The sequence below is a fragment of the Mercenaria mercenaria genome, chromosome 12, assembly GCF_021730395.1.
Source record: "Mercenaria mercenaria strain notata chromosome 12, MADL_Memer_1, whole genome shotgun sequence".
Classification (NCBI taxonomy): Eukaryota; Metazoa; Mollusca; class Bivalvia; order Venerida; family Veneridae; genus Mercenaria; species Mercenaria mercenaria.
Genome location: NC_069372.1, coordinates 20,254,739 through 20,388,517, shown reverse-complemented (window position 1 = coordinate 20,388,517; position 133,779 = coordinate 20,254,739). Strand labels below are relative to the sequence as shown.

Sequence of the window (133,779 nt, the reverse complement as noted above, 5' to 3'; positions counted from 1 at the left end):
AAAGGTAAGATGGCTTTTCATACTTAAGTTTTTATTTTTTGAGAGTATTTTACATAAGAAAAAAATCCAGCAAAACAACAAATTATGGAGAAGGGTGCTATAAAAATAAAAACACAACATTCTGAGCAAAAAGGAATAAGCCACATTAATTTGGGATCCCAGAGTGTTTTCCCCATAAACCCAAATTTTAAACGAACCAAATCTGCAAATACTTTGCGGGTTCCTTTCTGAAAAGATTATCATATAAAAGAACTTATAAAAATTAATAAGTTATTGTTTATTTTTTGAACAATATTAGCTTTAAATGTATTTCTTAATGACAAAAAAATATGAAATTTGGGTTTATAAATTTTTTTAAATGCTAATAAAATGCATACACATATTTTTAGAGCAGTTCTAGCCTGTACGCTTTGATGGGGATAACCCCATTAGTCAGAAACTGTAACACCGCTTAAGGGTCAATCTTGGTATAAGGGCGCAGAAAAAAATTCGTAAACCGGGTATTTCCTAATGTCTTTAAAAAAATTTTAAGTATAGGAGGGGCGTGGCATGGTCGGATGGCAGCTTTTGGGGGCACCTTTTTTTTAAAAGGGTAATGCTGTCCGGTTAATTTTATTAGATCCGTTTTTTCTGGGTCCTTGCATGCTTATTTAATGCCTGCTTGTAAAGAATAATTTAAAAAAAAGTTTGATAGGAAAACAAAATAACAAGAAATATGAAATAGGTGAAAAACGAATTAAATCATTATGGAAAAATGTTAAAAATAATAATAAAAAATTTATAATAAAATAATGATTGAAAAATAATTTCAATAATATAAAACAAGGGACGTAAAGGAAACTGTTCAACTATTCGTTTTGACGTAATAAGTCAGGGGCGTAAGACTCTTTAAGGGAAAATTTTTTGGCTTTTGGGTTTTCCTTTCGTCCCCCGCCCGTCCGTTCGTTTGATGTTTTTAAAAAATTGATAAACTTTTTGACTAAAACCTAGCAAAAGGTTTATGATGTAAGGCTTCTAAAAAGGGCAAAAAAAGTAACAAAATTTTGGATAATATTAAAAGTCCCTGATGAATTGTAACTTTTTAAAGATTTTCAAATGTAAATAGCAGCGATTTCATGATTTGATACATTTAAAAATTAAGGTAATGCAAAAGGAAATTTTCTAGTCTAGCATAATTTTTGTCAATGACGCTGTCCCTACGAGTAAGTGTATTCACTGCATACCTCTTTTTGGCGACTTTTATTTTCATAAAATTTGAGGGGCCCCCTCATACCGTAATGTGCATTTGGGTTTTGGGCAATTGAAAATCTTATTAGTCAAAATAAATGCTTAATTCGTTGAAATCTTTATTTATCACTTTTCATAGAGACGGTGAGAGCTCTTTCCCCTCTTTTTCTTATGCAAAGTGCTAGAACCTACAATTTCCTATTAGGTCTGGTTGTTCTGCGTTTATTTTTGTTTTCTGCACTTCGCGCTGTTGTTGCTTCCGGGCTTTTAGCTGGAGCTTTGTCTTTCAATTTTCTCATCATTTTCAATATACTGCTATTATTTACAAATCCCAAATTTTCTTTTGAAAATTTACATAAAGTCAGGTTACCCTTAAAATTTTGTTTTTTTTTGCTAATTATTGGGTACTTTCCCCTTTGCTAACCCCTAACCCCTTATGCGTGACCCGTCTGTAGACGCTTCCAAAAAAAATATAACCTGTACTATGGTACACGTCCCCTTCTTAAAAATTATATTTTTTCCAAAAATCCCGGCTTTTTTCAGCCCCCGGGGGGTTTTCGCCGGGTTTGACTGAAATCCCTAGCCCCCAAAATAAAAGTAAATTTATGTTCTCTTATGAAATAAATTGTTTTATTTTGGGGGGGGTACGTTTGTCTAAATAAGCCTCATGTAATCCCCCTGTATTTGTATTTATGTCGTATCAGTTCAATATAGTCTACAAGTTTTAATCCCACGGATTTTAGGGGCAAATTTTAGTGCAGTGACAAGTACATTCTTTAGGGAAATCGTGAGGACAGATCGTTTAAAAAATTTTTCCCCCCCCCCCTTCCCCATTCAGAACTTGTTGTTTTTTTAAATATTTCTGCGTCAATTTTTAAATCTGTTTCAGGGTCACAATGGTGAATCTTTGCTGAACCCGCCACAAAATTTTACTGTGCACCAAAAATGTCCGCCGTTCTGTAATTTTGGTTTTTGGGAACAAACTCTTTAAGTGTGGTGTAAAAAACCAAAATTTTGCTATAGCTTTTTTTGGTACTTTTAAATACATGGAAAAATAGGGTTGAATGAAACCGGTTTGTTTTTTAACTGAGTATTCATTTAAAACTTTTCCGAATTTTACATCTTTTTTTTTTTTGGTTTTTTGTTTTTTGTTTTTTTTTGTTAAAATTTGGTTTTGAATTAACACGAAGATATCAAAAATTAGTGGGGTTTATACACAAAGCGATAGCATGCAGGTTCCCCAAATTTTCTGGATTGTATTTGCAAAAAATGAGGAGTGGTCTTAATTCATTTTTTTTAAAAAAAAACAAACAACTAAAAAATTTTTTTGAACATCTTTTTGTAACATCATTTAAATTCGATACAATCAGAACTTCCCCATTTCTGTGTTGTTTTTGTTTCTGTTTGGCAATTTATTTTTCTACTAAACCATTGATAATTAAAACCGGAAAGCGGGGGGTGGAGAGACCCTTTTCGTGGTCAAGCTCGGGATTCTTACCCCCCCCCTCTAATAAAAATAAAAAAAAAATGAAAGAGTTAGGGTTGGGGCACCGGTGCAGCAACGAAAAAACCGTCTTTCTGGGTATTTTTTAGATGAAATAAAACAAAAATAAAAATTTTAAAATAAAAATAATCTAAAGTTAAGAAAACTGAAAAGATTTGTATATTAATAAAATTTCCCATTCGTATTCTGTTTTTACTGCATATTTCATAAAAGCCCGGTTTATTTTATGTTTCTTTCGGCATTGATTGCTTTAAGTACATGCTTTTTGGAAAGAATTAGGAAATTTCTGTCTATATATATTTCGAAGGGCGTTTTTGAGCATTGTGTTTTTGGATATGATTGTTATTAAAAGTATTTAAAACCACCATTTTTTGAAACCAGTTTAAGTTGTTTTTTTGGTATTATTATATATTTAAGGGAAAAGAAAAAAAGCGTGTAGCGTATATAAACTTGATTTTTTTTTAAAAAACTACTTTTATTTGCATTGACTGTTTCAACAATTTGAATTTTTTTATTGCGTATTTAAAATGGCCTTACAAATTGAAAACTTTTATTCGGGGTCAGTAAAGAAAGTCTTCTTTATAAAATTTTTGGGGCTCAACCCAAATTTCTAATTTCATTTTTTTTTTTGTCCGTTTTGTGAAAATATTTAGTGACCCCAAAACATTTTATTTTTGTATATAGGGCAGATCAAAATAAAAGCTCATTGTCTGGGTTGACTTTCCGTATCTGAAACCCTCGGGGGTTGGTACCTTTTTTTTTGGGTTTTTGGGCGGGCGCTCTTTAACCGTTAGAGGGGGCCTTGTCCCACGTGGTGGGCCATTCACCTGGTCAGGGATTGACTGGTCTTATAAAAACGGGGTTGTTCAATTACGGGGCCATACGTTTATTAGTGATTAAAAGTTGCATTTTTAAAAATGTACGTGTAGGGCCCTACATATTTTAAAATTTTGTGGACCCTTTTGCTCAAACCTCTAAACACATGGGTTATGTTGAAACGACATGTAAATCCCCCTGTTTTCTTATTTCCCATTGCGGGTTAGTCAGTCTTTTGGGTGGATTATATTATTTTGTAGATAGTTTGCTATAACCTTTCCCCTCGCCCCCGGTCGTTTGTTCAAAAATTTACATTGAAACAATTTTTTTTTAATATTTTAAAAATTTTTGTGCGTTTTTTTTGCTGGCTTTCTTTACTTACATGTTTTTTTTGATTTGGTGTTGTTTTATTTTGCATTTACTTACTAGGAAGAATATTTTTTTTTGATATATATCTCTGTCATAGAGATTCTGAAGATCTTTTCCTGTTTCTCATTAGTGCGAAGTGCTAGAACCACAATTTCCCATTAGGTTTGGTAATATTGTCTGGCTTATTTTTAAGTTTTCTGCACTTTTCGTGCTATGTTTTTCCAGGCATTTATGGGTTTGCTTTTATTTTTTCATCATTTTATATATACCATTATATATTTACATGCCTATTTTTTTTTAAAATTTTCAATAAAACACGGCCCTTTTCCCCTTTTAATTTGTTTTTTTTTGCTTATTATGACATTCACCCTTTTTCTTAGAACCGTGAACTCCCTTATGCATCGACCGTATGTAGACAGCCTCCCCAAAAAAATAATGCTTACTATGGTCACACGTCACCTGCTTGGAAAATTATGTTTTAAAATCCGGGATTTTTCTTCCCCCCGGGGGGCTGAGCCGGGTTTTTTGTATATATATAAATACCCGCACCCCCCAAAAAATTAAATATTTTTTTTTGTTCTTGTCGGGGCGATTTTGGGGGCCAGTGCCTTTTTTTTTGTATTCGTTTAAAAAAATTGCGTTTTTTTCTTTAAAATTTTTTTTAAAACCCCAAAATTTTACGTTACATTAAAAATTTAAAAAATTTTAATTTTGACAATGGTCAAAAAGTTTATCCCCTTTAAATTTCATTGTGTTTACAATATTGCCTGGGATAAGAAAAATCCTCAGTGTTGTTTTAAGTGGGTCATAAAAAAATTTAACCCCTTTACTAAAGTGATAGGGACTTTTTTATGGTTTTATGCTTTTTGCTTGAATTACCCATACTTTCCCTTTTTTGTTTTATATGTCTTTTTTTTTTCTTCGGGGTTTAGCTTTTATGATATTTGCACTGTGTCTTAAACTTATGACAGACGGAGGAATCAGTAAAACTATTTCCCAGCCTTAGAATTAACGTAAAAGGTATCGTAATGGGTGTTAATTGAGTTGCATTTACTGAGGAAACGAACGTAAAGATCCGGCCCCAAATTTACAAAACAAATTTAAAGGGATCATCATTTTTATGGGGTAGGGGAAAACGCAATGGTAAATAGATCGAGTTCTTAAAAGGGACCACCCCCCTCACTTTTTCCCCTTTTTTTTTTTTAGAATCGATAGGAATGAAATCATGTTCGCTTTTTCAAAATTGTTAAAAAAAACAATCGGGGGGTTTCAAAAAATACGGGCGCTTTCGCAAAAATTTTTGGGGGAAACCGACGTCGTGTTTTGGTTTAAACATTTGCCTCCAATATGACTTAAATTAAAACTTGCAAATTATATTATGGAGGTAATTTTAACAAACCCAAATTTTGCCCTATTTTTTGTTGATATAGAAACGCACTTTAAAAACCTTTAAGTACACATTTTTCGCCCCGCTGAAAAAAAAAAGTTTGTGTTTACGCTGTAAAATGGGGAAAACAGGAAATGAAAAAAAACCAGTCAAACGGAAATATCGTCAACTTTTTAAATTTTTGGGGAAAAGTCATAATGGTCCGTTGAAAAACGATTTTAAATAACAGACTAAGTGAAAAAATTTCTTATTTTTTTACTGTATGGGCCTGAAAGAAATGTTTGTTTAGATGTATAAATGTAAAGGATTTTATATTGTTAGATACCCTATTCAAAAACAAAAAATTTTCTTTTATTTGATTAAAAAAAGAGTTTTTAAAATATTTTAAATATTGACTTGTTCCCCCTTTCACTTTAATTTAAATTTTAAATTCTTCAAGTAATTTTAGTAAACCGTTCGCCTTAAAAGCTAAGATAAAACATTATAATGACCAAAGTATTTGTTATCGATTACCCCCCCCCCCCACCCCCCTTTACACAACAACAACACTTAGTACAGAAATCCGAAATTGGGGTTATTGTTTTTGGTAAAGCTCTCCCCCCTTTTTCGGGTTTTTAAAAATGTTACTAAAAGTTTGGGAAGCAAAAAATCATAATTTTTTGTTTTTTAGGTCAATAAAATTCTTAAAACTTTTAGATTAAAAACTATTTTACATAAAAAATTTTTTATTATTAAAACCCTTTTTTTTATATAAAACTTTGAAAAAAATAATAGATCCCAAACCCTTTCAAAGACGTACAAAAATTGAGAGATAAAATATCTGTAAAAAGTTTTAATTTTTTCATACGACATGATATTTGCAGAAAAAAAAATTTTTTTTTAGACAGAGGCAAGAGATGTTGTATTTTTTTTTCAAAAGTGCCTCTAGAAAAAAGGTTTTCTTGTCAGATTACCGGTACCCCCTTTTCTAAAAATAAAAGATGTAAATTTTTAATTATTAATGTTTTTCCCAGATTTGTTTTTATCGAATGAATGAATGTGCGTGCCCCCTTTTTCATTCTTAAAACTAGCCCGGTACCCAGCTTTAAAATAAAAATTTTATCAGGGGTTGTTTTTGTCCTTGCAAATTTAAACTCGTTTAACCCCCAAAGGTATTCATCAAATGATTTTTGCCGATTATTTTTTTTTTATTTTAAACATTTCCATCAAAATTTTGGTGAGAATCCTTGTAATATTTGGTGAAGAAGAATGAAATAATAGTTTTAAAAGATGATTTTTGAAAAATGATCAATCTTTTAATAAAAAAATGAATGAATGAATGAATTTTAAGGGCATTCTGAATTTCTTTTTTTTTATTAAAATTTCAAATAAATGCCTTTTTTGACGTTTTGAATTTGTTAAAGCAATAAAAAAGGCCCGTGTTTCCGTTAAAAAAATATAATTTCTGGTTGGTTTTGCCAAAACATCAGTTTTTAAAAATTAAAACATATAAAAACAAAAAAAATATTATTGTGACTTCCTTTCCCCCTGAAATAGTATATACAGTTTTTGGTGCGGGTCACTTTCCAAATTTATCGCCTCGGGGTAGAAAGCGCGAAAAGGGGTTCCCCACTGATTGGGTACCTAATATTATGCATTAAGATTCCATTAAAAATTTTCGGAATTTTTGTTAAATTGGCATTTTGTCGAGTTTGATATTGTCAATTTTCGGTAGAAAAATGTTAGAAAAAGTCAGATGGATTAAGGCTTAGGGGACATGGGCTCTATTGTTTAATTAATATGATACAATTTTCAGTATTTCAATTAAAGTTGCAGAAAAAGTTTGGGAAAATTATTGTACAGTTTTTTTTCGGGAGATGGGGAAATCATGTAAATGCTTATATCATTTGATTTAAAGAAAGGGGATATTAATCTTTTTCCAATATTTTTCGAGCGTTTTCGTTAATTTTAAGCAATATTTGTATTTTATACAAAATCAGTGTCACGCTACCCGTAACGGTTTTTATTTCTTTAAAATAAGTAATGTGATGTTATCGCTTCCCTTTTTTTCTTTTTAAAAAATTTTCTCTTAAAGCATTTATTTTTTTGTACGCTTTTTGACAGGTAATGTGTTTTTTGTCTAAATATTTTAAATAATTACTTTTTTACAACGGGGTTTAAAATATAAACTTTTAAAAATGGAAAAAAATTTCACCCGGGGCGTTTGACAAATAAGGGGAAAGTTTGCCAAATAAAATTGAGGGGAAAAGGTTGGCCAAAACTCGAACCCCCTACCCTGATTTGACAGCTAAAGCTTTGCCCCTCAGTACCCGCCATGCGCGTATAATATCAACTAGAATTATAAATTATGTAATATTTTTTTTCGCATTTTGTTTGGCATTTAAAATGAATTTACGGAAAAACGAACTTTCACTGTGCTAGGTCTATAAAGGACCTCATCCACGAGAAATAAAAAGTCTGCCACATGTTACTAAGTGGAATAGAGGGGACAAAGGGAAAAAATTTTTTTTATCCCTGCACACGTGTTGACCCATTCGCACATGTTAGTACCCCCTCGAAAAGTGTTGATTAACATTTGGGAGTAAAACTACTTGAACCTTTTTCATGTTAGCATCACGTTCGCAGTTGTTGTGACGGTGAAGTGAAAAATTACCAAAGAAAAAATTCGAAATCACCCTTTTTTAAAAAAAAGAAAACTTCTTCGTAAATTACAGCTAAAATGTAAACGGGAAAGGTTTTAGTAAGTTTTGAGTAATAGCAAAAAAACCTACGGCTACCTTCGATTGGACGACAGATAAGATAGATAAATGCCCGGGTTTCCAGTCCCCGTTAGTTGTTCCCGCTTTAAAAAACATTTTATGAAAAAAATCCCTTTGAAAAAAGAGACTTTAGCATTTTTTTGATCGTCACGTGCGCACTTGTTAGTTATCACATAGGCAATGGTAGTATAACAGCTTTCACTTGCGACGTGATTGTTTTCACCCCCCGAGTGTGAATTACCACATGGCAGTGGTAGCAACACGTGCGCAGAAAAAATAAAAATTTTTCTATTTTTCCCATGCCACCCGGCATACATAGAACATCGCAGAATTACTTCGAAAAAAAGTAACGGTATGAAAATATTTTTCGCTTAAAGATTTAAAATTTAAATAACAGGAAAGTGAAAAATTAAAAAAAAAAATATAAAAAAAAATTTTAAGCTCTTTGAATTTTAAATTTAAAATGTGACCCTTGGGAGATTATGTGCTTTCTTTATTTCCAAAATGATGTTATCATGTTTGGTTTAAAGGTCGATACCCGGGGGGTCCCGGGTCGAGTGGTTAGATCGATGACTTAAAAAAATTTTCCCATCACCCTGCGGGTTCAAGCCTCACTCAGAGTGTAAAATTCTCCATGTGAGGAAGGGAATTTTAAGAGGTGCTCGCTCGGATAAATAATGCACGTTAGGGCCCCGGGGATTCTACCAAAAAAACAGGAAAAGTCGCTAAAGACCCCATAATGTTAGCGCAACGTTAATCCCCAAAAAAAACACAAAAAAACCCACCCATCGGGCGGTAGCAGACGTTTCTTTATTAGATCGAACGAAAAGGGGTTTGTTCGAATCAGGACGAGACACATTATTCGATTATTTTGCGTTGTAAAAATTTAGAATGATTTTTTAAGTAAAGTATCAAAACATCTTTATAATTTTTTTTAGTAGAAAATATAAATGGATTATTCCCACTTTTTTTCTAAAATTTTGCATTGTTGCCAAGGTTGAAAAGGAGAAAAAAGATCAAATTTTTGCTTCCTTAGATTTTTTTCATGGCGTGATCCCCGGAATTTTATATCCAAAAATAATAGAGTTTTAATTTTTCTTTTTTCTTTTCTCAATCGGCTATTTAGTTTAAAAATTAAAAAAATGGGAAGCGCTAGATGAAATGATGGATTCAATATGTTTGATTTTAAATTTAACCTGTTTTTTGGTCCGTGAATGCTTTTTTCGTTCATATATATAGATTAAAAAATTTTTTTTTTCAATATGGATTTTCTACAAACTAAAGTTCAAAAAGCAAAAAATTTTACCTTTTAAAAGGCCCGGGGAATTAATTTTTTATACACATATTGATTGCATCCCCTATTTTTGAAATATATAAAAATTTTTTAAAAAAACCCCCATTTCGGCATAAAGGGAAAAATACGGGGTTGTATACCAAGCATTAGGAATATACGTCCCTATTTTCGAAAATACAAATATTTAAAGCCCCCATTTCCCGGATTACGAAAAAAAACGGGTTGATACGTGAAAAATTTGGGAAATTTAATCCCCGATTTTGAAAAATCAAATTTTAATACCCCCCTATATCCCAAAAATTTCGGAATTACGGGCTGTATACAAAGAAAACGGGGAAAAATAAGTCCCCTATTTTCAAAATTACAAATTTTAAATCCCCTATTTCCCGGAATAGGGGAAAAAACGGGTTTTATCCCCAAACATATACGGGACTAAGTCCCCCATTTTGAAATTACAAAATTTTTTAAAATCCCTATTTCCCGGTTATACGGGAAATATAGGAGTTTTTATGAAGAAAAATACTGGAAAATTTTAAACCCCGTATTTTCGAAAATACAAATTTAAATAACCCGTATATCCCCGAAAACGGGAAATAACGGGGTTGTATTGAAAATTCGGGGAAAAATACGTCCCGTATTTTGTAATTAGGTTTATGTTTCCCCCTAACCAGCAATAGGGAAATACGGGGTTGTATACATCAGAATAACCCCCTTTTAGAATTTCCCCATTTCAATAATTAAAAGGGGGGATCATTACTAAGAAATTTTTGTATTTTTATAGTAAACGGGGAAAACCGTATTTTTTTAGTAAGGATTTTAAAAAATAAAGCCCGTAAGCCCCTATTTGTTTTCCCCCTATTTTTCCCCTTGGGTAATATACGGGTCCCGTACACTCCCGTATATTAACTCTTTTTTCGCAGTGCTACCTCCTTAAACACTATCTCAATTTTTTACAGACAGGCAGTTTATAATTGTCTTCGTTCTTGGGAATAACCATTTCAAGACTCACATATTCCGTAAGATATCGACTTTTTCAACTAAAGACCTGAAATTTAAGCAGGTCAATGCCTATAATGTATTACAGGGTTCTGTTTGTTCTTTCTTCTTTTTTTTCACATCCACGCGACCTAAATGCAGTGTGCATTAATTTAAGATTTAAATGTTTTACTTTTCGGTTAAACAACCGTAAATCAACCTTTTATCTTGTTAAATTCTCGGTCATGTGGCCTACGTAAACAAGTTCATTCAGTGTATGCGTAAATAACTCTTACCTCGTATCGGAAAAAAAAGTTGACTTAAAGGGCAAATTTACCTGTATAGACGAGGTCCAACAAAAGCTTTATCGCCGCTTTCAGGCAGTTACTTTCATTGATGTACTATTTATATGTAATCATTTTAAGCAATAAATCTAGGTGTGTAGAATGTTTTGCTAAGTACATTTTATTTTGCAATTATTTCATAAAGTAGATATTTGCAAATTGATGTTTTTAAATGTTGAAGTATTAGTATCAGGGGTGGTATCAATGATCGTTTTAGAAGGGGCGCTTCTGATGGGATCCGGAGACATGCCCCGACGGAAAACTAGTTCACAGATAAACCTCAAGTAAATGAAGCTGACGTATATTTTACAAACAAGGGGACTAAATATTTGACACAATATGTCATATTTTAAATTTGTTCATAATAAGGCTTTTAAATTAGACTTCAGACTCATTCCTCCTCGAACTAATGATATTCTGCAAGCGAAATGATCCGATAATTTCACCTGTTGAGTCTCAACTTCAGGCTATAAAAATGGATAGCAGATATCCAAATTTTATGTAGACGGAGCGTGGGTCGGGTGCATCCCCTCTGGATACACAGAATATTTGTTCTAACAGCCCGAACACATTGTACTGATCAACTACTGTTTAGAGTATACCAATGACTGAGCAAACAGAAGAAATAATTATAGAAATACCACACTTGTGTAACAGACATAAAGTATCTACTATGAAAAATAAGATAAAATCGAAAGTCGGAAACTTTTATTCTAATTTGGTTCCTACTTTCGCTTTTAGATACTGGATAAACGTGAAGAGATGGTTAAATATGTTAAACTGTGAGAAGTAAAACCTAGTTTTACATGTATTATAATTCATACTAGGTCATATGGAACTCCTATCCGAATATCCCATCGATATCGAGTAACAAGCTTTTAAAGTTAAGTGACATTTTTGTAAGTACAATCAATGTTGACACATGCGCATTGTAATGGTAACTGAATTATATAATGCGGATTATGTAATATTTTGCGGCTTACAATATACTCGGGATTTGGCATGGACTGAATTGTGGAGGGCGTTCATTTTACATTCAGCAAATCAATATGGCAGTAAATACCAGAAAGCGTTAAAGCCATTTTATACATAGTATCCAAGGTTGAGAATGTTGTAATGTTGATTTGGTATGGGTACTGCTGATGTCACTATTAATTTCTGTTGGCAATGCTATGTATCCAAAAGAAGCATAAAGCTTTGCTTTGTATTTAGATAACATACAATTTACCAACAGAAAATTGGGTGTAGACACTGAAGGAATTTCTATTAAGGTTTAGCAGTATATCACAAAACCACAGAAATGTTTAGAAAATAAACAACATCTTTAATAAAAACCTATCTGTCCCATACATTTTTACCATTCTGTCCCATTGCATACTTAAAATATTCTAAAAGAGTTGCCCTCCCCCCCCCCCCCCCCCCTCCCCACCCCACCCCTTCCACCACCTTTAAAAGGAATGCCATTTGTAAAGAAATAAAAGTAAACAGTTATGTAAATTTTAGGCACTGGTACATTGTTGCAAATGCATCAAAACGGAGACATGAGCATTTTAAAAATGGTGAGTTTTTAAAGGCGTTGAACTTTCCAGAAGTGCGGCCCATCATATATATTAATAGATCCCAGATTAAACGCCGCCTTTGAAGACGTCCCGCTAAGCGTAAATTTAAAAGCTTTAATATATGTATTAAAATGTATTGTATTGATTGGCAATATTATCCTGAAGATCCCGTAAACAGATCAAACCGCTTGAGATACATTATTTTATACTACTTAACTGGATTAGAATTATTAAATATGTAAAAAGGTTAAGGCATCTTGATTCATCTTTTTTACGATTTATACATATATCATTTTTTCTAGTTTATGCCGGTTATATAAAACAAAACAGCTGATAATGTTTATATGAACATTAATGAAAGACTAGTGTGCTTAATTATGAACATCTACCAAAGGATCAATGTCATGAGTAATTCGTATCATAATTATGTGAGAAAATGACATGTTTGTTTATTTCTGGGGCATAAGATAGCTTGAAAGGAGTCGTTTTGTATATTTATCAATGACTGTATTACTTGGCGTTGACATTCTACCTGTGTAATTTTGAAAACTTGATGAATGTTTTGTACCATTTTATGCATTTTTTAACTCTATTATTCCGACGGATATATCGTGTAATTTTGTATTGTTATGTTCAAATTAAAAACAAATATTCTTTTGCGTTTAACAAAATTATTTTAAGAAACAAATACAAGTGATTGATTATATTCTACGTATATTGTGTTTGCATATAATTAACATGTATGTATATATGCACGTATGTACGTATTGTATGGAAATAAATAAGTTTCCTCTAACAGATTTGTTCCGGATATTCTATTTTTGTGCTATAAGCATATATATATTATCATAAAGTATCAAATGATAAGAACTTAAAACAGTAAACTAATGTATTTTGTACTCTAAGTCTATAGCCTGGCTTACAATGTGTGATAATGCAAACATTAAAATGGGGGAATATCTATTGATATTCCGTGTAAAACTTTACTCCTAAGTTTGCTTTTTACTTACACCACCATGTCAACACACAAAATATAGTCTTGAGGAATCAAACCTATTAAGACAGAAAACATTTAAATTGTTATTTTGTTATTTCGTAATGTTTCAGACAATTTAAAGTTTTTTCAGTTTCATCATCCTTTGCCGATATGACTGTCTGCAGTTCTGCACTGTTTGTATTTCCATTTATAGTCGCTGTAGATTAGCTGTCCATGCCAATCATCCCTCTAAGACACAAGATGGAACATTGTTACACGCTGGAAATGAAACAGCACAAAGTCAGAAACAATTTTCAATATCTTTCAGTTGATAAGTGCACAAAAAATCAATAGTTCAGTACAGTCGAGCTAATGCGGATATGTAAATATGCGGAAAATGTGAAAATCAAATCCATGCATTCAGATAACAGCTTCAAAAACGACGACTCTGTCTGAATAAAAGCAATGACTAAAACATCACGCAAATTTGGCAGCACTAAGAGATCGCGTTCTGTATAATATAATATACTATAAGAGAGAAAGGTGGAAGCAACAAACAAATTTCTTGAACGATTTTTTGGTCATATATCATCCATTGCTGCTGCCGCAGAGTACGGCAGTCGAAAAGGTATGGGACCATATACCACTTACTTCTCCAAGCATTTGCTACGCAGTGCTTCGTTTAATGTTTTGTATATACTTTGAAGTGGCAGAATATATCTAAACTTATGGTTCTAATTTATCAAAATTATATATGATCGGTCCAGTAAAGCGCTGTACATAGTGTAAACAGTAACTATATTTCGTATATCTCTGTCGCACTTAAACTCAAACTTAATTCCAAAGAACTATTCTTTGGAAATATTTTAGACAATACTGGAATGCTTAGAGTCAAATGAATCAAATATGACAAGCAATTATTAGGAAGCCTCTAAAACCATCTCGGAAATTCTTAAATTGGAATGATCGTTGAAAGAAAATGTTGCGTTTATGATCGAAACTGACATTGAATGTAATAAGTTGAAAATTCATTCAAGTAATACTGATAGACGTAACTGTCATTCTGCTAAATGGATACATGTATGTGCCGTTCGATGACAAAACCTGTATTAGTGACAAAAAGATCAAAATTGTGATAACAAAATATTTGGCAAAAAATATGTATTACCTTTCAAATCTGAAAATTTATAGAAAAAAATGTCTTCACTATTTCAAGAGTTACAATCCTTTCAAGTAAGTCATCGAATACATTTGCCCTTTAGCCTGCTGGAGGCAAGTGCTTTTGCCTTTGCGACCAGTGCAGTCCATGATCAGCCTGCACGTCCGATCATAAACTGCACTGTTCACTATTCAGTCAGTAAATTTTCAGTCAACACCCCTACAAATAATTAATGGTTTTGCCCAAATTGAATGATGGACCAGTCCATTTTAGAAATTTAGCAGGGTACAGGTTAGAGACATGACGCCAAGCACATTTTAGCCCAAGTCTTTAAAAGTTGCTGGATCAGTGGTGATTTTTATAATGTATATCTAATAACAGGGTGCATGTACCACGTGACTTTTTCGCTAATCTTGGGTGCCAAAACATGGCGGATTCCTCGGTATAAGTGACATTTTCTTAAATAGCTTTTAACCAACCTGTTCAAATAAAAACATAGATGAGTGCTGTCTTATATGAAAATCCGACACTCGGCTACAAGTTTTTTTTGTTTCAAAGTCCGTTCATATTCTCTTAAGGATAACATGGTGTAATAGCCATATTTCATACCTTGTAACTGGATGGTTATATTTAAATGAAATTTGGTCACTTTAAAGACATTCGAAATTAAAAAAAAACATTTCACCGAGAGATTTTTTAAATTTTATCATTTTTTGGGGAAATAATCGGTATTGAAGTTAACATTGATGCCTGTGGGAACTATATAATTTCTTTGATTATAAGAATCTGAACTTAAGTTTCGAGAATTTTTTGCGATAGAAAGCTGCATTATATGATTCTGATACAAATATCAAAAAGAAATCTAAAATTCCCCGTAGGGAAAAGGAGAAAAAAATTTTTTTTCTAGTTTTCAGGGAAGATAACTCATGAAAAAAAAACGAAATTATCAGAGGAGGTAATCTAAAGGAAATTTTTGAGAACTTCTGTCTCTATATAACTTGTCAATATGCACCTTATTTCTATCATTTGACATTTTCAAAGCTTACATTATCAAGTTGTATGTACGTTTTTGGTGAAATTGAGGCCTATTACCGGATGTCATCCTTAAAGTGCAACCGAGCAACTGAAGTGAACAAATTTGATGATGTTAAGACGGGGGACATTTTCGTAAATTCAATAAATTAACCTTTTAAAAGACCGAAAAAGACTACTTTTCGACACATATATTTGTATGAATATTCTCTCGACATATGCACCTTAAGAAATTACAAAATAAGAGCCTTACATAGCTTCCGGGGCCAGATTTATGAAATTGCTAAGTAGGGGTTCAGTTTTGTTAATGCTAAGACGGGGGCATGATATGATTCAACGATTTGGTAATGGAAGTCCTTTGTATTTCATTAACCAGCTTCATTGAAGTTTTTCCATGTTTATACTGCACATTATAAAATAATCCCGTTATATATATATGTTAAAATTCAAATGGTCATGACAAATGAAAGCTTTTTACCGACTTTAAACTGCATATTTTTCCGAAGGTGAAATACTTTATTCGACTGATTTAATGAAAAATGAACCAACTTTCACTCTATGGTGTCGGCCCGGTACAATTTCTCCTTCTTTGCTGTATAGTAAAACAAGCACTTTTGGAGGTAGATTCAGCGGCGAATTTCACAAGAAATTTACAGCATTGAGAGCTCTGTATTTCTGAAGATTAATAATGTCCTAGTCAATAAATCATAAAGAAACACTATCATCAACAATGAACTTCTTTGCTACATATCAAAGTATTCAGTCACTCTTTATGATTTCCCACCCACATCTGTCATAGCCGCCAGTCTGGAATAGTTTTTAATCCTTCCGCACAGAAAATGTAGTCCTGAAAAAACACGGACAAAACAACGGTTAAAGACATCGGAAATGACACAAAATGTTTAACAAGTCAAAGTAGAGATGGCTTCAAATTGGGAACTTCTTACTTTTGCTTTGCTTCATAACTACTGTAAATGGTTGAGAATCTGCACAGCAATGTTAATCTCAAAATTTGTCTTTTTAGATCATAATTGTGTACGTGCTGTTTTCATCGCTTTTGTTGGAATATATATCTAAACTGCAGTTTGAAATAAATTATCATACTTTCATTTCAAAGCCTAAGAATGTTATTTAGATACATGTATTGAATTATCAGAGTATTTGCCGGTAATTTCTTCACATGTGTTGTGAAATAATAGTAAATGTTCGAAGGTTAAAGTTTAAAGAACTTTTTTTAAACCATTGACTTACCACAAAAGAAAACATAATTCAGAGCTAATATTTATCATAAAACACATTGCAGGTTTAATAGACGCAGTGATCATTTTGATACTTAATCATACTATAAAGAGGTCAATCGCCTCAATTGTCGGGTTGTAAGATCTCTCTCACAGACGACCATGATTCGAAGCCCGAAACCGACCATGTCTCTTATGAAAGAAAGTGGACATTTTCTTTAAGAAGATTTGAATATGATGCCGGTTCTTCCCAGGAACAATGGTTCGATAATCTGACCACAATACAACTGGCGTTAAATTTCATAAAATGAAATATAAATAAAGATAAATAAATTGTAAGTAAGGTAAAATTATTTATGAATGCATGCAAAAACGTTGACACTATCAAGTTTCTCAGTAAGTTGTTTCAAAGCAAATGACACAGAAAAAAAATTAAAGCCAATATTAGTCCCTTTCGATCTACAAAAAAAAACAGATGAGAATCGGTTTCAAGCGTATACATTGCAGACCGATTCTTCATTCAAACGACTTAGGACATTTACAGGCTCGGTAAAACGATATTCTGTGGGCTGTATAGGCTATTCGATACAACAAAATATATTTTTACCTACAATATCATCGAAACAAAAACGTGCCTAGCAACAAACTAACTTTTTTGGTAAAATAATTTCAAACATTTGGTTACAATCAAGGCAGTCGAGTACAATCATTCCTGGTTGTAATGCCTCGATTCAAATTCAAGAATAAAAGAACTCTTATCAACAAGAATTTTTCTTAAATGCATTTTGTCACAAATTTCCTTTTTGAAATCGAGAAAGGAAGTAGCCGATTTATTAATGTACTAAATGCACTTCACTTGAAATTAATGAAGAACAATAATTAACAATAAAAATAAAGGGGAAAAGCGCTACCTTTCCGACCAAAAGTAAATCATAATTGACCATATTTTAAAATTCGAAATAATTCAAATTTACCTTGATTGAGAAGTTGGACACCAAAGGATATTGTATGGGAATGATTAAGTGTCATTGAAACACAGGATCAAAGTATCCACCCTTTACGATCTCCTGCAAACCACGGCATATCAGCTGTGAAAGATTGAAAGTAATCCACATTATAGTAAAACAATTTCTAGAAGTAAGAAGAGATGGACAAATTGTGCAGTGCTTATTATATGCCAATGTAAGGTCGTGATATAATAATGTTATAAGTCTCACCGGGAAAGACCGCCCGCCGCAGGTATAAGGTCCAAGATTTCTGTGGCCTCTTTCGTGGCGCAGAAGGCTTTTTCTGGAATTATATGCCCTTCCGCATTCCTGGCACACAAATGTCTAAAATGTAAATGCGCTTTAGTACTACAATAATAATAATATTTCATATTTGTTAAACCAAAAAGGACATTCCGAACAAAATGTCTTAAAATAAGATATCTGGAAATAACATATACATTCGATGACCAACAAAACCAGTACAGTTTCCTATTTCTTTTGACAACTGTTACTGACGCTCATGTCAGATGCGCAAATGTATTTTATTCAGCCTAAAAATAAAATTCAAAGTCAATGCGACTGAAACAGAATTCAATATAAACTATTGCTTTTTCAAAAACTTAACAGTATTTGTTACAAAGGTTACAAAGAATGACTTAGACATGACATTTTAGTCGACCTAGAAATGTAGTACATAAAGTGAAAGTTGGTGCATTTTCTTTTAAATCAGTCAAATTAAGTACAAAGTAGTTCATCTTACTAGGTAAAACTCCACAGTTTACAGCCTGCAAAAAGCTTTCATTTGACATAACCATTTGAATTTAACCAGACATATAACGAGATTTTTCTTATAGTAAGCAGTATAAACATGGGAAAAACTTAAATGAAGCAGGTTAATGAAATACTAGACTTTCAATAACAAATCATTAAATCACGCCCCCGTCTTAGCATCAAGAAAAACGGACCCCTGCTTAGCAATTTGATAAATCTGGCCTCGGAAGCTATTGAAGGCTCTTAATTTGTAATTTATTAATGTGTATATATCAAGACAATACTCGTATAAATATCCGTGTCGCAAAGTAGCCTTTTACGGCCTTTTAAATGATTTATCTATTGAATTTGCGAAAAGGTCTCCCGTCTTAACATCATCAAATTTGTTCACTTCAGATGCGCGGTTGCACTTTTAGTGAAAACGAGCAGACTTTGAAACAGAAAACTTGTAGCCGAGTGTTGGATTTTCATATGAGACGGCACTCATCTATGTTTGCTTTTATTTGAACAGGTTGGTTAAAAGATATTTATGAAAATGTTACCTTTATCGAGGAATCCGCCATGTTTTTGGCACCCCAGATTAGCGAAAAAGTCACGTGGTACATGCACCCTGTTTAAGTAAAATAGATTTAAAACAAGAAATAGATATATTTTTGTCAGCTTTAACTGTCCCGATGTAAAAGAGAAAAGGCATCATAATTCCGGGTATCATTCTTTTAAACATCCAAGCGATAGAAAATGCACCACTGCCTATTCCCAAATCGTAGACTAGAAGTTGTGTATAAACGCCTATAATGTTCCTATATTTTTTCAAAAGTTCTTTATAACTTATTCAAACAATGCAATTCGAAAAGAAAATCTTATTATTTTGCCAACATAACATTAAATATTTTGTAAAATATACTATCTCCCTTTATTAAATACGAATTGTCATTTCATGTTTAAAGTCGACACGACATTGGATATGTTATCAACATTGGTCCAGCATCAGAATTCAATGCCGTGTAGGCACATGTTTTAAAAAGTTGACGTTACGAAGGTTGATCCAGAAGTAATGTCACTGCGACCATGGTGCGCTTTTTAAACTGAGTATAATAATAATAATATATCAAAGTATACAAAAATTCAATTCTGATAATATGGCAAAATATTTATTCCCGGCGTTCTTTCCTTTAAAATGACCAAGAATTCAATAAATACCACTGACGTTATGTCGCCGCACGCTAAAATATTATTGGTTCATTAACAAAACTGTCAAATGCAGCCACCGATCTTTTTTAAAATAACGCGCTGAATCATATGAAACTTTTACAACGTGACATCACGTATCTCGAGATCAGCCGTTTGCTGTTGAAATTTTATTGGCGTCATCGCTCGTTGAAAATATCTATGCTGTGTTAACGCTTGTTTATGCTGAGAGCAAATGTGTCGACTTCTGACAAAACACCGCATCGCGCTGTTCTGCGTTTTTGTTTTATTAGGAGTATCACCGTTAGAGGCCATGCAGACGATAAATTACACATATGGACCAAAAACAGTGAACAGGAGACTAGTATACAGGTGGTATGAGCGTTTCAGGGACGGCGAAGAGTCACTAGAGGATCGTCAGAGAACCGGAAGACCTGTGGCTTTGGCGCCGTGTGATTTTGCGCTTTTTCCTCATCTTAAAGATAAACTCCGAAGGGTCCATTTCCAGAACCTTTCAAGATCATTTGAATTTTTTTGTGAAAATGTATTTTCATCTCTTTCAAAGGACTGGTATGTTGCTGCTCTCCGTAATGGGTGAACAGACATTAGCGCTGTATAGACAATCAAGGACGATACATTTAAAAGGAATTAATATTTATTGCGGTCACTAAGAAACGTCGTCTTGGACGTCAATAACGTCAGTGACGTGCGGCGATCGCTTCAAGTATGCCTTCCGTATATATCGATGTCGTAAAAACTATGCAATATATCGTATCGATATTTTTAGACAATATTGCAAATAGATAAAGGTACTTCGGTATGCATTTTTTGTTTATTTCCTTTCATTATACATGATTTTACAGCTACTGTGACATTACTTTTGGATCAACACTCGTATATCGGTCATATATTTTTTCTGACATCAAGTCGATACTGGACAAATAGGAATTTCGTACATTTTTGCTGACGGTCAAATATCATTAAGTAAATGGAAGTTGGTATAAGTCCAACCATGTAACCAATTAAATTTAAACATATAGAAAGATGTTTCTTTGATTTGAGATTATAGTCTGAAGCCCACGAATGTATTATGTGAAAGCGGTATGTAAGTGTTTGTACTATGATTGCACGTGAACAAGATTTTCGAAAACTTGTCATTCAAAGCATGTTATAAATAAATGAATGGAATCTAATTCGGGTAAATATCAATCAGAAATTATATTTAAGAATGTCGTGTATAAAAAATGGTTTAAACCCTTTCTCGTATTTACCGCCACAATGATATATAAAAATATCATTTAAAATGAACGCTCTCCGCAATTCAGTTCGTACCACAAAAATCGCATGATCACAAGTATAGTGTAAGCCGCAAAATATTACATAATCCGCATTATGTTATTTCAGTTTCCGTTTCAAGGCGCATGTGTCAACATCGATTTTATACTTGCAACAATGTCACGTAAACTTAAAAGCTTGTTCCTTGATATCGATGTGCTATTCGGATAGGAATACCATATAATATCGGTATAATGCATTTATAAAACATGTAAAACTTGTTGTACTTTTCACAGTTTAACATATTTTAACCAACTCTTATCGTTTATCCAGCATTTAAAACCGAAAGTAGGAACCAATGAAAATTTCCGACTTTCGGTTTTAAAGTTGTTTTTATTTTTCACAGTATGTGAACTCTATGGGAGTTCTTTAACTTTCTCTTCTGTTTGGCAGTCATTATGTACCCTAAATAGTAACTGATCAATACAGTATGTTCGAGTTATCAGAACAAATTTTCAGAAAATAAAAATGAAACTCAAGGGCGTGTCCAGAGTGGGGTGCACCCGACGCGCGCTGTCTAAATTTTGGCTGGCAAACACTTTTATAGCCTGAAAGTGAGACATCAATCATTCGCAAAACATGATATAATATATTATATTAGTATTTATAACTGCTGCCGAGGAGGAATAGGTCTGAAGTCGAATTTAAAAGCTGTAACTTTAATGATTTTATGAACAAATTTAAAAGATGACATTGTATCAAATACTTAGGCCCCTTGTTTGTAAAATATACGTCAGCTTGATTTACTTGGTGTTTATCTGTGAACGATTTTTCCGTAGGGGAATGTCCCCGGAACCCATCCTTGATACCGTCCCTGAAACTGATCGATACTTTAACATGTACTAATTCGTTTTAAAACATTCATTTGCAAATATCTGATTTATGAAGCAAACCTTCTGAACACATAGATATATTGCTGAACATTATTACATATAAATAATAGGTCTACATGAATGGAAGTAACTGCCTATAAAATTCAGCCGATGGTCAAGTGTTTTAAAATCCCAAAATGTGCATTCGGCCTTTTTACTTTTCGAGAAAAAAAATTGTTTTCTTTTAACAGCCTAAAGTATGGAAATATTTTGATTCTTTCTACAAAATAGTGGTACTCAAATATATTTTCCATATGAAGTCCTTGTAGATCTACTTTAAAACAGGAACAATGACGAAGGCCAAAGCGCTAAAACATTAGTTGTACATGTATGTCATTTTCACTTTTGCTTTTAAAATAAAGGTAATATGTATTGTTAAATATATCAAAGACAATTAAATAACTCGAGTGAAAATTATGTATAACTATGTTACGCTAAAGATTACACTTATTTTCAATTACAAGAGAATTTTACTGTTACGGTTGCATTGAGAGCTTACACGTACTATATTCGTTCACTTGGTACTCACAAAGTAGTCCAGGCAATTCGCATTTAATACAAAACACGTATGTTAAGTGAGAGCACAAAAATATTGTCTGTACATGATTGAGATCTGCATGATTTGTTCGACACTGCATCTGTGCATTATGTCTTACGTGTCAAGACTTTTGATATCTCATCCCTAGTGTGCCTTATGGCAAAATATTTTCAATTTTTATATTGTTTTCTTCGTAAAATTGTTCTTGATTTTTTTTTCATCGGATATGCATAATGAAGGTGTCATCATTAATTTATACACTTTTAAAGTCTGCAGAACTATTTTGAACTGGTTTGCAAGTATATAATAAATTTCCCGTATTGACCATAAAAATGAGTATTACATATTACATAGATATAAATATCAAATACACAGTGGGGAATTCAACGAAGAGTAATGAAAACTTTGAGTCAAAACAAAATGAGCAAATGTTTTGTCGTTTACAAAGAACAGTTCTAAATTCAACCTTCCTTGGACTTCGTAATAGTATTGGTTAAACATTACTGTTGTATTGTTTTTCTTCAGATTGTGACAAAAGATAAAAATGGCTTTTGGAGGAGTACTTGGCGGAGTACCAGGATTAGTTCCTAGAGGAGCATCTGGTGTAGTACCTGGCGGAGCCCCTGGTGGAGCACTTGGAGGAGTACCTGGTGGAGCACTTGGAGGAGCAGCAAGCGGAGCACCAGTTGATCCCGAGCAGAAAGAGGCATACTATCTCCGGCTTCATTTACTTATTGTAAAAGAAGGGACAGCTATTTTAAAGACAAGATTTGATCATTCTGTGCCACCGCCACAACTCCATGCTAAGCTGCAACAGTGTACGAAAACATTTAACCATGCAAAGAAAAACAGCCTTCTCAGCAAAACACAGTTAAGTAATTTATTTCCACAGTATCGCCCACCTTCTTCAGATACATTCGATATATCACTTTTAGTTTATCTTCTGAGGAACATATGTGGACTCAAGTCGAAATGGTGGAGTGAAGACGACAACAGTAAAATACCGGATAAGGTGGTTGAAGAGGTGGCCGACATTGCTCGTTTAAGGAACTTGAGAAATCAGGTATGATCAGACTTATGAACAAGTAAAATGAACTATACAGCATTCTGTGTACAATTAAGGCATTTCCTGGTCGATTAATTGTTTGAAAACTGAGTAAATGCTTAGATATTGTTTTCAGTCGTTTTGATTGGCTTCATTTTAGTCAAAGTTGCCTTGGTTTACTTCATGTTAAGTCAAAGTCTCATTTCTATGTTAATTTTATTACTTATTGTGTAAGCTTCTTTGCAAAGTAATTAACTCATTCACTCTCAAATTTTACCATTGCTGTCGTTTTCCATGTAGAGTCTACAGCATAGAATGTATCTAGATGTACAGCAAACAGTCTGTCCATACAGTACACATTAATAACCCGCTCAAAAGTAAACTTAACTATGAATGTCACATTATCTAATTATCCAGATGCAGCATAAGCAGGTTGCTTCACTTGAGCAGGTGGAATTTGAGACAATGTGGGATTTGGTGGAAAAGGTATGCTTGTTAACAAGTTAAATAGAGTTTCTGATCTTTTCTGTGTATTTAGCGGGTATGCAATTATGCTAAAGCTTGAAACATAAGTGCCTTATCGGAATAGATAAATACACAAATTGACACTGTATTCAAAAGGTACTGTATATACCTTTCAACAAAAAAAAACTTTAATTCAAAGGCAAATTTGTCACATTTCAAGCAATTTTAGTTAGTTACAAGACCGTTCAGTTTCCTAAAAATGATAAGTGACACCGAATAGATGAGTCGATACATTTCGTTATCACTTTACTAACAAGGTATATGAAACTTAATCCAGAGTGTACAGTAAAAAGAATGTTCCTTCGCCTTAACGCAAAACTGCATTGAAATAAAAAGGCAGCGAGACCTTTTTCGCACTGAGGTGACAATTTATTGGATATAAATTAGAATATGGAATGGTTTTATTAAATGTACATTAAAAATACTGCAGGCTATTAATTACCTGAAGTAATTTCAAGAAATTATATAATTGAGCCGTGCCATAAGAAAACCAACATAGTGCATTTGCGATCAGCATGGATCCAGACCAGCCTGCGCATCCGCGCAGTCTGGTCAGGATCCATGCTGTTCGCTAACGGTCTCTCTAATTGCAATAGGCTTTGAAAGCGAACAGCATGGATCCTGACCAGACTGCACGAATGCGCAGACTGGTCTGGATCCATGCTGGTCGCAAACGCACTATGTTGGTTTTCTCATGGTGCGGCCCATATACTATTTTTAGTTCAATGGTTGTTAAATATTCTAACGCTACACTGATATTTTCTACATAGCTTCAAAATCAAAGATTACTGACAAGTTTCTTGGGTTTCTAGAATTCAAACCAGTATGAATTTACTAATTAATAGTCCTCGTCTCGGTAAATAAATCATAATATAATGCACAAAACATCAAAGGAACAAAATTCATTATTTTATCAGAACCTCCTATCAAAAAATAAAACGACATCTACCTCGATGTTTCAAGCAGTTTGCATTTTCTGATAAATTTGTGTCGAAATATTACAAATGTCAAAACTTCATATCCTTTTGGCAAAAGGACAACAAAATAGTGACACAGAAGGTGTTCATACATATCAACATGAAGATACCTAGTCTGATATTTATTTTTTCATCGACCTAAGTGTCTCAGTGAGTTATGTTTGTTGTATAGTTGTTGTTCATGAAACTTTGCAGGAATGCTACAAAGATCTTATAGTATCAAATAAAATAAATTTCAAATCGGTAGGTAACTCGATGTTTTATTGTCAATCTGTTGGGTTTTCAAAGTGTGTCGGTGTACAATGGCTTAACAAACTGTATAGTAATTATATTAGAATTGTTTTCGTGTGAGGACCCCATACTCCTACTTCTACATGTACTACAAATATATTGTTTAGTATTTGTACATTTCAAACTGATCTCGATAGCTTATCTGAAATGGTTGTAAAAATGCCTTTTGATATACGTGTTTGAGCTGCACAGCAAAGATAAGCAATAAAGGGCCATCATGGTCCTGTTTTATCAGTATCATCTTAAGTATGACAAATTCCTATATTTTGTTGCCACAGAGGTTTAAATACCTGCAAAATATAAAGCCCTGCTAAAAACTAAAGAAAAATATTAAATATATAAAAGATAATTACAACAAGTCAAGTACATATCATTTCATAATGCAACAAGTAATTTGTTTTCTGTAATTTTCCAAGAGATAAGATACAAAACTCCACTCGTACTCTACAGTAAAGACATAATTTTATATAACAATCTAAGTGAAAGTTAGAAAATATTTCGGACAATACCACCTTTACCTAGCAAACTTAATATCCAGAGAACGTTACTGCGTTGATAGATCATCATAGATCCTCTTTATTAAAGAAAACATTTTTTGAAAAGAAGTACCAATTTACATATAATTGTTTTGATAAACGACTAGTAAAACTTTGTGTTTCATTCAAATATTTTAGGTAATGCTTCGACTTGCTACGAAATGCAATATACCTGACCAGAAGCAGAAAATTGATGATATAAAAGACAGACAACTGGATTTAGTTACTGAAGAAATGAGAAGTATAAGAGGTGAGTCAAGGAATTAATTTGATAAAGACTGTTGAAAGCTACTGCCAAAAATCACTGCAATAATCACAGACAGTACTTCATTATTGTCATGCACAGGCAACAGGTGCGATATACATGAATAATTTTTTCTTACTGGCTGCGAAAATCTACATTACTTCTGCTTATAGTTTACAAATGTTTTCAGTTACGACTATATCTATACCTTCTACTGAATTTTCAAAGTCATCATTATTTCTAGTATATAATTAGGAAATGTCTTTTGGTATTCATTCTAATAAAACGCAGAACTGGTAATTAATAATCATTATCAGCTTGTTGGTCGATGTTATTTCAGCAAACACAGAACTGTTTTTCCAAGACTATCAAGACGATGACCGATATGTAGAAACTGCTGCCTATCAGAAAGCGAAGGCAGTTCTTGAGGAGAAACAAATTGCTATACTCACCGGTCACCCAGGCGAAGGCAAAACAACCATGGCCGCTAGACTTGCGCTACACATGAGTCAGCCTCGAAACTGCCTGAAGTTGGTCACACCATCTGACTGGCGTAAGATTGATCTGTCTTTGAAGCTGTTTGATACAGTTATAATAGATGACATATTTGGTGCAGGTGCGCTTGATCAAAAGTTAGTAGGTGATTGGAGACAATACCTTACTGATATAGAAAGAGCAGCAAAGAAAAAGGCCGTGAGAGTAATTATAACATCCAGGCATTACATATTTGAGGAATCTAAGGAGGAACTGGGTTCTTTACCAATGTTCAAAGATGAAAATGAAACCGTTCTTCTGCTTACCTCCTCCGAACTCACACATGATGAGAAAACTAACATTCTTAAAATGCAAGCAGAGAAAAATGAGAAACAGCTTGAAGACTACACTATATTTAAATGTGTCGAAGCTTCAAAAGGGCCGACGGAAGACATTAACGATTTCTTGTTTGGCTTCCCTGAGTGTGCATCTATGTTTGTCAGAAATGAAAACATGTTGCGGAAAGGAGCAGCCTTTTTCAAGAAACCTGCATCACACTACAAGAAATATTTAGAAGATTTATACAAAGGAAAAGAGAAGGATAAATTTTTGGCACTTGTTGCTGTTTGGGCCAAAGAAAATAAACGATTATCACGGGATGAACTAAGGACCAGGAAAACTGCTTCAGACCATATCAAACTAATAGCAGAAATATTCGACCACGATCTTGATAAAGAATTTCTCGAGACAATGCGACTATCACTTGATACTCATGTTGGAGGATATCTAGTTTTCAGTGAAGCGACAGGAGAATATGCGTTCAGTCACAATGTCATTGGGGACATGGTCGGTCTGGTCATCGGGAAGAAGAAGCCAGAGGAAACTGTGGAAATTTGTCCTAGAGATTTTCTGATGGAGTATATTTCCATTGGTGAAGCCGCGCGAGATGACTTTAAAGTAAGCTTAAAGGAGAGACAGTTTCATTACTTAATTGAAAAATGCAGTAATATGCTTTTACGTAAACACTGCAATACCGTTGCAGAAACTCCAACAGCAGATGAATTTCAAACGCTACAAAGAACGGGACAAAGAAACAACGACATCAAAATAATAAACACGATAGATTTTGGTATCATTAAACATAAAGCTTTTAGCTCAGAAAAGTTTGTGAAGGAGTTCATTGACTACGTCGTTGAAGAGGACCTAGTAAATGAGGTTTTTTCTGCCCCGGTGATGAGAATGAAGGGTTATTTCCTTGATTACGGGATATGGAAGAAACAGCTTGATATGTGTCTGATGGGATATGCATGGTACAGTGGAGCAATTGTGTTTGCGAAGGAAGTCATCACTAGAGAGATTGTTGGAGAGGAAAATGTCGACCATTCTATCCCATTACTTCTAGCTGCACACTCGAAACAGAAAGAGTCAGTTGAATTCCTACTGAGCCATGGGGCAAAGGTGACTGGAGATGCTATTTACATTGCAATGCATAAGAGCATAGAGCTTCTGAATATGTTCTTACAACACCCTGGAACTGACGTTAATGACAGAGGAAATGCGATTAATGGGAACTTTCCGTTGATTGTAGCCGCGCGAAAAGGGCTGACTGAAGCTGTTAAATGCATGCTTACCTCGGGTGCTGACACTGGAGTACAAAACACTGCTAAAATGACGGCTCTACATAAGGCAATATTGTACAAACATGAAGATGTCATTGAAATGTTAGTTGAGGCTGGTGCTCCACTCAATATCAAAGGAGGAAAGTTCAAAAGAACACCACTACACTTAGCAGTGGATTTAGAGAATATGGAACTTGTAAAGCTTTTACTTAGGAAGCATGCTTCACTGACTGTAAAAGATCATAGAGGGCATTATCCAATACACATTGCTGCTGTTAGAGGTAACATTGAAATACTTCGTGAGCTATACGTTGCTGACCGTACACAAGACAAACTACGTATTTCATCATATGGTACAAAATCTGTCATCAAAGGCATGTCCTTGTTCCATGTTGCAGTCTGGAAGAAAAATGAAAAGCTCCTAAATGCATTGATTGATCTAACAGCGGATCCAAATGTTCAAGATTTCTATGGTCAGACACCTTTGTTCTTCGCAATAATGAAGAAGCAAGAATACTGCATTAGAAAACTGTTAGAGTATGAAGTAACTAATAAGAGAAAACCGCAAAAACAAGGTTTTACCCCTCTCCATGCAGCAATTCATAAAAATCTAGATGAAATTGCAAAACAGTTAGCAAGGTACTCTGATGTAAATGCAAGGGATAAGTATGGAAAAACCCCGCTCCACGCTGCATGTGAGAAGGCCAAGCTTGAGCTAATACGAACTCTTCTCGTAAAATATGGAGCAGACCCAAGAATCATCACAAAGAGAGGGGATACAGTTTACCATATTCTAAGAAGAAGCAAGAAAAAACTGTCGGAAAATGAAGTTGATAATTCACAACAGGCTGAGCAGTTGATCAGTGAATTTGATCCAGAATTCGCTAAACAGCTGCCAAACTTGACGAATAAAGGCGGTGTAGTTATTAAAGTGAGAACAACACGATAACAACCTGTCAGAACACTGCTGAATATCCTTGCTCGGGCTGCGCCTATAGACTACGATTTCGGAGGAGAGAACTTTGAATCAGTTCAAGATGACTATGATGATGGTGACATGTACGATGACAATGATTTCCTGCAAGATATGTATGAAGATTACGATGATGGGTACGATCTTGATGACTTACTAAAATAGTTTAATTGCAACAGGAAATCGAAAAGAAGTGTTCTTTTTTTTTCTTTTCTTTTTTTGTTACATTGACTTTAAATTGAGTTGTGTATTTAATTAAATGACTTTGAGTTTAATGTCAATATGAACACGAAGAAGAGAGCAAATTGACAGACGATGATATATTTATTAAGCTCACTCTTATACGATTTTCTAGTTCAGCATCTTGTTTTGTAAGTTCTCAGCGAATATTTTTCTTGACTTTGACTTTTTACCTTTTACATTTAATTTTTTATCACTTTATTTTCAAATGTATTATACCGACGGATGTATTGTGTAATTTATGTTTGCTATGTTCCATTGCGTATTTTCAAAACTACTTTAAGTTCCGCATGCTTAGCTCAGTAGGGAGAGCGCAGGTCTACGGATCGCGGGGTCGTGAGTTCGGTCCCCGGGTATGTTTTCTGTGACGATTTGATAAAAGACATGTTGTCTTAAATCATTCGTCCTCCACCTCTATTCTATGTGGGGAAGTTGGCAGCTACTAGAGGAGAACAGGTATGTACTGGTACAGAATCCAGGAACACTGTTAGGTTAACTGCCCGCCGTTTCATAACTAAAATACTGTTTAAGAACGGCGTTAAACCAAAAACAAACAAAGAAACAAAACTACTTTAAATAGCAAATGATTGATCAAAGCTTACGTATATTGTGCCTGTTTATATTTCACTTGTATGTATGTATGTACGTATTGTACGGAAATAAATAAGTTTCACGCAAACTGATTTCTTCCTAAGATTCTGTTTTTGTGCAAATAACTACTACATATTATAAACAAGAGCTGTCACTAATGGTGACAAAAGCCCCCACAGCGCCTTGACCTTTGACCTGGTGACCTTGCCCTTTAACCTGGTGACCCCAAAGTCAATAGGGGTCGTGTACTCAATAAGTACTATCAGCATGTGAAGTTTAAAGGTCTTGCATGCAGTGTTTCGCGAGTAAAGTGCCTTCATGCAAAAAGTTAACATTGGCCCCTGTAACCTTGACCTTTGACCTGGTGACCCCAGTCAGTAGAGGTCATGTACTCAATAAGTACTATCAGCATGTGAAATTTGAAGGTCCTGGGTGCAGTGGTTCGCGAGTAAAGTGCCTTCATGCAAAAAGTTAAAATTGGCCCCTGTAATCTTGACATTTGACCTGGTGACCGCAATGTCAGTAGGGATCGTGAATTCAATAAGTACTATCAGCATGTGAAGTTTGAAGGTCCTGGGTGCAGTGGTTCGCAGGTAAAGTGCCTTCGTGCAAAACGTTAACATTGGCCCTTGTGACCTTGACCTTTGACCTGGTGATCCTAAAGTCAGTAGGAGTGGTGTTCTTAATAGGTACTATCAGCAAGTGAAGTCTGAAGGTCCTGGGTACAGTGGTTCGCGAGTAAAGTGCCTTCATGCAAAAAGTTAACATTGGCCCCTATGACCTTGACATTTGACCTGGTGACCCCAATATCAGTAGGTTCGTGAACTCAAAAAGTACTATCAGCATGCGAAGTTTTAAAGTTCTGGGTGCAGTAGTTCGTGAGTAAAGTGCATTCAGGCAAAAAGTTAACATTGGCCCCTGTGACCTGGTGACCCCAAAGTCAGTAGGGTTTGTGTACTCAATACGTACTATCAGCATGTGAAATTTGAAGGTCCTGGGTGCAGTGGTTCGCGAGTAAAGTGCGTTCATGCTTAAGTTAACGTTGGCCTTCATGCTGAAGTTAACGTTGGCCTTCATGCAAAACGTTAACGTTGTGACGAACGAATGAACGGACGAACAGTTGAAAACTAATATGCCTCCCTTCGGGGACATAAAAAGTAGCAAAAGGATTAAATCAATGCATGTAATGTTCTAAGTCTACATGACTGATTTACAAGGTACGATAATGTAAAACAAATATAGAAACTCATTACGAAGGGAAAACGCTATTCAACAAAAACAATTTATTTAAGAGGCCATGTGAAGTAATAGCGTTTTTCATGTAAAATCGCAATGTGTTCCATCTAAAAAAATCATTAATGTGGTCGATGTGAATTCATGATATCGCCCATGCAAAATCATCATGTGATCTGTGTACTTCGGTGTTAAGTCATAACGCGGTACATGTAACATCATGATGCGGTCCTTAAAGTCGTAATATGATCCATTTTAAGTCATAATGTGACCCATGTGTTATAATAATGTTCCATTTAAAGTCATAATGTGACCCATGTGTTATAATAATGTTCCATTTTAAGTCATAATGTGACCCATGTGTTATAATAATGTTCCATTTTAAGTCATAATGTGACCCATGTGTTATAATAATGTTCCATTTAAAGTCATAATTTGGTTCATGTAAAGTCATGATATAGTCCATGTAAAAGCATTTTGTGGTCCATGTAAAGTCATAAATGGTCCATGAAAATTCCTTATGTAAGTCAATGTATAAGCTTAGTATTGTCTGTGAAAAATTATAATGTTCTTCGTGTAAAGTCATAATGTGGACAATTTTAAGTAATTGACCCCGTTTACTTAGTAAAGATCAAATTGTATCTGCTTAGTATCTACATCTCATCAGAAGTTCTTTTTTCTAATGTAAATAAAACTATTAATAATATGCTTAATTGTTTCAATGTCACACATACAGAAGGATTCTGATTCTAGTATTTTCGTCTGCTGCATCCTATCTTACTTGGTAGAAATAAAAAGTAACAAATACGAGGGTTGTCCCAGAAAATTGCGAACTTTTTTTTATTATTTCGAAAATAAGCAACGCATCAAATAATTATTTCAACTGGTGTTATTTCAACTTATACTCGACAGGACTATAGAGTTTAAAATTAAATATTTGTCATATTATTTGAGTATTTTTTAAATAATGGACGGCAATCAGTGCTAGTCGGCGCACACTTTGTTTTCCACCTACAAAAAGAATTCCTTTTAAATTCTTGTACTTTCCCGATATACATCTCACACGATTAAACATTATATCGTCGTTAATAGCAACATGTGGCGTGTAATTATTTTGCGTTTCAAGTCTTTGCCGTCACTTGTACTAAAATGGTGATGTAATTTTGTAAGTAACGGTCGCACGTATTTTCAGAAATGGCAACATCAGATGAGTTCGCGGCGCAGAAAGTATTAAAAGTATTTTGTCGCCCTCTCTTTGAATCACTCGCCCAACCTTCCTTAAAACGTTTGTGCAACGTTAAGACAAGTGTCCTGCTAACATTTGCCCGACTTCTAGAATTTTCCACGTCCCGTTTTGTTTGTGAAGGAGTCATAGTGCGACCTACACAATATTTTATTAATACTTTCTGCGCCGCGAACTTATCTGACGTCGCAATTTCAGAAAGTGCGTGCGACTGCCACTTTCAGAACTACATCACCATTTTAAAGTAAGTAATGTCAAAGACTTGAAATGCAACATAATTACGTGTCACACGTTGCCATTAAAGATGATATAACTTCTAATCCTATGAGATGTATATCGGGTAAGTTACAGGAGTTTAAATGGAAGCCGCTTCTTTTTGTAGGAGGGAAACTGAACGTGCGCCGACTAGCACTGACTGCCGTCCATTATTTAAATAATACTCAAATAATATGAGAGGTATTCAATTTTAAACTATATTGTCCTGTAGAGTATACATTGAAATAACACCAGTTAAAACAAATATTTCATGCGTCGCTAATTTTCGAAATAATAAAAAAGTTCGCGATTTTCTGGGACAACCCTCGTAGTGCTGCTCATATTGTAAGTCCAAATACTTCTTATATGGGTGCTATTTATTAGTCGACACTTCTTCATACCTTTATATGTTTGGCAGTATCTTTTAAAATTCTGAAAGTACGTTTATCTTATTTCATTTCAAAACATTTGTTGTTCTTAACATTAAAATTCCAGCAAATACTGGATGGTGTTAAGTCATCAGTTCATTTATTTTTAGACATTTACTCATTTCTAAAATATCACAAAACTACACAATTGGTTTCCGAGATGTAAGTATTCCCAGCTACGAACCTCGGCGCATTAATACAGTGAGAAATCGGAGACAAAACATTCACGATTCTTTGTACTTGGAATCTTGGAACTATATTGCGTGTGGTCGTATTGTTGATTGTTTACATCTGGGGATTTGTTATGTATGGGAAAACCGACGAAAATATGCTATACTTTCAATTTCGCCTTCTTAACTCTATGAAAAATAAGCGATTACAAAGTAACAAAATGGACTTCAAATAATTTTATAACAATTGCTTGTTGCATAGTCTGAAACCGTAAACTGAAGATATAAATGATTTGCATTTGCATGGAAGGTTACTTAAATTTGCCATTGATTTTTAATAAAGAGGGTTATGGAATTTTTTTAATTTTTGTTTCCAGTCACGGCAAAATAATTATGATGAGGGTGTAAAATAAAGTGACTGAAGTCCTTATTTGCTGTGAATCTATCATCTTCATGTGCAGTCAAGGTAGATGCAAATTGTACGAGACATGCTATGAATATGAAGTTACTATTTAAATCCGAGGGCATATGCACCAAACCGTACATAAAATGTGTGCTGCTTACAAAAATGTCCGACTTACAGGGGCTGGAAAATAACCACTATATAACAATATAAGGGCATTTAAAAAATGAACATTCATTTAAAAATCTACTATTTGCTTTTATTCCCGATCATATATTTTGTACACTGTTCTGTCTCTCAACAAAACAAATTTTCAGCATGTCGACCTCGGAAGTACAAAGGCCAGCAAAAAGCTTTAAAAACGAGCTGTCGGGAGAACAGCAACGTTCGACTATTCAGCAGCTTTGTCAATTGATTGAATACAAAAGAAAAAAAGGGCATGAATTTGTAAAAATGCAACGTAGAGTTATGAGCTCAGTGCAGTGCATGTCAGAATATCATAGTGAACGAGTGTGTAAAGATTCAATTAATTCCCATCAGTGGGTACTGAGATATTACCGTACATGCAAAAACTTAAGGTAGGTCGCTACTTTCCACCCAAATATCGGCAACATCTTATATCTTGATGATTTTTTGTATACATGAACACAAATGTATTAGCTTTCGTTTAGTAGCGTTATTCTGTAAAATTTACACCGTTATTTTTGACGTCGGAGCGCCACCTAGCGGTAGAAGTAAAACTGCGTCTTTTTAACATTAAATACATCTGATTTTAACATTTGTTATCCGATTTCATTGGTTAAAAGTGAACACTGTTGTGTTGAAGTACGTCTTTCTGGAGAATATGATTTTGAGATGTTTTATTGATGTTCCACGGTCCTGCTGTTCAGTTTTCCTCCCGACCGACGTCCATAGCCGTTAAAAATATCGCACGGCATTTTAAAGAAAATGGAAAAATAAGTTAAATTCTAAACGGTAGATTTCGCTATAATTTTTTTCTCATATAGTGAAAAGACAAAGGAAACTATAAATGTAATAAAAAATAGGAGTCAATCGTTTCAAAATGAATTAATAGATGAAATCTGTGTTACGTTACTGTAGACGTCATTTACCTTTTTACATTCAAGGTCAAGTAGCTATATAGCTACATTGGCTACTTGACCTTGAATGTAAAAGTTAAAAACTTTCGAAAGTTAAAAAATGCAACATTGAAAAGGCTAAAAATGCTTTTTTAATATTATTAATGACAATGGCGATTTATTTCCATTATTGTATATTTGTATATCAAGCAGACATGTGATGCGTTCTTATAATGTCTGCTTTTAAGCATGTTTTATTTTTGAAACTGACAATTCTCTTTTCATTCTTATCATCCACTTTTTTGCGCAAAAAAGTTGTACACTGCTGAGGAAATGACGTCATAACGTATAAACAGCAAACGATAAAAATGATAAGAAAAAAAGGGAAATTTTCTTCGTTAAATAAAGAAAAACACAGAGAGATTTTAAAACAACATTCGTTTAAGAACCCGAGTACTGTACAGACAGATAATGCTGAAGACCGCCCCGCAGAAGACTCGGATCAGATTTCCTGGACTCACGGGCGAAGAATAGTGGAATTGAAATTCCTTGCAAGTGGCTTAAAATTATCTTGCCACAACTGTCGAGAACACCTGCATTTGTAGGACATTGAAAAGGAGAAACGATTTGGCCTCGCGTCTATTTCAGACATAAAATATCGAGACTGTACTATGATATGGTCGGTAGCGACAGGGAAAATGCACAACATAGATGGATCAGGAGCGGCCCGATGCTTTGATATTAATACCAAACTCGCAGCAGGTTTGAGTAAAAGTTCAGTGTTTTAGTTAATTCTAACACTTTTGATTGTTTTATTTTGAATAGATGAATAGATTTTCTAACAAATTAACGTGCACACCGTAGCATCGCGGCCATTGTACCCCATTCATTTGGGTCACATGATACGTGTGCTGATCACGAGTGGTGTTGATTCAAACTAGAGAAGGATTACAAGCATAAGTCCCTTCCACACTGCAGCCGCAACTCAAAAGAACGAAGGAAGCAGTTATATTTGCACAGTACGTATTTCTTTATTATTCAATAATAATAATACAATAATAAAAAAAACAACAACAACAATAATAATGATAATAATAATAATCCTAGGAGAGACTACGTCAGTCACGCACACTATGTGATACAGTACGCGGACATGCACTGTAACAGGTTAATTGCGTGCGCATGTGATAGCCTGAATACATCTACCTCAGAGTCAGTCAAGTCAAATTCTTTTACAGTGATATACATGGAAATATGAGGAACATATGTACAAACATTATATGTTACACGTATAAAGTAAAAGGTATAGATATAATTCAACGATACTTGGTGACACGTGACTTGCCCGTTATCCTCAGCGGTTTTTGCATTTAGGCGTGTATAATTCGATTTAGGGCTTTGAGCAGTGAATGCACTTTCAGCATCTGGACTTTCTAAGGTAAAGGCAACTAGCATGGATATGGATATATCACATCGAGGAGTTATACAATACTAACATTTTTACTCGCGCTACGCACTCGTAAAAATATTTAATTGTATCACCTGTCGATCAAATCTATGTTATATCCACTTAAAACAAATAAATATCATGTATGTACATTTATAATTTTGTTGATGGTGAAATACAGTTCATTGTCATCTACGCTGTCATCTAAACTGTTCGGTAGAAAAAAAATCTATATTAAAGGTGAAAATCTTGATGTTAATAACAATAATCGTAGTCGTTTTTTTTTTTTCAGGGGTAGATGCAGATATCATTCAACTGGCTGCTTTAGAACTTCAATCTGAACGGACATTCGAAACCTATGTTTGCCCACCATGTGGTAAAATTCCAAAAGCCGTTACTAAGTTAACAAATATTGAAATACACGGGATCAATATGTTCTATAACTGTGAATATGTGCCGTCAATAGATACGAGAACAGCTTTAGTACACTTTAAAAACTATTTAGAGCCATTTGGAAAAGCAGTTTTACTGGCACACGATGTGTTGTTTGATTAGCCATTGACTCTAAAAAATAAAGACCACCTATTGACAACAGGCCAACTTCCTAGGTTGTTTGACAGCAATATGCCAATTATAGATTTTTAGAACCTTTAATCTATTGCCCAGATCCGTTTGATATCATCTTATGATGGCACAAGCGTTTTCATTTTACTGATTAAGAGTCTTGTTATCCGTCTCGACGTCTCCGTGGCATTGCCCTTTAACTTACTCCAGAAAAATCAAAACGGTCAGTATTTGACCACATGCAATAATGCTGTGATATTGATAGTCTTTGGTCTAAACGTTCTCCACAGTCAAGTAGAAAAAATCTTTTCCAGTTTTGAGGTCTCTTTGACCTCGACATATGACCCGCAATCAATATTGAGCATTTACTGCCTGCAGACAATCACCCTATAACGTTTGACGACTGTACATTCAAACAGTCTTTCCACTCTGATATGGAACTGTTTTCCTTTGAACTTTTATTTAGTACCAACAACGGATCACAGGCAGCTGGTTTTGAGGTTTGGCCTCTGTATACTAATACGTTTTCCAGTAACTAAAGAAAAAATAAAACAAAAGTTATTTTGGTCAAGTATTAGAAAATGGCACTTGATAAGCATCTAAAGTAAACAGATCTTTTCCAGAGGTAAAACTAAAACAAATATGTACATGTTTTATATATTTTCTAACTGATTTTGCTATTTAACCTTTAAAATAATATCAAGAAAATCTGTAAGAAGATCCTAAGGAAGCATTGAATACATCCAAGTGGATAATAGCAGACTCGGTTTTATTGAGTGTAATGGAAAGTGCAACACCCCTCACATCCCTTAGTACTGGCTTGCGCGGAATTCTATTAGACAGATATTGAATAGACTCTATGATTCCAAAGACTGACGGTGGATGACTTTACATACTTCTAAAACTTAGACACATTTATACAAACAAGAGCTGTCCGTAAGACAGCACGCACGACTTTTCTCAGTGCTTGACTCTGAATAGAACGTTGCCAGTTAAAGGGGCTTAACTCAATCAAATATATAATCAGAGTTCTGGTGATTGTTTCTACTAGTGTTTCTCAGTGCTGGACTTTTCTCAGTGCGAAAGTCTTAAAAAGATAACAAAAAATATCCTTTGATGGTAAACAACTATTTTAAGTTTCAAAATTATCCCCGGTTCCGTCAAAACCTCGAAGGTAACTCAGAAGCTAGAAAGAACGTAGACATAAACACATACATCGCTGAGAAAGCATTAACATACGCATAGACTTCGCTTTATACGAATGAAATAGATGCTGTAGTTTTTACCAACCTTTGAAAATTGGTTAAAAAATAACCAATCCGCCATGTTGACTTCCGTGTATCGTACCATTTTGGGCCACGTGATTCCCCACACTGTTTATTAACGACTGGGAAGTTTCAATAAAATCTACATTGTAGAAAAAATTCTATTCGCAAAAATGTTATGAAAATTGTGATGTGCCCTTAAACTCTCATTATGAAAACTTGCGGGAGGTCCAAATTTTTCAAATCAGTCTAGCTAGCAAAACCTCCATTACAAGACTCTTTTTTATTTGCAGAATTTTCTAAGTATATTCTGAAGCTTAGAAAAACGAGGATGTAATCAAAAACTATACTGAAGAAAAATTCTTAATCCAAAGGGGCAGAACTACCTTAACTGAAGCAAATCTTGTCATACCCAAGGCGAAGCATTTTTGAGTTTATATACATCAGACCATCACGTGAAAAACATGAATTTTTCCATAAGTTGCCTTGTAAGCGACCAAGACACACTCTTAATGCTGTAATGTATTTTATATTCATATGACAAGTACATAACCGTTATCTATTCCTTGAATAAAATCAGTCATGTGAGTTTTTAGAGTTACTGAATACAGTTAATAGCGTTAATACATGACAAAGAATAAACTATATTGCTTATGCGTGCATTTTTCAACTCTTGTTGGGGTACATTATCTCTAGTGAAATTCATAGTGAGTAGAAAACGACATATAGTTCAATACAATCAGGTTTGAAGCTAAAAACTTTGATACGTGTGCAATTACATGAATTTTCAGAAGTTACAAATTGCTTGTTCGAAATGTAGTATATTCCTAAATTTGATGTTAAACTTATGAATAAACAATAGCTTAAACTTTTGTTAACAAAACAAAATGACTTATAACTTACAAAATAATTATTCAAACATGTTTCACCATCAATAACTTATTGTCAAATGTGTACCCACTTTAAGAAAAAAATATTTTCATTAAAATAGTTCCAAATTATACAAGTTTTGTAAGATGATAGTGTATTGCATACCAAAAAGTTTGAAACTTTCTTTTCTATTAAATTGACAAGTGCTAAATATATTTTCTGACTGCCTTCTTTATTAATTCATGAATCATACTGTATGACGCTACTGTTTTTCAATAATTTTCTAACATAATCATTGGAACGATCTTTGTCAACAATATTTATATTATTTAATGTTTAAACAAACCTTTCATTTATAGTAGACTATCTGACAATGCACCCATTACAAACATTCCGGCTGTTTGTTTTTTTTTTGTGTTTTTGTTTTTTTTTGTGTTTTTGTTTTTTTGTGTGTGCTTTTTTGTCATTAATTTAGATGTTGACACATTTTACATGCATTTTGTCATGTCCTGGTTTATACATTGAAACAAGTTAGAAGATAAAATATGTCAGATGATATTAAGTGTGTCTTGCCGTATATATATATGCGTTTCAGAGAATAAGTTTGAGCCGTTCAGAAAGCCGTATTTTGAACGAATGATCTAAGGATTTGTATTTTATCAAAATATTCAAACAGATAGGAAATCTATACACAACGATTCAAAAACTATTTTTATGATATAGATCGTATATGGAAATATTAACTTGATCAATTTAAACAATCTTTCTCACAATTGCAATGTTAAGGTTGATTGATGAATACTGAAACTTCATCCTAAATATTGCCAAGTAAACTGCGAATATAATGCCAAGCGATGGGTTTACTATGATTAGCCTCAGTAAATACAAATGATAAAAATCACTGTGAAGTAGCACGTATGCCTTGTATTGTTAAAAATTTGCAGTATACTAAAAGAAAGTACAGATATATAATTTCATTAAGATCAAGTGGCCAAGAAGCTTAACCCATATTTCCAAAGATACGCTTCCTAACCTTTCTTAACAGACTCAATCAAACCTTACTACGTTTGTCTTCCAACAGATCTTCATATGAACATATTACATTAGGTAGATTCAGAGTCTAACAATTCCTATCGAGTATTTGGAGGACATGAAAACAAATAGTTCATGATAGATATTTTGTTTTTGTTTTTGTTGATTTTTCACTATTTGAACAACATACATTAGTACTGAATGCAAGTCATACAACTTTGTGAAACTTCTGTTTTATAAGTTAAATGTTGAAGGTATCCACTTGATGAACATGATGAACAGTGTAAGCTACCCAGTCGGCAGCAACAAAATAAGGTAAGAAAATGTCAATCACCGAATATTTTTACTTTGCCTAATATATGTTCTCATTAGAAAATTCAGATTATCTATATTCATTAGTTCAGACTATTGGTAATTTAAAATGTAAAACCGGAAATAATTGAAGAAAATATTTCAAATCATATTGCAATATTAATCAATGACAGAACGTCTTAATTGAAACACGGAAATGAAGTATCTATAAAGAAATAATTACATTTTGCAATTGATGGATTTCCTGAGTCATGAGACAAAGATTTTGAATTTTGTTGATCCAGCAATCTGCGAAATTTTTCTTGAAACAATAAATGAATTTTATTCATTTCCACATTAAATAGTCACTTTGGTCAGAACCATGCATTGGTATGGTAAGAAAGTATATATGGGCAACTAATACATGAACTTTTAATTTAAAAAAAATTCTTAGCTTCTTCCTCTATAGCATGCCAATCGTTGCTAAATTACATATCAGTGTTATAAGTTTAGTATGTTCGTGATTCAGTTTTTCAGCATTCTTATCATAAACCGTATTCTATAATATTGTGACTTTATTTATATCTAATAATTTTATTGGATGTTGTTCTATCTTTATTCTATAGAATTTCCCATTTCTAATAAGAAGTTTTATTTAACACAAACCACATAGGCTACTTCATACAAGTTTTACAACAGAATGACGTTTTCTTCGATTACTGTTCATTTCAAACGAAACATTGAATTATTCTGTACAACAAATCCTTATGTAGCAAAAAAACAACTGATACCCAGACTCACAACATACTCCAACACCTAGACATATTATAGTTATTTCTTGCAGCAAACGCAGACACCGGCAGTACATCTTATCCTTGACTGGACAATTTTTTAATATCATTGTAACTGAGGAATCTGATTCGGCAATGAATACACTATCAAAGGTTACAAAACTACCGCGGACGAAGCACTGTGCATGGCATTTTGCACTTAGGTAAAATTTACTTGTTAACCATGACATAAGAAGAACAATGTAATTATAGATTAACACTGTAACCATTAGATGAATATATTTATACCTAGAAAGTTTTATTTGAAACGAAGTGTCGTAGCATTGAACATCAGCCGCCTATGTTACAGGCCACCGAGAAACTACTACAGCAATTTAAATTGTTATATCAGATAGGTGAGTACTGAGTGAGGGGGGTGGGGGGTCTTTTGTTTCGCAGTTTGCATAAGCGTATCCTTGGAAGATATCATCTTGGTGCTGTGGCTTAAAACAAGTTATTGGGTACATTGGTATCTAATATGGTTACCTCAGATCGACCTTAATTTATATGTTTTACTTTATACAGTTTAGTATTTTGACACTAATGATAGATTTGTTTGTTTTGGGTTTAACGCCGTTTTTCAACAGTATTTCAGTCATGTAACGGCGGGACTAATGATAGAACTTATCTCAGTAAGTAATAACTTTATCTACGCTGTTTTTCCCAACAAGTTAAAATAGCTTTTCTTTATTAAGTGTATTAACTATTCCAATTTGCTTCTCGTCCCTTTTGTTTTATACGTTAAAGCATTTCGGGTTAGGCTTCTTTGAAATATTTCTTAATTGTATGGTTATGTCCCAATGTATACGTTTTTAGTCATGTGTTAAGTAGGTCGTAAACGACGTAAACGACGTTTCTATAATGGGGCTGTCATGTTGGTCTTATGCTTGTTAAATATTTTAGGTTTGCTTCGGGACATCAAAATATGACATCTTTTTTTTTTTGTATGTTAATGGTATGTTTGATATCGGAAGATATTAAAAGAAAAGCCAATCATTAGAATTCCAATCTAATGTGCTTTTCCATCTTGGTAGTTATCAGAGACATTTGCGAACAACAAAGAAAAAAACCATCGTCAGCCGAAAGGGTTTCCCAGTGTAAATGTTTTCTCGTTTGTCCATAACAATCTTTCTAAAAGGACTTTCAAACAAAAAACTAAAATAAACGCATTATTTAAAAAAAAAATCAACAAATAAGTGACAATGACTAGGTCCGTCAATCAATCATGTTATTTCCTTTATTTGTCTGAATACGGATTACGGATCATGTCAGAAAACTTTATTGTACATGATTGAACATATGTGTAAAGATAGGACGACAACTGAAGTTAGAATGTCCCAAAATTATCATACCTATTGCTGTGACCTCAAACACAACAAAACTCCCGTGTAAATTACACTAACAGTATTTCACAGAATTTACCAATTTTAATATGACTGACATAAGAAAAAATAGAAATTAAATTTTGTTACCCAATAAACTTCCTAAGAAACAAGTTTTAGTTTTAAAATGAAAGTCTTTATTCTTGTGTTTAGTATAAACGAGAGAAAACAAGTCAGAAACACTGTTGATTTCCGGCGAAGTTTAATAAAGTTGCTCCTGTAACGTTTGTTAATAATACAAACAGCATTTTAAGCCAATTTCTGTTTCAAAGAAACAATTCAAAGTCTTAACAATTCTTGTCGTGAACTTTGTAGACTAAGACAGATAACGTTTGCATTATTTTATATTTGTTCTTGTGCAGTTGTCGGAAGTTTTCCTTTTGAAATGTTTTGTAAGTTACCATGTTTTATGTTGTTTGGATACAATGTAGTAACATACTCAGAGGTTGTATTTTGACGTGTAGTAAATATTTTAACCAAGTTTAGTGTAACCTTCTCGTTTTCAATGCTGTTTTGAACAAAATTGCGATTATTAATAGAAATAAGTTTTTTGTTTGTGCGTGCGTGTGTGTGTTGTCATCTTTTTCTTCTTTTTTTTTTGGAGGAGGAAGGGTAGGGCGGGGGATTAACGTCTCACCGGCACAATTTATGTAATATTGTGACTTTTTATTAAGTGAACGTCTTCTTTATTGCTCAAAATTTTTCATGATGAGCCATACTAACACTATAAGGAATGTTGCACAGACAAATATCGTATTGAATTGGTTTTGATGTATGAGTTATTTATTCATACTGACACCGTATATCTATGTTATATATAGCAGATTGTCCTAAACTGTAAATTCCAGGAGCATTTTATTCTCCCTAATAGATGATGGATTACTTGTTTGTTAGGATGAAATATGTTAAGCTATGCTACAATTTTAAATACGATTCATGTGAAAAGTTTATGTCGTGCATACGATGATTCAATTTTCTCTGTGTTACATGAGCATGTTGAAGAACTTTATTTATATACGAGGATGTAAAAAAAAGACCCATCATTTTGAAATTTGAAATACTTTCCAGCGATGAGAATTGTATAAATGCTTTAATCATTAATCAGATGGGTACTTTGTGTGGATCTTTAGCTAGGTTTTGATACTTTGCATATACATATTCGTTCTTCAATTTGTTTTAAAGGCATTTGCTATTCTGTCGTTTCAAAAATACAAAGTGTATTTTTATATCATTCATATGTCACATATGTGGTAATGTTCAGTCATCCTTAACAACTTGTTTAGCAACGAAAAATATCTTTTTTAAATAATTGGACATTTTCTCTACCCTTTCTCACTTTTTATATGACCTTTACAAAGATTCTATTGGTACATTTTATACAAAAAAATATAGAAAAAATGTATTTTTGTTCACCTTCGGCTGTAACTTAAATGTACCATATGTTAATCGTTGATAATTAATAAATATATGTAACTTGGGTTGATAAAATGGTGTCCTGTTCTCTTCTATTTGGTTATATTATTGTCACATAAAAATTCTACGTCACTGTGGGTAGCAAATTTAAACATTATAAAAAGGTTGAAAGTAAGTATGTAAAATCATAATAATTGAAATTAAAAAGTCAGTTACTTTGTTGACTGTTTTACCCTATATGATTCGGGTCTAAACTTGTACGTCTTTTGTGGAAGACCTAGTCTGGGTCTACGGGCACTAATCAGGCACAGGCTGGCACCAAGAAACAGCAAGATAGCTGACATTCTCCCGTGACGACACAAGCAACTCTCTAGAACACAGACGTACAGGCAAATGATCCAAATTTATTACTCTCAACGATTTGGTCATTGAGGCTTCTAAGTTTGCTTTGTAGCTTAACAGATTATCTAGTTCATCATCAGAATATCTAAATCCCATGTTCATGTTTAGTATAACTATTTAACTGACTTTCTGTGAGAGTTGTTCAAAAGTAAGTTAGACTTGTCTCTAGTGTCTATATACCTTAATGAAGCAAAATAAGAAATACAGATCATAATTCTCAATCTTTCTACTAACATAATTCTCAATCTTTCTACTAACATAATTATAATTCTAAATCTTTCTACTAACATAAATCTCAATCTTTCTACTAAGATAATTCTCAATCTTTGTAATTCTCAATCTTTCTACTAACATAATTATAATTCTCAATCTTTCTACTAACATAATTCTCAATCTTTCTACTAAGATAATTCACAATCTTTCTAATTCTCAATCTTTCTACTAACATAATTCTCAATCTTTCTACTAACACAACCGTAAATCTGACGAGAAAAAGCACCATATATTGTTAAAAATTATGCCTCCCCGAAAACCGTGAGTAGCAAATACCCGGCGCACGTTTATGACGTGACGTCATTAATTCAGCAAGCTAATTCCATTTATTTTGCATTAATTTTATATTTGTAAGTTATATTTATTCATTTTGACAAACAAGTCATGAACAGTACAGAAAACACATATACCCTTTGACTTGGATATTGTTCACACCATAACAAGTCGGTCTTTAATACGGATTACGTTAACGTCGATTCAACATTAATTTTTGTTTAAATATTTGTCTTTTAGAAAATTTGTGTTCATCTGATAATCATTTGTAACATTAGAACACCAAGGCATGGATGACCTAACTTTTTACGTTTATTTGTATCTTTAAGTTGTTTTACCTAATATATCCAAGGAACTTAATTGCTGTTCAATGTTTCATGTGACCCATTGAAGACATTATGTGTGTTGTAAAGAATAGTACTGGCCTAGTTTAAACGTTGCTTTCATCTGTCTCAAACGCCTAAATGACTCCATTCTTTCCGTGCACTGACTGGACTTTGGCGTAATTAATGGTATACTAGTGGTCTATCAGTAAGGACATTGCCAGAGGAATTCAAATTACAACAGATAAAAAGCGGGTAGGCAGATTACTAGTATGCTTAGCAATAGTATTTCAAACGTGATATGTGATTCACCTGTAAGTTAAAACGTTTTGCAAAATATATCAGACTGTTAAATACAATGGTATATTTTACATTGCACTGTATACAACAGATGGTATTTGACAGCAAATGTTTTACGTTATGTTTGAACAATCCCCCAATTTCTTTTTTTCACATTTTCAGCTTTCAGTTGCAGGCCATTTTCATATAATGGAACGTGAAACAATGTTTTGTGTCACAGGGAAGACAGACAAAGTAAAAAGGCCATTTGATGTTTTCATAGTATTACTGATGAGGCAGTTCGTAAGGTACGAAGTTAATTATGGATAATTTTCTGAGCATAATGATTACAAAAGTTGTCAATATTTATATAATAGGGTTATGCACGGATTATTTAATTGTGTCACAGAAAAGTGTTGGTTTTACATGTCTGGAGTAAGATTAAATAAGAGCTATTTGTATTTATCATTAATTATCGAGAAGAAACTGTGTCAAAATCATTGTGAACTTAGCTTTTGACCTACTAACCCCAGAAAGAAAATATTCATCTAATGGCCACAGGCAGATCGTTCAATGAAGTTTGAAGGCAGTAGCACATATGATTTTTAAGTTACTGAGTGGAATCGCGACCTTGATATTTTATCAACTGACACCCAAAAAGGTCATCTACTGACCAGACAATCACCATATGAAGTTTATTGACTAGGGCAAAGAGTTCTAAGCAAAAACCATTTCAAGTCAAAATATTATTGTGACCAGGACCTCTGACCCAGAACAACAAAGGTCGTCTATTGACAAAAGTCAATCATTCAATGAAGTTTTACGACTGTAGACCATAGCGTTCTTTAGGCTTTTGAGAGAAAACCTTTTTCAGTCTCAATGTCACTGTGGCCTTGATCCTTGATATATTGATTCCAAATACAATACGGATAATCTGCTGACCAAGGGCAATCATCCTGACTGTAGACCAAAACTTTATTAAGATATTAACCAAAAACAATTTTCAATATCAAGGCCAATGTGATCTTCACCATTGACCTATTAACTCTTCAACTTCCTGGAAGCCTAGTGGTAGCGAGCCTGTTTTGAGTGCTTGGGGTCGTGAGTTCGATCCCTAGCTGCGTCATACCAAAGATGTGGAAAAATGTACTAGTACTAGTAGCTCATTCGTTTTGTATTGTCCAATCAAGATGGCCACCATAGAAATAATTATAACTAAAATGTTATCTATGGATATAAAGCGGATGAGCCGTAAACTTTCAAATACAACTTCGTATAATTATTATAGTAAAAAAGAAGGCCATAGTGTCCCTAAGTCTCTCCACTGACCTCGAGTAAATACATACTGACCATGAATGGTAATATCTGTAATTAGCATAGATAAGCTTAAAGCATGTTAACTGCCCTTATTTACACAAATCTGAGGAACTTACAAGGATTCTACATACCAAGTTTGATGGGGATCCATCACGCTGTTCTTTAGAAGATGTTTAAAATATTTCTATATTTAGCTCTAATGGCCTTTTTAAAAAGCCAATTACGCCCTTTTGTTATTGGGAAAGTTCATTGCAATGATGCTACGGGCCAAGCTTTATGAAGAACCATCATACAGTTCCTGAGAAGAAAAGAAATATTTTAAAAGATTTTCTCCTTTTTGTTCTAGCAGCTCCTAGAAGTAGCTATTAGTCTCTAAGGGGCGACCATAAGAAAAGCGAGGGAGAAGTTTGGGTAAATCAATAACCCGACTCCAATACACTTGTTAATGTAAGCAAAGCTATACAAGAATATTCCTTTTGTTCGTAATCATTATCCAACAGATTCCCAGTCAAAGGAAAAACAACCTTTACAATGCATATACTGTATTACATTCAAGCAAAGGAATCATATTATCTTGAAGGTATTGTTTTGCTCAATCGCTAGCAGTTATTATTCTATTAATTATTTGATATACTACACCCTCTTAAAGCTGAAATTTTGTAAAGTTAAAATAATGGATCAAAATTCTTAATGTGTGTACAGCAGACTGAGAGAAAAACTAACAAGTGCCAATTCCAATCCCTAGACTTTCTAACAGTCGTCCCCTTGATACATCTTACCACTATTTGAAAATCAAAATGAATAAAATATATCGTATATACTGTGTTGTATACTAATTGCATCATAAGGATTTCATTACATGTTTGTTCACTTTGTCAGCAACAGCAATCATATCTTTACCTGTGAAAAACTACGTAGAAGTTGGACAAGAACAATAATTTGTGTACAAGAAGTCGAGATGATTACTATATGCAAAATATAATATTCAACAAATAGCATTATTACGTAATAGAAATCGATCCTACTGAAGCGACAAAAATCGGGACCGATCCCTCTACGGTAACATGCGAATGAGATATATCCTATCGAATTAAGAAATATGTCCTTCCCAGTTCTTTTCAAATGTTATGGGATAATTTAAATCGGATCGATTCCCGATTGAGGCAGTGCCTTATTTCATATCAGAATCAATAATAATAACATTACCAATGTATTTCAGATTGTTATAAACAATATATTAAACAATACATTATATTATAAATCATTTGCAACACACAACAGAAACATACATTGCATTGCAGATACTAATATTCACTTACAAAAAGCCTATGTGGTCGAAGACAGTCTTATAGCTTATTTTAATTTGGTCTCTATATCATGAATGATATAAAAAGAAAACAAGACTTAGATAATAAAAAGACAACATGACTTAGATAATATAATGACAACACGACTTAGATAATAAAAAGACAACATGACTTAAATAATAAAAAGACAACATGACTTAAATAATAAAATACCAACATGACTTAGATAGTTTCAGAACACAAACAGAAATATTAGTAAACTATATAAACTACCTCCTGATATAAACAACAAAGCTTTTACTTTTAACACACGCCATATATTTTGGGTTTGTCTTGTTTTAGTTAACAGGTAGAAGGCAATTTAATAAATGTTTAATTCTGCTTGTTCTTTCACTGTGATGCCATTTTATATCTTCTATAATAGTGCATTAATCAACAATGGATACGTTTATAATGAAAGGTTTCAAGTCTTTGCTTATATTTGAACTGGACCTTAATCAAGTCCTGTATACGTGTAAGAGTTAAGATTCCTTAACCTCTTAACCCGCTGACATAAATACATATTTAAAAAATGTCAACGTTTTTATTGATATTTCTTTCCTCACAAAATCCAAACTTCTACATCATACAATAATAAAGGACTAGGGTTACGATGCAACTGTAATGAAAACAGTTATAAAAATTGTACCATTTTAAAAGTGTTACAGTCTTCACTACATTTTTCAATTCTTATATCCTAAAACTTGACAGGTTGCAACTTCCTTTAACATTCTTTCTTTTCGTAATTATTTAAATGCATTTAGAAACACAGAGTATGATATACATGTTCCCATGTTTTCTACAATTATATAAACAAGCGTTTTTAGTTAACTGACGTATTTTGCTTACCGAATAGGCTGATCATAACCCAATTAAATTTAAGCCTCCGCAGGTCTAGCCACAAGTAGTCCAAATACAAACAGTGCTGATCTTTTTTTCTTTCCTAGTGCCTTTTCTCAATAGCAACGTGTTTACTTTTATTCAGTATGTATCATTTTCATTCTATCAAAATCGGCATGTTCCTATCGCATGTTAGGTAAAAATGGCGGCATAAGAATTTAATGTCTTGAAAAGAGAAACTGAAAGAAGCGAAAATGAGTTAATCCTGCGAGTTGTATTTAACGATCTGTAGTTTTCTTAAAAAAACAGTTAACACCCCTTTTCTTTTTGTTTTTCTAAAGTAGCGATATAGTTGGGAATATAAGTCTCTGAAAATCTGATATGCTAGAAAACGTCAAAACACCGGTATAAAGTAAATGGATTTTATATGAAATAAAGTACAGCCGGATTTAGTGGTGTTCAGCCTGTATCATATTTCTCAAAATCAGGAAGTGTATCACTATTTGCATATAGAAAAAATGAATAACCAATGAATAACGAAAATGGATTAGCAACCAATGCTGACAAGTGTTGTTTTTTTTTTAAATATTTCTTGTCTTGACATTTATCATATATGTACCAAGTATAACTGAGTTTCCACCTTCAGTTCTATGATGTCGTCTCTTTCACCTAGAAAAACAAATAAAAACTGAAATATAATTACGTCACTAAAAATACTTGTTCTGTATTTTTAATTGTTTAGGGAAAAATGAATTCTTAATTGACTCCGATAGTCATATGCTTGAGGTAGCAGTTTTTAGTACTGTAAATTTTATAAATTTTATCTTTATGTATAGGTAATTTTGAAAAATGTAAAGGGGTGGGGGGTGGGGTCGCAGTTAGGTGTCTGCGCAAAATGTTTTTTGATTTCCTCTATATTTTATGACAATATACCTACATGTATTAAGTTTCATTCACAAGTGTTACTGTTATCAGTTTTGACTTACTTTTATAGAAATTCACATTTAAAGTGGGTGGGGTAATTTGACATGTAACCAGCCAGGAACACAATCTCCGCCGCGTTTTTAAAAATGGTTCAAACTTTTTACCTGGAACTTTCGTGATAAAATTACTATGCAATGGACATTTACACAACATGTTGCGTTTTAAATTGTCTTGAATACTTTTTTCAACACAGAGCCACAAAGTGGCCTAATCAAATTTACTGATTTTCAATGGACGAACTTCACCAAAAATCTAAAACATTTTTTATTAGTTGAGATATTTAGGTGTTATTTTCAGCAGATATTGTAAGCTAAATAAACATTAAAATGACAATATATCAGTACACTCTGATTAATATTGGAATAGTGGTACACTCTCAAACTAGGGAAAAGTGGGTGGGGTAAATAAACATGCAAAGCTAAACATTCGAAGCAACACAACTATAGGAATAATAATTTTGCAGTTCAAGAAATGGCCTCAGATTATCTACTTCTATCTTAATTATGCCCGTATGAGTGGTGGAGGCATATAGATTTGGTCTTGTCCGTGCATCCATGTGTCTGAGCGTCCGTCCGTCGCCCGAAGTTTTTGACGCACCTAGCTCAAAAAGTATTTGACATAAATTGATGAAAAATTGCATGAGTTTTTATCGTGATATGTACTTGCGAACCTTTTTTTTTTGTCTGGCTCCGCCCCTTCTTTCCAGAATTATGGCCCCTGACATAGTCAAAAACATATTTTCACCTTGTGACACGCCTAGCTCAGAAAGTATTTGATATAGATTGATGAAACCTTGCATGAATCTTAACCATGATATGAACTTGCGCACCTTTTATTTTTCTACGGTCTCTACACCCTTTTTCCAGAGTTTTGGCCCCTGAAATAGTCAAAAATGCACATTTTCACGTTGTGATGTGGATAGCGCAAAAAGTATTTCATATAAATTGGTGAAACCTTGCATGAATCATTATTGTGATATGAACTTGAGCATCTCCTATTTTTCGCCTGACTCTGCCCCCTATTTCTAGAGTTATGGCCCCTGAAATAGTCAAAAATGCACATTTTCACCTTGTTGTGCGCCTAGCTCAGAAAGTATTATATATAAATTGATGAAACCATGCATGAGTCTTTATCATGATATGAACTTGTGAACCTCCTATTTGTCGTCTGGCTCCTATTTCCAGAGTTATGGCCCCTGAAATGGTTCAAAATGCACATTTTTATCTAATGACGTGCCTAGCTCAGAAAGTTTGATGTAAATTCATGAAGCACTGCATGAGTCTTGATTATGATGTGACCTTGCACACTTGGCATTCTTCTTGAGAACCTTAGCGCTTATTACAGAGTTATTGCCCTTAAAATAGCCAAAATAGTGGATGTTTTGTTTGTGATGCTCATAGTTTAAGTGGTATATGGCCTAGAATGATAAATCCTTTGTATAAAATGTTTGTTGAGGCTATATCCCCTTAAAACTGCAAACATGAATCATTGAATTATTGCCCCTTATTTTTGACAAATGTACAAGTGGGGGCACACCATGTGTCCTACAGACACATTCTATATCAAATACTTTCTGAGCTAGGCGTGTCACAAGGTGAAAATATGTGTTTTTGACTATGTCAGGGTCCATAACTCTAGAAAGAAGGGGCGGAGCCAGACAAAAAATAGAAGGTACGCAAGTACATATCACGATAAAGACTCATGCAATTTTTCATCAATTTATATCAAATACTTTTTGAGTTAGATGCGTCAAGAACTTCGTGCGACGGACGGACGCTCAAATGCACGGACAAGACCAAATCTATATGCCCCTACCACTCATAGAGGCATAATTAAGATAGTAGTAGATAATCTGAGGCCATTTCTTGAACTGCAAAATTATTATTCCTATAGTTGTGTTGCTTCGAATGTTTAGCTTCGCATGTTTATTTACCCCACCCACTTTTCCCTAGTTTGAGAGTGTACCACTCTTCCAATATTAATCAGAGTGTACTGATATATTGTCATTTTAATATTTATTTAGCTTACAATATCTGCTGAAAATAACACCTAAATATCTCAACTAATAAAAAATGTTTTAGATTTTTGGTGAAGTTCGTCCATTGAAAATCAGTAAATTTGATTAGGCCACTTTGTGGCTCTGTGTTGAAAAAAGTATTCAAGACAATTTAAAACGCAACATGTTGTGTAAATGTCCATTGCATAGTTATTTTATCTCGAAAGTTCCAGGTAAAAAGTTTGAACCATTTTTAAAAACGCGGCGGAGATTGTGTTCCTGGCTGGTTACATGTCAAATTACCCCACCCACTTTAAATGTGAATTTCTATAAAATTAAGTAAAAACTGATAACAGTAACACTTGTGAATGAAACTTAATACAGGTAGGTGTATTGTCATAAAATATAAAGAAAATCAAAAAACATTTTGCGCAGACACCTAACTGCGACTTTCCCCCCCCCCCCCCCCCCCCCCCCCCCCGCCCCCTTTGACATCCTTTCTTGTCAGATTTCATTAAATGTTCAAAATCTCCAGCTCTACTAAAAAGATTTAGCGCAGATTCTAGTAGTTGTAGAAACATGAAACTGCAAGCAACAAACATTTATGAGCTGGTTAAGAGATAATCAATGATAATAACATTACAAGATATCAAATCTACTTATACATATACATGAGATTCTGATACATTTTGTACATCTGAATTTGAACTACTGATCGCTTCCCTATATCCCAACAAAATTGTCACGAATTTCTGTTTATGTTAACAGGTGAAAATATTGTTTTTAGTAAACTTTCCTAAGAACTAACATTTGGTAAAAAGCATTTTCTTAACTTTCAACATTGTTTTATATGGTGTTATTTGTTCAGTTATAAAAAATGTTCTTCATCTTTTAAAACTACACTTTATAAGAATGTCATTATTACTATTTGATTCTAAAAACACATCCAGGATACCACAGTAAGCATACATTGCTATGATTATTTGTTGCACACAAATAGCTAAAGTTTTCTCAAGTATACCTGAATGTTCATTATTAAAATATGATCTGCAAAAATATATTTACGAGTCTCGTTCGTTTGCTTCACAGTCATGAAGATAACGCTGCAGTGCCTTGAGATGAAGTTTTACGCGTCATAGGACGTCTGTAATGAAAAGCCTAATTTCATTAGCTTTAACAGTGGCACCAGATCCGAAAGAAAAAGCCACTGTACATGATTTTCTATATCGTGCACCTGTCACATTACCTTAATAGATCATATCGCATATTCAACGTTACAGAAAAAACTTGGATGAACTTTCCCAATTTAGTTTCGGTCTAGATAAAAAAAAATATTAAAATTGTATATACAGCATAAATGTGCAATATGTACTAATATAATGCCATTGTACGATTTCAAATTCAAAACCATTCCTAAGATGAATTTTATTCACCGTTTGGAGTAGTTTTATTGTATAACTGTAAATATTTTACATTCTGTTTTGTCAGAGGTAAATTCTTACCTTCTGAGGGGACGTGTAATTGAGCCCTTTTCTGTTCAAGCAATTCTTCAGAATCCCTGAAATTATACTACGCATATGTTTAAATTTATTAAACAATCCTGTTAGGTGGAGTGTAGACATACATCGGAACTGAGGACTTCAGTCATTCGCCACAAAAAAGTTTAAGTAACAAAGTGGAAAGGCAAATTATACAAAACAATGATGAATTTCACGTCAAACACAATTATTGCATAATTTCATCACCTTGTGGCACCAGGGTAGAACCATCAATCCTTCCGTAAGTCTGGCTTCCTCAACGAAGAATTCAACGCCCTGAGTGAGGCTTGAACCCACACTGGCGAGGGAAAGTCACTGGAAGTCAGCGACCTTTATCGCTTGGTCATGAAGGCCCGAAAAATATATAAAAAAAACTCATTTTTATTCTAAGTATAAAACACATCGCAGAAAGAATGTAGACATAATAAAACTCTGTCCGGCAACCACAACTGCCATGTTTTCAGACGGCTGCTAATTAATATTTCCATAGGGGTTTGAGCCAAAATAGATTTTACTACATATCCACGCATTTAAAAATGAAACCCCTGAATTTGCACAAATAAATGAAAACACTGGATGGAAATATGTATATGGCTATTGAGTACTAACCGTAAGCTTATATCATTTATTGAATTTCATTAATTCCATGGTCAGCTCAGCAAACATTTGTCTTCGATGATGAAAAAATATATTGGCAATTAAAACATATCAGACAATATGTTTATGTATTTTTGCACCGAAGAGTTTAGCGCATTGAGGTTGCCTTAATTCGGCCTCTCATTAAAAACGATTTAGATAAAGCGCTACGTAAATTAAACATAATTCGATTATTAATAAAAGAAAAGAACAAAGAAAAAGAGTGGGATTAGAACCTGTTTTATATTGACCCAAAAGCTGACTGTTATCTTACACAAACACTCTACTTATCAAATAAATACATTATTTTGTAATTGAATGACAAAATCAATCCGAACATCTGTCTTCCCGTGTCAACAAGTCAGACTGAGAGGTTAGTGACGAACTGTAAAGACAAAAACTTAATTTAAACTACACACTAGTGAAAGTTAATATAATGACAACACGACTTAGATAATAAAAAGACAACATGACTTAAATAATAAAAAGACAATTTCGAGTAACTGTGGATTCGTGAAAAATACTACATGAGATCTAACATTTCACCGCCTCAACTGCTGTCTTCACTTTTTATAAACTTACAATAGTTTCGCTACGATCTGATTTACTAGAAGTAAGTACAAATGTTATTGGGGACAACACCATAAGAAAAATAAAGCGGCCTAACTGTGCAAAAAAAGTAAACTAGAGTTATTGAACCTGTGTCTTGCACGTCCGATTATCACAGTTAACTAGTGTGTGGTGTTTCACTCTATTCCTATAAGTTACTTCTGAGATATCAGTTCAAGTACAAACAGTTAGAATTGCTAAAACAAATTACAATAGGGGCAAGACGTTGTGAAAAAGCAAACAAGAGTTATGGAGCCTGTGTATTGCACGATATATAATTACAGTTAGCAAGTTGGTGAAGTTTAGAACAGATAATCATTTCAAGTATATATAGATACTGTTCAATTTCTTTGCTTTTCAACTTTCACTATCTAAGCTAATTCGTCTTAGTAGTGATTGAATTTGTGAAACAATTATGTACTTCCTGTTAAAAGTACGAAACTTGGCATGTTTGTAATTGGGTGTGTTATTCTTCATTTAAGCCTAGAAAACAGGTTTAAGTATTCTAAAAACAGAACAAATGTCTAGCAATAAAATTATTTTTCCATGAAAATCGCTATTCAAATAGGTACTTTTGTGAAAATTACGAAAAAGATGCACTATAGTACGCTCCTCAAACAATTTTATGCTTACATTTGATTAATAAATTCAATGTGGCAAACAAAATTCAAGAGGGTCGCCATAACATATTTTTCCACGAACATTGTGCACAATTGAGTTTACCGTGTGAAAATTGTGAAATTTGCCGATCGCCGTCCTTTTATGTTTTTTAACTAAAGCAACAAAACGTTCCGACTGTCACAAAATAAAGCAAAGTCAAATTACGTTCGCAAAGCTCATGCCAGGTAAAAGAAGCTTTTGCAAACTATAAGTATTTGTTATATCTTACAGGCACGTGGTTGTATTTTATTTGTAGATGTTTTGGAATGGCTGTTTAGTCGTGACATTCGCATAGCCTCGAGTATTTCTGACTGACGCCATTTCCAAATTTTGTCAATGTTTACAAACCTGTTCCACAGAAGTATACAACGAAAGGTAAATCTTCCCGGGAACTAAAAGGTATATTCAGTTTGGCATGCAGATATTTGGCCATACCTGTTTTGGTTGAAAAATGACAGAGCGTGAAACGAAGGGTGTCGTGAAATGCAGCACTTCCGAATTGAATAGCTTTATCATTATTGGACAAACAAATGTACCGAATTCCTATGACATCAACTGAATAAAATGATAAAGTGACGATAAAATGTGAAGAAAATGAATATGTGAATATCCTACTTGCATATTTGCAATTGCAAACATTAACTAAATAAAATGATAAAGAGAAGACAAAATGTGATGAAAAAGTAAATAAGGCCACCCTAATTACATGACAACTTGTTCTGTAGATTCTCGTTAACACTTGTTCTTAAAATTTGCATGCATATATGGAGACAAAAAGTGGAGACAAGTTTTGAGTCGGACAGACATTATATGTCTCATTTTCAAATGCGGCATATACAATTTTGCCTTAATACAATATGAAACCAAAAAAGGTAATTTGCCATGAGAACTGAACAAAGAATACCGCATTCATATTTGAATAAATTGTTAAAATCTTATGAAAAGGAATATAAATGCCAAAATGTAATTCTTCTCAGGTGATATTGGCCTTTCTACTGCTGACTAAAATAAGCACTGATACATCAACAAAATTTATAGAATTTCAAAATAGCTGATATAGAAATTATTAGATACAAAAATATCTAAATGTGCCATAGATTTTATTTGGTGACATGACCTTTGACGTGGAAGCAACAAATTGCGACTGCGAAGGCTCTAAGCAACTGTAAAATCATATTTAATAAAAACAATTTTAAATGTTTTAAGACATTGAAAGGGACAGACAAACTGAAATATTGAAAGATAGGGTTTCACAACTCCTGAGCAAGTCCTTAACTATTGATAACATTGTCTTAGAAAAGAAAGCCGAACAAAATAATTCAAAAAGCCAAAAGTAAAATGAACTATCAAAAGTATTACCCATTTTTTTATATTTTGACGAATTTAAGAGACGTAACTCTCACATATGCATATTTTTTTCATTTCTGAGCACCCAGACCCCTTAATGATTTCCTCCGATATGCATTTGCATGACATTGTGAGCATATGTATTACATAAATAAGTATATGGTAGGTTTTGTATACATACACCCTTTTTAAATGATTTCAATGGACATAACTCTGACCCATCTTATTTATCACATAGGGGGTGGAGAGAGTTAGGTTCTACATCTAAATTGTTTCATTACAAGTAATAGTAATGCATCAAATAAAGAACCAAACTCTTCAACAAAGTGCACAATTCTAGCATATTTTCCGTTTTATTACCTCCATTAAATATTGATTATCCTGTAAAAAGATATCATGACGTTGTTAATATATGATCACCGTACGCCGAGTTCAAGCTACTGAATGATTTCGTGGAGGCCTAACTTGTGATAATATTGTACTTTTCGCAGATTTGCAGTAGATGAAGAAGAAAGATTGCAAATTATGGTGAAAATTATTATTTTTGCTTCATTAAAATATACAGACGCTATAAACAATCGATGTTATGTTCGAATAACCCATGTATGTAAAGTTTGGTAAAATTCCCTTCAGCGGATTTGATATCGACCGGACAATTTGGCCTGACATACAGCGGGCAGACAGACAGGCATGATACTTCCTTAACATATCCCTCCCGATTTCGCGGTGGGGAATAGCACAAATCTGATAACAAAATTAAAGTCTTCCAAGTTATCCAAATAGCAAATGAAATAGTTTGAATCCAATTATTTAGCTCAAAATCAATTAATCAGAATATACTGATAACGTGCAAAACCTGACTTTGATAAAGATTTTGTCTACCAATTATCCGAATAAATCTTTTGTCCAAGAGAATCGCTGCACACACACGCACACGCACACGCACACACACACACACACACACACCAAACGCCCGAAGTTTATCTGGGATACCGATGAGCCTACCTACTTATACTAGCAAAAACAATATAAATCGAAAATGGCATAAAAAATTAGTACGTTTAAATTATATTCTTGGCAAAGAAAGGGGAATGAATTTGATCATCATCCAAGAGGCCAAAAATAATATTAAATCCTTAAACCAACATACAAAGTTCTGCTGCAATATCTTATATCTATGCAGAATTAATAAAACGGTATCATTTTTCTATTTTTAGAAACAGCGACCTTGACCTTGACACAAGTTGTTCAAAGTCCAGATGTTTTCAATACATGTGACCTTGACCCCACTGCCCAAATTGTATATTATGGCGTTTTTCTAAAGGAATGATAGCACGTACGATCACTTGAAATACTTCCACATAATACTATCTTACATAGTCGAAAAAGGGCGTATAGAATTATAAAACAAGGTCAGAATTACGCAACATGGATCAGATCATGCCACTTATAAAGTGTTTGTAATTATTCGGTACATCCGTTCTCGAAAAACTAAGAGACCATATCAATAACCGCAAGAAACTGAAATTTAACAAGAGGCCCAAATGGGCCTAAGTCACTCACCTAAGGCAGACGTTGACCTAATTAGATCTTGCTTGTGACAAAGTATTATTTTTTACGACAAAAATTAAAAAGAATAAAAAAAGATATAATAAAATTAAAGAAGATAATAATAGTGAAAAATTGAAAATTAAAACAAAAGTAAAAAGAAAATATGCAAAATTAAAAAATAAAAATAAAAAAAATAAATAAAAATTAAAGAAAAAATAAAATAAAAATTTAAATAATGGATTTCTATTTTTAGCTATAGGTGTCACTAAAAGCGACGAAATTTGGGAGAGGACCATATAATGATGCTACAGACGAAGTATGCTGAAGATACATCAAGCGATTCATGAGTAGAAGTCGTTTAAAGGTATTTCTATTTTTAGCTCTAGCGACCCCATAACCTAGTGCCCCCATTTGAACTAATTTGGGAGAATTAATGATGATAAAGGCCAAGATTGATGAAGATCCATCAAGCGGTTCATGAGAAGGAGGTTAAAAAAAGGTTTGTGCCATATGGTTCCAGAAGATTTTAAGTTTACTACTACGTATGTCTATGTCACCCCAGGGGTCATGATTTGAAAGAAATTGGTAGACAAGCACTGAGCTTTTCCTTTGATTTGAGCGGATGACCTAGCTTTTCACCCACATGACCTAGTTTCAAATTACGGTTAGGAATCATCAAGATAAACATTCTGACAAAGTTTCATGAAGATAGGGTCATAAATGTGACCTCTAGGGTGTTAAAGAGCTTTTCCTAGTTTTTGAACCCACATGACCAAGTTTCGAACTTAGCCTACAGATCATCAAGATAAACATGCAATGCAAGTTTGTATCAAATGAAAGCATAAATGAAAACTCTATATGGCTGAAATGGCCAAAATAGAAATTTTTGCCCCTTTCAGATGCAGTAACTCTAGACTAGAACCTATAATGGCATCTAGCCGGTTTTCGAAACTTAAGTTATGTGTAAGTGTGGTTAAAATCGAATGTAAAATGTCACTTCTATCGTGTTCACAAGGTAAAAATTAACAAATTTTGGCTCTTTCAGGGGTCAATCAGGGACCGTAACTCCGGAACCTATGATTGGATCTTATGGAATCACTATGAAACCCAATATCTATTGTTGGTAAAGATATTTTGGAAATTTGTATCAAATCAAACCATAAATGTAGTCTCTATATGACTGTAAAAGCCAATATAGCAACTTTTAGAGACCATAACTCTGGAACCCAGGATGTGATCGGTGAGTTTTGAAAAGGAACCGAGATATTAAGCCAATACAAGTTGAGTGAAAGTTTGATTAAAAGCGATTGCAAAATGCGGTCTCTCGTGATTACAAGAAATTGTGGACGGACGACAAACGAAGGACGATCACAAGCAGATTTTGTCATAACGTGACGAATGAGCTAAAACAGGATGAAAGTAGATGTGTGTTGCGATTTGGGTAACGGGACAAAAAAAGACAATATCAAAAACACAAAACCTCTTATACACAGTTGCAAATGCAACAAAATAAAGATATGCAACATTTTTTGCAAATGGCGAGATTTTAAAGGCGCTACACTGAGGAGTGTGTGGATGTGTGGGGTACTTAGAAACAATATCAGATTAAGTTATTGCCAGAAATATAAAAATAAATGGAAGGGTGGGAGGTGTGTAATGTTGGCGAGAGATTAGTGGTAGAAGTTTAGGCGGGTAGTTGTCTCTGGGCCAGTTTCTGTAAGTCTTCTAGATTTTGGATTTCGTATCCCGGAAATTAGGAAAAGGTTCATCAACTTCAGCTATTAATACATTCCTTCCGGGATTGTTTAAGACCGGATGTCGCTTTCTACCGTATATATAACAAAAATTATATTCATTCGAGTAAACCTTGTGTATGAAAAATGCGGAATGAAAGTATTTTTGGTTACACACGCATTTGTATTAGGTTGTTTCATTACTGACTTTTAATTATTAGCGTTTTGCTTATATAACTGTTCTAAATCAATTAAAGGCTCACTGTAACAATCTATTCCAAATGATGACGATATCTACCAAAATTAAGGGGTTAAAATACCCCATCTACCTTAGCTACATTTTCGCCATTTTTCAATAACTCATCAAACTATCAAAATTAATGTATTGTTCAATAAGACATCATCAAATAAATGTGTTAAGATTCACAATTTTATATATATTCATGAGAAAATATAATACTTTGCAATCAGTTTAGGTTATAGACAACGTGCATACAAAGGTAATACATATAAATAATAAGATGTTAATGTAAGCTTACTTGTATAATTCAGACTTTTAGTTGATAAAGATACGTTAAAATGTAACATACGTAACAGTCGCCAATCAAGTTTTCCACCTTGAAGAATTATCAACATTGAAAACACTCCAACAATTGCATTTGTATGCTTTAAATTTGAAATAAATCATTTTTTTTTTTTGGACTTAACTCTATTACTCTTCTCAATTATAGGATGTCGACAAACAACAGTAAAACAACGAACAATGATGGCTCTTTCAGCATCAGTGTAAAGATAACATAGATTAGCAATTATTCATACAATTTCAATACATTCAATACATTTCAAACACAATGGAGCATCCTCACACTCACTGTTTTTGTGTTTGAAATGTACTGAATGTATTGAAATTGTATGAATGAAATTAAAAATGTAATTGAAATGATGAAATAAAATGAAATAAAAAAAACATGAAAAATATAAAACAAGAGGGCCATGATGGCCCTATATCGCTTACCTCCTGAGTACCATTGCTCTTAATGATAAGATCAAGTTTTGATATAGCTCACATGGCAAGCAGATTTAGTAGATTTACAGACGTTAATGAAAGACAATGATCAGTTTCGTTATTTGTTGTGTGTCATTGATGTGTTTTCAAAATATGCTTGGGTTGTTCCAATTTATAATAAAACAGGTCCAACTTTGATTCAAGCGTTTGGAACTATTTTAAAAAAAAACTTCAGGTTGATCCCCAAAGTCCTTCCAAACTGACAAAGGGTCTGAATTCAAAAATAAAGACTTTCAAAAATATATTCATTTTTTAACCACAGAAAATCCTGAAACTAAAGCAAGCATTGTTGACATTCTTTTAAGAAGTTTGAAAAGTCGCATGTAGAAGTATTTCACACATGAAAAAAACGCGACGTTACATTGATATTTTAGATAATTTGGTTCATGCCTACAATCATAGTGTTCATCGGAGTATTCAAACAACACCCGCATCGGTCACGGAAAACACAGAACCTGAAGTATCACAACAGTTATATGGATCAAAACTAAAATCAAAATCTATCTCGGTCAAAGTGGGTGATTTAGTTCGCATCAACAAAACAAAGGGAATTTTTGACAAACGGTATCTCCCAAACTGGAACAAAAATTATTCAAGGTCATTCACATTCGTCATTCTTTGCCACTAACCGTTCAGTTAGAAGTTTTGGGTGGGGGAAAAATTGAACGATTCTTTTATTTGCCTGAAATTCAGGCTATAAAAGACAAAGATGTTTACGAAATTGAATCAGTCGCCGCACTAGGAAAGTAGGTGGAAAAAAGATCAAAGAAATTAAAGTTCATTGGGAAGGTTATCCAAAGAAATTTGACAGTTGGATTCCAGAAAGTCATTTGGTATAAAAGACTCTACATTATGGCAGGATGTCTCAGCCAGATTCGGCTAGCGTGGAGGTGACAGACAATACTAGGGCGCTTTGTAAAACGCGTGAGCCAAAACATCGTCTCACGTACATGTCACAGTTTTTGCCATTTATTTTGTGCTGGTGGTTTCCATCATTCAACTATGCCTGAAATCCGAAGATAGGATTTGGTTTTTTCTGCTCAGTAGCACTCTTGGTTACATTTTACCTACCCTAGCTTTAAAATTCATGAAACAACCTACGTTGCAAAATCAATCTATTGGTCACCAGCGATGAATTCGTTTTACATAATGGTGCTCAGTGACAGTTCTATGGGCAACATATGTTTTCTAACAATACCCAGAGTGAATTCAGGACAAAATTACCCAAGGCCATTCATGTCAATAAAGATGATTATGAAATGGCTTCGGTCGAACTCATCATTCCTTCTCCAATGGTCAATGTGACAACCAACGGAGGAATCTCAATTTCAAATTGTAACAACCCATGCCAAACTTGGCAAGGAATTTAGTACATTTCCTTCCAGTAAGTAGGAAAATCAATGATCAGTACACTTTTCATTGCTGCATCAAATCTGTGGTGTATTGTTCCCCAGAGCATCTCATTACTGAAATCGACAATGCCATTCAAAAAGAAATTGATGACACTCTCCATAGACTGTCGATGGTGTTTCATATAGGTTATTCCAAACCAAATAGACCTGTCAAATTCAATTCAAATACATCGCTAAATATCTGAGTCAGAAAGTTATTTATATATATTGCCTGTTTATCTTCTCTTTATATTATACTACAATGTCTTTCTATATGATTCAGTATTTTTAATGTTATAAAATAAAGTATAATATTGTTCTTGCATAATGCATTTGTTTTAAATTTAGCAATAGATGATATTTGAATAAATATAAAATCATCAAATCATGGCTATTTTTCTAAGTTCAATTCTTCTTGAATACGGCAGATTTCCACATTTATGTTATTTCAGTTGGCCTATAAAACGATTTTGCAAATTAAAATGATAGATCAGATCATAAATTTTCGTATAAGTTGTGAAAATTTCAGTTTTATACATCTGTTACAAACAGAAGTATGTCCATAATATTGATCAAAGAATGCAAAGATCTTATCGATTATTGATGATCGGCAAAAATCCACAGGCATACAGAGCAGATAAATTGATAAGTGGCTCAGGAATGTATTGGACAATAGATACCAGTAATTAAGTGGCGATATGCTTTCATGTATTAATGAGTTAAGCTAGGGAGAGAAGTCAACATCTGGGAGATGTTTTTCCGGGGGATGAAAATCCTTTTCCTTACGGTGTGAATTTGAATGTTGGCACTAATCATTTATTCATTTATTCTGATCTAGCAGATTTAGCAGATTTTACTTTTCTGGGAGATATTCTTCATATATCTTCCTATTGAACCGAGCAAGAAAGATTCAAATCATGTTCACGAAGAATTTGTCAATTCGCATTACGTCCCAATCTCCGAATCCAGTTTTGATGAAATAGGTATAAATACATGTATAAGGGGTGACACTGGACAAACCATTCAGTTTGTTGGAGGCAAGTCTATGGTGAAGTTGCATTTTCGAAAGAAATCACGACTTTACTTATGATTTTCTTTGGTAACACCCTTGGTTAAATCAGCATTCAAGGCAGTCAAAGGTGAAGAGTTAAAACAAGGTATACTTGCAGCCAAGGATATCATGATAGGGAAAAGTCTAAAATAAGTGCCAAAGTCCCGTGGAAAAGGGCGTTTAAGTCTACTGGGAAGGCTGCAGTTTTATCAATGGGAGAATCTTTGATCAAAAGTATAAAAGGTTCAAAACCAAAGTCTTGTTGTCAGTCTTTATCTAAACCTCGTCGAGTAAGGACGTTGAGACGTAGTCACAAAAGATTCAGACATTCTAGACATCTTGATATTTTCGACTGAAAATATGATGCAACACGGTTCTTGCGAGTGTAGCAAAATGCAACTTGATGTTTCTGCTGTACCTCCAACCATGTCAGCCATGCAAGATGGACAATGGACGGAACATTACCCGATTTCGGCTTTGAAAAATTCAGCACCCATCGAATTTATTATTCCTCCATAAACGGAAAAATGGACTGATTTAAATCAGTCCTATTTGTACATTAAATTCAGAGTGCTCAAGGCTGATGGATCAGATATGGAGATTGCCACTGAAACTTCTGTGGTCAATACTTTTTTTCACAGTATGTTTAGTAGAATTGATTTGTATTTGAACAATAAACTGATTTCGGGCAACTCAACACCTATCCGTACAGAGCCTACATTAAAAATCTCCTGTCCTACAACAAAGAATGTAAAGACACACAACTGCGAGCTCTTGAACTCTGGGATAAAGATACAGCTACGCATATGCAGGATAATGTACGAACTGGAAGTAATGATGGATTGAAACGCCGCAGAGCTCGTATTGTCTAAAGCAAACCATGTAAAGTCATTGGAAGACTACATCTGGATTTATTCCTACAATAGAAATTCCTCCCCAATGGAATTGAAATACCCCTCAAGTTAAACAGAGCCTCCAACAACTTCTGTCTCATAAGCACTGACGAAGGAAAAGTTGATACCCAGCAAGTGGGATTCAACGTGAGAACGGTTGAAATACCTCCTGTGGTGGTCCACGATTTGAATCAGGCCATTAGTCAGCATAACATGAAGATCCCGGTACGACGCACTGTAGTGAAAATATTTACGATCCCCGATGGACAGATATCTAAAATTGGTGATCATTTTTTTCTTGGACAGCTTCCAAAACGACTCATCATTGGTATGGTGAAAAATGCAGATATGAATGGAGACCACCGCACCAATCCGTTTGATTCCATACATTTCCATTTGTCTAAACTAGAAGTCAGTATCGACGGGAAAACCATTCACAACAAAGCCTTTCAACCTGATTTTGAAAATGGAGAATGTATGCGATCCTACATGTCGCCCTACAAGGCAACATGAGCTCTTGGACTTAACCGGTCGATTGGATTGACTCTGACGGAATATAAAAGTGGGTACACTCTCTGGGGAATTTTATCTCACCGCAGATCGAGGATCCGCTTCACCCTATAAAAGCGGAGAACCTGAGGATAACTCTTCAGTTTGCACAACAACTTCCTACCGTCGTGAACGTGATAGTGTACGCAGAATTCGACAATCAAATTGAAATCAACGGGTTGAGAGAAGTCGTGACAGATTATTAAACATGGATGGTCATGCCTTTGCCTGAAAGCTCAGAGAAGATGCTGAGAAAGTGAAATATTACAAACCGATATTTAAAGGAAAACTGAAGAATATGCGAGACACCTTAAACGACTGTGTTGTGGAAGAACTTCAAACATTCATCTTCGATGAAGTACATAAGAACTGTAATGGATGTCAAGTGGATTATCCCAGTCAATTACAGCATCAACTGTGTTTGTTCACATCTACGGACGAGTGGGTGGAGTTGTACATTGAAAAAGCTCTTAATCAACTGAATCTCTACAATGTCATGGAAAAATGGTATTCAAAACTAGAGCTCATGGACGTGCATGGCAGTGAGAAAGTACAAGCCCTACATATGTGGGTAGATATGTCAGAAGTTAACCCGTCATCAATCAGATCCACGGGAAAGCTGGACTAGCATATGGGCTGATCGAGTGAAAGACGCCTGGAATCATGAATACCCATGAACCTCAATACATCTTTGATAAATCGTTTATATTGAAAACACTCAATGGAGAAGTGTGTCCCAAGGATCATCTACCTGAGCAGAAACCCTGTCACGTGAAAGGTTACATAGTGAACACATACGACTCAGATCAACCTAGAGAACATTGGGTGACTTTTTACTTCATAGAAAATACAGCCATCTACTTTGACTCTTATGGATTACCACCCTTAGAAGAAGCTATTTGACCCTTCATGGACAACAATAACCGAAGATTGAGTAGGAATAACATACGCCTTCAAAGTGGAAGCAGTGCCAGGTGTGGTGTTTACTGCATATTTGCTCTGGATGCTTTATCCAGAGGATATAATTTAGAGACTATGTTGGCTATCAAATTTCGTTTAGAGCCAAGATTGGCATCTCAATAACAAAGATGTAGGAACTTGGTTTAAACAATTCTATGGACACTTGTATGCAAAAGCTAGATCACTAGCTAAACCTGAACATTGTCAGTGTTGTACAGATGATCAGTCAGATAAACTTGCTTTAGCTTTGTTTAAATTGTATGTGTTAGACCATGATTATTTGTACCCTTAATGTTCTTTGTTAATACAGTTACTTGTTCAATAAAAAAATGTGTACACAAAATATTTTGTTTTGTTATTTTTTCCCTAACTAGGGGTAATAGTAAATATGCCATAAACTCATCCCTCAAAAAGACCAGTAGTCCTGGTCTTTTTTCAACTTAGCCATGTAGATGTTGGTCCTCCGTGTAAGATCAAATCTCACTGGCTAATATATTGATTCTCTATCCGGTCCGCGCAATCCCCATATAAGCAAGTACGTTGACCTACATTCCATTATTCGTTCACAATGGAGTCCATTGCCGAGCAAGTTGAAGAGCTGCAACAACTCGAAGCTAGAGCTGCTGTTCTTCAAAACAGTATTCTCGATACGCTTAGGAGAGAAGAAGAGAGATGGAGGGAGACCCAACGAAGAACGAATGAGGCGTTAAGGATCATCCGATCCTTAAGAGAAAGAGAACAGTTGAGACGGGCAGAAAGGCAGAGAATGGAGGAAAGATACATGGGCCGACGCTTCGCCAGGGTTGTTAAGGTTCACCCCTACATCCAAAGGGCCCCCGCTGATAGCACCACTGAGTAGAGATGCTACTCAAAAAAACAACGGCCCTTTTAAGGGCAACTCCGTTCCTTTTACGAAAGAAAGTACCTTTTCTTATTTTCTACTGTAAAAAATAATTATGGTACCCTGGATAGTGATCTGGCACCCATAGGTGCCAGATTGCCATATCATGTTACTAAAACTTAGCTCAGTAGGGAGAGCGTCGGTCTACGGATCGCGGGGTCGTGAGTTCGATCCTCGGGCTGGGCGTATGTTCTCGGTGACTATTTGATAAACGACATTGTGTCTGAAATCATTAGTCCTCCACCGCTGATTCATACATGTCGGAAAGTTGGCAGTTACTTGCGGAGAACAGGTTTGTACTGGTACAGAATCCAGGAACACTGGTTAGGTTAACTGCCCGCCGTTACATGACTACAATACTGTTGAAAAAGATGCGTTAAACCCAAAACAAACAAACAAACAAAGTAGGGAGAGCGTTGGTCTACGGATCGCGAGGTCGCGAGTTCGATCCTCGGGCGGGGCGTATGTTCTCCCTGACAATTTGATAAAAGACATTGTGTCTGAAATCATTCGTCCCCCACCTCTGATAATTCATGTGGGAAAGTTGGCAGTTACTTGCGGAGAACAGGTTTGTACTGAAACAGAATCCAGGAACACTGGTTAGGTTAACTGTCCGCCGTTACATAACTGAAATACTGTTGAAAAACGGCGTTAAACCCAAAACAAACAAAAAAAAAGATCACCACCCAATACTTCTCATGAGAACATTCGCCCAATCCGGGGATCAAACTCACGACCCCGAGATCAGTAGAGATGCGCTCTCCCTACTGAGCTAAGCGGGCGGGTTGTCAGGCTCATGAACGCCCGAAGGCAACCTCTCTTTAACACATGCACACGCACACGCACACGCACGCACGCACACATACACACACACACATACACACACCATCATCAACATCATCATCATCATCTAATCCAAATGATACAGTGTACTGTTTGAAAATACCACACATTGGAAAGATAATTTCTATTTTGCCAATGCCGCGCGTAGAAATTGCTCGTTTGAATACTGCCAAGAAACCCCTCCCGCTTACAGCTAAATCATCCTTGCATTTCGTGTCATAATCTAGTACATGACTTTTACATCCGATGAAACTAGTAGATATATAGACATATATTGTATGAAATCCAGTTACTTTGTTACTTGCCAACGCACATAATTGTTCAAAAACATGGTTTTAATAATGATATTTAACAAACAACAACAACAAATAAAACACCAAAGAACCGCTAAATATTGCTGATTTGACCCAAAGTTTTGAGGTCAACATAAAAAGGAAAACGAAAGTAGGACTGGTACATTAACATAGACAGCTTTAATTAGTGTCAGTCATTTTGGTAATGAGTTCGAGAGATACTGGAACTGCGCGTGTTATTTTGAAACAAAGTCTTAGGAAGCAAATCTAAATTAAGGCTAAATCCTACTCTCGTTTTCAAATACATGTACATACAAAAATGAACCATTATATAAAATACTATACAACTTTGATTTGGTAGAACAACTAAAGTCTCATGAGAATTTGTAAAAACATGTAGACATAACAGTGTGGCTTTTCCAAATTACCAATAAAATATACTCACTCAATTAAACTTGATCGCAAAATATGACAAACTCAAACACGTCTGAAAGTAGCAGGGTGCACAGGGCCGTGTACACTTCGAATTTGGCCCCGTAAATATTGGTAATATTTAGAATTTAGTGATTTTGGACGTCCGTAAATTACAGTGAGAGATAATTATTGTTAATTCTTTAGAAATTTAAAAAGCTAATACATGTAAAATTCTGATTCAAGTTATCGGATTTCAAATGTTGTCAGTTGTGAAACTAAGTGCTTCCAGCTTTGTATGAATCGATGATGAGGGAAATTCAAAAATCATTGAAGAGGTACATTTTTGCTATTTTGTGGGGAAAAAACACAAGATGGTTAGGCTGACATTCCATTCATATCCTGAAGTTTGGTAGGGCATATTAAATTGATACATGCAAAAAATGAACATTGTTCCTTCAAAGGGATCATATTGCAGGCTCTCCAAAAGTGCAAAATTGATTATTTTGACGTTTTTTGTTGTTTTTTTTTTTTTTGGTTTTTTTTTTAATGGGTTGAATACAACTTTCGTTTTGGTAACTTTCCGTATTCTTGTATGAGAGTCCTGATTTTGTCATTAATTAAAAGCACAAAGCATGGACACAAATTATGAACTCGGCATCCTGATTCTGTACATTAGGGAAGTGAAATATACTTCATGTAAGCCTGGCCGTGCCGAAAATGTTCGAATCCAAGTGTTCCCTTGTACCTTAAATAGTCTATGGACGGCCGGTGCACTAAGCTACTTGCCAATTGTTAAAATAGTAAGTGCAAAAGTGAAATATAACATCCGTTGAGCGCCAGAATAGGCTATCCACATCCAAAATTAACATTTTTTTTACTTAACATTAGACAATTTTCAAATTTAGTTGACAAATTTATTATGAGAACCTTTCAGTCCCATTCTAGATACCAAAATCAATTTAAAAGTTTATTGTTTCATTACATGAATTATTTCAACTGCATTTAGTTTAAAATAAACAAGAGCAATTTAGCATTCCTTTCCCAAATAACATTTTCACCCAATACCATGTGTTGATGTATATGAAATTATTTTGTGTAGAGTAAGAGAGAAGCTGCATGCAGAATAAAAGTGAGGACAGTACCAAGTGAGTCAATATAATAATCAGTTATCATCGTATAAGTTATGTATAAGTTCATCAGACACAGTTATTATTTAAAAATATCTTTTTTTTCGTATTGCTTTAGGTATTAAATTGATGTAAAGGCAAATCAGATAAATATAAGATATTTATCTAGCTGATTTTGTGATATTGCATATTTAGTGTTGGATTTTTTCCACTGATATTGCAGTATTGGCTACCGTTTAACTCGGGTTAATAGAAAAATAATTAGCATGCGACTCCGTATATTTTGCGAGTTGCGGGCTACGGGTTTTCCATTATAGCAACCCGCAGCCCGCAGCCCGCAATTTAGTGTTACTAAAATGGAAAACGCTTATATGTCTTTTTTTATACAGATCAAGAGCTGAAATTATCATTGTATGAATTCATCCTTTAAATAGTCATTGGTTTTTGTTACTGTATCATTAGCATTTTTTCATTTAGCATATTTAGTACATGGTATATAGCATTTGGTATGCAGCATTTAGCATTAAGCATTTGGCATTTTAGCATTAAGTATTTGGTATTAAAGTAAGCATTAAAGTTTTGTCATTTGGCAAGTTGCATGGCGCATCGGTCTATTCTGAGTTATATTTTTTCACTCTAAATTTTATGCACGCAGTTTATGTCTAAATACATGTAGTTCAATGTTATATATTTTGTTTATAATAGGAGCAAAGAAACCCAACGAGAGCTTTACAAAGCATTCCAATATAAATCCAAAGCGCTAAATTAGTGGAGGAGGAAGTAGAATTTATAAGTGTGAACGTCGGAGGTGGAGGTGCGCATGGGGTTGGCGGCTGTGATGGAATACTAAGGCTAGAAATACTAAAAGTGAAATTACGATTTATTTTCCATTTTGTATGGGCTTGGGGGTAGGTTGGATGGGTTGGGTGAGTTAGGCATTTAATGTATGAGCTTGTGTGTGTTTTGTGAGGGGACGTAATTGACTTTTTGTACTCCCCAAATCATCTGGATTTGCTAACAAGTTATGCTCTGAACACAAAATACCGTACGACGGACAGATTTGACCTTTTAGTAGCCCTGACCTTTGACCTACCGATCTCATTCTTGCACTCAAGTAGTAAGGCTTTTTGAAAACTATTGCCCCTACCTCTCTTAAACTTCACACACACATAGACGAACATTTTGTCTGAACACTCTTGCTGATACCAGTAACAAAACATGTTACCTGTTTCATGTGTTCAAGATTTTATGTGTAGGCCTATGGGCAGGTAGTATGCTTTCTAAATAATGTGTCCATATTCCAAGAAAACAAATATCACAATTTTGACCTACGCTCAATTGTATTCGTACTATATTTGATAAGACGGTCCCCTGTGTCTTATGCGCTACACATCGACTAATGCTTAAAATTTTTAACAAGTTATTTCATAATCCCTTCATGCATTAAGACGTTATGGCCAGGACACGAACAATGAAACAACCCTACTTTTGTTATTTGACCTGCAAGTGTGACCCTGAACTAGAAGCAAGGGAACTGTGTCTTGTGCGCGACACATTGTCTCATGATGGTAAACATTTGTGCCAAGTGTAACATTGACTTTAAAGAAATTTTATGAAAAAGAAGAGGACAGGCATTACCTATATATTGCCTATGTGTAATAGTATTCAATAATTGCAATTATTACAAATTCAAGTAATTGCAGGACCACATTTTATGAGGACACGCATACAAACAGACCGGAAAGACAGACCACATGCATGTACGCCGTCCTTTAAATTTCGTTTGCGGGTCATAATTATGAAAAAAATACTACTGGAGCAAGGGAAACCCGATATTTAATAAATTAGTCAGTTGCTAACAGTCTTTTTTACGAAAGTCGCAAATGTTTGTACAGTACTGCAAGCAAACATGTTTACAATCAGGACATCACACTGTATCGGCAATATTTGTATCCTGAAAATATTTGTATTAACTGAAGTAACAGACAATACTGAATTTGTTTCTTTTTCGGAGTTATGACGCACACCGTTTGAAAGGTAAACAATGAAATTATTTGAAAGTATTAGGTGTAGACGAAATCCTTACAACGACTGAATACTTTCATTATCATATCATTATAACATTTGTAACAAATACAAAATAAGTAGCGACATGATAGACACATACAATGTACAAACACATTGGCATATCATATCGTTCGATGTGGAAATTACTTACAATATAAGTCCCATATGGTACATTTGCCCAGATACAGCCCATATGGGCCCCATTTGGGCATGTGAATTGGGCTGAAATAAGATACGTGTTTAATAAACTAATTAATTGGATCAGTTAAAGAAAAAACACCAAAGTAAATACTCGCACTTAAAAACCTCTAAAAGTCATTATGTTACCATGCGCCAAAAACGTTTTAAAAGTTACTCAATTTCAGTAATTTTAATCAACATCAATTAACAAATAACGTAGTAAACTTGTCAAAACATAATCGAAGCATATTTAATATGCGTGGTTTTGAACTATCTTCTGTCACTATAAGCTGGATAGTAACTTTGTCTGTGTTATTGTCATTGTTATTTCTTCCAATATTGTGTTTACTTCCGGGCAATTCAAGAGTTTGTAGACGTATGTGTGGTAAGGAATAGCGAAAGATTTAACATTACTATGATCAGTTGATACTTTCTCATTACTGGAAAAAATCAAAATCATGTAGAAGTTATTTAGAGGTGTTTCTTACCTTGTGGATAATTGTTTGGGCATGTTCTGCCAAAACAATCTGCACATTTTCCTTCACTTTTAGGATGACAGATTTGACTTATAGCAAGATCAAAGTAATCATAATGTCATGTGCAGAAAATATAAACATCGATGATCTACGTGTTGTGGGTATATCATCTTAATCCGAGCTCACTAAAGCCGAATTTCAATAGAGTTCTAACGATCGATCACTTTTTAATAACGATCACAGTTTAATCTTCACCAAACCAGGATCATTAGCAGAAAGAGAACACTTTCTAGATATCTGTAACAATCTCGTCATCTGTGGATGGCAATGACCCCTAGTTCTTAGCATACTTCGTTATTTTTTTTGAATGTTTGTGTAACTTAGGTTCAACCTTTAATATGTCATAAACACTGCGATGCACCAAGAAAATCCCAGTACCCGTATCAACAAGTGATCTGTATTTACGTTTTCCAATTTTAATCAAACTAGAGTAATGATTTCCTGTTACATTTATTTTGTAAGTATACAATTTTCTGACATGTGTTGGATGTTTTCCTTTAAACAGACTACACTAATTAATTTGTATATCTGGTTGATAATCTTCTTTTATCTTGTACACTTTATTTCTTTCACTGCTTTGTTTCTGTTTTTATTTCACTTGCTTTATTTTATAATAACTGTTGATGCAATTGTACAACAAGTAAATGTTCTATGGGAAGTTCTGCTGAGGCAACACATAGGGTGTCTGTTTGTATATAGAAATTCTGCACAATTTGTCATAGCATAATTTGCCTACCATTTTGAAGTAGAGCGAACAATTTTTGCTCAATAACTTGAGAACTATTTGACACTGAACATTCAAATTAGGTATAGTGATTGGGCTTATAAAGTAGATGTTCCGTATTGTTTTTGGAGTCAGTAAGTCAAAGGTCAATGTCACAGTGGCCTGCACCTTGAAAACCGTTTTCACTACATAACTGGAGAACCACTTGACCTGAAACCTTCGAACTTGATAGCATAATTATACCCCCACCATACATGGGAGGGTCTATATAAGAGTCAGTTTTGTCCCGTCCCGTCGCGTCGCGTCGCGTTTCACTATATCTCAGTTATTACTAAATGGATTTGATTCAAACTTAAAATTGATTTTCCACCTTATCACGCACATCATGTGACACAAGGTGCATAACTCTGATCCCAATTTTTCATGAATTATGCCCCTTTCTAATTTTAGTAATTATAAGTTTAATGTTTGATTAACTTAATTTCCACTATATCATTCGGAATTGGCTTAGAGCCCCTAAAGTAGAATGAGCTCTTTTTTTTTAAAAACTTTTTTTTGTACTGAATTACTTCTTCCCCTAGTCTATTTTTAGAAATTCTGTTTTTAGATTTTGGGTACCTTTTCATTATTAGTCCTATGTAAAAAGTAAATACATTTTTCTGTGGTAACATGTGTCGGTAAGACACTTTTTGTATTTATTTTAGTGTATCTCTAATATTAAAGATTTTTATATTTACATCATCCCTCATACTAGTATTACTTATATGTGCCATTTTTAAAATTTCTTATGGTTGCCATTCTTCTGTGACAAGACCGTATTGTGGGGGTATATGTTACTCCTGTGACAGTTCTAGTTGAACTCGTCAAGTAAATGAATTCTTATAGTTTTGAGGAAAGCAAGTCAAACGTCAAGGTCAAAGGGGCCTGAAACTTGAAAACAATTTCTGTTCAGTAACTTAAAGTGATTGACCCAGAACTTTCAAACTTTATAGCATAATTGGACTTTTGCAATAGATGACCCCTATTGTTTTGGGGATTTATAGATCAAACGTCAAGGTCACAGGGACCTGAACATTGAAGACTTATTTCTGCACAGTAACTCGGGAACCACTTGACCTAGAACCACTAAACAATAATTTGGTTTATAAAGTGGATGATCACTATTGTATTTGAGATCAGTTAGTCAAAGGTCAAGGTCACGGGGATGTAAACTTTGAAAACATTTGAGCACCGCTTGACTCAGTATCTTCTCACTTGATAGCATGATTAGGCTTATGAAGTAGATGACCGCTATTATTCTAGGAATTAGTGTGTCAAAGGTAAAGGTTATAGTGTTAAAAGGACTGAAAATGGGACAACCCATCATAGGGAGTATACCTGTTTTATAAAAACTCAAGTGTTATAGAGTTTTAAGATATTTTTCTTCTGATATAGTAAGTTATAATCCTATACCTATTTATCTCTTCTATTCACATTTGTACCATTGAGACACTGGATTCCATACTGGAGGATACAAAACTCTCCTTGTTGATTAAATGATAACACTTTTGACTGATACTTTTGATAAAGGAAGGCATAAATATCAACATCAGTAGATGATTGACCCAATATTTCTGTATTCTTTCAAAAACATTGTGTTCATCAGATTGTCCTTTTCAAATGAGAAAAAAAGGTAATGGGTGAACAGTAAGTTCACATTATCCTGTAGATAATGGGAAATATTTGGACTGTATCCATCTTAGAAACATATTAGACTTGCCTAGCACTTTATCAAATAGGTTAATATTATCCAAATATATATTTCCGTATTGTACAGAACAATATTGAATAACCTAATATTATTGCATGTACATAATAAGATGTATGTTAAATTGTTAATTTTAAGATAACTAATTATATACCAGGACTCGGTACGCATTTTAGAGATAATTTTAAGACCTATGTTTTAATACCTGATTTACATTAAAAACTCTTAAGGATAAAATTCTGGTTTCAGTTAAAATTTTTCTGTCAATATTTTAGGTCTATTTAGATAGGATATTAAATATGAAAGTACCTGAAATATGTTTGTATAGTGTTTTGAATTGATATAAAAGTGGCCAATCTTAGCAAGGTTTTTGCTTGTTTTGTAGTTCAATTGACTATCTTGAAGGTCAGATGGCTAAGGTCCACTTCAGGTGACTTAGGCCCATTTGGGCCTCTTTTTTGTAATTATGATACTTCAGTAGCTTTAATTTTATTTTAAGGGGTTGTACTGTATTATTGGATATTTTGGTTACTCTTTGATTCTGATTGTTAGCACGAGTTTCTCTTTTATGTCGGCTTAGTACGGTCTCAGAAAGTGACTTTTACAAAAATGTGGTTACATTATTCCTTTTACTCGTTGTTCATCATGGTTGGTATCCCGAGTTTCTTTTATATTTCGCTTCGATAAGAGCTAAGTAAAATGACTTACAAAAATGTTGCTACATTATTTGTATGTTTAATCATCTTGAGAGTTTTATCTTATTTGTATTTATTTATGTAAATGTTGTATAAGTTTACAAATGAGGCAATGTTTTATAAGTAAATGTTGTTCCATATTTAGATAAGTACATTGTGCTGAGAAAAATTATAGTATTTGGTTATAATATGGAAAATTTAATATTTATGCTCAGGAAGTAATAAATTATTTAAATGTACCTTCTCTCAATGTTTCTGAATACTTTTTAGCTCGCTTTTTAGTTCAAGGTGAGCTTTTGTGACCACTTGATGTCCGTCTTGCGTTTCAAACGGTTTGTCAACAATTACTTGTCTGCACGATAGTGGTTTCATTTATGATTTGATTTTAACCAAACTTGCACATAAGTTGTATCACCATAAGATCTTGGTTTCTTTCTTGAATCCACCATGGGTTCCAGAGTTATGGCCCTTGAAAGAGCAAAAGTTGTCTTGTCTGCACGATAGTGGATTCATTTATGACTTGATTTTAACCAAACTTGCACACAACTTGTATCACTATAAGATCTCGGTTCCTTTTTTGAATAATCCCATCTCATCATGGGTTCCAGAGTTACGGCCCCCGAAAGTGCAAAACTTGGCTATTTTGGTCTTGTCTGCACGATAGTGTCTTCATTTATGATTTGATTTCAACCAATCTTGCACACAACTTGTATTACCATAAGATCACGGATCCTTTCTTGAATCAGCCATATCCCACCATTGGTTCCAGAGTTATGGCCCTGAAAGAACAACAATTGGCAATTTTGGTCTTGTCTGCACGATAGTGGTTTCATTTGTGATTTGATTTAAACTAAACGTGCACACAACTTTTATCACTATAAGATCTCGGGTCCTTTTTTTTCAATCAGCCATATCTTACCATGGGGTTCAGAGTCACTGCCCCTGAAAGTGCAAAATTTGCTATTTTGGTCTTGTCTGCACGATAATGGTTTCATTTATGATTTGATTTTAACGAAACTTGCACACAACTTGTATCACTATAAGATCTTGACTCCTTTCTTGAACCAGCCATATCCCAAAATGAGTTCCAGAGTTACTGCCCCTGTGCGTCCACAAACTTTGTCCGGAGCATTTCTTCTTCATGCATGGAGGGATTGTGATGTAACATCATGAGACAGAATGTCGTACGCAAGAACTAGGTCTAAGGTCAAGGTCACACTTAGAGGTCAAAGGTCAAATTCAAGAATGACTGTCTGGAGCATTTCTTCTTCATGCATAGAAGGATTCTGATGTAACTTGGCACAAATGTTCACCGTTATGAGACTGTGTGCCATGCGCAAGAACCAGGTCCCTAGGTCTAAGGTCAAGGTCACACTAAGAGGTCAAATTCAAGAATGACTATGTCAAGAACATTTCTTCTTCATGCATGGAGGGATTTTTATGTAACTTTGCACAAATGTTCATCTCCATGTGGCACCCTTGGTTTTAGAATTACTTCCCTTTGTTTTTTATTTAAATAGGTTATACTGTAACTGTTTTATTACTGGCCATAGGGAAAAATGGAGACCACTTTTCTGTGGTACAACATGCATGTTACATCCAATTTTTAGGTGTATTTTTACCTATCTCTACCTAGTAACGAGTTTTTTGTGGACTTCTATTATATAAAATTAAGGATTAACTTCCCTTTATTGTTACTATAAATAACTTATATTATAACTGTTTCATAATTGGCCAAAAAATTTCATATGAAAATACAGGTGCTAGTGTATATATTGGAAACTTTAAAAATGTTCTTGTCACAAACAGCAGGCCAAATTTTAAAACAATTATACACAATGTTCGCTATTTGCATATTATATTCCGCCAAGTAAGATCCTTTGAAATCGTGGAAATTTACACGTATAGGCGAAAAGCATTAGGATAATATATGTATCGTGGAAATTTCCACACTTGTAAAAGTAATGAATTTTCTTGGTGTAATTTTATTTTAAACTTTATTGTTCACATTTTCCGAAATAATTTGGGTTGGTGTGGAAATTTCCACACCGAGATTGTGACAAGTGTTTGTAAAGGGAAAATGTTGAAATTATCATGTTTTGATGTTTTGAAATTTTACCGTAGTTTATTCTGCATTTTACTTGGTGTGGAAATTTCCACAATGTTCGCTATTGCTTGTTATATTCCGCCAAAAATAAGTCTTTAAAAACCACGTTTATGAGAGAAACATTTAGACAATATATGTATTGTGGAAATTTCCACACTTGTACAAATGAAAATATTTCTTAGTGTAATTTGATTTTAAGCATTGTTTTGTTTTATAATACGGAGTAATGGGTTGACGTGGAAATTTCCGCACCAAGATTGTTACAAATGTTTATAAAGGGTAAATTTTGAATCTACCACGTTTTGTTATTTTGCATTTATGCATTTACTAGGTGTGGAAATTTCAACAATATTCTTTACTGCTTGCTATATTTCGCGGAAGATGACTGTTTGAAAACGTTTAGGAGGAAACATTTAGACAATATATTTATTGTGGAAATTTTCACACTTCAACAAGTGATGATATTTTTTAGTAGATCTATACATTGATTTTAAACATTGTTATGTTTCATATTTTACAGAATAATGGATGCATCGTGGAAAGTTTCCACACTTGTAAAAGTAATGAATTTTCTTGGTGTAATTGTATTTTAAACTTTATTGTTTCACATTTTTCGAAATAATTTGGGTTGGTTGTGAGAAGTGTTTGTAAAGGGAAAATGTTGAAATTACCATGTTTTGATATTTTGAAATTTTACCCTATTTTATTCTGCATTTTACGAGGTGTTGAAATTTCCACAATGTCCGCTATTGCTTGTTATATTCTGCCAAAAATGACTCTTTGAAAACGTGGAAATTTCCACGTTTATGAGAGAAACATTTAGACAATATATGTATTGTGGAAACTTCCACACTTGTACTAGTGATAAATTTTCTAAGTATAAATTGATTTTGAACATTGTTTTGTTTAATATTTTACGGAGTAATGGGTTGACGTGGAAATTTCCTGAGTTGCGAAAATGTTCTTGGTACAAATATTTTTGGTACAAATATTTTACATTGAAAAAATTACTAATTATACATTATTTTAATTCAGTTACATTGTTCTCTTAAAACATTTCGATTTACATCAGGAAAAATAAGCATTATAAGAATGTTTATGCTTTGTGTATGTTAATACTTTAGCATGTTACTCAGACCGGAAGTACCATTTTCATCATTATTTAAAAACCGACACCACGAATACTTTGAGCGTTTGGAAAAATAGACAGTATAACCTTACTAACTTGAAAAATGTAGCTTATTACAGTTTTTAATCAGTGCAAGAAAAATGAAACTAGAAATATATATTTACGGTTTTCACATTTTTATCTCGTCTTGTAAAGATTGAAAAAAAGTTTTTTGAATATTAAAGGTGAGGTAAGTGTATGACATTCTGTGGATATTTGCATTTTTCATACATTTTTGTATAAAATGATAGGGTTATGCTACTTCCATACTTGATATGTGTTTTACATTACATCAGTTGAATAATTATTGTACAAATGGTTATAAAAATGTAAGAAGAAATGTTTAGTTTCTTTCAAAATATGAAAATTAGAGAACTTGTAGTGTATTGACCTGTGTTTTTTGTTTTCAATTCAAAAAAAGAATTAACCAATTATGTAGCAGTATTATGTCAGTATATCAGCATGTAATATGACATACTTTTCATCTTTACTTTTCTAGTTGGAAACACGCCCTTTATAATATCATTGTTTTACTTCTAAAAATATATATTCAATGATATGAGTTATAATTATATACTTACAATTTCTTGATGTAATGAGCTTCATCAATAAAAACTGAACCAAGTAGATTTTTCTTTGCAAGTTCAGATACAATATTTCTATAATGTCCCAATATGCTCTCAGGACTGCTGAGTAAAATGCTGTACTGTCCCTTCAACACATCACTAAGGACCTGATGGTTAGAGTGCCTTTATTCCTCTGGACAGAAGACTTTTCTCCTGCGACTTCATTAAAGACACAAGAGGTGACACAACAATGCAACATATTTCAGGCAGAATTTTACTATCCCGTTGGTAGCTTTGCACAAATGGTGCAATTTCGAATGTTAAGGATTTTCCGCTGCCAGTTGGGGAACAAAAAAATACATCCTTTCCAGATAAATAGCCTTCTACTACTTCTTTCTGATTTTCACGAATATTTGTATATCCTAGTTGTTGTAGTCCATATGCTATTGCTTCTTCCATATTACATACAAAATCTTCATGAAAAAGTTAAAATCACATCCCTTCAACCACTTTTAAATTTATCATTAAATAGGCTTAATTTCAGCTATGATCGAAAAACAATTCTGCACATATAAACTTTCAGACTGATATGATTTTCTGAAGTTGCCAACTACATGTACATGTCTATATATATTAGAATTATTGTTGGTCAGTTTTCAAGCCATATGTTACATTTTGTTACTTAGCACCCTGGTGCACAGCATGTCTTCACTTTGTATCTAAACAGAATCATAATTGATGTAATACATTGCACCATGCCGTTGACAGAGACCACTAAAGTCTAATTAACATGAATCTGCAATCAGATATGAAATTACAGGGACTATAGATAAGAAAATAATTTTTGTGATTTATAGCAGATATTAATCTATCCTCTAATATAAATTAATAAAAAGTCTTAGAAGGTATATTGAATAAATTGTTTTTAATTCATTCACAAAATGATTTGAAGGTATCTTGAAAAAATATTTCAAAATGTTTTTTTCTTTCAATTTCAAATCTCTTCCCTCATTTTTTCTTATCAAGGATTCAAACAACTCATAAACAGAATTAAATTGATACTATTTTGATAAATACATTTTCTATATATTTCAAATTTAAATTGTATTTTATATACACTTACTGGGATATTTTACAATTAGTGAAAATTGATCCCTCTCTGGCTTATTCACCAAGTCATAAAAGCAAAGCACCTGTTTACTGAACCCTTGGGGCAGTCGGCCAAAGGTTACATTACATCATGAACGTGTCTGCAATGATTTCTAATGAGATAGTGATTATCAGAGGGTATGAAATTTGTCCGGCTCAGGATCGCATTTGTCCAGTCGTTAGAGACAGAGGCTAGAGATATTGTAAATTTTATGAGAAAGTGGTATCAGACAGGATTTTATGGCCAAGTGCTTTACAGGTAATGACTCTAACGACTGATGCCAGTCTATACTGCTTGTTATATATCGCGGAAGATGACTGTTTAAAAAAAAGTTTAGGAGATAACATTTAGACAATATATTTATTGTGGAAATTTCCACACTTGAGCAAGTGATGAGATTTTTTAGTATTTCTATAAATTGATTTTAAACATTGTTATGTTTCATATTTTACAGAATAATGGATTGATGTGGACATTTCCACACCAAGATTGTGACAAGTGTTTGTAAAGAGAAAATGTTGAAATTACCATGTTTTGATATTTTGAAATTTTACCCTGTTATATTATGCATTTGACGAGGTGTGGAAATTTCCACAATGTTTGCTATTACTTGTTGTATTCCCTCAATAAATATGTATCTATATGTCAACTATATGTGTTGTTATTTTATTAACATTAAGAAGTGTATTCCTGAGCATTTTTGTGGTGTGGAAATTTCCACATTCGCAAAAAAAAAGATGAAAAAAAAAATGAATAAAAGCGTTGTGATATTTTACATATTGTCGTGGTGGAAATTTCCACATTCTGTGTAAAAAAGGAGAAAAAAAAGATAAAAAGGCTAAATTTGCCTCTTTAAAAGAGGATTATTGGTGTAGAATCCTCCTTTAAAAAAAATCAAATTTCAAGGGATTGGTTAGATTTCCTGAATTTGTACAGCCCCATTTGCAATCTGTCTTTCAAGAACGTCCATGTCTCATTGGTCCTTGTCAAGTTCTATCTTTCTTACAGTTTCTTAATACATGTCCAAATTTATCACAGCCCCAGCATTTTATTTGTCATAACGTCCAAAAGTACATTTAAGTTTTTTGCAGAATGACCAGTTCGCATACATCCCTGCGAACGGATTGATGGACTGAAATGGAAACTTGGGGAGTAATTATATTACTTGTTCAGTGCGGAAACAAATTATACGATAGCTTTTTTCCATGATATTGTTTGATTTCAAAAGTAAATTGACAGTACGACCAACGCCATCATATTATATCCTTTCTGCGGCCGTAACGCAATAAATAGTGGATATTTGTTTGTTTTGAGTGAATATGGAATATATCTCACCGAGAGGTGAGAAAATATCAAATATTTTCACCAGCGCGTAGCGCGAGTGAAAATGTGAAAATGTTCTCACTTCGAGGTGAGATATATTACATATTCACGGAAAACAAACAAATTTTCTTTTTATTTGATGCTCAATTACGTCGAGATGTGCATTTTGCAACAAATTTTAATTTCAGCGCGGGAAACAGACGCGCTTAAACAGATTAACGTCAGACGAGTTGAGGTTAGAAAGACGAACACAACATTAAGTTCCATTATTTTTTTTTATTTTTTTTTGATGGCATAACGTTATGAAGTTCTCATTAAGTAAAATGATTTGAATCGAGAAATATACTATAAAGAACAAAGTGCGACTACAATTTTCATCCTGTTTTAAGCAAATAATTTAAAATTCATACACGATGTACAGGTAGATCGGCATTTACAGTGAGTGATATGCAGTGAGTGATATGGATTATAACTCACTAATAAAACACAATATTTCATCAGACAGCATAAAATAAAACGCATTAGCGTCTGATGGCCCTTTCACGCTTCCGTAAAATCGACATAATTTCTGAACTGTCTAGGTTTGCATATCTCAAATACGGAAATATCCGACATCTGGGGACCGTTTGAAGGATTTGACGAAGTTCTGTGGGATTTGTGTTTATTCAGAGTGCACTTTTTAAAGATGAAAAGCTGACATGTCGTGCTAAAGCCCATGTATTTTCAAAACGTTTAAAAGTGCTGAAAATTGGCTCCTCATTAGCAAAGAAAACAACAAACATTTAGACGGGATGATCCTAGCACGTGAACCATGGCTATTGAACAATGCAAATGCGACATACGTTTTTCAAGTTTAGCCTGTGTATTTTCATTTTCTTTACTTCCGGGAAAAGCTGAAGATCATCTAACATCATTTTCTAGGTTGTCAAAAACATACATATGCCTTCATATGCCTTGCGATAGTGTATAAAAAAGGATATAAGACGCATTATGAGATGACGTTGGTCAGTCTGCCAACCAGACGAACAAAAACAAGAGCTGTCGGAGGACAGCAACGGTCGACTATTCAACAGCCTTGTCAATTGAATGAATAAAAGGTCGAAAAAGGGACATAATTTTGAAAAAATGCAAAGTAGAGTTATGGGACCTGTACAGTGCATGTTAGATCATGACAGTGAACAAGTGTGTGAAGTTTCAATCCATTCCCATGAGTGGATACTGAGATAACAGCTTACATACATAAACTTAAACCAAAAACTGCTAAGTCGAAAAAGGGGCATAATTTTGAAAAAAAATGCAAAGTAGAGTTATGGAACCTGCACAGTGCATGTTAGATCATGACAGTGAACAATTGTGTGAAGTTTCAATCCATTCCCATAAGTGGATACTGAGATACCAGCTTACATACAAAAACTTAACCAAAAACTTCTTAGTCGAAAACGGGGCATAATTTTGTAAAAAAAGCAAAATAGAGTTATGGAACCTGTGCAATGTAAGTCAGTTTATCACAGTGAATAAGTGTGTGAAGTTTCAATCCATTCCCACAAGTGGTTACTGAGATACCAGCTTACATACAAAAACTTAACCAAATCGGGACGCCGACGCACGGGCGAGTCCAATAGCTCTAATATTCTATGAATAGTCGAGCTAAAAAACGTGCATTATGCCCATGATTTCTTGGAAAGTGGCTTTCCCTATTGGATCTCTGTCTTTAAAATGAAGTAACAAAATAATCATTGTTTATGCTGTATGGATTCCTTATGAAGACCGAAGTGTACTATATAGTCTAACTAGAAGATGCTTTTGTAGAAAAGCGCTTGTCTCCCCACGTGCATAGTCGTATAGGCAAAAAGTCAATAGGGGACAGTAGCGAAAGTCAAAGAGACGCTGATGGTTGGCTGCAACAGACATCTCCAAACATCCCACTTAGTTTCAACATTTTTGGCCTAGTGGTTCTCAAGTTATGAATTGGAAAAAGGTTTTCCATGTTCAGGCCCCTGTGACCTTGACCTTTGATCAAGTGACCCCAAAATTAGTTATGGTCATCTACTCAGCATGTCCAATCATCCTTATAAGTTTCAACATTCTGGGTCAAGTGGTTCTTAAGTTATTGATTAGAAAGAGTTTTCTACGTTCAGCCCTCTATGGCATTGACCTTCGATGGAGTGACCTCAAAACAATAGGGGTCATCTACTCTGTAAGTCCTATTACGCTGTAAAGTTTAAAGGTTCAAGGTCAAATGGTTCTCAAGCTATTAACTGGAAATAGATTTCAATGTTCTGCCCACTGTAACATTGACCTTAAACAGAGTGACCCCAAAATCAATAGGGGTCATCTACTCTGCATGTCCAATCATCCTATGAAGTTTCAATATTCTGGGTCAAGTGGGTCTCAAATATTTGATCGGAAATGGTTTTCCATGTTCAGGTCCGTGACGTAGACCTTTAACAGAGTGACCCCAAAATCAATAGTGGTCATCTACTCTGCATGTCCAATCATCCAATTAAGTTTCAACATTCTGGGTCAAGTGGTTCTAAAGTTATTGATTGGAAAGTGTTTTCCATGTTCAGGCCCCTGTGACCTTGACCTTTGATGGAGTGGCCCCAAAACCATTCGGGATCGTCTATTCTGTAAGTCCTATCACCCTTTTAGGTTTGAAGGGTCTAGGTCAAATGGTCCTTAAGCATGGATTTCCATGTTCAGGCCCCTGTGACCTTGACCTTAAATGGAGTGACCCCTAAATCAATAGGGGTCATATGTGCTCTGCATGTCAAATCATCCTTTGAAGCTTCAACGTTCTGGGTCACGTGGTTCTCAAGTGAGGGGAAAGTGATTCAAAGTCAGCGACCTTAACCAGTGGACCTTCAATTTAACATCTACTATATTACTTTAGTACAGTCCTGCTATCTATCCGGAGTAATGCAACATTCATTCACTAGATCACTATATCTTTGGGATAAATTTGGAAAATATGAAAACAAAATACATTGTGAACAGCTTTATACATACTGAACTTACTAGGCAAATTTTCAGGCATATAAACTGCGAGATATATTCAGTCTTATAGTCGATAACATGACCGGAACAATATATAATTTTCAAGTTGAAACTAAACACATTCCTGTACGACATACACAGTTGTAGTGTCATAAGGCAACTAATTTTTAACAGAATAAAATTATGAACTGATATTTGTCAACGATTTATCAACAATTTTGCAGTTTATACATAATGTGTTATAACAAATATTTTGGATCAGAATTTGCATATATAAAATACAATTTTTGATTACTTATAACATCTATAAATTAAAACAATAAATTATAATTTTGATAACATTTCAATTTTGAACTTGTGAGATAATATAAGCAAAAATATAAGAAATCATCGTATTGAACATGTTGAAAGGAAAATATTCTAAGAAATTACACCTGGCCCAACAAATTCTTTAATTGGGTCTTTATGATACAGCTTATATATATTAAAAAAATTTTAGAGACTGGAAAGAAAAATATCAATTTTTACTTTTGACCTTCATGTGTGACCTTGACCTTTGAGCTAGGGGTATGGGTATTGCGCATAAGAAATTGTCTCATTATGGGGAACATTTGTGCCAAATAATATAGAAATACCGTAATAGACAGCAAATTGAAAGGATAAATTATGCATCATATCCGTCAGTACACAGTGGCACATTTTAAGTCCATTTCAGTATGCCCGACTGTGATCTGGCGTGCATTAACAGAATTATGGACTGGACTGGGAAAAAACTATTGATCTTTGACCTCAATGTTTCACCTTGAACAAGGGTATGGGTGTCGACAATGAAACGCCAACTTATTATGGAGAACATTTGTGCCAAGTAATATTAAAATCCCTCTATGGATTGTTGAGGTATAGACGGGACAAAAAAGACCTCTTGACGGTTTACTTCTAATTGTGACCTGGACCTTTGAGCAAGGGTTCGAGTGTTGTGCATGACATGTTGTCTTATGATGGGGTACATTTATGCCAAATAATATTAAAATTCTTTCACTGATTGTCGAGCTACAGACCGGACAGGAAAAATCCCTGTCCACCTTCGCCTTCAGAGTGTGACCTTGACCTTCAGGGTTATATGCATAACACATCGTCTAATCAAGGGAATTTTCCTAAATTGTTTGTTTTTGTTTTTTGTGGGGTTTAACGCCGTTTTTCAACAGTATTTCAGTCATGTAACGGCGGGCAGTTAACCTAACCAGTGCTCTTGGATTCTGTACCAGTACAAACCTGTTCTCCGCAAGTAACTGCCAACTTCCCCATATGAATCAGAGGTGGAGGACTAATGATTTCGAATACAATGTCATTTATCAAACAGTCACGGAGAACATACGCCCCGCCCGAGGATCGAACTCACGACCCCGCGATCCGTAGACCAACGCTCTACCTACTGAGCTAAGCGGGCGGGCATTCCTAAATCAGCGTATAACAAAATGCACTACGAATCTTCAAATAAGTGAATGCTTTGACTGGCATTGTGCGAAATGAAATATGTTTTTTTCTCAAAAACATACCGGTAAATTGCACATTCTCGATCGATCCTCGTCTCACACTATAATAAAATCAAAATAGTTTTTTTAAGTTCTGTTGCAACAGTTACAAACTATGCAATCGCAAATCGCAAATTTATCTGATTAAAACTTACGCCAAAGTATGCTAATTTTCAGGAAATAATAAAGATATTTTGTCAGGGTGACATTTTTTGTAAAATTTATTGCAACTTCTCAAAAGCATATGCGCACTTTTCTGGAAATAATGTGCACATAAATGTTGAACATGTTTTTTTTTCTGTAAGCTATGTTCTATAGTCGTCTCTCGAACTAAATCCGAGCAATTACTCTAAAATGGTATGTTCTACATTACAAATAGAAAATATCCCTTTTGCATGATACCAATCATCAGTTAAAATGAAAATCGGAGGACCTCCACAGGTTCAAACAACTAAAAATGTGAACGAATGTAAATAACAAGTTATTTGTAATGAAACCAAGAGCTGTATATATCAAGTACATACTAACAGATTAAATGTCAATTAATTCAAACATTTCAATGCAGAAAAGGAACATGTAAACATGAACATAAACGAAGGCACTCGTTCAATAACCATCTAAAACATGCCGTCTGCTACAAGGTACTGTATTTGTGCGTTTCTCTTTTCTTGTTGGGTTTAACGTCGCACCGACACAATTATAGGTCATATGGCGACTTTTGTGTGTTTCTATCACTGTCTAGTTTGATATCAAAGGGGTTTAAATTCTATTTTCAAGCGCTGTCTGTGGACCCAGGCCGACATAACCTTTTCCAGAGTGTCACACTCTTCTAAACCACCGTTCTCCTTTCTATAGGTTTCTCTTAGTATTTTGACTTTATTCACTCTAGCCTCTTCTGAAAATATAAAATAAACAGTGTAAGAAATAGAAAAACTAGAATGTGTCTGTATGACAGAGGGTAAGCCCCCAATGGTACATTTGTCACAAAAAAGACAATAATTCAAGTCTGAATTGAAGTCTTAAGAGGATATATATTTTATACAAACGACTCATTATTATAGGACATAAATTTTTTTGAGCTATGAGCATCAAATAAAAAATCCACTATTTTGGCTATTTTTCAAGGGCCGTAACTCTGTAATTAGCGCTAAAATCTCAAGAAGATTGCCAAGTGTTCAAGGTCACATCATGATAAAGACTCATGCAAGGTTTCATGATTTTACATTAATTACGTTTTAGCTGGACACGTCATTAAGTGGAAATGTGTATTTTTAACTATTCCAGGGGCCATTACTTTAGAAATAGGGGGTTGAGCAAGACGTAAAACAGAAGATGCCCAAGTTTATATCATAATAAAGACTTTTTTTCATCAATTCATATCAAATACTTTTTGAGCTAGGCGCGTCACAAGGTGAAAAAAGTGCATTTTTGAATATTTCAGGGGCCATAACTCTGGAAATAAGGGGGCGAAGGCAGACAGAAAACAAGAAGTCACAAGATCATATAATGATAAAAACTCATGCAAGGTTCCATCAATTTATTTAAAATATTTTTGAGCTAGGCGCGACACAAGGTGAAAATAAGCGTTTTTGAAAATTCCAGGGGCCATAACTATGGAAATAGAGAGCGGAGCCAGATGTAACATAGAAGGTGCGCAAGTTCATATCATGAATAAGACTCATGCAAGGTTTCATCAATTTATATCAAAAACGTTTTGCGCTTGTAGCGTCACAAGGTGAAAATGTGCATTTTTGACAATTTCAGGAACCATTACTCTGGAAATAGGGGGTAGTGCAAGACAAAACATAGGAGGTGCGCAAGGTCATATCATGATTAAGAACCATGCAAGGATTCATCAATTTATATCAAATGATATTTTAGCTAGGCCGTCACAAACCTTTTTCGGACGGAAGGACGCACGCACGGACAAGACAAAATCTATATGCCCCCTCTACTAAGCGATGGGGGCACAAAACATAATAAAATGTAATGTTCTGACATGCAGGAATTGATCATTTAATATAACATGTTTTTTTGCGTATGATAATGATCGCATTTATGAATATAATGATCAAGCTTTAATGGCATTACGACTGACCTGCATTTCTTCAATATTCAACACCTATTAGGACTTAGCAGGTGTCAAGAACTAAAATACTCCTGACGTAATAATGCCACTAAAAACTTCACTATTTTTTAATTGACGGTAAGTAAAATTATTATTTAAGTCTGAAAAGACATGACTGAAATTGCTTCGGGTCTTTTGTGGCAGAAATTATAAACACTTCTAATAAGGGTTTTACATAAATCACACAGACTAAAGCAGACAAAATAGATTTTTCTACAACTTTTTCATTTTTACATGCTGATAACAAGCAGACGGAGGGGCATACGTCTGTATGTTAGAACATATGAACACAGCAGACATCAATGTTTTTATTTCTTCATGCCTGTAATCAGTTTCAGGTCGTAAATGTATGGTTTGTTGAAGTACTTATTACTTAAAGCCTAAAAGACATCATTAACATGCGTGGTATTAAGGCCATTAATGTTGTAAAATGCTTTATGAGTTTACGCTTTAAAGCATCGCAGACGTCAAGCTTTTTATTAGTTTATGCCTGTGATGCCTCTTTTATATATAGTGCTAAGTTATTTAAGACTGGTCTTAAACAAAAGCCATCCGACATTACCACGTGTTAATAAAACAGAAACCCTTAACGTATGGTGATCCCCTGTTGGTATTTTCAAGTGTGAAGGCTCTTGATACCTATATCTCTCAAGCGGTATTTAACACAGCCTAATGCTTATTATGTCACTGAATTCTTATCTTAAATGCAAAACATAAATTGTATTCACCTTCACATATCTAAACGTACCTTAGACAACTCAGATAGAAGAAAAAGTAATATTTAATTTTTACTTACTTTCAAACATTTTAAACAGCTTAGATTCCAACTGCTTCATCTCTTGAAGATACTCAAGCGGTACATCTTTTTTTGTTTTGCCAGTACAATCCTCAAACTCTATAAGAACTTGGTCGTCTGTATAGAATGCAATGTTGCTGCTGTCTCCCTCCAATTCAAAACCTATTGTCGGAGATACATTCTTCATATGATTCTTTACATAATCATACAAGCTATGGACTGTAATGAAATCAGTCCTTTTTGCCCAGTAGTCATTACAACTCTGACAATTGTTAGAGCATCTCTTTCCCTCTGATTTTGCTTTTAATCCTTGCAGGAGATATTTTGTGAAAATGCTGCCTTCATCCGTTATGTCTGCCTTCTCGTTTTCTTTGCATGCATTTATCTGAATGAATTTTCTACCGTCCTGAAACTTTATCCTTGAAGGATGGCAGCGATCTAAAACTACCATCAGTTTATCAACGTTTACCAGACGTTCCAACTCCTCCTGAAAATTTGTCATTGCAATGCTTTCAGAGCCAAATTCAAAACAATTGTTTTGTGCATCACCAGAGCCCTTGTTCTTTGAACCGTGACAGGAAATATAGATCAGCAATGTATCAATATCTTCATCTTCGCTAAAGATATCTATATATTCTTTCACTTTCGGCCAAAGATTTTCAGGTTCTCCAGGTGTTGTCGGTGCTACTACGTGAACTTTGTTTTCGCTTTAAAAAACAAATAGAAGATAAATTTATACATACCTATAAAAAAAATTAACAAACTTATCTCTCTGCCAATTCAAAGAACGTTTTATAATAGGGACTCGACTTTGTACAGGTGTAACTCGCTAGCCTCATGATATATACAGGTCCGTCTCAAAATTTAAATATATATTGAGTTGTCTTATATTATTGTTATCTACACCCAAATGTACATATTTCTTTCACAACTTCTTTTTCGATCATGCTTAAGGCTATTCTAACAACTAAATGTAATTAATATGCCTAGAATCTGCATAAATGTTTACTTTATATATGTGTAAAAAGGAAAAATTAAACTGTACTACATGTAACATATGCTTAAGCTCTTATGTATCGAACTCGTATGGCCTTATCAAAATCAGCATATAAAGTCAATAATTACTGGTTTTGATGTAAATCTGCTTCATAAAATATGTTCTATGTGAGATGAAATAATAATATGCTAATAAATAAAAGAAGATCCAAGTTGGCAGGTCTTGGCATAACTGAGATTACAATTAGTAATTGCCATCAGTAACTCTGATATATCTATATTCCTTTCAGTCTTAATCAAAAACTTGTTTTCTTATAAAAATGATAATCTTATGTATACAGTAATACATGTAAAAAACGATCAAAAATGAACACAAATAAATTTGTTATAATATTGAACTGCTTTCATTTGTAGTTTCCTAACAACAAAAGTCCTTTCTACAAGAGATCTGACACTGAGAAAAATAAATGTACGAACAATTACGGCACTGCCTGAAGAAAAAAGTTTATGCAAAGCGGTATAAGTATATTTGAATATAATCATAAGGAATTTTGAAAGATCACTTCTTCAAATATGCATCGAAGATTATACATATTATGATATAAAGGTCGGACTCTGACTGAATAGTCTTGAGGTACTTTGTAGTTTTCTGAAACTGACTTACTACAGTGTTGCGCTCAAACCTCGATATCGATCGGACATAAAATACGATGGATTAATAGAGCTACACCCCCCCCCCACCTTCCGTTTACAATCGGATATAACGCAAGAGCTGTCGCAGGAGACAGCGCGCACGACTACTCCGATGCTGTATAGTGAAATTGGCACATCTGAGGAAGCTGAAGCTGTCACTGGAGTATTTAATGACTCAACTCTGGATGAAGATATTTTACAATAGCTTAAATCTCAAACTAGAATGTGTCTGTAACACAGAGTGTGTCCCCAATGTTACCTTTGTCTCAAATAGGGGGCAATAATTCAAATGTTTGCAGTCTTAAGGGGGTTTAGCCTCAACAAACATCTTATGACAAGGATTCATTATTTTAGGCCATATACTTTTTGAGCTATGAGCATCACAAACAAAAAGTCCACTATTTTGGCTATTTCAAGGGCCATAACTCTGTAATGACACGCCTTCTCATTGGAGTAAACATTCATACCAAATATAAACAAGAGCACCGCCTTGCGGGTGCAGACGCTCAACTGATTTTTTGTCTTTGTATATTGTCCTACTATGATTTTCTAAGGCCAGAGAGGGCCATAATTCTTACAGAAAGCAATTTAGAGTTATGAAACATGTTGTACACAGTCAGCTTTTAATGGCAAATAACGGCTCCAAGTTTTAAAGCAATAGCTTTGACGTTAAGGAGAAAAATTGACCTAAACATCAAACTTAACAAACACATCTGATATTTTCTAATTAGCCCAAAAGGGGCCATAATTCTTGCAAAAAGCAGAATGGAGTTATGTTTCTTGTTGTACAGAGTCAGCAGCTATTAATGGTGAACAAGTGTTGTAAGTTTTAAAGAAATAGCTTTGAAAGTTAAGGAAAAAAGTTGACCTAAAAATAAAACTTAACCAGGCAACGCCATTGCCAACGCCGACGCCGATCAAGTGATGTGAATAACTCATCATTTTCTTTCTCAAAAAATCAGATGAGCTAACAAGAGTGTCAGACTGTCACAAAATACACCCGTCATCGACTTTGGTCTAACTCAAGGGCCATAATCCAAAAGTGCCTGGGGCGGATTTTGCTGGTTATCGAACTTGGCCGAGATATTTTGCCCATAATCATTGTCAGCAAGTGTGGTGAAGATCTAGCGAAAACTGTTCGATTTAGAGAGCTGACAAAGCTAAATTCGCAGATTTCTAGTATTTCAAGGGCCATAATCCGAGAGTGCCTGGGGCGATTTGGCTGGTTATCGAACCTCGCTGAGATATTATGCCGACAAACATTATTAGTTTGTGGAAGATCGGATGAAAATTGTTTGACTTAGGGAGCGGACAAGGCTGATTTCGCAGTTTTTCGAGTAATTCAAGGGCCATAATCCGAGAGTGCCTAGGGCGATTTTGCTTGTTATCGAACCTGACCGAGATATTATGCCCACAAACATTGTTACCAAGTTTGGTGAAGATCGGATAAAAATTGTTCGACTTAGAGAGCGGACAAAGCTAAATTTGCAGATTCTGAGTAATTTAAGGACCATGACTCAAGAGTGCCTGGAGCGATTTTGCTGGTTATCAAACTTGACCGAGATATTATGCCTACAAACATTGTCACCAAGTTTTGTGAAGATCGGATAAAAACTGTTTGACTTAGAGAGCGGGCATGCTTTTGGAAGCCTATCGCCCGCCCGCCCGCAACGGTGTTCACATAATACGCCCCGCTCTTTCAGAGACGGGGTATAATAAAATTAGTCCATGTATGTCAAAGTTATGGTCCGGACAAAATCGAACGAATGCACGCACGCACACACGCACGCACGCACGCGTATACACCGAACCGCCAAAAGTGGCGATTAGTCGAGCTCACCGCTAGCGGTCTCGACAAAAACTATAACCTAAAATTTTAAGTAAAAAGGAAACAACTTAAAATACAAGTGTCGCAGTTGTGGTCCTTGTGTCAAATGATGTAGGTGATGATAATATTTATATAATGAAAATGCAGCAAAGATTAACATAAAATTCTAAGTGAAAAAGGCATAATTCATGACCCTTGTGTCATATGATGTGGGTGATGATGTGGAACAAATAAGTTTAAATCAATTCGATTCAGTAATGCTGAAATAAAGTGAAAGTGCACAAATGAACCCTTGAACGTATATTTCATATAAAAAGGGCGCTCAACAAATTTGGTATAATAATTATAACTTTAACCCGAAATTCTAAGTATTTATTTGTTTTATTTTATTGGGTTTAACGTCGCATCGACGCATTATAGGTCATATGGCGGCTTTCCAGCTTTGATGGTGGAGGAATACCCCAGGTGCCCCTCCGTTATTTCATCACGAGCGCGCAGCGCACCTGGGTAGAACCGCCGACCTTCTGTAATGGAATTCTAAGTAAAAGGGTGAGATAATTCATGAAATATTGGTGCCAGTTATGGCTTGTGCCATATGATGTGGGTATTGATGAGGAATAATTATTTTAAGTTCGAAGCAAATCCATCAAGTAATAACAGAAATAAAGAGAAAGTGCATCACAACTTTAACCAAGGTGGGGACGCGGAAAGACGCCAACGCCGGACAGCTCTCCATACTTCGTATAGTCAAGCAAAAAATCTTAAAATTACAGATTATGTTTGGTGGCTAAAATTGTGTCAACGTGTAAACATAGTAAATATGGCAAACTTTGTTATAACTTAGGACCTGCTGGTCCAATGTTAACAAAAATCGAACTTGATCCAGTTCTAACGTGAAGCTATTCTATCATAATATGGATAAAACTGGTGAAGAAATCAAGGTTATGTTAGCCTGGTTAAATATGTCGTTCCTTTATAAATCATCTGTAAAATAGTCCGCAGTGGACAATTAGAAAATTTGACCAACAATTCGCAGTCATTTAAGGGCTGACAACTAACAATCACAAGCTCATCATGAGAACTTGGTGCACCGTAGAACTTAAAAGATAGACATAAATGTTAGATATCAATGTATGCCGTAATGGTTGGGCAAGAAAGTATTAATTCTGAAAAGTACAATATCATATCAACTACATTACTGTTTGGAAAAAAAAGGACGCAAACAATGGAAACAATATACGAAGTACCTTATTCCTATTATACGTGGTGCTCTTGACGTAATCAGTTTCTTTAGCTCTAAGATATCCTTTGTCAATGCTTCTGCCACTGACGTGTTTTTCAAATCATTCCCTGCGACCAGCAATGCACCGTACCTATTCCTAAAATTACAGTGAATGAGGATTGCCACGCAATACAAGTCTCTACTGGAAGAACAATTTTTCTACTGCAGTATAACATATGAACTGATATTGTTAATGATGTATAAACAATATTTACTATATATACAATAATATAACAAAGTACTTGGATTAAAATTTGAATATAAAAACGTACAGTCGTTTTCATTGGAATTTTTTGGCGATTATACAAAAAGTTATCATAAAAGTTATTTATTGTAACAACAAAGTGAAATTATCTATAAAAAATCTATATAATGTAAGTCCACATTAACTCTTTACCAGGTAGAGATGGATCAAATTCACTAAAAATTGAATGTAACTGCTGTTGTACACAGAAAAGTGGTCTCGATTTTTCTACGGCAGAATAAAAATTCAATATAATCTATTTATGTAAAACAAGGGACGTAATTTCTAAAAAAAGTGTGCCTATAAAGGTGAACATTTGTGCCAAGTACATCAAAATCCCTCCATGCATGAAGAAGAAATGCTAGGACAAAGTAATTCTTGATTTGACTTTTGACCTCTAAGTTGACCTTGACTTAGACTAGGGACCTGGTTCTGGCGCGTACAATTTGTCTCATGGTGGTGAACATTTGTGCCAAGTAACATTAAAATCCCTCCATGCATAAAGAAGAAATGCTCCAGACAAATTTATTCTTGAATATGACCTTTGACCTCTAAGTATGACCTTGACCTTAGACCTAGGGCCCGGGCACAACATGTTGTCTCATCCAGGGGAATGTTTGTGCCAACTGATATTTAAATCCTGTTTTGCATGACAATAGACCAGACAGGAAAATATCCTAGTATTATCTTTGATCTGTGTGACCTTGACCTTTAAGCTAGGGTTCTTGGTGTTGCGCATGACATGCGGTCTCATCATGGAGAACATTTATGCCAAGTAATGTTGTAATCCCTTGATGGATGACAGAGTTCTGGACCGGACAGGAAAAAAAACCCTATTGACATTTGGCCTCCAATTGTGACCTTGACCTTTGAGCTAGGGATCCGGGTTTTGCGCATGACATGTTGTCTTATCATGGGGAACATTAATGCCAAGTAATATCAAAATCCCTTCAAGGATGGCAGAGTTATGGACCGGACAGGAAAGAAGCCCTACTGACCTTTGATCCCCCCCCCCCCAATTGTGACCTTGACCTTTGAGCAATGGCTCCGGGATTTGCGCATGTTGTCTCATCATGGGGAACATCTGTGCCAAGTAATATTGAAATCCCTTGATGAATGACAGAGTTATGGACCGGACACGAAACAGACCCTGTTCATGCCATGTTAACATTTGACTGCTAAGTGTGACCTTGACCTGTGAGCTAGGGGTCTGAAAGTTTTGCATGACACAAAGTCTTATGATCAGGTACAGTTGTGCCAATTGATATTAAAATCCCTTCATGGATTGGAGAGTTATGGACCGGACAGGAAAAAAGCCCTGTTGACCTTTGACCCCAATTGTGACCTTGACCTTGAAGCTACGGGTGCGGGTTTTGCGCATGACACTTCGTCTCATCATGGGACACATTTTGGCAAGTAATATTAAAATCCCTTCATGGATGAAAGAGTTATGGACCGGACACGAAACAGACCCTGTTCATGCCATGTTAACATTTGACTGCTAAGTGTGACCTTGACCTTTGAGCTAGAGGTCTGAAAGTTGTGCAAGACACTTCGTCTTATTATGAGGTACAATTGTGCCAATTGATATTAAAATCCCTTAATGGATGGGAGAGTTATGGACCAGACAGGTAAAAAAGCCCTGTTGACATTTGACCTCCAATTGTGACCTTGACCTTTAAGCTAGGGGTCCGGATTTTGCGCATGACACGTCGTCTCATCATGGGGGACATTTGTGCCAAGTAATATTAAAATCCCTTCATGGATAAAAGAGTTATGAACCGGACACGAAATTGCGGACGAACGGAATGACAGAATGACGGGATGACAGAATAACGGAATGACGGAAAAGCGCATTACTGTAGTCCCCGAAACTGGTTTTCAACCAGTAGGGGACTAATAAAGTGAATACATAGTAATAGATTTTCTACTCATCTATAAAACTTTTAAATCATTTTATTTCCTTATAGTACCCAAAAAATGCCAGAAGGGAAGGTTATCTTGTTCTAATGGCAATTCCGTCATGCAAAGATTTTATTAGGAATGTCTTCACAGGTCATGAATGCTCCCACTAGTGATGTTAGGGAACGTAAAGCAAAAGCTGTAATTGCAAATCGACAGGAAACATGTACACAGACCTTAGGAATTGAAAATAAAACAAGAAACGAGAATGAAAACTCCACGAAACTTTGTATCACGCCAACAAATTCTGTTTAACAAGAGGCCCACATGGGCCTAAGTTGCTCACCTGAAGAAAACCGTAATCATTTGGCGTTGCTTCTAACTAGGTTTGAAGAAAATCATTTCAGCTGTTCATTAAAGCGCAAGGAATGCCTAACAATAAGTTAATTTCATATGGAAACCATCCTCAAGACTTTCAAAACGCTGATTTCTTTTTTAAATCTTACCACTATAGGAAATTTGTGGCAGTTTGAAATTCAGAAAAATGACCGATCATGGAGGCAGCCATTTTAGTGTGTTTATTACGTCAGTTACACACTGCTGTAACACATGATAATTTCTTTCAAAATAGCAGTTAAAAGTAGAGAAATTGTTTTACAGAAGTAAGTAAATACAGTTAAAATTTGTATCTAAAAATCTAATAAATCCGCCATTTTTTTTTTGTTGTCATGTCATTTTGATAACTTATTGAAAGACTCATAACTTCCTCAGTTTAAAGCCGATTTCGAAAATTCTTTCATTTCTTAAAATGATTTGAGAAATCCTTAGAGAAGAAATTTACATACGAAAAACATTGCCTTTCCCTTTAAAACAAAATTATTTTACAAAAATTTTATATTTTGCTGTCACGCACAAAAAACGCAGAACTATCAAAGGTATTTCTATTTTTTAACTTTTGTGGCCTCTAAAAGGACCCAAGTGCCCACATTTGAACAAATTTGATATAAGACCCTAAAATGATGTTACAGACCAAGTTTGATGAAGATCCATCACGGGGCTCATGAGAACTACGTATTTCTATTTTAAGCTGTAGTGGATTCAAAAAAAAAACCAGAGTGCCCAAAACTGAACAAACCTGGTAAATGACCGTATCATGATGGTCACGGTTTGATGAAGACCCATCCAGGAGTTAATGAGAAAAAAGTTAGTTATAGGTATATCTATTTTTAGCTCTAGCAGCCCTTAAAAGGGACAAAGTGTCTAAAATTGAGCAAATCTATTAAAGGACCTTACAATGATGCTACAAATCAAGTTTGATGAAGAGTCATTAAGTGGTTCATGAGAAAAAATTCTAAAGGCATTTCCAGTTTCAACTCTAGTGCCCCCTAATAGGGGCTAAGCGACCCCCACCTGAACAAAGTTTTGAGAGGATCTATTAATGATGTTAAGGTCTAAGTCTGATGAAAATCCATTGAGCTGTTCAAGAGAAGTACTCGTTAAAAGGTACTTTTATTTTTAGTCCTAGCGGCCCCTTATAGGGACAAACTACCCCCATCTGAATATAAAAAGGAGAGGACCTTCTATTGATGTCAAGTTTGATAAAATCCAAGCGGTTCATGAGAAAATGCCTTTTAAAGGTATCTTTATTTTTAGCTCTAGTGACCTAAATCTAATAAATTTGAGAAAGGGCATTATAATGAGAGGACCTTACAGCAATGCTACAAAAACTTCCTAAGAAGAAGTCTTATAATTTTTTATTTCTTTTAGCTCTATTGGACACAAAAAGGGACCAAGTGTTCCTATATGAAAACAAAACTTGGGAAAAGTCCTTAGAATGATGCTACAAACAATGTTTGATAATGATCCATCCAGTAGTTCATAAGAAGAAGTAATTTGAAGGTACATGTGTTTCTAATTTTAGCTATTGCGGCCCTTCAAATGCGCAAATTATCCTATTTGAACAAAATTTTAAGAAGACCTTATACCAAGTTTCATGAAGATCCATCAAACGGTTCATGCGAAGTTCTTTAAAGTATTTTAGCAGCCACTAAAAGGGGCACAAGTAAACTAGAGTTTGCACAGGAGTGACGGATTATACCCCACAATATGGCCTTGTCACAAAACTAAGTCATTGCCAAAGCCGAACTTGCTTGACCTTCGACCTACTGAGCTCAAAATCGAAAGGGGTCATCTGCTGGCCATGATAAACCTCCATATGAAATTTCACGATCCTCGACCTACTTGTAAGCGTTCTCAAGTTATTGTACGGAAATGGTTTAAATGTTCCGGATCACTTTGACCTTTGACCTTTTGAACTCGGAATCAATAGGGATCATGTGCTGGTCATTACCAACCTTCCTATTAAGTTTCGTGATCCTAGGCCCAAGCATTCTGAAGTTATTGGCCGAAAACCCTTTAAATTTTTCCAGGTCACTGTGACCTTGACCTGTGACCTACAGACCTCAAAATCATTACGGATCATCTGTAAGTCATGATCCAAGCGTTCTCAAGGTATCAGCCGGAAACCATTTAACTGTTTTGTGTCATTGTGACCTCTACCTTTGACCTACTCGTCTAAAAATTAAACATGACTTGTATTTTATCATGTTACACCTGTGTACCAAAATACATTATCCTGGGCCCAAGAGTTCGCAAGTTATCATCCGGAAACCGTTTAACTGTGCAGAGTCGCTGTGACTTTGAACTTTGATCTACTGACCTCCAAGTCGACCTTGACCTGTATTTTATGATGTTACACATGTGTACCAAAATTTATGATCCTAAGCCAAAGCGTTCTCAAGTTATCGTCCTGAAACCGTTTAATTGTTCAGGGTCACTGTGACCTTCACCTTTGACCTACTGACCTCAAAGTCGAACTTGACCTGCATTTTCTGATGTTACACCTGTGTACCAAACATTATTTAAATCTGTCAAGCCTTTCATGACTTATTGTCCGGAAACCATGAAAACCAACGGACCGACAGACCGACCGACTCCTATATACACCCCAAATTCGTTTTGTGGGGATAAAATTATCTTAACAAACTTGATAGAGGTCCATGCCAGGATGCTACTGACAAAAGTTTAGTGTAATTTTGACCTGTAGTTGCAGAGGAGAATATGCTGAAGTAAACATGTTGACAAAGCGACGACGGGTGATGGATGGCGGACGCCGGGCTATCCATCTATTCTCATAGCTCACTCTGAACATAGTTCAGTTGAGTTTAAATGGTCATATTCTATCATACATATCTGACTGCACCAAATCATGCTATTCAGAAGTACGGATATAAGAAAAGTAGATGTGTCATTGCCTATGTAATTTATGATTCTTTGATAAAAGCTGCCTAAACACAAAATTTGCTGACAATAAGTGTACCCAAACTAAGGATATTGAGCATATACTCTATTTTTATTTTTTTGTAATAGTGACCACAAAATACAATCCAAAGCAACTTCTTAATATAAGCTTGTTATACATCAAGTTTGGCAACAGTCAGTCAATCATAACTAAAATCTATGTTCTTATTTTAACTATGACCTTGACCTTGATCAAATGGCAACATGGTGACTTTTTTTAAAAAACAATAGGTGCTTAGAGGGATTATAACCGAGACCCATTTGTTCCACAGGACAAAAGATCTCTGCTGTCCAACACTGTAGACCACAGTGTCCAAGGGGAACTTAGGTTATTTCATTCCAAACTAATAGTATTAAGCCGAAACTAATTTTCTAATTTTCAGATACAGTGACCTTGACCCTGACTCAAGTGACCCACAAATACATTCCAAACCTTTGTTTGTTTGTTTTGGGCTAAACGCCGTTTTTCAACAGTATTGCAGTTATAAAACGGCGGGCAGTCAGGCAAACCAGTGTTCCTGGATTCTGTACCAGTACAAAACAGTTTTCCGCATGTAACTGTCAAGTTTCCCACAAGAATCAAAGGTGGAGGACAAATGATTTCAGACACAATGTCTTCTACCAAAGTCACAGAAAACACGCGCCTCGCCCCGGGATCGTACTCACGACTCTGCGATCCCTAGAGCTGCAGTGTTCCTACTGAGCTAAGCGGACGGGCTATTCCCAACTTTTGTGTTTGATAAAAGCTATCTGCACACCAAGTGTACTGACAACAGGTGTATCCAAACTAAAAAGTGGAAGCCATTTTTCTATTTATAGTGACAGTGACCCCAAATGTCACTCAAAGCTATGTCTTTAGAAAAGCTTGCTGTACACAAAGTCTGATGAGAATAGGTAAATCAAAACTAAACTAGAGCTGCTTTCGAGAAAAGCGCATGTCCCCCACAACTGAATAGTAGTATATGAGCCAACCATGCACCAGAATCATCTGACATGATTAGTCTTTGGGCATAAATGACTGTATTACTACTATTCACATGATTAGTAGTATACAAGTTATTTATGCCCAAAGACCTGAGTAATTTTCAGTAACTCAAGGACCATAATTCCGAAGTGCCTAAGACGATTTGACTAGTTATCGAACTTGGCTGAGGACTTATGGTCAAACACATTTTGTTCAAGTTTGGTGAAGATTGGATGAGAAATGTTCGACTTAGAACACGAAGAGACACACACACTAACCAGTTTATTGAAGATTGGATGAGAAATGTTCAACTTAGAGCGCGGACAAGATTTGTGACCGACAGACACACACACGGACACACAGACAGGAATAAAACAATATGTCTCCACCACTACTGTGTGGTGGGAGACATAATTATAAACAGGAAACCACCTTTTTGATGATCAAATTGAGAAAAATACTTTTAGTAACTGTGAATTTGACCTTGACCAAATGACATTATAGGCGTACGCTAGAATTCCTGTATAAGAGATCGGCAATTTTTTTCTAATAAGAGAATTTTGAATATTGAAGGACAATCATCTAAATATAAAAGTCATAGGTCACCAGTACTGAAAAAGTGTTATCTGCCCTTGAAAACAGCATTTTAGGGTGTGTCATGTAATTCCAAGTCAACGGCCCTTTTCGTTCAGTGACCATGTTGCCTGCTAGCAATGCTTTTAACAAAAAGAATCGCTTTGGTGAAAGATCAGTCAAAGAACCTGTCAATAAATTATTCTGGCAGCAGTTTCAAATAAGAATTTCAATTTTCCATGCTCGTCGTAACAAAACGGACCTTTAAATGACACTATTTCGACACCAATACTCCATACCCATGGCATGAACACATTTGCCCCTCCCCCGCTCTCTGGGCGACCATGTTAAAGATAAATTTAAACAACTACAATAAATCTGGTACATGGTCAGCAAAGAAACATTTCTTTGAAACCTTATTAAGGATAAGGAATTGTTTACCGTTCAGATGTCTTTGCAATCAGAATGCTTTATGGATGACCTAATTTTAAGTAGTCTCAAAAGAAGAGTATTAAAGACATTTCAAGTGAAGTATATTAGAAATTAGCCAAGATGTTAAAAAGGAGGTGTTGTTTGTTAAGAATGTTGTAAAAAAGACTGACGACAGACGTTAAGTGATCGCAACAACTAGTACCGCGCACTTCGTGCTCAGGTTTGCAAGAATCAAAGAATCACCTATTTCTGGTTGCAATTCTGTACCGCAGTAACATTTGATTGGGTTAAGAAAAGAGTTCTTTTCGCAAGCTATGCACACTTCAATTTTCTGTCTACAGTTTGCTGCATGCTTCTTTGTCATCGATGTTTCACTCGCTGAAAATCAAGTTTCAATTATTTTATATATTCATTTTGAACAAGCGTTCAGTGGGTGTAATTGATTTAATCTTATTTAAATAATCTAAAAAAAAAGCAGCAGCATTCAATGCCCATAACATGAATTTCAGCAAGATCTGATTGTTTGGCCGTGTGTATTATTATTTTAAAAGTCTTCATAATTTTCTCGATTTCAACAGATGAAGTCTTCTTTTTAATAACTGTCAAATCATCAGACCTTACATTTTTCAATCTTACCTTTAGGATTTATCATGCATATATGACATTTAGCGTGGTCTTTTGTAACGTCCAGTATCATGCTTTGATTAAACTTCTTCCAGATTACCTTTATGGGTAGAGAATAGAAAATCGTTTAAAATGTGACATATATACTCTGGTCAATGATTGATTATATCTGATTTTTAAGTTACTTTGTGCATGTTTCGATGAAAATACAAATCTTTAAATATGTTTTGTGGGGCTTTACACCAAAACACAACTGACTGAATAATGTAATGGACTCCGACCGAGGTACATTTTATTACTTCTTACACTGAGATTTAAACCTATTTTGCTTACCAAGTTTTGCTTGTCTGCGTTCTATGCTTTTTTTATATTATATTTATGCTTCTGGGGGATGCTTTCTTAAATTTTTGTACTGGTGAAGTGGGACCTATTGATCTGAAATCCGCTCATGCATAACAAGACATTTTGCTTAAAATGCCCAAGTCCTTGCTTACACTCTTGTTTAAAATGATGTTATGGTATTAAAAATATCACTGCATATACATCTCACACTCTGGGGCATCGCAATTTCTGAACCAAGGGCAATAATTCAACAACTACTGTAGAGAGTTAAACTCGGATATTACAAGCCAAATATCAAGGCTCTAGCTAATATCGTTTAAGGGAAAAAGATTATCAAAGTTTGAAAGCTTAAAACCTATTTTTAGCCATAGTGACCCATATGTTCAATGAACCGGAACCATTTGAAAAACTTTGAAAGCGGACCACCCACAGATCATTTGTTCAAAATTTCGTCAAGATCCATTCAGTGGTTTTGGAGGAGATGTCGTTTAAGGTTTATGAGTATATCTCCAAAAATATATGATAAACGAACAACATCTTTACCAAAATCTACGTGACCATTAAATATTTATTTATTCGGGTTTTACGGCGCACCAACACAGTATAGGTTATATGGCGCCTAACAGGACTACAAATTTTGGTTCCACATCTCATTTACATCGAAATAAAAACATGAGGTATGGAATCAAAATTTGCATACCTGCTGGAATCACAGAGTTACTGCAAAACCAAGTGTTAAGACCCTACTAGTCGCCTCTTACAATCATGCAAGGGTAAGGCAGTGGTTCCAATTCATTTCATACACAGATGGTCACAGAACCACATGGGACACCTGACCATTACAAGTTTTTCCGTACTATCCCGTATGATGGATACTTAAATATTCTCAAATATTTGTAAAGAATCAACAGGACAATGATGGCCCTATATCGCTTACCTGAGTTCAGTTGCCCCGGGGCGCAGTCAATCTTGAACCCAGGGTCATGATTTGAACAAATTTAATAGTTGACCACTAGACAATACCAAACACCAAATATCAAAGGTATGGGCCTCATGGTTCTGGACAAGATTTTTCCTATATAAGACAATGTTAAACAAGGGACACCACGGGCGTGGCATATATTGACCCTAGGGTCATGATTTGAACAATTTTGGTAGAGAACCACTACAGCATGCCACCTACTTGATATCTAAGTATCTCTAGGCCTTATCGTTTAAAACATGAATTGTTTAATAGGTTTTTCCTTTACAAGTCTATTTAAACAATGTGCCCACGGGACAGGGGCAGTTTTAATCCCAGGGGAATAATTTGAAAAGTCTTGGTAAAGGACTACTTCACGATGCTACATACCAAGTTTTCCCTATATAAGTCTATATGAACCATGTGACACCAAGGGAGAGGCCATATTTGACCCTAGGGGAATAATTTGAAAAATCTTAGTAGAGGACCACTAGATGATGCTACATACCAAATACCGAAGCCCTAGGACTTGTGGTTTTGGACAAGAAGATTTTTTAAGTTTTTCCTTTCGATTACCATGGCAACCAGAGATCTGTGTGGAATTCAATTCTTTGAATAATGTTTAAAGAAGACCATCCAAGGAACATCCCTGTGAAATTACATCAAAATTGGCCTGATGGTTTAGGAGATGTTGTTTAAAGGAAAGTGTGGACGCTCTGACCGCTGACGGTGAGCGATCACGGTGAGCTAATAAAATATACAATTGCTGAAAACTATGTTCAACCTAGTTATGTGAAATTTCAGCACTGGGACGTTATTGCAAATGCATCAAAACAGTGTGTAACAGTTGTTTAAAAATGGTGAGCTTTTAAAGGCGCTGCACTGTCCGAAAGTGTGGCCCCTTTATGCAGCCCTTTTCCGGATTTCAATGTACATATATCAGTAAACCGACAGTTGTTGTGTAGAGTAATATACGTGTTTTATATGCTGTTCAATTTTCATGTGAAAGAACCTTTTCTTTCTATGATTTGGTGTTGTTTGATTTTTTTTTGGTCAAAATTTAAGGCTAAGTATTAAAGACATTGTTGACGAAGGACGCACGCATGCACGAGAGACAACAACAACCACAGCGTGCTTAGTGAACTCTCTTTCCGATTTCCAATCTCCAAACAAATGTAATTGCTACAGCATTAATGCTTTTTGAGAAAATAAGGGTTTGAGGTGTAAATTAAAGGTTTTTAACGTTGTTTTTTTTTTCAGCATAATAATTGGTTTTAAAGGGTTTCTATAAAATCAAAGTTTTATAATGGTTTTAAAGCCACTCACCACCCCCCCCCCCCCCCCCCCCCCCCCCCCCACCCCGGGCGGGAGGTGCCAATCCGTGCATTTCCAGTTTTGACGATAAAGAATGAACCCCAAAACAATAGGGTTCCTCCTTGAGTAAGGCTTGGATTCAGTATTGTTACATTTTCTGGTCCTCTTGGATCATGGAGTCCATTCAATACTAGTGTAATAGAGTGCCGGTGCAAGGGGTCGCGAAAGGTGTTGCACTTTCGATTACCTCTCATGAACAGATTCAATCAAACTAAAGCCCGCCCGCTTAGCTTAAAAGGGAGAACGCAGATTTACAGATCACGGGGTCGAGAGCTCGATACCCGGGCGGGGCATGTGTTCTTCGTGACGATTTGATAGAAGATGTTGTGTCTGATATCATTCATCCTCCACCTCTGATTCATGTAGGGAAGTTGGCAGTTACTTGTGGAGAACAGGTTTGTCTGGTACAGAATCCAGGAACACCGGTTAGGTTAACTGCCCGCCGTTACATAACTAAAATAATGTTAAAAATGGCGTTAAACCTAAAATAAGAGGGTTATGATGACCCTGAATCGCTCACCTGAGTAATATGAGCCACATGTTTCAAATGGCAAACTGATGCTAAAATATTAGAAAGCAGGTCAGTAGGTCACATTCATGGCCATTGAAAGTCACCCTAGGGGCATAACTTGGACAATTTTGGTAGAGGAACACAAGGCAAGACAACATACCAAATATTAAAAGCCTAGGCCTTGCAGTTTCAGACAAGAATATTTTTAAAGTTTTTCCATATATAAGTATATGAAATACTTGAGACCCCCGGGGCAGGGCCTCTTTTCACCCCAGGATTATAATTTGAACAATTTTGATAGAGGACTACAAAGTTCTGCTACATACCAATTATCAAAGGCCTAGGTCTTGTGGTTTTAGACAAGAAGATTTTTAAAGTTTTCTCTTATATGTCTATGTAAAAATTGTGACCCCCGCGGCGGGGCCTCTTTTCATCCAAGGGGCACAATTTGAACAGTCTTCATAGAGGACCATTAGATGATGTCACATGCCAAATATCAAGGCTCTATGCCTTGTGGTTTTGGACAAGAAGATTTTTAAAGTTTTTCCTTTCGGTTGCCATGGCAACCAGAGTTCTGCATGAAATTCAATTCTTTGAATAATTTTGAAAGGGGGTCACCTAAGAATCATTCCTGTGAAGTTTGGTGTATTTCTGAACAGTGGTTTTCAAGAAAAATATTTTTTTAGAAATTGTCTACGGACGGACGACGCACGACGGACGACTGACGACGGACGACGGACATTGAGCGGTCACGAAAGCTCACCATGAGCCTTTGGCCGTAGACACGTGACATGATACCCCACCCAGTTACATTATACTGACACCGGGCTGACCAGTCCTAGCACTACCATCTTAATGCTGAGCGCCAAGCGAGGAAGCTACTAGTACCATTTTTCACGTCTTTGGTATGACGCGGCCGGGGATTGAACCCACGACCTCCCGCACTCGAAACGGACGCTCTACCACTAGGCTACCGAGGCGGGTGTGCCCCCACTAGTACATCTGTCACAAGTAAGGGGCAATAATCCAAATGTTTGTAGTGTTAAGGAGGTATAGCCTCAACAAACATTTCATAAAAAGGATTCATTTTTCCAGGCTATATACTTATTTAGCTATGAGCATCAAAAACAAAAAATCCACTATTTTAGCCATCAAGGACCATAACTCTAAGATTCTCAAGAAGAATGCCAAGTGTGCAAGGTCACATCATGATAAAGCCTCATACAAGGTTCCATGAATTTACATTAAATACTTCTTGAGCTAGGCACGTCATTAGGTGAAAATATACATTTATGACTATTTCAGGGGGCCATAACTTTAACTATTGGGCCAAGATGGCCCTAAGTCGCTCACCTGAGTAACACACAATAGTAGTGTAAACATGTTTTACTTAGGGATTTCATGGAGACAAATATTCTGACTAATTCTGATTTGACCTGAAGACCTAGTTTTTGACCCGACATGACCCAGTTTCGATCCAGGCCTAGAGATCATCAAGATGATCATTCTGTGCAAGTTTGTATCAAATCAAAGCATAAATGAAACCTCTATATGGCTGAAAGGGCCAAAATACAAAATGTTGTAGTAACTCTAGAATCCATGATGGAATCTAGCAGGTTTTCGAAAGAAACCGAGATCTTATTGTGACTTAAGTTGTTTGTAAGTAAAGGACAAAAGCCTCAAACTGTCCATTATGTGAAAGAATGGACAAATCGAGGCGCATCGCGCCGAGATTGTCCATTCATTCACATAATGGATAGTTTGAGGCTTTTCTCTGACTTAAAACACGGTCCTCACGAAAAAATCATGATTGTCGTGATATTATATAATGTCACTAATATTGTCCTCTTTGAGGCAAAGACAGTTCATTGATTTGTGTCTCTGTGCTAAGTAAAAATACCAAGTCAAATAGATCTGAAATTAGATTGCATATAAATATTTATTGCAATTAAAAGTTTTTTAAACACTAATGATATTCAGTGCTGATTCTTAGTAAAGTTTTGAACATATCTCGTTTTGTCATATTTATGAATGATTTGAGGTACCTTTACAAAAAGTAAAATTTAACTTGGCCGTATGATGTATGTATCAATAGTTGTCCATGCTTTGTTCGTGCGGAGTTTGCAGTTTATATAAATGACGGGCCCAGGAGAAGACATTCTAAAATGGATGTATGTATAATGTATTTTATATCATTATTGTAAAACAATCGTTCTTATCTCGTAATTACGAGATATTCTATCAATAATTTTATTAGAAGAAAATTACCCGTATTACATTAGATCTTTACTAGTTATGACTCGTATCTCGTTATTACGGGAAAATATTTTGTTATTACAATAAATAACATCGTCATTGCCAAAAAAATTGTATTGTTAAATTAAAGCCAAATTTTCTGGTAATACCGAAATACTGAAACGTGCAGTAAAACTTTAGGGAACTTGACGTTTTTCTTTTCTTTTCTTTTTTGTCCTCGTAGTAGATAGGTGAAATTACACATTTCTGGGTAGGACTGCAACAAATGTTAGTTATGGCCAAAAATAAACCAATTTTACACGGAAAACTGCATGAGAAAAATAGGGCTGCAGCATTTGAAAAAGAAAGGAAATTTGTGTTTTCTTTAGCTGGACTTTTCAAAAAATAGGTAGAGCTATTGGACTCAAGTTTTTTTAATTTTGCCCATCGTTTTCTCGTTTAGGATCCATCCATTATTTTATCCGGGGACCCTATGCCGCTTTTCATGGAATCGCTATCTGTGCATCATTGAAGGTTCCATGTGCACCGCCGTTTAAGTACATCTGCGGATGTCTCTAAAATACATTTTGGTACTTATAAACATGTGGAAATGTTGAGTTCTGCTCAACCCGGGGTTAGATGGCGTGGACGGTAGCTTGCACTTCCGCTACCGTCCATGAACAAACCGAGCCTGCAACATTTTCGGTAATGGCGTGTTGGGCAACCTGTGGTTTTCCACTTTTTTTATTTCATCTATGAGTCTGCGTCCGCGTCAGCGTCCCTATTTGGTTAAGGTTCATCAACAGTGTTTGGAGATCATCCTTCAGATGAATATTACTTTCTGAAATTTATATCTCATAGACCATTACCATTTATAATAAATATACTGAATTGTTCAGAGGAAGTAGGAAATACTTTATTCAAAGGTAAGACGGTTTAGGAATGTGTATTTTGTTTAATATCACATTCACTTCGACTGTAAACGTTCTATTTTGTAGAAAATATCAAACTTCTTTTTTAAACGTATTTTTCTTTAATTTTGTTTTGGTTCTGTGTGCAACATATTTATCTGGGTACTCCCCAGTAATGAAATATGGTTAACTTATATATTCTCTTGAACATAGTAGTATTTTCTTCATTTTGACGGCTCTACTTTCACTTTCATTTTGCATTTTTTGCAACGTTTTGAAATGTGCATGTTTTTAACATTTTCAACACTGGGAGTACCTGGAGAAATATGTTAGGCGCACAATAAGTATAGACATAATGTCAAAATATTTTTGAAAAGGAAGTTTGATATTTTCTACAAAACAGAATGTGGACGAGCAAAGTACATGTGATATAAGAGAAAATTGATTATTCCAAACATAACACTTCTCTTAAAAGACACTTCTACTTATTCTGAACAGTTTGGTATACATTTTATGAAAAACAAAGGCTTATGATGGCTAAAAACATAAAACAAAAATTCCCCTGAGGGGCAGTTTCAAAACACTTTATATGAACCTTATTCACTGTGATAAATTGACTTACACTTCACAGGTTCTATTACTCTATTTTGCGTTTGTATAAACGTATGCCCCTTTAATGACTTAGACATTTTTGATTGAGGTTTTATATGTAAGTAGGTATTTCAGTACCTACTAATGGAAATGGATTGAATCGTCACACACTTGTTCACTATTCTGATCTGATATGCAGTGCTCAGGTGTCATAACTCTACTTTGCATTTTTCCATTTATGCCATTTTTTTTCGACTAAGCAGTCGTTGGTTAAATTTTTGTAGGTAAGCTGGTATCTCAGTAACCTCTAATAGGAATGAATTTAAACTTGCACAATTGTCCCTGTCATGAGCTGATATGCATTGCACAGGTTCCATAACTCTTTTTGCAATTTTACAAAATTATGGCCCCCTTTTCGACTGACTTTAATATTCATTCAATTGACAAAACTGTTGAATAGTCGAGCGTTGCTGTCCTTCGACAGCTCTTGTTTTTACATTACGTTGCCTATTTTCATCTATTTTCGACTGAAAATGCCATACCAGGTTTATATCTGCGATACTTTTCTATTGCGATTCAGGAGTACACAAAGAGGACTTTACTATTTTCTAACGGTTGAAGGTTTAAACTAACATTCAGTAATTACTTATGGCACATTGTTTGATTTTCATTTGACTGATAATTTGTGGGGCAATTTGGGTTAAAATCATACGTCCCCCTTCAGCGGTTTTTTTTATTGCAGCTACAAATTCTGAAAAAAAATCGTTGCAATTTATATTTCGAAACTTTCGAATTTCATAGGTTGATGTAACACCTCTCAACGTACAAGGTTGTTACTATACCTGTCCATTATTAACCTGTACCTGTCCATTCTTAAAGTATCCATTATTTTAAAGAATGGACAGTTACAGGTTAAGAATGGACAGGTATAGTAAAATAATCTTGTGAATAAAACGGTATCGGTACAATAACCTATATAGTGGACAACACTAACAAAGGATTATATCACAACCGTGTTTTAAGTGCGGTTAAAATCAAATTTAAAATGTCACTTCTATCGTGTTCACATGATAAAAATTAACAAATTTTGACTCTTTCAGGGGTCAATCAGGGGCCGTAACTCCAGAACCTATGATTGGATCTGACAGATTCATCATGGAATCCAAGATTTATTGTTGTTTACGATATTTTGCAAGTTTGTATCAAATCAAACCATAAATGAAATTTCTATATGGCTGCAAAAGCCAAAATAGCAAATTTTGGACCTTTAACTCCTTGGGGCCGAAATGCGACTAAAGGCGCTATATCTTCTACCCCTGTAGCGTCGATATCCGACTATACGCGCGTTATCAGGACTCCCCAGGACGGCGATTGACGAGTATAGTCGCGGCACCGAGATCATGCTGTTTGCGTCACATATTTGTTAATTTGTGATAATCCTGATAAAAGCAAAATTATTTTGCATACCGGCTATTATTTCTTAGATGTTATAATTATTAATTATGCTAATACTTAGTTTTCTTGTTAAAATAAATGTTTGTAAATATTCGGTAAAGGAAATAAAAAAGACGAACTCAGCTGTGTTTGGTTCATACTGTATTTCAAAAGATTAAAATAATGTCGGCTGCCCGAGATTTTTCTGACATTGAAGGAAATATTCATTGTCATGCTGATCTTGACGTATCAGTCCGTCGGATGATGATTCCGACGATGAAATTTCATTATCAGAGAAATTAATGGTCAGAAAATGTTAACTTTTACAAAGCTGAAATATTCGTACACTTACATCGCATTAAATTCAAATGGATAAAAATAACACAGCAAAACATGTTTCATACATAAAATGTGTGTAAATAAACGCTTTTGGTAAATTTAATAATTCTTCAAAAATAGGTGTAAATATTACAATTTAACTGTCTCAGTGCGTGTCACACAACGTTTGTGTACATGTTTAGAAATAAACTATACATCAAAATAAACTATCGATATTCACTCAAAAATGGGTGTTAATTTTGAGTAATGCTGATGTAAATACTCTGTGTTAATAATGTATTTCTTTTTATTGGAATCTAATGTGTTTACATGTGAAAAAGTAATAAAATCGGAAATGTTCAAATATTTATTAACGCAATAGGTGTGTAAAAATGATGAATGTTTCGAAGTGAAATTATAATTCTATTTGGATATAACTTACGGACGAAAGTGGATAAATATAAATATTTGTTCAAACTTGGAAGATTTTATAAGTATAGTTTAGTTTACACCCATGTTAATAATATTTCCATGCATGATTTCAATTGACTGCCTGCGAGTGTGATTATGAGAAAATCAGATAATGTTCTTCGACGTCAGATGGTAATTCTTATCTCGCTGCCATGTATATTATGATATCGGCCTCAGGGAGTTAAGGGGCCATAACTCTGGAACCCATAAAGGAATCTGGCCAGTTTTCGTAAAGAGCTGAGATGTTATGCCAACACAAGTTGTGTGCAAGTTTGATTAAAGTTGATTGCAAAATGTTGTCTCTATCGTGTTCACAAGCTAAAAATAGAAAATTTTGGCCCTTTAAGGGGCCATAACTCTGGAACCCATTATGGGATCTGGAAAGTTTTCAAACGGAACCGAGACATTATGCCAATACAAGTTTGATTAAAATTGATGGCAAAATGTGTGTGTGTTCGGGTTATCGTCTTTTTTAACAATTTTTCAGTCATACCTTGTAGCAATGAGCACAATGCCCAACTTTAAAGTGCTGCCTCACTGGAATATCACGCCGTAGACACGTGACATGATACCCCACCCAGTCACATTATACTGACACCGAGCTGACCAGTCCTAGCACTATCCCCTTAATGCTGAGCGCTAAGCGAGGAAGCTGCTAGTACCATTTTTTACGTCTTTGGCATGACATGGCCGGGGATCGAACCCACGGCCTCCCGCACTCGAAGCGGACGCTCTACCACTAGGCTACCGAGGCGGTTATTGCGAAACGTGGTTTCTATCTTGTTCACAAGCCAAAAATAGCAAATTCTGGCCCTTTAAGGGCATATAACTCTTGAACCCATTAATGTATCTGGCCAGTTTTCATAAAGAGCCGAGATATTATGCCAATTCAAATTGTGTGCAAGTTTGATAAAAATTGATAGCAAAATGTGGTCTGTATCGTGTTCACAAGAAGTTGTGAACCGAAGACGGACGACGGACAAAATGCGATTACAAAAGCTCACAATGTCCCTACATGACAGCTGAGCTAAAAATAGGGGACGGAGCCAGCCCAAAAAAAGAGGTGCTCAAGTTCATATCATGATAAAGACTCGTGCAAGTTTTCATCAAATACTTTTTGAGCTAGGCGCGTTACGTACAAGGTAAAAATGTGCATTTTTGACTATTTCAGCGGCCATAACTCTGGAAAAAGGAGGTGGATCCAGATGAAAAATAGGTGCGCAAGTTCATATCATGATAAAGACTCATGCAAGGTTTCACGAATCTATATCAAATACTTTTGAGCTAAGTGCGTGAGAAGTCGAAAATGTGCATTTTTTACTATTTCAAGGGTCATAACTTTGGAAATAGGGGGCGCAGCCAGACGAAAAATAGGAGTTGTGCAAGTTCATATCATGATAAAGACTCATGCAAGGTTTCATCAATTTATATAGAATACTTTCTGAGCTAGGCGCGTCACGAACTTCGGACGGACGGACGGATGCACGGTCTGACGCACGGACAAGACCAAATCTATATGCCCCCATCGCTCATAAGGGGGCACAACAAATCAATCAAACTAAATCTGCTATTATTCTACTTGGTTGCATTCAGTGTGAGGGATCTTCTTACAGATTTTATTAGTCATCCTATAATGTTTGAAACCTGAAGCTATTACACTTTCTGATGTATAGTACGGAACGGAAAATATTCACGGATGACGGAAAATGCCATTCCGTAACACATCCGTTTTAAAAAAAAAAATGCTTGGAAATACCTAATAAAATCAATAAGCATGATAAAGATCATGAAATACTTGAGAAATTGGTGACATTGAGTATTTTATATTATTTTGTACTTTAACTGTAACTGATAACAGTATTGGAAAATTTCTGCTGTTTCCTTCTATTTTATGTATGAGCAGGGATTACGCTTAGTAAGACTGAGCATAGTTTAAAGTCACGCCTCCTTGTAGCTGCAGAGGGAGCCTTTGTGGCCGGGCGGTTAAGGTCGCCGACTTCAAATCACTTGCCCTTCACCAATGCGGGTTCAAGTCTTACTCGGGGCGTTGAATTCTTCATGTGAGGAAGCCGTCTAGCTGACTTACGGAAGGTCGGTGGTTCTATCCAGGTGCCTGCCCGTGATGAAATAATGCACGGAGTGGTGCCTAGGGTCTTCCTCCACCATTAAAACTGGAAAGTCGCCATATGACCTATGTGTCGGTGCGACGTTAAACCAAACAAAAACAAAAACAAAATCAAATTGTAGCAGCAGAAAGACAGAGTTTAACTATTTCGATGAAACCATGATAAAAGAAAATAATTTCTACTCACTTTTATTTCCTGAACAACATTTTCGTCGAATTCTTTAACTTTCCAGTCACTTTGTTGCAGACACTTTTCAGCAATACTATTTAGTTGTATGTCTCTACCACTTGTTGACCAAACACATTCCTGTTAAACATTATAGGAATATCCATTTTTAACAAGAATGAATATCATAAAATTGGTTGTGTACACAAGGTACAAAATATAGTTCTAGAAGTGAAAATCCACAAACGAACAGAATTCCTTCAAAATAACGCTAATAAAAAAACTGACATGATGCACACGTCCAAAGTAATGATGTTAACCAAATTCTATTTGAGTTAGTTGAAACATTAGGATGAATTGTGTACAAAAGGCTCAGTTAAAGTTATAATATTTCAAAGTCCAAAATGAATGTCCAAATAAATGCGCATATCCATTTCAGATGATGTAAATGTAAATAAAGTTTCATTTGAACTGGACTAACTGCAGGAGATATGTGTCAACCGCCATGGAGAACATACGTATCGCCCGGCAATCGAACTTACTACCCTGTAATCTACGGTGTTCTGTTACGGCCAGCGCCTACTCCCTGTGAACGCAAAGCGTGAAGGTACGACGGTACGATGGCGAAGCGTGACAGTACGATGGCGAAGCGCGACAGTACGATGGTGACAACACGACTGTACGATGGCGAAACGCGACAGTACGATGGCGAAGCGCTACACTACGATGGTGACAGTCTGTCGTACTGTCGCACTTCGCCATCGTATTGTCGCGCTTCACCATCGTAGTGTCGCGCTTCGCCATCGCACTGTCGCGCTTCACCATCGTAGTGTCACCATCGTACTGTCGCGCTTCGCCATCGCACTGTCGCACTTCACCATCGTAGTGTCACCATCGCACTGTCACGCTTCGCCATCGTACTGTCGCGCTTCACCATCGTACTGTCGCGCTTCGCCATCGCACTGTCGTGCTTCACCATCGTAGTGTCACCATCGTACTGTCGCGCTTCACCAACGTTTCTCTGTTTACTTTAGGGCCGATTTAAGGTATTAGATCACTAATAGAGAACCTCCTTTTTGAAGAGTATTCAATTCCTATCAAAAGCCTACTTTTACTGCAGTTCTCAGGGGTGCGTAGGTTCAAGCCCTAATGGGACCAATTTTTTTTCCTTATTTTCCTTTTTTACTTGTAAGTTTTTACTTCTTTCAAGACTTATTATTGTTTTTTGTACAAAAATGGAAAAAAGATGAATCTTATAAGCGATTTCTTGGTGTTCAAAGTGAATTTACTACTTAAACAGAAGGGGTAGAGTTACACATCTTTTAAAATATTGAGTTACACGCGGTGAAAGTTCTCTATTTTGCTTTCACTCTTAGATTATTTATTGTGGAAAAAATTTAGGTAGGTTTTACATCTTCCCTAAGGTTATTTTTAAATGGAGTAAGCAAAATCCAAAACAGAAACTCATCATTTGACCTTATTTTTTCAATGTTGAAGTATGAATTCTGTCTCATTAAATCCGTTTACTTGAGGCACCATAGAAAAAATGACACTGACATTTTTATTTTGTGTTTTATAATTGTTTACTTATAGTTTGATGTTTCTTATATTGAAATTAATGGTAAAATGAGTTCTCTGCAAACGTTTTGGATAGTGGCTATCACTTTGAAATTTGTCTCTACTTGAGCTTGAGGAGATACCATAAGTTATTCAAAATTTATAAAAAACGGCACGGTAAAAGTTGTTTAAAATTTTCAAAATAGTGCAAAACACGGTTACCTTTCAGAATACTCCAAGAAAATGCCATTTTGTAAACATTACTATTAGTGACCTAATACCTTAAATGTATAGAATTTTACGGTCAGACGGAGGGACGTGCTTTGGATATACTTACTAATAATTTTGTTTAACATACATCTACATTTTTATCCAATACGTTTCTTCAATTAAAACTATTAGGGTCAGAAGTAAAAAGACAGGGTCGGTCGGGTAAGCGGAAACAAACAACTGTATTCTAGACCTAATTAACACTTTTGCATAAAATATAAGCAAAATGTATACAACAGTGTATGTTATTATTTTTAGCTGACAATATATATTTTAAACGTTTCATGGCTTAAAAAATATCAGAGCTGATTAAACATTTTCTCACAAAACAATTAATTACATGTAAATACATTTATATTTATTTTTCCACAAAGAGGACAGGCCCGGATCCAGGGCCGGGCCGTGCCGTGCCCCTCCCCTACCCCTCAGTTGGCTGGGAAGTGACCAATACTCATCAGAGATGCACCCTACTATTTTGGCAGAGGAATACTTTTTCTCTCTTTAGACCCAGAAACACACCAGAGGCCACCATAACATACCTGCATTTCAAAATTTCCCAGGGGGAGAGCACCCTCTCCACCAAATCCAGGGGGGAGTAACATACCCCTACAATACCTCAAAATTTAGACCTAAAAATGCACCAGAGGACACCATTTCATGCCTGTATTTCAAAAATTTCCAGGGGAATAGCCCCCTGACCCCACCCCTCCGCTAATATGAGGAGAGTACACCCACTAATAAATGCACCTGAGGATACAATTTCATACCTGTATTTTAAAAAAAAATATTCCATGGGAAGACCCCTGAATCCCCTACCATGGGTATAAAGGCACCCTCTCCAAAACCTTGTTATGCGCCTCTGCGGTGACGTTTTAATTCGTTCAAGACAGTGCGATGGCAAAGCGCGACACTATGATGGTGAAGCGCAACAGTACGATGGCGAAGTGCGACAGTACGACGGACTGTCACCATCGTAGTGTCGCGCTTCGCCATCGTTCTGTCGCGCTCCGCCATCGCACTGTTGTGTTGTCACCATCGTACTGTCGCGCTTCGCCATCGTACCGTCGTACCTTCGCGTTTCGCGTTGACAGGGAGCAAGCGCTGGTCCTAACGGAACACCGTAATAATCCGTGTATCTTTGCTCCTCCTATTGAGCTCGAGGGCAGGGCGATCCAACTAGACTAAAACTCACTCAATCCTAAGTAAATTGAAGATATTTCAGAGGGAGATTTACTAAATCAATCCCAACATATCAGTTACCAAGCAGGGCTCTAATTCACAACCGTTGTGCAGTTGAATTCTATTATTCTTGGATAAGTGTCAACAGGTTTGCTAATAATATATTCCTTACTTTTTTGTCTTTTAAATCCTCAAGAATCTTCTTGAATTGATCAGCTTTGATTTTCTTCAGAAACGTGCTTCCAATTCCTTGAGGCCTAAGACCGGTCAACATTTCCCTGATAACTGATTGTAAACATACAAAATAACTAAACTACCTAGTCTAAATATTTAGTAAAGTATTAAATAATTATATTCGCCTTATTGTTTTCCATTGCAAATTATGACGTTCATTTTGTATGAACAGCAAAAGGAAAGGCACACCGCTGCTTAGTGATAACGGGCCACTGCTTTTGACGACGCCCGCGTAGTCAGGGAAAACGTTCCTTAGACGACGTCGAAGTTGTTCCGTCCGGTGAACAGAATAGACAGGAAGCTGATTTTAATGTGTGCATGTATAATATAACCTTGTTTACAAAATGAAAAGAAAATAATTATAAGAGACGAATTTTTTTTCCGGAGTTGATGCGAAATGAACATGGACTCTGAAAAATATTTAATTTCTTAATAATAAGTAAAGTATGTTATCTCAAATTAAAGTAAACTTTCTTGTCAAAGTATTAAGTAAACGTTTTAGCTCCGTACTAAGTAATTGCTACTAGTTAAACAAGAGGACAATGATTTCCTCTACTGTGTGCAATGTATAATATAACCTTGTTTACAAAATGAAAAGAAAATAATTATAAGAGACGAATTTTTTTTCCGGAGTTGATGCGAAATGAACATGGACTCTGAAAAATATTTATTTTCTTATATAATAAGTAAACTATGTTATCTAAAATTAAAGTAAACTTTCTTGTCAAAGTATTAAGTAAACGTTTTAGCTCCGTACTAAGTAATTGCTACTAGTTAAACAAGAGGACAATGATTTCCTCTACTGTACCAGCTGCAAATGCAACAAAGGGATCTGACTTGGACAAATGTTTTACAGATGCAACAGCAATGTTCAAAATGTAAAATAGTTAAGCTAAAATTACTTTACTTTCTGTCGCCCCTGTGTAAAACACCAACTCCAGTGAGGGGTCAAAAAATAAACAAAATAACCCCTTTTCGATGAGCTTGGTTGAGTACCACTAGCTACATAAGCAATATCTCATGCAATTTTTAAAGAGTTGCTTGTAACATATGTAAAAGCTGTGACCCCTGTAGTAGCCTAAACTTTTGTCCAAGATACGTGAAATCCAAAACAAAATGGGCCTTGCACTGATTGCTGTCAATCTTCCTACGAAGTTGACAGACTTGTACCAAAGTAATATCCTGTTACCACAACTCACTTTGAAATTCTATGTTAATTTGACCTTAGAGAATTTGACCTTTGATCTCATGACCTTCAAAAGCAATAGACTAATCTACTGACCATAGGCAAAAACGCCTACGACCATAGACATACATGCATAATATTTCAGGTCAAAGCATTCTCGAAATATTGGTAATAGATATTTTAGCCTTAATGTCATAGTGATCTTGACCTTAAACCTACTGACACCAAAAACAATATGGGTTAGCTTTTTACCTAAGGCAATCATTTTATGAATTTTGTGAATTTTGTAAATCTTAGACCAAAACAATCTCAAAGTATTGCTCGATAACCATTTCCGACTTGACATCAGTGACCTCTATAACAATACGGGTATTTTTTTAATTTTTTACCATAATAATCCTATAAAGACTGACTACAGTAGGCAAAAGCGTTCTCCAGCTTGTTCTTTGATCTACTGACACCTAAAACAATCACCTATCAAGTCTGACAATTTTATGCAAAATCATTCTTACTGATCCTCACACTATGATGGACTGACAGACTGATCAGCCGACATCAGTATAGAAATATAACCATTCTTCTTTGCATGAATGAAAGCAACTCTATCCTGATATTCATTGTATTTGTCAGATACCAGCGCTACAAACAGGCAAAATGTTAATTACTTTTACATATTAAAATTACTATTTGTATCACTCACTGACTCCTAAACTGTAATAATCCCAGCTTTCCGTAGCATCTTCTTCTCCAAACTTGGGATGTGAATAATATACATTTCCATTTGCATTTGTTGTTACATCGTCTTTTTCTCTTGCCAATCCAAAGTCAATTAGGCGAGCATTAAAAGCATCATCCAACACAACATTTTTAGATGAAATGTCCTTATGAAGGATGACATCCCTGTAACGGAAGTCATTATAGTTGTTAAAGTACACTGACAGGATTTTATCTTAGGATAGGAATAATTGGATTCCCTTTTGTATCATATTATTGTAATTGTGGGTAATTCATTGCTCTGCATAATATGCCACGAAAATTACTAGTCTGATTTCTAATAATTTTAACACGATAATGATGACTTCGTCATTTATTTATACAGTTTGACAGCTGTAAAACTTTTCTCCTGTTTATACTTAAGTGTAATGTTGTTAATTTTAAACAGGTGTTATTGACTGGGCACCGTATCACTGATTTTTGCAACACTTTTGGGTGATGGCAATGCTGTTATAAGGCTGGTCTAAATTGTTAATGACAGACACCACTGCCCTGTCAGTGTCAGTTAAAATGGTTGTTTACAGGTATGACAGCACAGGTGTAGAATATAGGAACATAGAGTTGGTTAACAACCCTATACACAAATACAATATTGTTGAAAAAAGCAGTACACCAGTAAGCGACAGACAGATCTAACAAATATAACTAAAGCTAATTGGGAAGGGGATTCTTTCTCAAAATGAAAAGCTAGATTGAAACTGCACTTTCCTCAAAAACAGCAATTGCAACTCACTAAATCACCTTCAGTGAAATAAAAAGCTGTCAGTGAAGACAGAGCACTCAACTATATCGATAAGGGCATGTCTGAGGAAAACAGCTATCACTGGAAAGATTAACAACCCCATTGTGGATGTGGATGTTGGACTACAGATTAGATTTTAGTAAAATCCATTCAGTAGTGACAAGTACATCGAAACATTAACCAGAATTTCTAATTTTGATTATTTTGGTTTTAAAGCTGTTTTTCAACAGTATTTCAATAATATAACGGGGAACAGTTAACCTAATCAGTGTTCCTGGATTCTGTACCAGTACAAACCTGTTCTCAACAAGTAACTGCAACTTCCCCACATAAATCAGAGGTGGAGGACGAATGATTTCAGACACAATGTTTTTTATCATACCGTCACCGAATGAAGAAACATTACCTATGCTGAAAAAGTATGATCTTTTGAAATACAGAGGTAAACAAGCTGGTCGCCCGAGGATAAAGTCTAAAGCTGATGTTCACTTGTCAAATTTGACCCAAGTTAAACTTAATCATACATTCTTATTAAATGCCCACAGAAAGACACAACTGAAACGTTCAAATTTGACCCAAATTAAACTAGATCATTCATTCTTATTAAATGCCAATAAAAACAATTGAAACTTTCAGCTGTGAACATAAGCTTTGTGCGAGGAAAATCTGTTGACCTTCTATAGCACATATTGGAGGAGGATATAGACCTCTGTGTGATCACTAAAACTTGGCTACAGCCGGATGGAGATGACGTTTGTTGTCTGGGAAGAATTGTCTCAGGATGATTACTGCTTTGATGATGTCTCGAGACCAGACCGTAAAGGCTATGTTCATGACAGAATTCACTGAGTTTCTCGTACAAATAACGACCAGATCTGAGTCCCTGGTGCTGTTAGGTGACTTTAACATCCACATGGACAATAAGTCAGATTGCTACACCTAACAATTCCAGCAGTGTTTGAAATCTTTTGGACTGGTTCAACATGTAAATGCTCCAACTTATTCTGATGGTCATATTGTTGACCTGATGACCACAAAGCTAGAAGACAAACGTGTGAATGTCTCAGAACATTTGTCAGACTATTACATCTTTGACCACTGCTTTGTTAGTTGTAACATTGAACAATATCGTCCTCCCTTGATCAGGAAAGAAATCAAATCTCGCAATTGGAAATCTATATCCAATGACATATTACAAGCATAATTCGGACAACTAAACAACATTGTAGTGAACTCGTCCAATGTCAATAATCTTGTGTCTGAATTCACAAGAATCACGTCAGACATTGTTCAGAAACATGGCCCTCAAAAGGAAAGAACTATTCTCTGTAGACTGACAGTTCCTTGGTACTCATGATACCTAAAACAGTTGAAACAGATAAATAGAGAAAAATCTTTGTGAATGACAAATCTGATCTGTCAAAGAAAGTATATAGTTGTGTAAGAAACATATATAGTGCTGAACTTTCTAGGGTCAAGGATGAGTACTACCAGAACAAGATTGGAGAAGCAGAAGGAAACATTAATAAGCTATATGCTGTTACATCAAATTTACTGGGAAGGTCGAAGGACAATCCGCTCCTATTACACACAAGTGCAGTATCTTTGGCAAACGACTTCCTACGATACTTTGCCGATAAAATAATCAAGTTGTGTGTGGAGCACTTTTCACAACTTGCTCCCGTTGTGACAGAAATTGTAGATCGGTCACTGCTATCTAGTGTGTTCCCTGAGGAGGGGAAAAGTGCTGTGATCAAACCTTTGTTGAAGAAGGAAGCTCTCCCGCTGGAACTGCATCACTATCGTCCGGCATTCCTCTCTAAAATTTTTTAAGACTGCACTTAACCAAATCAATAGCATATTGAAGCTAACAATCTCCTCCCAGCTTACCAAAGTGCCTATAGAAAATATCACGGAGTTGAATCAGCAATGGTCAAAAGGTATAATGATCTTTTGGAAACTATAGATAAAAATCAAGTAACAATCGTGGTCATGATCGACTTGGGTGCAGCGTTCGATACCATCGATATCCCGATACTGATTCAAATCCTTCAAGATGAATTCGGTATTCATAGCACTCCCTTGAAATGGATAGAATCTTATCTCACAAACACAACAATGAAAGTCTTAGTCGAACAGTCAGCATCTGATACGGAGCCACTGAGGTTTGGTGTCCCGCAGGGTTCTTGTGCCGGGCCGGTGATCTTTACCCTGTATATATCGGTTCTCAACCGAGTGGTGCAGAAATATCCAGCCGATCTCTATGGATACGCGGATGACCACAAGACTGCGTTAAATATTCAAGCAGAAAATTCTCAAAATGAGACAACTGTTCTTTAACAACTTGACAGTTGTCTCAATGAACACATAAAATGGATGACAACGTTCAAACTAAAAATGAATCTGTCTAAAACTGAAATAATTATGTACTGAACCAGACAAAAGTTAGCGAAATTGAATATCACAAGTGTAAACGTTGGTGGCAGTTAAGAAATAAAATCTATAAAAACATCCTTTGGAAGCAAAGAATGCAACCAAACATAATAATAGCAGACTCGGTTTAACTGAGTCTGTTCATGAGAGGTAATGAAATATGCAACATCTTTCACGCCCCCTAGCATCGGCTTAAGCGGAACTTTATTACACATCAATTGAATGGACTCCATGATCCCAAAGGACCAAAAAATATAAAAACACTGAATCCATGTACAGGGAGACTTTTTACAGCCGCCACACGGCACTTAAAGACTGCTGTTGTGATAGTTAATAAAATCTGTAAAATGATCCTTAGAGCTATACGGAAACATCTCACACAAAAGTCAACTGAATCATTAGTGCATGGATTGGTTCATTCCCACATTGACTTCTGCAACGGTTCATTTACCGAAATTCCAGCCTACCAAATCAACAAACTACAGCGAGTCCCAAATCATGCCGCTAGAGTAGTCATGAATGCTTCCTAAGAACAACCAAGTGCTGAACTTCTGAAAGAATTACACTGGCTTCCAGGTAAGGCTAGAGTCATGTTCAAAGTCCTATTAATAGCCTTCCGTGTCACCAATGGTACAGCTCCAGTATATCAGAGGGAAATGTTTGTACCTACTCAACAACGGTACAGACTACGATCACAAAGTGACACTAACTTTAACATCCCTAAAGTTCTAGAAACCTGTTCATATTTTGAATATATATGTTTTAAATATGTGTTATATAATTGTAAATCGCAATAGAATATTTTATAGTTTTTGCGCTATATAAATGCCATGTATTTGTATTTGTCACCGAAAACATACGCCTCGCCCGGGGATCGAACTAAAGGACTCTGCGATCCGTAGATCTGAGCTCTACCTATTGAGCTAAGCGGGCATGCTCGAGTTATAAAACAGCCATTATCTATGGAAAATGTCTGCCAGAATAATGCTCTTTTATTGTATCATACGATGTGGGTGATGATGTGGAAAAAATGTTTCAAGTATGAATCAAATCTATTCTGAAAATAAGAGACAAAGTGAAATGGCACCAACGCTTAAAACTGAAATTCTAGGATAGCGGTAAGTTTCTTTAAGGAAATATTACACTGAATTCAATCCTTAATTTCAACAGCTTAATAACTGTATTTAGCAATGAGTAACAACGGAAGTATGAAAAATTTGCAAATGGATTATTTTAACGTAAGTGACGCTGCAGTAATACAATATTGATAAATACTCGAGTCTCGTAGACATTGTATGAATACGATTCTTATAATCACGTTTACAAAAATCTAAACATGTCATAATCAAGTTAAAAGAGGAATTTCTAACATAGTCATTGTTTATGCAAAACAACAATATTGGAACGCTCTTTAGCAGCGACAGAAACTTCATCTATTAGCAGCAGGATTTTTATCACAAATATCTATCAGATATAGTCTAGAAACGTACTATGAAATGTATAATACACAATCAACTAGAATGTGTCTGTAAAACAACTGGTACATTTGTCACAAATAAGGGGCAATAACTCAAATGTTTGCAGTCTTAAGGGGGTATAGCCTTAACAAACAATTTATATAAAGGATTCATTATTCTAGGCCATGTGAGCTATCACAAACAAACCACTATTTCAAGGGCCGTAACTCTGTAATAAGCATTAAAAGCTGAAGAAGAACGCAAGAGTGCAAGGTCACATCATTATAAAATAGAAAAAGTGGAAACTTTACAGGTCGCTCAACACGGCAAAAACGAAAATGTTGAAGGCTCAGTTTGATTGAGCCTGTTCATGGACGCTAGTGGAAATGCATGCTACCGTCCACGCCCTCTAGCCCCGGGTTGAGCAGAACTCAACATTTACACATGCTAAAAGTACAAAAAGCAATTTAGAGACATCCGCAGATGTATTCAAACGGCGGTGCACATGGAACCTTCAATGATACACGTGTTGTGGCGTGTAATTCCATGATAAGCGGCGTTTGGTCCCCAGATAAAGTAAAGGGTTTGCCCCAAACGAGAAAAAAATGGGCAGAACTAAACTAACTGGAATTTAGAAAGGGGATCTGAGGTAATGGAGCATGCATATTACAGGAACTGTCAAAAGACAAAATTAAAGACTCATGTAAGGTTTCATGAATTTAGATCAAATTCTTTTCGAGACAGGCATGTCATTAGGTGAAAATGTGCATTTTTGACTATTTCAGGGGCCATAACTTTCGAAATAGGGGGTGGAGCTAGACGAAAAATAGGAGGTGCGCATGTTTATATCAAGATAAAGATACATGCAAAGTTTTGTCAATTTATATGAAATACTTTTTGAGCTATGCGTATCACAAGGTGAAATGTGCATTTTTGACTATTTCAGGCCATAACTCCAGAATAAAGGGGCGAGCCAGACGAAAAATAGCAGGTTTGCAAGTTCATATCATGATAAAGACTTAAGCAAGGTTTCATCAATTTAGATCAAACATTTTTGAGCTAGCCGCGTGACAAGGTGAAAATGTGCATTTTAGACTATTTCAGGGACCATAACTCTTGACATAGGGGCGGAGCCAGACGAAAAATAGAAGGTGCGCAAGATCATATCATGATAAAGGCTCACGCAACGTTTCATGAATTTATAATAATTTTTGAGCTAGGCGCGTCACAAACTTTTTTCGGACAGATGCACGGACAAGATCAAATCTATATGCCCCATCCACTCATAGTGGGGGGGACAAAAATAATTCATTAATGACAAATTTAATACTGGAAACCTCGAACCACACCCCCTCCCCCACGGCCCCACCTCGCTGGCTAGAACGCAGGCTAGGCGTCTGGTTACCAGAAGGATATAACTTCCTTTGAATAAATTTGGAGAGGAATTTACAATAGTAATACAGACTAATTTTGATGAAGAACCATCAAGCAGCTTATCAACAAGAAGTTGATTAGATATTTATTTCTATTTTTAGATCTATTGCCTGCTTGAAAGGGCCCCGAGTTCCACCATATGTACAAAATTTGGAGAGGACCTTTAAATGATGCTACCTTTCAACTGTAATGAATATCCATCAAGCTGTCCATGAGAAGAAGCCACTTAAATGGTACCTCTACTTTTAGCTCTAGCAGCTTCTAAAAGTAGTCTAAGAGCCCCCGCTTGAAGCTTTGGAAAGAGGACCTAACACCTCACTTCATAATGATGCTGCAGATTAAGTTTGATTAACATTCAGTGAGCCGTTCGTGAGAAACATTTTTTAAGTTGTTTGCTATTTTCATCTAAAATAGCGGCGCCTAACATGGGTAAGTGCCTCCATTTAACAAAACTGAAACAGGATTTTGTCAGCATGCTATAGGCAATGTTTGGTGAAATTCTTAATAATAGTTTCAAAGGAAAAATGATAATCAGTTAAATGTTAACGATGGTCATGAGACCGTCCGCCTACATCTATAGCTCATCCACAACAAAGTTCAGGGGAGATGAAAAGGAGGTATTCTTCGTTAATTTATTGGTAAAAGAGTTATGGCTCTTATGCCACATGATGTGGGTGATGATGAGATATTACCATTCTAATTTTGACGCAAATCCACCAAGAAATACGTGAGATAAAGTGAAACTGCATCAAAACTTAAACCAAGCTGTGGACACCGACCGCCAATGCCAGTACGAATAGCATACGGTCAAGTTAAAAATTAAGTACATTTAAAAAGAAATAGGGAAATTCCGAGAAAACCAGATTTTCAAACTTTTTGCGAGGGCTATCCACATACTGAAGAAAACTGACAGCAACAAATTTGAAACAACTGCAACACTGCAAACTAGAGATGAAAGTGTCAACTATTGTTCAAATAAGTGTCTGTATATCTGCGATTTTGTGCTTATTATTTACTGCGGAATCTGTTTTTCTATTTTATATATAAACCTTGAACGGTGACCATGACCTTGACCCCAATGATCTTATTAATATATTTTACATAACACATATAAAATTATCTTCAATGGTGTAGAAGTTAGTAACTGATTCTGCACAGGCAAATATTTAACATGAATTATGGACGGACAGATGAACATGCAGACAGATTGACCAGAAGGACATGCATGACTGCAATATTGCCCCAGACACAAAATATATAATAAACAAAACAACAAGTCTTCATATCATGTATATGCATTAGACATTACCTGACTTTTGGCACTGCAGTGTGGATATACTGGATGGCCAACGCAATATGGAGGAGAATCTTCACAAATGTTATCTCTTTAGTTATTACATTGCCCTTCTTAATAGCAGCATTAAGATCACCATTTTTGCAGAGTGGAGAAACAAACCAAAATTCCAAGTTTCTAAATGAAAAGATAGTTAGTTTGAAAATACATGTACCTGTACAAGAAGGGCCAGATACAAAGAGAACTTTTAAAATGAAAGAACACTGCCACGGTAAGTATGTTTGTACATGCATTATTAGTAATGCATAGCATCAAAATGAGGACCTGTAATCAGGAAATCAAAAATATTTTCTGTACTGAGGTACACTTCTAGTTTCTAAGATAATGACAACAAACTATTTTCATGAAACGAAATTGTATGAAATCAGTTGAAACTAGGTGTTTTTGTCAAAAAAAACATATGTCTCTCCCCATGTATACCTTTAGCTCTGGCGGACATTTTGTGCAGCGAATCGGAACATGTCGGCGATATGCACAACTAAGCTTAGTACTGATCTCTCCCGTGAAGTTTCTTTGAAATCCAGCCTGAAAGCTGGACAAGGTTTTTCTTTTTATTTAGCTCTGGCGGCCATTTTGTGCAGCGAAGCGGAACGTGTCGGTAATGTTCACAACTAGGCTTGGTACTGATCACTCCTGTGATGTTTCGTCTAAATCCATCCAGCAGTTTGACCTGTGAAAGCCGGACTAGATTTTAATATTTTTAGCTCTGGCAGCTATTTTGTGCAGCGAAGTGGAACGTGTCGGTAATGTCCACAACTAGGCTAGCAGTTTGACCTGTGAAAGCTGGACAAGATGTTTCTATTTTTAGCTCTGGTGGCCATTTTGTGCAGCGAAGCGGAATGTGTCGGTGATATGCAAAACTAGGCTTAGTACTGATCACTCCTATGAAGTTTCGTTGAAATCCAGCAAGCAGTTTGACCTGTGAAAGCCGGACAAGATTTTAATATTTTTAGCTCTGGCAGCTATTTTGTGCAGCGAAGTGGATCGTGTCGGCGATATGCACAACTAGGCTTGGAACTGATCACTCCTATGAAGTTTCGTCGAAATCCAGCCAGCAGTTTGACCAGTTTAAGCTGGACAAGATGTTTATGTTTTAAGCTCTGGCCGCCATTTTGTGCAGCGAAGCAGAATGTGTCGGTGATATGCACAACAAGGCTTGGTATTGATCACTCCTAAAACGTTTTGTTGAAATCCAGCAAGCAGTTTGACCTCTGAAAGCCAGACAAGATTTTTATATTTTTAGCTCTGGCGGCCATTTTGTGCAGCGAAGTGAAAAATGTCGGCGATATGCACAACTAGGCTTGGTACTGATCACTCCTGTGACGTTTCGTTGAAATCCAGCCAGCAGTTTGACCTCTGAAACCCAGACAAGCTTAATGTGGACGGACAGACGGACGGACGGACGGCAAAGGCAAAAACAATATGTCTCCCCCGTTTTATGGGGGAGACATACTACAAGAGCTCTCATAGGAGACAGCGCGCCTGACTATTTCAATGCGTGACAGTGAAACTGGGCATATCTGAGGGAACTGGAGCTGACACTGGAGTGATTAATGACTCCAATGTAGATGAAGATACTGGACAATAGCTTAAGTCTGGGTCAAGTGTATTTAGTAATAACAAAGATAGAAAGGTGTATCAAAACATTTAATCAGCATAAATGGGATAATAATTCATTGTGTCATATCATGCGACTAATAATGATGAACAACTAATTTAAGTTTGGATCAAATGTATTTAGTAAAGACTGAGATAGAACAGAAGTGCATCACAACTTGGACCTGAAATTTTAGTAAAAAGGGCGCATAACTCATACCATATTGGTGCCAGCATTGTGAACCGTGTGTAATATGGTGTGGGTGAAGATGTTGAACAACTACTTCAAGTTTGAATGAAATCAATTAAGTAACAAGAGGTTTATCATGACCCTGGATCGCTCACCCGTGTTAGACCTACAGGGTTAACAGGCTTTTCCTATGATTAGACCGGGTGACCTAGTTTTTGATCCCACATGACCAAGATTCGAACATGGCATTTTGACCATTAAGATAACAATTCTGACCAAGTTTCATGAATATAGGATCACCAATGTGGCCTTAAGAGTGTAAACAAGCTTTTCATGTGATTTAAGCACGTTAACTAGTTTTTGACCAAACATGACTCATATTCAAACTTGACCTAGGGATCATCAAGATAAACATTCTGACCAAGTTTCATGAAGATAGGGTTTTAATGTGGCCTCAATGGTGTTAACAAGCTTTTCATTTAAACTGGCCTAGTGACCTAGTTTTTCACCCCACATAACCCAGTTTTAAATTTGGCCTACATATCATTAAGGTAAACATTCTGACCAAATTTCATAAAGAGAGGGTCATAAATGTGGCCTCTAGTGTGCTAACAAACTTTTCCTTTGATTTGATCAGGTGACCTAGTTTTTGACCCAATATGACCAATATATAAACATGACCTTAATGTCATCAAGACAAACATTCTGAAAACGTCTCATGAAGATTGGGTCATAAATGTGGCCTCTAGAGTTTTAACAAGCTTTGCCTTTGATTTGATTGAATTACCTAGTTTTTGTCCCCACATGACCCAGGTTCAAACTTGACCTAGATGTCATCAAGACAAATATTCTGACCAGTTCTCATAAGTTTCAAATTTAAAATGTGGTCTGTGGAGTGTTAACAAGATTTTCCTTTAATCTGGCCTACTGACCTAGTTTTTGACCCAACATACCAAGTTTCGAACTTGGCCTAAAAGTCATTAAGATAAACATTCTGACACAAGTTTCATGAAGATAGGGTCATAAACGTAGCCTCTAGAGTATTAACAAGCTTTTTTCTTTGATTTGACCGGGTGACCTAGTTTTTGACCCCACATGACCAAGATTTGAACTTGACCTAGAGGTCATCAAGACAAACATTCCGACCAAATTCTCAAGAGTTTCAAACTTAAACTGTGGACTCTAGAATGTTAACAAGATTTTATTTGATTTGGCCTAGTGACCTAGTATTTGACCACCACATGACCCAGTTTCAAACTTGACCTAGAGATAATCAAGACAAACAATCTGACCAAGTTTCATGAAGATAGAGTCTTAAAGTTGGCCTCTAGCGTGTTAACAAGCTTTTCCTTTGATTGAATCGGGTGACCTAGTTTTTGACCCCACATGACCCAGATTCGACTGTGATCTAGAGGTCATCGAGAAAAACATTCTGACGAATTCTCATGAATTTCAAACTTTAACTATGGACTCTAGAGTGTTAACAAGATTTTCCTTTGATCTGGTCTACTAACCTAGTTTTTGACCCCACATGACCCAGTTTCGAACTTGACCTAGAGATTATCGGGACAAGCATTCTGACCATGTTTAATGAAGATTGGGCCAAAACTGTGGCCTCTACAGTGTTAACAAGGCAAATGTTGACGGACGATGCACGACGACAGATGCCAGACAATGGCCGGTCACAATAGCTCACCTTGGTCACTTTGTGCTCAGGTGAGCTGACAACAGAGATGGTGAAAACACATCAAAATTAAACTGAAATTCTATGTAAAAAGGGGACATAATTCACAAAATGTTTGTGCCAGAGTTATGTACCTTTGTGTCATATGATTAGGACAACAATGTTGAAAAAATATTTCAAATTTGAATCAAATTCGTTAAGTAATAACAAAGATATAGCAAAAGTGCACAAACATTAACCTGAAATTCTAAGTTAAAAAGGGGGCAAAATTCATGAAATACTGGTGCAAGAGTTATGGGCTTTGTGTCATGATGTGGGTGATGATGTGATACAACTATTTTAAGCTTGAATCAAATTGTTTGGCAATAACAGATATTGAATGAAAGTGCATCAAAACTTTAACCTGAATTTATCTAAAAGGGGACATAATTCATGAAATACTTGTGCCATAGTTACGACCCTTGTATAAAATGATGTGGTTGATGTGGAACAACTTTTCAAGTTTGAATCAAATCCTTTCTGTAATTACAATCAGTGTTATATGGCCTTTTTATGTCACTTGCCATGAAATCTATCTCACTCTGTAATTACAGAGATACAGTGAAAATGTACCAAAATTAACCTTAAAATTGTATGTAAAAAGGGGGCATAATTCATTAAAAATTGGTGCCAGAGTTATGGACCTTGTGTCATATGATGTGGGTGATGGTGTGGAACAACTATTTTAAGTTTGAATCAGATCCATTTAGTTATAACTCAGACCTGAATTTCTAAGTAAAAAGGGGATATAATTCAAGAAATATTGTTCTAGAGTTATGGCCCCTGTGCCGGATAATGTTGGTGATGAGGAATAATTTTTTTAAGTCTGAAGTAAATTCATCATGTAGTTACAGATATAAAGAGAAACAAGAGGGTCATGATGACCCTAAATCGCTCACCTGTAAAACGTGGCCTTGGAATCATCAAGATAAACATTCTGACCAAGTTTCATGAAGATAGGGACAAAAATATTACTAGGGGAGCGGTGGTCTAGTGGTTAAGGTGACGGCCGCTCAATCCTGAGGTCGTGGGTTCGAGCCCCACAGGAGTCATGACCATGACTTCTCATATTACACCAGTACTGGTTTTTTCCTGGAAGCGGACTTGAGAGTGGTGGTTCCAATAAGCTTGAAGCTAACATGACCCAGTTTTGAACTTGGCTATCAAGATAAACATTCTGAGCAAGTGTGTACAAAATCCAAGCATAAATAAAACCTCTATATGGCTGAAAGTGCAAAAATAAAATATTTTGCCCCTTTCAGCGACAGTAGCATTAGAACCCATGATAAAATCTAGCCGGTTTTCAAAAGGAACCGAGATTTTACTGTGACTTCAGTTCTGTGCAAGTGTGGTTAAAATCAAATATAAAATGTCACTTCTATCGTGTACAAGATAAAAATTAAGAAATTGTGTCTCTTTCAGACGTCAATCAGGGGCCGTAACTCCGGAACTTATCATTGGATCTGGCGGATTCAACATGGAATCCAGGATCTATTGTTGTCAAAGATATTTCGCAAGTCTGTATCAAAACCAAACCATAAATGAAGTCTATATGGCTGCAAAAGCTAAAATAGCGAATTTTGGCCCTTTAAGGGACTGCTTCTCTAGAACCCATTATGGGATCTGGCCAGTTTTCGACAGGAGGCGAGGTATTATGCCAGTACAAGTTGTGTGCAAGTTTCATTAAAATCGCTTGCAAAATGTGGTCTCTATCGAGTTCACAAGCCAAAATAGCAACTTTTGGCCCTTTAAGGGGCCATTTCTCTGGAACCTATGATGGGATCTGGTCAGTTTTTGAAAGGAACTGAGATTTTATGCCAATACAAGTTGTGTGCAAGTTTGGTTGAAATCAATTGCAAAATGTGGTCTCTATCGAGTTCGCAAGGAATTGTGGACGGACGGACGACGGATGGACGATCACAAAAGCTAACCTTGTCACTACGTGACAGGTGAGCTAAAAAGAGAAAGTGCATCAAAACTTCAACCAATGTGTGGATGTGGAAGGACGCCGATGCCAGGACGAGTAGGATAGCTCTCCATATACTTTGTATAGTCGAGCTAAAAATGTTCACTTGAATTTGAACAGATTTTGAAACAAGTAAAGATCCTAACGTTTAATTGAATAATGTTTGAATAATGATCTTCAGCTAAATACCTATGAAACTACACATATCTAAAAGTTGCATAAAACGAAGAGTAAAATCTCTTATTTTTGTGACAATAAATGAGATTTAGTTAATCAATGAAGACACTTTCTTTGCTCTTTTACTAGATAACTGTTTGTTTTCTTTTAATCTATTGATCAAAGTAGTGTGCTTTTTCAAAAGAAAAGGGACAGTTGTTGTGATTCTGTTGTAAATCATTTCTTTGTGTCAGCTTACTCTTGAAGTCGATCAACAACAGCTAATAACGGAAGAACAAACGGGTGCATTATTCTAGACGTTATCATTTCCTGGAAAACAAACAATAAGCAACTGTTATTCAATGGTACGAACATGGATCATACTAAGACTGATTGCAGGATAGACATAACTTTAGAAACTGAAAATAGTTTGAGCCAAATTTAGAGACAAACATCTGATAAAATCAAACTGTCAAGAGTTTCGAAAGACATAAACTCATGTATGCATTTTTTAAAAGGAAACTGCCAACAAATGCTGTATAATTATTAAACAAGAAAGAAAATAAATGAACCTCTCACTGAATACCCCAAGACACTTCTTTGATACAGGTAAGGTAAAACATTGTAATAATGACTTTTGATCTCCAAGTGTGCTCTTGACCACTGACTTGGCACATGCTCTTGATAAGGTAAACAATTTAATTATGCTAGTTTTACGAAAATCAATCCGATGGTTTACAACATATTAAACTATTGAATTCAAGTGTGACATTGGCATAAGACCTTGGTCATGCATCATTTTTGTCGTGTAATGTATTATAATGGTGAACACGTACGCATAGATGTGTGTGGGTGTGGACGTCGTTTTTAACTAGTTTTAAACAATTTCCAGTCATATAAATGACGGTGTCTACTTGTAGCAGTGAGCACAATGCCCAACTTTATAGTGCCTCACTGCAATATCAAGCCGTAGACATGTAACATGATACCCCACTGACACCGGGCTGACCTCTCCTGGTATTATCCTCATACTTTTAAGCACCAAGCGAGGAAGTTACTAATACCATTTGAACGCCAGGGATCAAAGCGTGCGCTCTACCACTAGGCTATCGAGGCTGAAAATCGATTAAAGCTATCTGATGTCTGACCTCCAAGTCTGACATAATGATCCTGCAAATTCGCTGGGCAAATCATTTTGATGTCATAACAATTAATTCTGGTTAAATGACAATCCTTCCAGAGTTTTTAAAATATATGGGGTGGACACAAATTAGCGCTTATTGACTTCTGACCTGTAAGTATGACTTTGACCATGTGCTTCTTGTTGCATTATGATGGTGAACTGTTTCAGACAAATGATACCAGAAAATATTTAAAGACGGACCGACCGAAGGACTTGTGCAACTCTAAGACAGCCCCAATACACTTTATATGTAGAAGTAAAATTATACAAGACTTTATAGGCATATAAAACAAAATACATAAAAACACTTTAAGCTTATACAAGTCAAAAATTGACAATGTCGGCCTAAGTTGCCCATCTTAGGAATACTTTGACAATTTGAACTTGTACTAAATCAAAACTGTTGAATGTTACTTAAGCCTAGTTCACAATTTGGCCTACGATTTCCGTGGGAAGCTTGCGGAGACTGCACGGCAACTGCACTAAAATATGCATTACAGATATTTTTGCAAATTAGAATAGGATGTTCTTAGGAGATGATAATAATTTGTCTGTATTTGCGGTAAGTCAGAAAATTTATTTTTAAAATCTATACTCATTTGTTTGAATAAAATAAGGCAAGAAGTCAATAGGGGACATAAGCGAAAGTCAAATCAACATTCTGGGTCAAGTGGTTTTCAAGTTATTGATCGGAAACCGTTTTCCATGTCCAGGCCCATGTGGCCTTGACCTTTGATCAAGTGACCCCAACTACTCTGCATGTCCAATCATGCAATGAAGTTTCGACATTCTGGGTCAAGTGGCTCTCAAGTTATTGTTGGAAAGGTTTTCTATGTTCAGATCCCTGTGACCTTCGCCTTTGATGGATTGACCCCAAAACTATAGGGGTCATCTATTCTGTAAGTCCTATTATCCAATGAAGTTTGAAGGTCAAAGGTCAAATGA

At 35.2% G+C, this 133,779-nt stretch overlaps 3 protein-coding genes across 3 annotated transcripts; 1 reads left to right on the top strand and 2 right to left on the bottom strand.

The window, feature by feature from the left end:
* The first annotated feature begins 21,003 nt into the window (after positions 1 to 21,003).
* Positions 21,004 to 29,961, top strand: LOC128547261 (uncharacterized). The gene is made up of 5 exons (XM_053519373.1): positions 21,004 to 21,111; positions 22,858 to 23,395; positions 23,795 to 23,863; positions 25,845 to 25,956; positions 26,291 to 29,961. The coding sequence occupies exons 2-5, from the start codon at positions 22,877 to 22,879 to the stop codon at positions 28,990 to 28,992; spliced, it is 3,402 nt and encodes a 1,133-aa protein (XP_053375348.1). The 5' UTR covers positions 21,004 to 21,111; positions 22,858 to 22,876; the 3' UTR covers positions 28,993 to 29,961.
* A 54,805-nt stretch (positions 29,962 to 84,766) lies between these two features.
* LOC128547509 (uncharacterized) lies at positions 84,767 to 97,163 on the bottom strand. The gene is made up of 4 exons (XM_053520466.1): positions 97,144 to 97,163; positions 93,828 to 93,959; positions 89,064 to 89,770; positions 84,767 to 87,034 (listed from the first exon to the last, which is right to left on the bottom strand). Exons 1-4 carry the CDS (start codon positions 97,161 to 97,163, stop codon positions 86,889 to 86,891), a joined length of 1,005 nt encoding a protein of 334 aa, XP_053376441.1. The 3' UTR covers positions 84,767 to 86,888.
* Positions 97,164 to 101,585: 4,422 nt separating this feature from the next.
* Positions 101,586 to 132,038, bottom strand: LOC128547259 (uncharacterized). Its single transcript, XM_053519371.1, has 6 exons — positions 131,911 to 132,038; positions 125,976 to 126,137; positions 118,527 to 118,726; positions 116,579 to 116,691; positions 113,422 to 113,541; positions 101,586 to 101,715 (listed from the first exon to the last, which is right to left on the bottom strand). The coding sequence occupies exons 1-6, from the start codon at positions 132,024 to 132,026 to the stop codon at positions 101,698 to 101,700; spliced, it is 729 nt and encodes a 242-aa protein (XP_053375346.1). The 5' UTR covers positions 132,027 to 132,038; the 3' UTR covers positions 101,586 to 101,697.
* Between the last annotated feature and the right edge of the window lie 1,741 nt (positions 132,039 to 133,779).

Bases quoted from the DNA above. Each gene is read 5' to 3' on its own strand.
- LOC128547261 (XM_053519373.1), top strand. From the start codon at position 22,877: ATGGCTTTTGGAGGAGTACTTGGCGGAGTACCAGGATTAGTTCCTAGA. The intron at 23,396-23,794 runs GTATGATCAGAC...CTAATTATCCAG, and splicing joins TAAGGAACTTGAGAAATCAG to ATGCAGCATAAGCAGGTTGC. The intron at 25,957-26,290 runs GTGAGTCAAGGA...ATGTTATTTCAG, and splicing joins AGAAATGAGAAGTATAAGAG to CAAACACAGAACTGTTTTTC.
- LOC128547509 (XM_053520466.1), bottom strand. From the start codon at position 97,163: ATGATACGGTCATTTACCAG. The intron at 89,771-93,827 runs GTACTTCGTATA...TGTTTTTTAAAG, and splicing joins CCACGTATAATAGGAATAAG to CGAAAACAAAGTTCACGTAG. The intron at 87,035-89,063 runs GTAAGTAAAAAT...TTATATTTTCAG, and splicing joins GCTGTTTAAAATGTTTGAAA to AAGAGGCTAGAGTGAATAAA.
- LOC128547259 (XM_053519371.1), bottom strand. From the start codon at position 132,026: ATGTTCGTACCATTGAATAACAGTTGCTTATTGTTTGTTTTCCAGGAA. The intron at 118,727-125,975 runs GTAATGTCTAAT...CTTCCGTTACAG, and splicing joins ACTGCAGTGCCAAAAGTCAG to GGATGTCATCCTTCATAAGG. The intron at 113,542-116,578 runs GTAAGGAATATA...AATGTTTAACAG, and splicing joins AGGATTTAAAAGACAAAAAA to GAATGTGTTTGGTCAACAAG.